General features: G+C 33.7%; 2 protein-coding genes across 3 annotated transcripts; one reads left to right on the top strand and one right to left on the bottom strand.

Moving 5' to 3' along the window:
• Positions 1 to 11474: 11474 nt before the first annotated feature.
• On the bottom strand, positions 11475 to 13007 carry LOC127553620 (olfactory receptor 2K2-like). Its single transcript, XM_051984517.1, has one exon. It carries the CDS (start codon positions 12432 to 12434, stop codon positions 11490 to 11492), a length of 945 nt encoding a protein of 314 aa, XP_051840477.1. The 5' UTR covers positions 12435 to 13007; the 3' UTR covers positions 11475 to 11489.
• A 19034-nt stretch (positions 13008 to 32041) lies between these two features.
• RECK (reversion inducing cysteine rich protein with kazal motifs) lies at positions 32042 to 106652 on the top strand. 2 transcript variants are annotated; one of them, XM_051996316.1, is made up of 21 exons: positions 32042 to 32458; positions 41126 to 41184; positions 47815 to 47889; positions 49106 to 49142; positions 50239 to 50324; positions 54151 to 54198; positions 69245 to 69278; positions 73441 to 73638; positions 75619 to 75886; positions 78153 to 78332; positions 79730 to 79942; positions 80343 to 80479; positions 83647 to 83787; positions 86817 to 87005; positions 87437 to 87559; positions 89641 to 89812; positions 94595 to 94787; positions 97550 to 97760; positions 98024 to 98097; positions 100577 to 100732; positions 104887 to 106652. In XM_051996316.1, the coding sequence occupies exons 1-21, from the start codon at positions 32353 to 32355 to the stop codon at positions 105097 to 105099; spliced, it is 2913 nt and encodes a 970-aa protein (XP_051852276.1). In that variant the 5' UTR covers positions 32042 to 32352; the 3' UTR covers positions 105100 to 106652. The 2 variants fall into 2 exon arrangements, with proteins under 2 accessions (XP_051852276.1, XP_051852266.1); XM_051996306.1 differs by lacking the exon at positions 94595 to 94787 and adding an exon at positions 93726 to 93918.
• The last annotated feature ends 21768 nt before the right edge of the window (positions 106653 to 128420 follow it).

Genomic DNA, 128420 nt, shown 5'->3' with positions numbered 1-128420 from the left:
CATTGCTATTCAGAATAAGACAGGTGTTTCTGTGGAAAGGATTAATTCCTATATAGTTCACATTTATAGAACAAATTACCCCTTTAGTATATGAGCTGTTTTCAAAACTAGAAAAAGGTAATGCTATAATTTTTTTCTTCTAAGACAAATTATGGTTGCAATTTCAAAATGAAGCAAAAATAAAGTAGAAAAAGAGAACTGTAGACCATCAGTTAGTCAATAAGCATTTATTAAGTGTGCCAGGCATTGTGCTAAAAATTTGGGATACAAAAAAGACAATAAACAGTTTTTTAAACTGGAGAACCTCACAATTTAGTAATTGCCATCAATAATGAAAATCAATGTGAAACTATTAAATTTAAATGTTAGTTTTTACCCTGACTTTTACCCCACATACTAAGCCAGAATAATATTTTCTATTTGTATGTGCAGTCTCATACTTAGTCCCAGGGATTTTTTTTTCATTCTTTGTACTTGTATCCTTAATGTCTACCACAGAGCCAGATATATAGTAGGTGCTTAATAAATATATGCTATGGACCCAGTACTACTGGACCCACACCTAGGCAGAAAGCAGATTCTAAGGCTTGCCTCCAGACATATACTTCTCCCTTTCCACCTCCTAGGACCCACCACTACCAGACTCTGGAAATTTATGAAGCTACCCTGACACAAGCCTGCAGGTACCTACTTTGGAACTCCCTGCGACTCAACACTACCTACCTTTGACTGTGAGGAGGCAGGTCCACATACAAAATGAGAAAGATGTTAAAGATTAAGGGAAGCCATAGAGGTAAACCCAGACAAAAAGAGAAACTTGACCATGAATATTAGTAGAGCCACAGAGGAAAAAAAAGCTACTTGGCTTTAAGGACTACACGAAGGGTTGGAAGATAAATGAAGAATAGAAATGAAGAAAGAAACAAAAATTCAATTCAGAATAAAAATAATTGTTATGAGGAAAATTAGAAAGAAAATAGTTTAGAGCAGAATGTAGAAAACTTTACACAAGTAATAGATGGATACATAGAATGTAACAGAACTTATTTGTTCATGAGAGAAGAAAAATGCTCAAAGCTAAAGGATTTTTTTTAATCGAAAAAACCCATTCACCTGGAAAACATGAAATGTTGCATTAAAATGAAATGCCCCTATACTTAGTGAAATGTTATTGAAACCATTAACAGAGACTCTAGACACCTCAACTCTCTTAAGCAGTACTAGAGAATCCTGAGAGAGGGGTAAACTGTAACATATCTAAACTATAAATTGTGGAGACCATGTTAATGTTACAAAAATATTTAATGAAACATCATACTATGAGAAATGGCTGAAGGGATTGTATCAAAATAATATGAGAAATCTTAGAGAAACTGATGAAGAATAAAGTGAACAGGACCAGAAGAAAATCTGTATAACAACATTGTAAAGACAAATATTTTGTTTTACTGTACATATTGATAAATTTATTGCCTCAATCACAAGAACAGAGTTCTTATTACTATTCTTATTCAAGAATCAGTGTCCAAAAAATTCAAATCTTTTGATTGAATTAAATCTCAAATTCAATAAAATGTTTTGTTGAAGAACTTCTGCCCAATACCTTGCCAAAGTTTTTCTTACAAATTAAATATTCACGTTTATTCTCTGGTACTTTGGGAAAAATGTGTTTTGATATGCTTCTATGCAAAAAAAATTTTTTTTAACTAAAAGAATTAGAAAAACTTGGTTTAGAAGGAATAGACAACCTCTTAGGAACTTTTACTTTAGATTTGAGATTTGTGAAATAGTGTTAAGCTTGTCTAGGAAGAATAGAAGACAAATAGTTTTGAAAGACCTAAGACCTCTGCTCAATGCAGTGACTAATCACAGCTCTAAAAAGCTGATGATGAAGAATGCTACTCAGCTATCCATCTACATCCCCACAAAAATAATATACCATCTGCTCTGGGTGAATAGGAGCTATTACACATTTTGTCATCTTTTTTTGTCATTTTCTTATCTGTTGTCCAGAGAGATAAGAGATTTAAGATGCAGAATGAGACATTACATTTTTACATGGCCAGTATAGGAATTTATTTTATTTTATTTTTTTTATTATAGCTTTTTATTGACAGAACATATGCATGGGTAATTTTTCAACATTGTCCCTTGCAATCACTTCTGTTCCAACTTTTCCCTTCCCTCCCTCCACCCCCTCCCCTAGATGGCAGGGAGTCTCATACAGGTTAAACATGTTAAAGTATATCTTAAATACAATATATATGTGTGCGGATCCATATAGTTCTCTTGTTACACAAGAAAAATAGGATTCAGAAAGGTAAAAATAACCTGGGAAGAAAAACAAAAATACAAGTAGTCTACATTCATTTCTCAATGGTCCTTCTCTAGGTGTAGCTGGTTTTGTCCATCATTGATCAATTGGAACTGAATTGGATCTTCTTATTGTTGAAGATATACACTGCCATCAGAATGTATCCTCATATAGTATTGTTGTTGAAGTGTATAATGATCTCCTGGTTCTGCTCATTTCACTTAGATCAGTTCATATAAGTCTCTCCAAGCCTCTCTGTATTCATTCTACTGGTCATTTCTTACAGAACAATAATATTCCATAACATTCATATACCACAATTTACCCAACCATTCTCCATGGGCATTCATTCAATTTCCAGTTTCTAGCCCCTACAAAAAGGGCTGCCACAAACATTTTGGCACATACAAGTCCCTTTTTCTCCTTTCTCTCTTTGGAATATAAGCCCAGTAATAATACTGTTGGATCAAAGAGTATGCACAGTTTGATAACTTTTTGGGCATAATTCCAAATTGCTCTCCTGAATGGTTGGATTTGTTCACAACTCTGCCAACAATGCATCAGTGTCTCAGTTTTCCCTCATCCCCTCCAACATTCACCATTATTTTTTCCTGTCATGTCAGCCAATTTGATAGGTGTGTAGTAGTATCTCAGAGTTGTCTTAATTTGCATTTCTCTAATCAATAGTGATTTGGAAGACCCTTTCATATAAGTAGAAAGAATTTCAATTTCATCATCTGAAAATTGTCTGTTCATAATGTCCTTTGACCATTTATCAATTGGAGAATGGCTTCATAGGAATTTATTTTAAATATACATACACACACATATTTCTAACAAAAGTTTTGTTTTTCCCTTTTTTTTTTCCCAAAGATGAGGGGAATTGGAGAGAGAAAATAAGTATTTCTTAATTAAAAGTAAAAATGAACATTTTATTATATTTATAATAATTATTATACTTTTTGGGAGGAGGATTGCTAAAAAAAAAAATCAGAACACAAAGGAGTTTATAAGACTGTTGATTTAAGAATGTTGCATTTCACTTTGGTTCTGCATTATCTAAATAATTGTTATTTTATGTCTTGTAAAAAAGGCCCAGCTTGGTCCTAGTGACTGGAATAAGAAATAAGGCAAGTCACTCATATCCTCACTCTAGCTTTTCTCTATTTTAATCTTGTCCCCAAATAGTTGTGATATACTTCACTTAAAGAAGGGAAAAGAGTTTTGAGGTTGGAGACACCCTCTTTTAGATATATATTGAGTCATTAGTATTTCCTATTCCTGTATTACAGTTGCCAGTAAGGGAATTCTTCATTATCCTAAAGTGAAAGCCTTTTAGGTACTAAGTCACAAATGTCCTGAAGAGTTCCCCAAAGTCGGGTCAACTGGAAATAGTAAGCACAATTCTGAACATATTTCATGGTCCTTATTACACTGGCAAATAGGATATACCAAAATAGTCCCAATCATCACACTAATCTGGATACCTCAACTCCTAGCCCTTTGCAATCCCTACTCTTTGACATCTACTTTCCATAGCTCTCTTCTTATGTGTTTTTCCTTGCAATAGCTTCCTGTTCTCTCTTTCATTCCAAATGTCACATTCAGAGTTGGGAATTCTTGAGAATTCTGTCCATTTAGTAGATCATTCCCCTCCTCAAAGTCTCTCTACAATCTAATAAGGAAAATGGACCCAAGTGACATTGATTTCAGCAAAATAGGACGTAAAGTCATCTGTGAAGTCTAAATATGTAGTTGTGTTCACTTCCTCAGATAACATACAAATATTTTGGAATAACTGCTAGCCGGAGTATGAATAAGAGTTGATCCTGAGATGAAAAAAATGTTTTTGACTTGAAGTAAAGGTGAAGAACTCAGTCAGAAAAGTTTCACAACTTCTCCAAAATAAAGTGGTATGGGGCGATTGCCTCTCTTCTAAAACTACAAAACCTAATTCAGATATTATCACTAACAGTCATCACATCACTGAGTATTTCTTTGGATCAGGAAATTGAGGAGTCTCTCATTATCCTTGTGGGATATAAAGTGGGTAAGTCCATTCAGATATGAAATTTTTGGAGCCCCCTTTCAAATCAAGACATGGTTCCCTCCCTTCATTATCTCAAATCCCTATTCTGACATTATTCATCCCACAGGAATACAAAGTTATTCCCTAATACTTACTCTTCATTGGGGAACTATGTTTCATAGGACATCATTAAAAGTTAGTTTCTTTTGCTCTCTGCCATGGAAGTACAAATAGGTTACAGTGGGACTCAATCCCATAAGTAAGTGAAGTTTTTAATTTTAAAGGATGATCTTATTAAAACTAAAGTTGCAACTTATTTCTTCTCATTAAGTTTGCATTTTCTCCGAAGTGACATGGTCTCTAAAGTAATAATTGTTGTTGTTTGTCCTTCTTTCCCAAAAAGGACCATGGCATCAGGAAGCTGCTGCTATGACATGCAAATGAATTGGATTGAAGTTAGAGAGGGCTGTGAAGAGTCATCTGTCTCACTTTGTCCCCTGGAGCCATCTGGTTCCTGTGGTAAGAAATAGATCAAGGCGACTGGAAATGGCTCTGGAGGCAGTGGAAGACCCTGGGCTTTTTCAGTTAATATCTTTAATAGGTCTCAGTTTGACTGAGGCAACTCCCATTCAGTGATTAAGGCTAAATAAGAATCGAGGCAAAGAATGACATATTTTCATTTAGTTTTTTAAAAAAAAGTAGAATTTACATTAGATTTTTTTCTTAAGAGCCTAAATGGAGATGAAAAGAATTAAGACAGATTATCCAGAAAAAGCTCTCTGGCCCAGGATCATATTGTGAAGGAGAAAAAATTCAGTCTCTGATGATTTCTGCTAATATCAAATAGTTCCAAGAAATGGGACATTAATAATAAAAGTTGCATATATGTTTGGTTGAATATGTGATCTAAGTGATATGGGCACTCCCTTCATATCTTAACCCTATTAATCCTATTTAATTCTCATAATCTCTGATTATTATCCTTCTTTCCTCTTAAATCCTCCGAAGAGAATCTTCATCATTTTTTGCTTTCTTTGAGGAAGGTGGTGTTATAGTCATCATTTTATGGGTAGGGAAATAGCATAAGAATCTGGGAACATTAAACTTGAAAAGTAGATAGTTCATGTGCTTAAATCTACTTATATATTTTTGCAATTTTGCATATTCTGAGAATTTGATGTTCCATCTTTGAGATTATTTGAAGTATTGATGAGAGAATATATAGTATTAATATTATCTCACATATATAGTGCTTTCCTCATAACAATTCTTTGAGGAGAGTATTATTATTATTATAGCCCCCATTTTAGAGTAGAGAACTAGCATAAGAATCTGAGAACATTAAACTTGAAAAGTAGATAGTTCTACAAACAAAAAGAAAAAATCTCAAAGATACTCAGTTTTGTTGTTTCTTTACTTCCTTAACCATAAAAGATTGTCAAAACATTCTCTTGACACTGATAGTAATTGTTTATTAGTATGTGTTTATTCATTCATTCTTTGTTCTTATGGGAATCAGACTCTTTAAATAACATTATATATACATATACACACATACATATGACATATATTCTTTTTTTGTTTAAATAATTTTTATTTTTTTAAATCCAGTTTTATTTTCAGGTGTATATTCTTTTCCTCCTACTTTCCTTTCTTTTTTTAATTGAGAAAGCAAGAAAAGCAAAATCAATTACAAATATGTGTAGTCAAGCAAAACAAATTCCTACTTTAGTCATGTCATATATATATGTGATATCATATTAAAATATATCTTATAAATATGTGAATACATCTATACCTCAATTTTTACAAACCCATCACTTCCCTATCCATTATGCGTTCTCTAAAGTTGTATTTGGTTTTCATGCTAACCAAACATGATTCCAAAATACTGATAACAAAGCATGCTGTCTACTTCATGGTGGACTCAAGTTGCAGAAGGAGACATACATTATCATAAACATACAATGTGGGACCTTTTTTTGCCTTGGATAAATTCAGCATACTTGTTAATAAGGACTTTGTGTTTGTTTTCAATAGAAATAGCTATGGGAAGGGATAGCTCATATCAAAAAGATCACAAAACCATTTGTCTTTAAAATATAAATATATGTTTATATATTTCCACAAATTCATTTACATTGTATTCATATTTACAGATTATATATTATTCACACACTAAATATACATAAACATGGTATTTTAAAACAACATAGATGTTTAAAAGAAAGGAAAACATCTTAGAGGTAAATTCTAAATTTTCAGACAAATTTTATTCTTAACATCAAATAACAATGATCTTTTTCACATACATACACATATATAGAATATAGCATATAATATATATTATATGCATATAATATACATATTTGATATAATAGAAATAAGCATTATAGATGAAACTGTGAATATCTTTTAGATATTGTTACCTATTCTCTAAAAATCTAAAATAAATAAAGCATATCACTTTAAAAGCTGTCCTGTTCATCTGTGACTATTCCAATTCTTCCTTCTGGTTTTTTGTTGTATTTTTTTTTTCGGTTCATTAAAAAAAATACTTCGATGACCTTTTTTTTTTTTCCCCTTTTTGGCTCCTTTGGAAGGTAAAAGATAAATGATGAAGGAAAAGAAGTTTAATTCTTCTTGAGCATATGGATTTGCTAAGCAACACCTGACAACTGCCACATAAATCAGGACCAGACCATCCTCAGTTTAGACCTGAATCCCAAATATAGGGGCAGACACACTTTCCGATGTTAAAAACAATTAATCAAATAAAGACACCTAGTTAAAAGGAAACAATTAGGATACCAAATTAAGTAATCTGATTTTTGATTGATGAAAAATTAAGGATTTTCTAAGTTTGGAGAGGGAGAAGAAGCAGGTACAAGTTCCAATACTCAGCAAGAGCTGTCCACTTTACCCAAGTGTCAATAAACAATCAAAGGAACATGGAAACAATAATTGAATGATAAGAATAGAGCCAGTTTTAGAATAAGACATATGGGTTGCTTAAGGGATATAATTGTGAAATAATTCCTTGGATCAATCTTTGGGTCTGAATTTTTGATCAACATAACCTAAGTTCTTAATTAAGGTCTCTAAGCTATAAGGAAAGGTGGTCCTGTTTCCCAGACTCAATTCCCTTCTCTCTCCCACTTTCTCAATTCCCAAGCTCCTTCTTTCTCCCATTCTTTCAATTGAAAATAAGAAAAACCATTAACTTTTAATATAGTCAAGCAAAATAAGTTTCTACATCATTCATGTCTGAAAATGTGTCTCATTTTATGCTGACTCCACACTTCTCTGTCAAAGTGTGTAACTTGTTTCATAACTAATTCTGTGGAATCATTGTTGATCACTGATATTTTCTTACACAATGTTTTTGGAAAATCGTTTTGCTGGTTCTACTCCTTTCACAACATATTAGTTCATAGACAATTCATCTCTAGTTTCTCTGAATGCCTCCCTTTCATTATTGCATTTATATCATTAGTTCAGACAATTTGTTTTTAGTGCTTTGTTACACAAAAATTGCTGCTATAAATATTTTTGTACACCTGATTTCTTTTCTCTTCTTTGGGGTAGAAGTAGTGGCATTTTGATCTCTTTGACTCAGTAGCAATTTAGTGACTTTGTGGATACTGATCTACCATTAGAATGTCTGTTTTCTTGAAGGAACTCCAACAATTGTCATTTTCCTTCTTTGCTCATCTTTGCCATTCTTATGGCAAGGTAGAATCTTATAGATATTTGAATATATATTTCTCTAATTTAGAGATGTTAAAAAATGATTATGGATAACATAGGTTTTTTCCTTTGAAAATTTCCTGCTCATTATGATTTGACCATTTGTGATTCAGATAATGGTTTTTGTTCATCTTTCCCTGAAGTTTAAACAGTTCTTTATATATTTTGGATAAGAAAACTTAATCAGAGAAATTAACTTTAAGTTGTTTTTTCAGTTCACCATTTCCCTTCTATTTTTGACTGTATGGGTTTCATGTATTTAAAAACATTTTTAGGTTTAATTTTCATGATTGTTTCTATTACCTTCATCCCTTCAATTTCAGTTCTTTTCCTTTATCTGATTTCCTAATATGTTTTTCAAGATGATCAAGGAAAAAAGAAAAGAACCTATGTGTTCTAAAATATTTATAGCAGCTTTTTTCTGGTAGCAAGGAACTGGAAATTGAAAGGATGCCCATCAATTGGGGAATAGCTGAATAAGATGTGTTATATGATTTGTGATGGAATATTATTATACCATAAGAAATGATGAGCTGGTTGATTTTAGTAAAACATGAAAGGATTGCATGAGATAATGACAAGTAAAATGAACAGAATCAAAAGAAGGTTGTATACAGTAACAGTAATATTTTTCAAAGAATAATTGTGAAAAACTAAGCTATTCTGAGTATTATAAGTATTTAAAACAACTATAAAGGCCATATGAAGGAAAATGATATCTATCTCTGAACATGAATTGATAAATAGAATTTTGCATAGGATGTTGTACACACACAGACACACACACCCATACACACACGTACACATCTGTGTCAAATGGTGGTCTTCTCTAATATGGGATAGGGATGGAATGCAACAGTTCAAAATTTTAAAATATAACCAAAAAATACATAAAGTTAAAATTTTTTATAGCCCAAACAATCACTTCCAGAGTGCTTTCCAGTTTTCCAAGTAGTTTTTGTCCAATAGCCTTTACTATAGTAGTTGGAATCTTTGCACTAAATATGTTTTTTTGTAGTTTTTTTTCCTTATTCAAGAACTTACATCAGATTTATTCCCTTTTCTATTACAAGTGCTTTTATTTGGTCCAGATTATTTAATCGGAGGAATACAGTTCATCTAGCCCAACTAAATAAATGAAGTAAATTGACTCAAATTACCCAAAATAGCAGAGCTATGATTCAGTTTTATTTCCTCAGAATTTAGAACATTAAGACCCTTAGTAAGTGCTGCTTGTTGTTGACTAGAGAGGTCCTAAAAAAAAAAAAAAGTGAATTGTGGGATCCAAGGACAAAACTTTCTAACTATTGGGACACAAGAAATGTAGAGTGGGAAGTGGAATCAGGGAAGATTCTGTAGAGAATGTAAGAATCCAACAGACAAAGTTGAGGAAGGAGGAAATTCTAGGCATAAAGAATGATATAATTGGGGCAGCTAGATGGCACAGCAGATCGAGCAGCAGCCCTCAAGTTATGAGGACCAGAGTTCAAATCTGGTCTCAAACACTTAATACTTCCTAGCTGTGTGACCCTGGGCAAGTCACTGAACTCCAATTGCTTCAGAAAAAAAAAAAAAGAATGACATAAGCAAAGACATGGCAAGTTATTTTTGCAAAGCAAAGTGCACAATTTGGCCAGAACAAAGAGTACATGAAGGAGAGTAATGACCAATCAAAAAGCATTTATTAAACATCTATTCATGTCAGATATTATGCTGATCACAAGAGAAGTAAACAAACAAAAGAAACATTCCCTGCCTCTGAGGAACTTATATTCTAATGGGAAACACATCTATTCAAAACAACCACAAACCAAATATAAGGAAATTTTGGTGTAGCAGGCACTAGCTGCTTAAGTGACTAATGTAAAAAGCCTTATATAGAAGGTAGCCTTTGGGGTGAGCCGATGGAAACCAGGGACTACTAGATGAAGAAATGAGGAAAGAGAGAATTTCAGAAATGCAAGACACTTCAAAAGCTGGTGCATAAGCACATGGAGATGAGATATGAAGTGTTCCTTATGAGAAATGGCTGGGCTATAGGGGGTGTAGAGGGGATGGGGGAAGAGTACTGTTTAAGGGTAATGAAAAAATAGGATGGGGCTGGGCTAGAAAGATCTTTAAATCACAAACAGAAGAATTTGTCCTCAAGGTAATAGGGAGCCACTAGAGTTTTTTGAGCCTAGATATGACATGATTGGATTTACACTTTAGAAAAATCACTTTGGCAACTGTTTGAAGAAATAGACTGGAGTGGAAAGAGATATATTTTAGGAAGATATTACAGTAGTCCAGAAAAAGTGATGACAATCTTCACTAAAATGGTAGCCACTGGAATAAAGAGATGTATCCAAATGTGAGAGGTGTTGTAGACATAGAAACAAGGGTAGGCATTGCATGAATGAAAATTTGGAGTAAGTGAATGTGGAATCAAGCATGACACCAAATTTACTAACTGAAAGGATAATGTCACCCTTGACAGAAACAGTGAAGTTCTGAAAAGGAATGGCTTTGTAAGAGGAAAAAATACTGCACTTTGTTTTGGACATATTGAGTATGAAAGACCTACAACATCCATTTTGAAATGTCTAATAGGCAGCTGGTAATGCAGGATTAAAGCTCAAGAGAGAGACTAGGGCTGGATATTTAAATGTTGGAGTTGGCTACAAATCATAAATGAATTCCTGGGAGTTTATGAAGTCACCAAAGAAAATGAGATAAGGGGCTTAGTGACAAACTGTAGGAAGCCTTAAATGTCAGGCAAAAAGATAATTATTTTACTTGAATTCATTGGAAAAGACATCCTAGATGTAATGACTTTTGAGGAGCAAGTATTTTCTAAATTGAGGGAATACAAGGATTGACAGATACAAAGACATAATAGCAAACATTAATGCTCACATCTATGAAACATAAAAGAAAAGTAAATAGAAAACATTAATACATATGCGGTGGAATTTACTGTTCTGTGTTTAAGCAAATATTCCATCTACTTATTAAATAATTCACATTTTTATAGCACTTGGGATCTTACAAAGTTCTTTGCTCACAAATAGGTAGGTAGCATGAATATCATTATACTTACTTTACAGATAAGAAAATTGAAACCCAAAGAGATTAAGGGACTTGCCCATGATTCACAGCTAACAAACACCTGAATCATACAGAGATCCTGATTCCAGATCCAGCATTTTATTCTATGACAGCACAGTGCCTCTAAGTACAATATATGTCTCTTATATTGTAATAACTGACTTCATTTGCTATCAGCTCATAGAATAAAGAGTCTAAGACAGAGCTTTAAGTGCTAAATGACTTTCCTTGCCATTCTTCAAAGTAGCTATATTATAATGATCTACTCCTGCAGTTACAAAGTGATCTTAACCCAATCAGAATCTTTTATGTTTGTGACAAAGGAGAATTTCTCTTAAATAGTTTTTTTGCAGCCTCTTTGACTTCCTTGTTCCTCAGACTGTAGATGATGGGATTTAGCATGGGCGTCAGCACCCCATAAAGTAAGGAAATGACTTTGTCTGTTTCTTGAGAACTTGCTGTTGAGGGCTTGAGGTACATGGACAGGGCAGCCCCATAGTACAAAATCACCACAGTCAAGTGGGCTCCACAAGTAGAAAAAGCTTTGTTTCTTCCCTCAGCTGAGTTAATTCTCCAGATGGTAGAAAGGATGAAAAAATAGGAAATACAAATTAAGAGCATGGGAATGGGAAGGAGAAGCACACTGACCACTAGCATAATCATGTCCATGAACAAGGAACTGCTACAGGCCAATTTCAGCATGGCAAGAATTTCACAAGTGAAATGATCAATCACATTCCCACAAAGAGGCACTCGTAGAGCAGAATTTGTTTCTAGGAGAGCTGTGAGGCAACCAGTTATCCATGATCCAGCTGCCATTTGCACACAGATCCTTTGATTCATGACAATAGAGTACCGCAAAGGGTTACAGATGGCCACATAACGGTCATATGCCATCACAGCCAAGAGGACACACTCTGTGGACCCCATGGCAAGAGAGAGATACATTTGCAGAACACACCCCGAGAAGATGATCGTTTTTTCTGTGGCCAACAAGTTAACTAGTAAAGTTGGAATAGAGGAAGATGTGTAGCAGATGTCCATGAAGGAAAGGTTCCCTAGGAAGAAATACATGGGGGTGTGAAGGTGAAAATCCAGGATGCTGATTACAATAAGAGTACTGTTACCAAGCAGTGTAATCAGGTACATTATCAGACTGAATGCAAAAAGAACCATCTCTAATTTTGGATACTTAGAAAATCCCTCCAACACAAAATAGGTCCAAATGGTGTGATTTTCTCCTTTTACCATGTTTTTCCTCTTTTATCTGTGGATATGGAAAGAGGTGAACATTTCATAATATTTAATTGAGTGACAGTAAATTTTATCCTTAGCAAGGATTATGTCTCTAGCTTACACAGAATTTGGCCCAAAAAAGATTATGTTAAATGACAAAGTTTTATTTGATTCACAGTCTGGCTCTCACCTATCTCTCTATCTTTTCTAGCTTGTATTCAAATTCCATACATTTTACTGTTCAACCAAATTGCCACCTTATTTTTCATTACACACAAAATTTCCTCTTCAGTCTCCCTTTTTTACAGTCTACCATGCCTGATGTACATCCCTTATGCTTTTTAGAATACCTAATTGTCTTCAATTTTCAGTTCACATGCTACATTTTATATGAGTTCTTTACTGATACCTCCTCCCACAATGATTAATGCCTCCTCTCTGAAACTGCCTTACATATATATAGCATATGGTTTGTATATGTTTATATGATTACAAGTTATCTTCCCCCAAAAGAATATAAGTTACTTGAGGACAGGGAAATTTCATTGGGTTTTGTTTGGTTTTTGTACACCCAGTCCTAGCACAATATTTGGCACATTGTTATTGTTCAGTCATCTTAGTTTTGCCTGACTCTATGACTTCATTTGCATTTTCTTGACATAGATACTGGAATGGTTTGCCATTTCATTTTTCAGCTTATTTTATGGATGAAGAAACTGAGGCAAACAGAGTTAAACAAATTGTCCAGGATCACACAAGTAGGAAACATCTGAGGCTAGATTTAACTCAAAAAGATGAGTCTTTTTTACTTCAGTCCCAGCACTCTATCTATCATGGCCATCTATCTGACCCCCTGGCTCAGAATACCAAGCTTAATAAATACTTTTTGATTGGTTATTGGCAGATGACCTCAGGTTCAGCTTACTCTAGAAAATTGTTTGTGTTGTTATACTAGAACTTAAAACACTTTTAAAATGTTTCTTTCATAGTAATATTTATAGCTAACATTTCTATTGTGTCTATTGTGTGGAAGGTGTTTTAGAAATGTTATCTCATTTGATCCTCATAATAACTCTGTGAGGAAGTGCTATTATTATTCCCATTGTATAGTTGAGAAAGTTGAGACAAAGATAATATCTTGCCCAAGTCACATACCTGGGGGAGAATTTGAATTCAGGCATTCCTCACTCCAGGTCTATCATTCTATCCACTGTCATTATCTAGTTGAGTCATAGCAACTCACTAAGAACATAAAATACTTATGGGAAAGAAATGTGAAAAAGAAATTCATGTTTATGATAGAAATATACAATTTTATATTCTTTTCCTTCAACCCCAGTATACAATATCCCATGAAATGTCATATCTCAAGAAAATGCACATTCCTCCCCTACTTCTTTATGAATGTGGGAGACAATCAATGTGAAGCATTGCCTATTCAGCCCAAATTAGTTGATATATTGATTGACTTTGATGAACCAATCTTTTTTTCTCTTTATTTAGCCTTTGTTGAATGTAGCTCATTCAAGGAATGGCTCTTTGGGTGGAATATGAAAGAGGAATATATTTTAAAATGAAGATGGCATAAAACCAGAAGATATGAATTAAAATATTACTTGAAAATTTTCTGTAAACTGTGACTATTATTAGTCAGATTTATTTTGAAAAATTAAGTACTAGAGTCTTTGTATTTAAAAAAAAAGAAATCAATCAGCAGAAGTAATCATGTTTTTTTATAGATCGTTACATTATCAATAAAATTTTATTTTGGTCCTTTAACTTGCTCCAGGAATTAGAATAGTGTAAGCCAAAACATTTGATTTCATAGGCTTCTTTGAGGGCAGCCAGTTCAACATTTCTCTTTCTTTCTACAGCATCCCAAGAGGTTGTCATCCTGCCTCTATTAAGTTTCAAGGAATTCATCTCTTAAGACATTCTTCTGATTTTTAGGAGATGCTTCTTTAGATTGAGAACAAAATTACCTTCCTGTAACTTCTACTAATTGACAATACCCTTCAGAATTACATGAAATTAATTCAATTCTTTTTCCACCTGGTAGTCCTTCAAATATTTGAAATAATTCATCATATTCCCCTAAGTTTTATTTCTTCCAAACTAAATAAGCTTTTAAATGCCTTTGTTTTCTAGCAAAGAAAGTTATCTAGCTTTCTTTCCCCATCCTCTGTCTCTTTCTCTACTATATTAAGATTTACACAAGTCCATCATTCTAAAAAACAAAAAACTCTAAAACTCTCTTACTACTCTTCCATTTCCTTCCTGCCTTTATGTCAAATGAATGGTTAACATTAATTGTTTCTATTTGCTCAGCTCCAACACCCTAGCCCAACTGTTCTACTTCTGTCAAAGGCATCCCTTTCTCCCAACTCATCACACTCAAACATTTAGAAGAAATACATTAATTATTAAAACAATTTTGAAAACATAAACTCTGATTCTCCACTTCACCTTTTTAATACCATAGATATCTTTGGCAATCTGGTGAAAATGTAAAGACTCCTTTAAAATAATTTTTTTTAGAAATTACAATTGCTTATACTTGTTACTTGAATAAACTTTAATTTAAACTTTTAAAAAGCCATAGTTGAAGGAAATGCTAAGTTTCAATTAGATAGTGAACATAAAGAGGTAAATTTTTTTTTACCACTTTATTTATAGTTACCCTGAAATCTATCCTTGCCCCTCTCACATGACTTTGATTCTTCTTGCTTGTTAGGAAAAAGGATAAAGACTGATCTGTAGCCTCACTAATATAGAAAACTAAGAAATAAGGACACTCTGTCTACTATGCAGGTCATCATCTTCTCTGTACGTTAAAGCTTTAATAAATGTTGAAATGCTGAGAGGATAAGTGAAGACACACATCCAGTCTGCATCACAGGCAGGTTTTGAATTTATTATAACTTTTTCTTTCCTTTCAGTTGTGCTTTTTTCAATTCAAAAAACTACCAGAATATCCTAAATTTCAGTGCTAAATTGTGCTTTTGATGTAACTAGATTGAGCCTGACTTTCTGGGATACGAGGTTGTGTGGAAATTGATAGCAATAAGTAAATCGGAAGTAAAGATGGCTTGTTAGAATTTCCCAATCACTGCCACTCTATTTAGTTTCACAGTTGACAAAATTTGATAACCCTAGGAAAGAATATGTATTAATATTAAAGGTTAAGAATAAGAAAAAATTTAACACAAAGTCCAAACTCACATATCTATTTCTTTCAAAATTGTTCCGAGATGGAGAGAAAACTCCAAAGAATTAACTATTGAAGCTATGAGCAAATTTAAATTCACTCTTGCTTTCTGGGGATTCCCTTTAGTCCCTGAACAATTTAAAGTTAGAAACTAAAATGTTCAAAGAGAAAAATTTCAGATGCTTTGGGGATAATGTCCCAAAGAGCTAATTATGAAGAATTTCTGTTAATTGACACTGAATTCAAACAGTATTTTGTTTTACTGTATTACTTTCAGAGAGTTCGTGCTGAATTTCTTACCCATTAATCAGTCAATCAACTAGCATTTATTAAGTACTTACTATTTGCTTGGCACAGTCCCAAAAATGAGACACAAAGAAAAAGCAAAAATAGTTTTGTCTTTAAGAAGTTTACAATTTGAGCAGAATCAACAAAATTATGTGATGATCAACTGTGATGGACCCAACAATTTAGTGTTTCAAGGCAGTACCAATAGAGTTGGGATGGAAAATACCATTCACTAGAAAGAGAACTATGGAGATTGAATACTGATCAAAATATAATATTTTCACTATCTTTGTTGTTTGTTTTTTTCTTTCTTATGGTTTTTCCCCCTTTAATGTGTTTTTTCCTACAACATGACAAATATGGAAATATGTTCTTAAAATTGTACATATTTAACATATATCAGATTGCTTGCTGTCTTGGGTTTGGGGGAAGTAAGGGAAGTTGGGAGAAAAATTTGGAATATAAAGTGTTACAAAAAAGAATGTTGAAAATTATCTTTACTTGTATATGAAAAAAATGAAATTCAAAAAAATTGAAAATTTTAAAAAATTGTAAATGAATGTTAAAATTATTTTATATGTAATTTGCAAAAGATAAAAGGTTTTAAAAAGCTTATATTCTAACATGGTGGCTTGTTGAAATATGTAAATTAGTAATATGTAAAAATGAAACATGGAAAAATATATCACCTATTCAAAGTGTCTTGGTGAGCATTTATCAACTAGCTCTTCAAAAAAAATGTACACATAACACCCTCTTAATTTTCAATATTATTTTCATTTTATCTTTTTAAAAGTCTGAAAATAAACAAAAGGAATAATCAAGTTCTGATTTCTAACATTTGCCAATTTTTGAGGGGTAGATACTGACAGTGAAAATTTCACAATAGTCTCTAAAACATGTTCAAATCTATTCTAGACTACCCCTGCAACCATCCCTTTGTTATTTTTAAGTTCTTTCTTAAATGTTTATCTGAATATACCCCTCTCAGATCTTTGGTCATGGAACAGAAAACATCATTTAACAAATCCAACATTGAATGAATAGCTTATGAACATCAATATAAGTATAACTTAGTCATAGGCAAATTATCCTAAATATATGGGCTCCTTGAAGTATACTGTACATACCATCCACATTAAAGTTGCATATAAGGAAATTTATTGCCTCCACCAATGAGCACAATCTAGAGAGATGCATAAACTTCCTTAATCATAATCCTTGGAATGTCTTATGTCAGCCTGCTTCCTGGCTAGATAGTCCTGGCATTTCTGTCATGTCCCATTCAGTGATACTCCTGCAACTGTCATATACACATTCCGTGTAGGTGGATCAATCTTAGCTATCAGTCCCAAATATGGCCCCCAAAATAGCCCAGGCTAAATGATACTGTCTCTATTCTCTCATAAGTCAGATTTTATAATTCCTTCTGTTATTTGCAATCTACACAGATGAACTCAAAAGTGCTTGGCAACAGCTTGGATATGAGAGATGACAGACAGTAAGGAATGTAAGATAACTCCTTGATTGTAAACCTGAGGGACTGGGAGGATGCTTTTGCCTTCTATAGTAATAGGGAAATTGGGAGGGGAAAAGTTTAAGAAGAAAGATAAATATTTCTGTTTAAAATATAGTGAGTTTTAGATGTCTACTAGATATCTGATTTAAGAGGTTTAAAATGCAACTAGAAATGTGAGACTGGTGGTCAGATGAGTTTGGGGAGAATAGGTAGATTTGACAATCATTAATATGGAGATAGCAATTAAATCCATGGGAGTTGATGAGGTCACTCAGTAAAATATTATACAGGGAGACAGAAGCCTGTGGCAATAACATAGAAACTGTTTTGAAGAGGGAACTCAAAATAGTTATCTTAGAAGCTCTATTTTCACAAGGACCACAGTAATTAAAGAAGAAATAGATTAAATGGAAAAGCCATGAATCCAAGAATAAAAGTCCAGAGCAGATAGAAAAGGAAGAGAATGAGGGAAATTCTTTTTAGAAAAGGTACAGAAAATGAAATTTATTTATATAAGACTTTTTCTTTGCAGTTTATTGGTATCTTCGCTAATATTTAATACTTTTAGGCTTATGTTAGATTTTATTTTTTCAGTTTTTTAAATTTAAAAATGAATATTTTGTTCATTAATCCTCTTATTTTTTGTATTGTTAGTTTATATTTTTGAGACATAATTTTCCTCTTGAGAACCTTAACTGAAGTTTTAATTACATCCTTAAAATTTTGGTATGCTATTTCATCATTATTTTCTTTCACATAATTATTTATTGTTTCTTTGATTTGTTCCCTATTTCATTATTATTTAGATTTCATTATTAAATCTCTATTTGGGTCTATATTTTTATTTATTTCTTCCTGAACTGATTACAATTTTTATTGTATTATAGTCTATAAATTACAGGCTTATTATTTTTCCTTTGCAATATGCCTGTGCACTGATACATGGTTAGTTTTTTTTAAAAAATTACTGAGAAGTATGTACATTCTTTAGCTGTCTCATTTAGAAGATGTCATTAGCTTTTATGTTATAATGCTGTTAGCTCTAATTTCTCCAGAAATTTGTTCAATTCTATATTTTCCTTTTTGTTTTATCATTATGTTAGATTTATTCCAAACTGGAAAATCTCCCACCACTATTGTATTAGTATCTTATAATTCAGTTAATTTATCTTTATGGACTTGGATCTTAAGACATTTGTAATGTGTAAGTTGAATACTGAAAAATATTGATATTTATGATTCCTTTCAGTATAATATAATTTCTTTGTTTATATGTTTTAAGTGTTTGCTTTTTGCTTTGTCTGATAGCATAATTACAATTCCTGGTTTCACATTCACCTAATGCATAGTAAATTTTGTTCCATTTCTTCATTTATTCTAAAATGTCTTTGATTTTTAAGTATGTTTCTTATAAACAACAGATTGTGGGATTCTATTTTTCTAACCAATCTATCACTTTTTTGTTTTATTGTATTGTTTGATACATTCATCTTTAAAGTTGTGAGTTTATTGTATTCTTTCATTCAGTTATAATATCCTTTTTCAAATTAGGATTTCCCCCTCTTTTTTAGTAAATACAATAATTTATCTCCTATTATTATATGAAACTGAAAAGCTTCAGCACAAATAAAAGTCAGAGGATAAGAAGGGAAATAGTGTAATGGAGGAAAAATTTTGTATCAAATTTCTCTGAAATACCAACAGTTTGGTGTCTAGGATGCCTAAAGGTAACTAAAAGAAATAAATAAAACCAAAAAATAATTCTTGAATAGATAAATGGTCAAAGGATATTAATAAATAATCTCAAAAAAATAGACTTTTAAAAATTATATTGAAGATACATTCTCCTGCCTTTGATAAAGGAATTCAAAATTATATTAACTAGTAATAAAAGAAGTTCAAAACAAAAGAGCCCCAAGGTTTTATCTCATACCCTGCAAATTGACCAAAATGACAAGAAATGTAAATAGTCAGTATTACAGGGGGCTGTGGGAGAAAGGTACATTAGTACATTGCTGATAGAATTGTGAATTGGTATGATCAATTTGGAAAGCATTTAGAATTATGCAAATAAAGTGATTAAAGTGATCCACATTCTTTGATCCAGAGATTCCATTACTAGAGGTATGCTTTTAGGATTGAGTTACTGTATCAGCTCCCTTTTCATTAAAAAACTGCTCTGCAATTTGGAACTATGCTCAAAAAGTTAACAAACTGTGCATACCCTTTGGTCCAGCAGTATTTCTTTTGGGCTTATATCCCAAAGAAATCTTAAAGAAGGGAAAGGGACCTGTATGTGCACGAATGTTTGTGGCAGGTCTCTTTGTAGTGGCCAGAAACTGGAAACTGAGTGGCTGCCCATCAATTGGAGTATGACTGAATAAATTGTGGTATATGAATATTATGGAATATTATTGTTTGGTAAGAAATGACCAGCTGGAGGATTTCAGAAAGGCCTGGAGAGACTTACACGAACTGATGCTGAGTGAAATGAGCAGGACCAGGAGATCATTATATACTTCAACAACAATACTATATGGTGATCAATTCTGATGGACCTGGCCATCTTCAGCAATGAGATGAACCAAATCAGTTCCAATGGAGCAGTAATGAACTGAACCAGCTACACCCAGCGAAAGAACTCTGGGAGATGACTAAGAACCATTACATTGAATTCCCAATCCCTATATTTTTGCCTGCCTGCATTTTTTATTTCCTTCGCAGGCTAATTGTACAATATTTCAGAGTCCAATTCTTTTTGTACAGCAAAATAATGGTTTGGACATGTATACTTATTTTCTATTTAACTTATACTTTAACATATTTAACATATATTGGTCATCTTGCCTTCTAGGGGAGGGGGTGGAGGGAAGGAGGGGAAAAATTGGAACAAAAGGTTTAGCAATTGTCAATGCTGTAAAATCACCCATGCATATAACTTGTAAATAAAAAGCTATTAAAATAAATAAATAAATAAATGAAAAAGACTGTTCTGCTCAGGACTTTCTGTGATTAAAGTTTGGTGCTAGAGGATCCTGGTCTCTAATGAGAAAGATAAAGCTCCATTTTTTTTTTCACACATTACACTACTAACTTTGGGCACCTCAGAGATGATTTATTTAATCCTCAGGATAGACTCATGTCTAATATCTCTCCAATGAGGAAAAAAAGAAATCTATTCAATTTATAGTATGAATCAAAGATGGATCAGCTAGTTAAATCTAACACACAAAAGATATGCTAAACACAAATTATTTAAAAGTATACTTCACAGAAAGACTTTAAATAGGATCTAGTAACTTATAACTTCAGTTCTACCACATATCCCTAGAAGATTATTTAAACCCTATCAAAACATACAGTATTTTAGTTAACATTTTATACTTCACCTTGGTTCTGCTTTGTAACCCTGCTGGTAGATTTCTTGAAAAGTCAAGCCTGGATTTGGGCTCATCCTTTTTTGGTGATCATCTGTGCCAAGAGTATTGAAATAATTGATAGCAACTCCTGTTTCTGTTAGTTTGCTCAAAACAAAAAGTCCAAAACCATAGAAGCTCTTAAACTCATGGGGTAGCCTCTAAACCTCAATCCCATTGATCTGGAAATCAATATTCATTCACCTAAAATAAATAAAAAAGCAAACAGAAATGAGTCAACTCAAAACTCAAGACCAAGTTTATCTAGATAGGATATAGAATATATTCATGGTCATATGGCATCTGGGACTGGGGATAGGGCAAGCTGTCCTTACCCAGCTCTCTTAGGAAGGAATTCAAAATAGTTCCAACACAATCCACAGCAGGAAAGGATAAAAGATAAAAGGGAAGGGGAGCACGGAGGGAAGAATAGAAAACATTTTTCTTTTAAAGATCCACCAAGACATTGTCTGTTCCAGATTATCAGTCAATAACGAATTCCCTTATTATCTCTAAAGTTCCAACCTTCTCTTGGTGTTGAGTCACATATATGGTAGGAAACATCAGTCCTTCATCCTCAAAAGGTACAAGTACCTATCCAATATATACCAGAATCAGCAGCCGAGCAGCATTGTGCACCTTACCTTATTTTTCTTGGATGGCTTTAGTTAAGCCATGAAATCTTTCCTATAGCATGCCAAATAAAAATACCCATTGATTTTTAGGATCAACTGGCTTATTGGATTTTTCTGGGAAATTTTTTTGATTCTAGTCATATACCTTGACTTTGTTTTGGTAATCCTCTCCCCTCTTGGTTTGCTTCCCCCATTTTTCCCCTCTATTTGTTTAGATACTAATATAGTTCATGTTGTATATAATGGATATCATATTGTTGGTATTCTCAATGGATGGTAGAGAGGCTAGAAGAAGGGAAAGAATCTGACTCAAAAATTTTAAATTAATGTGCATATATATATGTATACATATATATAAAATCGTGAATGTTGAAGGGGAATTCAAAATATCTGTTCATCAGGACTGCAAAAGTATCTTCAAAGAGGGATACAATGTGTGTTACTTGGTCACATATGTTTCCTATATGTATCTCTCTTCTTGTAACTGCTTTAAAGTATGTCTACTTCTTAATGAGCCTGAATATATTTGTGAGAGAGTTCAATGTTTTTTGAAGGAGATACTTTATTATTATTGCTACTTTTTTCTTGTTATACCATTTCATTGGATTCCTTTGTGTTGGGCAAATTGTAGCTTCTGACTTAGGCTGGTGAGCAATTAGTCTTAGGAGTTTGGACCCACACAGTATCTTCAAATTGAGCTAGTCATCCTCTGGAGTTCTTAACCCCTTGAGTATTAATTAAGGAGAGTTCCCCTAGGTGATGCCCTTATGAGGCTAAAGTTAAAATATAAATATTTAATATTGAGTTCTTCCACATTTAAGCCTCCTGGATCCTATTTGTAGCCTTGTGGCATTGATCTCAACTGTCTCCAGTTCTCTTTATTTCTGGGTTGGGGTTGGTTTATTCACCCCACCCATGGTGTCTCCAGATACAAAACTACAATTTACTCAAGGTTCTACAGTTTGGGGATATTCTCTTGCTACTAGCTATTTTAGCTCTTAGGCCTCCTTCAGTGTGTTTTCCATTTATAAAATGCAGTCACAATGACACTATTAAATCTTAAACATTTACTAGCCAAGAATGCAGAAGCAAGAACAATGAAAACATTTCCTGAAAAGAATACAAAAGCAGAAAAAATGGAAATATAACAATTCAATACATAAACCACTTTCCTATTAATGCATAAGTCTGATCTAGACAATGGAAATACATTTACAGAAACCCAGAAGTGGGGCACACAAGTAGAGCATTCCATGCACGGTAGGCAAAAATAGGACTCTGAACTCCAGAGTTCATGATAGAGTTCTCTGGTAGGACACACTCTGCACTAGTTCCTATCCTACGCTTTTTTACTCTCCTCTGGTTAAAAACCACTTCTTTGCTACTCTTAGGCTGCTACAGTATTAACTGAGTAATTAATTAATTAGTAAAGCTTTAATATTAAACTCTTTCTGTGAAATAGTGATCCTCAGGTTAGGGTATTTAGCTTTCTAGGTCTATTGCCTTGCTTGAGGGCTGAAATAGAGAGTTAAGCTCTTTCTATGACAAGCAATTAATTCCCTTATTAAAGCCATAAATTTTCAAAGTTTTTGGATCTGCTCTTTGGGAGCTCTGAGGAATGTTTTTTTTTTTTTAAATATTTTTCTCTCTGTGTCTCTCTGTGTGTCTCTCTCTCTGTGTCTCTTTGTGTGTTTGTGTGTGTGTGTGTATCTCTCTCTGTCTCCCTTTCCCTCCCTTTCTTCCTCTCTTTCTATTTCTCTCTGTGTCTATCTCTGTCTCTCTGTCTCTGTCTCTCTCTATCTCTGTCTGTCTGTCTATCTCTCTCATTCACTCTTTTGCTCTCTCTCTCTCCCCTTTTTCTATTCCCCCCATTAATGCTGTAGACTGGGCTAAAGGGCAATATAATGTAGCCTGCTCTCCTTTAGTGAGCTTCCAACAGCTACAGAACCTGCTGGGCTTCAGTCAGCTTTCTCAGCTGACTCAGACCAACACAGTTGTTTTTATCTTCTATTCTGTCTCTTTCAAGTAGCAGGGGGTAACGTCTGCCATCAACTCCTCTCATTGGGGGACTGCTGCGTCTTTTTATCCTTCAGATGTCTGGATTTCTGACTGCTCATATTTTCTATGGCTTCTAAAACCTCTTCATGATTAGTAATCTATCTCTGACATCTTAAAAAAATTCCAAATCTACAGTTCACTCATAAAACAGAAATGAATAATATACAATTTCTCATAGCTCCCAAATAGTTCTGTAATTTATAATTATTTAGCTATAGCCTTCAAAACCTTGAAAATTGTTTTATATAAGGGAACTAATGGACCACATGCCTTGCAATTATCTTCCTCTTTAGTTAATGTTCCTGACTTTTTTTTATAAGAGCTTTTTATTTTTCAAAATATATGCAAAAGTAGTTTTCAACATTCACTGTTGTAAAACTTTGTGTTCTACATTTTTCTCTCTCCCTTCCCTTAGACAGCAAGTAATTCAATATAGGTTGAACATGTGCAATTCTTCTAAACATATTTCCACATTTATCATATTTCACAAGAAAAATCAGATCAAAAATGAAAAAATGAGAGAAAAAACAAGCAAGCAAATAACAATAACCAAAAAGGTGAAAATACTATATTGTGATCCAAATTCAGTCACTATAGTCCTCTCTCTGAATGCAGATGGATCTCTCCATCACAAGTCTATTGGAACTGGCCCATATCACTTTATTACTGAAAAAGAGCCAAGTCCATCAGAGTTGATCATCACATAATCTTTTTGTTCTTGAGTACAATGTTCTTTTGGTTCTATACTTGGCACCAGTTCATGTAAGTCTTTCCAGGTCTTTCCGAAATCATTCTGCTGATGATTTCTTATAGAACAATAATATTCCATCACATTCATAAACCATAACTTATTCAGCTATTCCTCAATTTATGGGCATCCACTCAGATTCCAGTTTCTTAATGTTCCTGATTTTTGATCTCTTTCATATTGATCTTTGTATTTTTATCAGTGGGGCAGTTTCCTCTCAGGTCATCAGAACTATCTCAAAATTGTTTTCTCAACTAAATGTCCTTTTTCTTCCCATTTCAGAAATACTGCTCATGTACAAAAGGGATAATACCTTACAGGTATTTTGTCTGATTGGTGGGGGTCTTATTTTTACTAATCCTGGGAAATTTTCCTTGACAATTTCTTGTAATATAGCATTCAGATTCTTGCCCTCCTGCCATAGTCATCATTACTACCAATGAGGAAGGTAGAAGAAAGGAATTCTCTGATCAGCTTTATAAGCATTGGTGTGGTATTTTATATCTTCCTGTGAAAGGTTTGGACATGTCCCTGTTAGTTGAGAACACATTTGGAACTGAAATAACTTAGACCAAAGTTTACTAAGTCATCTAGGAGAGAAGAGTTGAAAAAAAAAAAAAAACAGGCCCACTCCTCCTAAGTGACTGTAAATTACATATTATATAGAATTCAAACAAAGGAACAAGAAAACAATAGCTGATTGACCAACAGAGAAATTGCCAGATAAGACATGTTAATGCCTGAGATATATAACAGGAGAAAACTTTTTTACATTACTTAGAATAATCTTTGGATCTTACCAAGTTTCTAGTCAGTATAACCTAGATCCTGAATCAAACATTAAACACATCTAGAGTCTAAGCAGCAGGTGTAGTTTTCCAGCACAGGGGTAGGTTCAAACAATGCCATAAACAAAACTCTCCCACAACTCTTAGAGATTCCCAAGGTGTCTGAGACAAACCAGGCACTGAATAAATGCTTGCTTTATTGGATATTGTTAATAAGGCCTGTCCTCAAGATGAATTTGTTAGTTCTCATTGTTATGGGATAAACTTTTTTAGAAGGAGCCATTTCTTTACATTGGCCAATAAAAGGGATCTTTCCTTACCCCTTTATTCATTTGCCTTTCTTTTGGAGAGAGATTGTGGATGAAGGAAGTCTTTGGGGTATGGTAAGGTAGGAAAAGGGGAGACTACATTTGAGTTTCCCCTTTCCTTCTTCCTTAATCATTAATGACTGCCTTAGAGCACATAATGATGAATTGCATGTGTTCAAAGCTATATGGCTGAGAGAGGACCTTGACCCCAGAGAACAACCAACCATCACCTTCTACTAGTTGGCACAATGATAGAGTTCTTATCTTAAAATCAGAAAGGCCTAAGTTCAAACTGGGTCTCCGATACTTATTGACTCTGAGACCCTGGGCAGGTCACTTAATGTTTACCTGTATCCGTTTCCCCAACTGTAAAATGGAAATAATAAGAACACCTATCTCCCTGAGTTATTATGAGGATCAAATACCAATGCCTGGCAAAGAGTAAACACTCAAAAGATGGTAATATATAGGACAGTGGTGAAATATTAAGAGTACCTAATGAGGCACATGGCGGAAACAGAAATATTCATCTGTATAACCTAAAAGTATATTCTGGATTCTATCAAGTCTGAATCCCAACCCTCAGGTTAGAAGTTTTTGAGCAGCTTAGTTGCTTTATGATTACCCTCTTAATTCTAGAGTTTGCCTTCTATTAAAAAAAATCATGATCCTTGGAATAGAATGCTGAATGGTCCCTGATATGGATCATTGTCAAAGGACTCAAACCATAATATGGAAGAGCAAAGGATATGGACTTGGCACTCTGTTAATAATAAGAGTATGGATTATTTAGATGGGGTGGGCCTAGTGGGAAGGTACTGTTTATTTAACAATCACAAGGATGTTTTCCTTCTGGGGAATCCTAGATTTGAGAGCAGCATGTAAGTCTTTATGAAGTAAAAAGTTTTGATTGGAATGTCAGATACTGTTTTTCTAAGTTTATTTCCTTTCTGAGGGAGTCATCAAACTATTTAATATGCCAAAAGTCTAAAAGGGCCTCATACTTCCTTGTGGAAAAAGATGAATTAGTGATATTTTAGTTTCACAATGTATAATTTAGAAAGGAGAAGTGATTAATTTCCTGTCATTATTTCTTAAATTTAGAAGCAAAAGCCTGTCTAAATAAATGATTTCCTGCTAGGAAGGAAAACGGTAAACCCATGCACAAAACTTACACATCCAAATGGAATATAGTAAAGTATATTCTACAATAGAGGTTTCAAACACATAGTTCCTGGGCTGCATGGGGCCCACAAAACTCCTGAGTGCAGACTGAGTTAGATTAAAATGTAATTGGGAAATATTTGAGAAAATAAACAAAAACACAATAAAACAAAGATGTTACATTTTGAAAATAAGACAATATGTGGTCTGCAGATATTGTCATGTATGATTTAGTTTCTATATGAGTTTGACACCACTGTTTTATAACAACATGAAGCACCAAGAAACCTGCAAATGAGGGATACTAAAAATCTTCAAAAATCTATGTCCCATCAACTTGTAGGAAACAACAGCACCAAAGATGGTTTCCCAGCTGGCACCAATGATAACTATTGGAGGATATAAGGGAAAACCAGGACACTAATGCATTGTTGATGAAATTGTGAAATAATCCAACCATTCTAGGGAGCAATTTGGAACTATGCCCAAATGGCTATTAAACTGTACATACCCTTTGATCCATCAGTCTCACACTGAATCTGTATTTCAAAGAGATCATAAAAAGGAAGCAAGGACCCACATGTGCAAAAATGTTTGTAGCAGCCCTTTCTGTAGTAGCAAGGAACTGAAAATTGAACGGAAGCCCATCAGTTGGGGAATGACTGACTAAGTTATGGTATATGAATGTAATGCAATATTATTGTTCTGTAAGAAATGCCAAACAAGGTGATTTCAAAAAAACCTGGAAAGACAAGAAATGAAGAAGTGAGCAAAACCAAGAGAACATTGTACACAGTAACAACAAAATTATGAGATGATCAATTATGATGGATTTAGCTCTTTTCAGGATTAAGGTGATTAAAGGCAATTCCAATAATCTAGAGATGGAAAGTGCCATTGACATTCAGAGAGAAATATGGCTACTGAATGTGGATCAAAGCATAGCATTTTCATCTTTTTGATATTTGTGTGTTTTTTCCTCTTGTTTTTTACCTTTTGAACTAATTTTTCTTGCACAGCATGATGAATATTGAAATATGTTTAGAAGAAGGGCACAAGTTTAACATATATTGTATTACTTGCTATATTGAGGGGAGAGGGAGAAAAATTTCAAACATAAAGTTTTGCAAAGGAAAATGTTGAAAACTATCTTTGCATATATTTGGAAAAGTGAAATACTTAAATGAGAAAAATGGGATTCTTTAAAAAAACACCCCAAAACCAAAAACCAAAACTATCTTGGAGCCCAGGAGCTCAACCCTTGCAAAAATAGCTATGAATTCTTTTTTTATTTTTAAAAATTTATTTATTTTTAATACATATTGCTTTAAGAATCATGTTGGAAAAAAATTCAGAGCAAAAGGGAAAAACCATGGGAAAGGAAAAAAAAAAACAGAAACAAGAAGGGAACATAGCATGTGTTGATTTACATTCAATCTCCATAGTTCTTTCTCAGGATGCAGATGACATTTTCCATCCAAAATCTATTGGGATTGTTTTAGATCACTGAACCATGGAGAAGTCTTTCACAACAGATCATTACATATTTTTGCTATTTTTGTGTATAATGTATTCCAGGTTCTGCTTGTTTCCCTCAGCATCAGTTTGTGTAAATCTTTTCAGGCTTTTCTAAAATCAGCTTGTTCATCATTTTTTATAGAGCAATCAATAATATTCCATTATCTTCGTATACCACAATTATTCATCCATTCCCTAATTTTCCAGTTCTTTGCTACTACAAAAAAGAGCTGCTATAAACATTTTTGTACATGTGAGTCCTTTTCCTTTCTTTATGATTTTTTTGGGCCATAGACTCAGTAGTGTCACTGCTAGGTCAAAATTTTATAGCCTTTTAGCAGAGGAGGCTTTGGCCTCAACTTCCTGTTTTTCTTCTTGGCAGAAAAAAGACTTTTTTGGAGAAGGTGGGAGAGAGGAGAAACTAGGGATTCTTGTTTATTTTGAATCTTTAGCGAGTGTAATAAAAGACTCACTAGATGAGAGGAGAGGCAGCACACTTCCTTTTTCTACTAACTAGCTCTTGTTCTGGGCTCATTTTGGGTATATTGAATTCAATCCTTAAGAGTCTCTCCCTCGAAAAGGGTCAGGTTCTTTCTCTCATTGTCTATGTCCTTGTAGTCTCTACTGGAGAGACCAGGAGGAAAATCCCTTAAGGTTTAAGTATAATTCTAGTCTAAGGTCTTCCAAAATACACAGTAAAGTATTCATTATATAATGTAGGTTAGGTATAGAATAGTTATATATTTCCCTACACAAAAGAAATACTTAAGAAAACAAAAGATTCATTATAGTATTTGGTCAAAGATTGGAAGCATAATATAGTAATTCTCAGGCTGTGGGTACTTTTTTTCTTTTAAACAGTATTTTTTTTCAATTACACATAAGGACAATTTCTAGCATTCATTTTTTAAAAATAAAATTTTAAGTGCCAAATTTTCTTTGGCCCTCCCTCTTAAAATGGCAAGCAATTTGGCATAGGTTATATATTTGCAATCATGTAAAACATATTTCTAGATTACTCGTGTTGTAAAAGAGGAAACAGGACAAAAGAGAAAAATGACAAAAAAAAAAGATAAAGTGAAAACAGTATGTTTCAATTTGCATTCAGACTTCTCTTTCTCTGGATATGGATATGGATAGCTTTTTCCATTATGAGTTTTTTGGAATTGTCTTGGATCATTGTATTGCTGAAAAGAGCCAAATTAGAGCCATAGTAGAGCATAGCACAATGTTGCTATTACTGTGGACAATGTTCTCATTCTGCTCACTTCACGTTCCATGAGTTCATATAAATTTTTCCAAATTTTTCTGAAAACCATTTGTCCATCATTTCTGGTAACACAATATATTGTATTCCATTACATTCATGTATTATAAGTTATTAAGCCATTCTCCAACTGATGGATATTCCCTCAATTTTCAATTCTTTGCCAGCACAAAAAGAATTGGTATAAATACTTCTGTATATGTAAGTTCTTCTCCCTTTTTATGATCCCTTTGGGATACTAATCTAATTTATTAGTGGTAGTGTAAGATCAAAAGGGACACACAGTTTGATGACAAAGAGCTGAAAAAAAATTTCAAGGTGCCAGAAGGTTGATACTTAAAACATTTAGACATGGAGCACTTCCTGGTGATATCGAATAGACATTTTACCTTTACCTCAGCTTTGTTTTATCAGAAGAACTCCCTTAAGATCTATGTGTTCTGCAGTGGCAACAAGATTATGTGATCATCAATTGTGATGGACGAGACTCTTTTTAACAATAAGGTGATTCAGGACAGTTCCAAAGGACTTATGATGGAAAGAGCCACCTGCATTCAGAAAGATCACTGTAGGGACTGAATCTGAACCACAGCATCACAACAATCACTTTTTCTATTGTAGTTTGCTCACCTTTTTTCTTTATTTCTCATTTTTTTCTTTTTGATTTGCTCTTTCTTGTGGAACATGATAAATGTGAAAATATATATATAGAAAATTGCACATAGTTAACATATATTGGATTTTTGCTGTCTAGGGGAAAGGTGGGAGAAGAGATGGAGAAAAACTTGGGACACAGTGTTTTGCAAAGATGAATGTAGAAAACCATCTTTGCATGTATTTTGAAAATAAAAAGCTATCATTTAATTTTTTTAAAAAGATCTGTGCCTTCTAGCCAATTAGGCCAGGTCAGGGCTTATATTTAATGGTTCTTTAAAGTTGTCTCATCTTAAATGGATATAGTTGCAGAAATTTCCTACAATGTCATAAGGATATCTTCAAAGGCTAGAAATTTCAGGAGCACTATTTAGACTCATGGACATATTATTTTTTATTTTATTTTTAAAATAATAGCTTTTAATTCATACAAATATAGTTTTCAGCATTCACCCTTGCAAAACCCTTCCAAGTTTTTCTTCCTCCTTTCTCCCTCCCTCTCCCCTAGCTAGCAAGCAATCCCTAAATATGTTAAACATGTGTGGTTCTTCTGTACATATTTCCACATTTATCATGCTGCACAAGAAAAATCAGATCAAAAAGGGAAAAATGAGAAAGAAAGAAAAAAATCAAGCAAACAATGACAAAGGTACAAATACTATGGTGTGATCCACATTTAGTTCCCATAGACCTCTCTCTGAATGCAGCTGGTTTTCTTCATCACAAGTACATTGGAATTGGCCTGAATCATCTCCTTGTTGAAAAGAGCCAAGTCCATCAGAATTGATCATCACATAATTTTGTTGTTACTATGTAAAATGTTCTCTTGGTTCTACTCACTTCACTTAGCATCAGTGCTAAATCTTTCCGGGCTTTTTGGAAATCATCCTGCTAATCATTTCTTACAGAACAATTTTATTCCATCTATCTATCTATCTATCTATCTCACAACTTATTCAGCCATTCCCCAACTGGTGGGCATCTACTGACCAGTTTCCAGTTTCTTGCCACTACAAAAAGGGCTGCCACAAACATTTTTGCACATGTGGGTCCTTTTCCATTTTTTATGATCTCTTTAGGATACAGACCCAATAGAGACACTGCTGGATCAAAGGGTATGCACAGTGTGGTAGCCCTTTAAGCATAGTTCCAAATTGCTCTCCAGAATGATTGGATCAGTTCACAACTCCACCAACTATGTATTGATTGGACTTCTAAGAGAAAAAAAACACAAACAGTAGAGGCAGACAGGGGCCTGAGGCCCAAGTTTGGACTTGTCTGGGCAGTATATTTCATTCTATAGCAACTTTTCTGACCTATCTTCTTTTGACCATTCCACATCTCTGTTGCTGCCAGGGAAACCAAGGAATTGCTGTATTCTTCCACTAAGTTCTCATCACTGAACCATAGTACTCATAGCCATCAAAATTAGCACAGCTCAGCTCCAAACATGTAATATAAGATGTCCTCAAAATCCAATTCACGGCCACTCCCATATCCTTTGTATTTGCAAAATAAGCCAGAATTGTTGCATCTTTTGAGCTTTTTGCATTTTTTTTTGTGAGATAAAGTCTCACTAGATGTAATAAATATATCTGTTACCGGAATTCTTGTACAGGAGATTTCGAAGAGAAAGCACAGATTTCAAGGAAAGGTCAGGAGCATAAGTCAGAAATCATCTACTTCATACTTTTCCTAGAGTCTATCCTGTTTACTTTTTTTTTTTTAAGGTGACTGTATTGAAACACTCAATAACTTGGAAGAGTTTAGTCATTCAACAATCAACAAGCATCTCTTAAGAGTTTATTATGTGCCGAGCACTAAATGCGCAAAGTGCCGGGGGTACAAAGACAGGCGAAATACGGTTCCAGTCTGCAAAGAGCACACATGCAAAAATAAATAATTAAATGAAAAATTAAAATTGTAAATGGAAGAAATTAGCTTGAAAACTTGGTTCTCCTCTCGAGCTTTTTTATACTTCCCTCCCTTGCCCTGGCCCCCGCAAGCTCTGAAATGAGATGGACCCCTGGATGGTGCAGAAATCCAGGGTGTGCGGAAACAGTCGTGAGAGAGAAGGGAAGCGCGCGTGCCGGGACTGGTACCAGCAACAAAGAACAGACAAGCCTCTCCCCGGCCTCCAACCCACCCTCGACTTTTGGGCGCATTCCAGCAGCCTGGACTGTTAGGAATCTCCGCGAGGCCGCAGGGCGGGGCTTGGGCGTCCCCCCAGCCAATCAGAGGGAGGGAAGGGGTGGAGCCTCTTCCTGAAGGTTGCGGCTGCAGCGGCCAGTCTGGGTCGAGGGGAGAAGCAGCTCCGTTGGATACCCGGCCCAGCCTGGCCCGGCCCAGCCTAGTCCGCATTATGGAGGAAGAGGCGGCGGTCCCGGCCCCGCGCTACTCTATAGTCTTCCTCCTGGCGGCGGCAGCTGTGGCGGAGGCCGCCGTGGGACTGGTCCCTGGCACTTCTGGTGAGTTGAAGGGGCTTTCGGGCTAGACCCCTTCCGTAAGACTTTACCAACATGGCGGAGGGGGCCCCGGCCAGGACCCTCTGGGCAATGGCGAATGGTCCCTTGGGTCCTCGGTCGCACATGGACCGATCCGACCCAGGCCCGCGCATGTCGAGCGTGAGGGAAGCAGTGAGAGAGTGAGGGTAGCAGTGAGAGAGTGAGGGTGGGGCCGTCCTGACCTCTTGGGATGCTGGACTAGGCCTCCCGTGGTAGGAGAAGCTTGGCTACGGTGGGCCGATGGTTTGCCCCCATTTCTTCTCTAGTAGTTCTTGGTACGCGAACCTCCATCTCCCACCTCCGAGCTTTTCTCCTGGCCGTCCCCCACCTCCTCAGGTCCTATCCCCGGTTCCAGGAATTCACTCCCTTCCCTCAACCACATCTTCATCTCTCCTGTCTTTCTCTCAGTCCGCGTTAAAACTTTATTTTTTTGCAAGCTTTCCCTCATTTTTGTCCATATAATCTTAGTGCTTTCTTTCTGAGGTGACCTCCAGTTTATCCTGTAATCAGAGTGTCCCAAAAGTATTCGTGCAGCCTTCAGCTTTCTTAAAACTTTTGAGAAATTCTATATATCCTATTTTTACACGGCTATTTTCATGTTGTATTCTTCATTAGAGCCCCTTGAGAGCAGGGACTTTTATTTTGCCTTTCTTTGCATCCCTAGTGTTTAATACAATACCTGGGTTATGGTACTTAATATTAATAGCTGGACTGACTTCAGGAGACTCTTAACCTTGGGTCAACGAATTGGGATGGAGGGAAAAGTAAAGTCTATTTTCCCTAAAATCCTGCTGAAATTAATTTACAGTGATTTAAAAACATGATTCTGAGAAGGGAGCAGTCCACAGGATTCTCTAGACTGCTAAGGGGATTCCCCAGACCAAAAAAGAAAAAGAAAGAACCTCCCCCCCCCCACCCGTTGAGCATCTGTTTATCCTCATTCTGGCCAAGGAGTAGAAGGATTTGCTATTTGTATTTCCAAAGGAATGACTTTTTTCCCCTTGTTCTGAAACAACCTTTGCCCATCCCAGAACAAAAAAGAAAGAAATTTTATTGCTTATTGCTCTGTTCTTAAAGACTGAACTGAGGGAGAATCTTAGCTTGTTGTTGTTGTTTGAGGGGGGTAAACTTTCTGACAACAATGAGTTTTGGTTTCACTTAGGGTGTTTGCTATAAATTTAGAGTTAGTTTGGAATAGAGCTTGGTACTACGAATTAAAATTCAGAGAAATTCTGTAATAGAGGTACAGAGAATAGCAATGTGGGAAAGGATTTAGTATTACATAATTTTGAGAGGAAAACCAAATGTCTAGAGAGGTGAATTGTGATAATGATCCTCTTGCAAGATCCTCTGGCATTAGAGGGAATTAAAGTAGTAGAAAATTGTAGTTCTTTTGTACAATGAAGTCTTTCATATTAGAAATCATAACTGGTAAAATCTAGGAAATTATTTAGATTACACAATTATAGTGTCTTTTAAGAAGTTGCCAGAAGCTTGGCAAAAGCTCTGTGTATTGTAGTTATAGCCAGGTTATATAACCTCCAAGGTGGATCATAGTTCTTGGGAGCATTGTCTAATAAAGATCATAGCTCTTGAGAGGATTGTCTAATAAAGCTCATAGCTCTTGAGAGTATTGTCTAATAAAGCGCATAGCTCTTGAGAGCATTGTCTAATAAAACTCATAGCTCTTGAGAGTATCGTCTAATAATTTTCAACTTGAAAATTTACTTCAGGCAAAACCCTGATTAATTATCAGAAGAAAGAAAATGTCTCATGATTTTTTTTCTATTTATCCCTTTTTAAAAGTTTTTATTGGTACAGTTTTGTTTTTGACACAGTAGACATTCCCCAACAGAAATCCCAGATAAATCCCCTCTTCCAAAGTACATTCCTTGAAAACAGTTTATAGAATATTAAAAGAAAGGAGGGCTATTTTTTGAACTTTGATAGTACGATTCTAACGTTGATCAATTTTGTTGTACATAAATCTTTATTTAATAAACTATTGTAGTTGTATTTTGTTATTTTTGGCTCTGCTTTCTTTATAGTTTGTAATGTCATATAAGTATTTCCAGTTGGTTTGAATTCTTCAAATTAGTATTTCTTACAATGTAGTTCTATTCCTTTATAGTCATGTATTACAGTTCAGCCATTCAGTAGTCCTTGAGCACATGTTTTGTTTCTGAATTTTTAATGTCACAAATAATGCTTTTTTGCATAGTTTTGTAAATATGTTCTCTGGCAGTAATCCCCTTCATATAATAACAGTCTATTGAACTCCTTGGGCCAAAGGGTATGAACAAATTAAAAGTTTTCCTAACATAACTCCAAATTGCTTTCTAAAATACTTATGTGATTTTAATCAGAACCCAGGTGCTCCAAATATACAGAAAATAGGTCTTTAAGAAAAGTGGATTGTTAAGTGTATTAACTGTGGTGTAGGATAGATAACAGTACCTCAGTAGGTGAGTAGAAGAGATTGGAAGACGTTTACTTGAAATAATTTTAACACAATAGGGAAATAAAATTACCCTTTAAAAAGTATTATAGATAAATTATCCTCTCTAGAAGATCCTAAATAAAACCAAGTGATGTCATTAATCAATTATTTATTGAATATTTACCATTCTATCTACCTAAAATTCTGGTAGGCTTTAAGAAGGGGAAGATAAAAAGCTGGAATTTGGAACAAAGAATACAAAATAAGTGTTAGATTTGATCGCTTCATTCAAAACACCTATATAACCAAAGGAAGTAAAACTAACATGAAAAACACATAGGATAGTTACAACAAAATGATGGGATCATATGGATTAATAGTTCAGAAACTATTGGAGAGATCAAATTTGAAGTAAGATTTGTATGAGAAAGCTTTCTGTGGGAAGCAGAGCTTGCTTGAAAGATGAACAAGATTTAAATAATAGGAGCATGAACAAAGTTCATTCCAAAGTGTTTTCATGATAATTTCATCTTCTCTAGGAGTCAAAGGATATGGATTCAAATCTTGCCCTTACTGATCTTGCATAGATCAACATCCCTGACCTTCAGTTTCCTTATTTATAAACTGAAGAGGTCAGAGTAGATGACCTTCTAGATTCCTTTAACCTCTAACTATATGCTCCTAAAGACCTATATGAAAGTTAATATACATCCTTCCCTTATCCTGAATCTTAAATCCACATCAATACTCACTGTTAATCATCTCCCTTGGCACCTCAGACATAACATGTCCAAAGCAGAATTCATTATCCCTTTAAACTTGACTCTTCCTCAGACTTAGTTATTTAGTTGAGAGGAATATTAACTTAATAGGTACTCAGTTTTGAAATTTTATCACCTTCAACTTTTCCCTCTCAATTTTGTATTCATCTCACCTCCATGTAATCAAGTCAGTAAATATTGTTGTTCTACTCCACAATGTCTCTTGTCTACTTTTTTTTTCTATTTACTCATTCAATATAGTTTAGGCCTTCATTAACTTTTACCTGAACTGATAGGACCTTTCATTTCAGTAGAATAAAAACTTCCCAAAGAATGAATGAATGAAACACTTATTAAGGACTCATGATCACTGTGTTACAAGGGTTCTCTCCATTTTTGGTGTCCTCCTGATCCACGTAACTCTCACCTGTTGCTCTAAGAAGCTTTAGCATGCACACTGGCCACACCTTGGGGTAAACCATTTCTGCAGATGGGCTAAAGCAAGTTGAGGGTAACCAAGAGATCTCAAACCCTGTGGTATGGGAATGTCTATCCCTAGTGGAATGGACAGATGAGAACAAGCCGTTCCAATAGCTATGAAGGCAAGTATTGTGGAGCACTTTGAGCTTAGACAAGACACCAACGTTATTCCCTGCATCTTGAGTCATCATCACTCATCTTGACTTTATCCTGCCATTGTGGTAGCTCTGGAAGAGATATCCAATTTACACATGAATCAAAAAACATCAACCTCCATCACCTTCATTTATATTACTTTTAGATGTAATTTCCTTATGTAAGATAGTTCTAAGGTACAATTAGCTATTTTTATTTGTAATGATCATCTATCTATGAAATGAGAAATTTGAACCAGATGGCCTTTAAGGTCCCTTCCAATTTTACAACTATGATTGTTAAGGTTTACTTCCTCCAGAAATAAGCCATCTTCATCATTGGACAAAGATCTTATATTGAATACCAAAGTTGTTTATAGATGGTTTAAAAACTAATTTACTATATTGTATATCCCCTTTTCTATAACTCCAACCTTGTTACAGTTAGAAGCAGAAGGAACAACAACATATGGAAGGATATTCTGTGTCATGTTTTTGTTTTGTTTGTTTCATGAATTGTTGTGGCTAAATAATTTATCTTGTGATGGTGAACTTAGTGGTAATGGATTTTTCCAAACTTACTTAGGCTTAGCCTTAGTTAATTGACATAGACTGTTGCTGGAACTAAATATTTGTTCCTTTCATTTTCCTTTTTTTTTTGGTTCACAATTTTTAAAACCATTTTTTCAATATATAATGGAGAATATATATATATTCTCTATTTTGTCCTGTGAGTCCTTTATTTCTCTATCAGAAGATGTGAGAAACATGTTCATCATAAGTCCTGTGGAATTGTGGTTGGTTACTATGTTGGTTAGATATCTTAATTCTTTCACTCTTATTGTAAAAATTGTTCTCCTGGCTCTGCTATCTTTATTGTGTATCTGTTCACATAAGTCTTCCTTGGTTTCTTCTATATTATCGTTCATCACTTATTATAGCACACTAGTATTCTATCACTTTTATATTGCCATAATTTACTCAGCTATTACCCAATTGGTAGATACCTCTCAGATTCCTATTCTTTATTGTCTCAAAGTGAGCAACAAATATTTTTGTACAATCTGAGAGTTTAGATTACTTAGGACTAAATCCCTCACTTACTCTACCCTCTCTTTTATTTTTTCTTCTTCTTTTTCTCTCCTGTTTCTCTGTTGAATGAAATAGAATATCTATTGTGTCTATGTGTATTCTTCCTACCATAGATGACTTCAGATAAAAGTGAGGTTTGCATCTCAGCCACTTCCCTATCCTTTCCTCCCTCTTTAAATAAACTTCTATTTGCATACTTTTGATTATATTAAATAATTTCCCTAATCTTCCTTTCCTTTCCTCCATCTCTCACACTCAGTATATTTTTCCTTTCCTTCCTTTTCTATTCTATTAAGATCATCAAGACATAATAGCCACAGGTCTTCTATTTAATAAGATCCTGATGATAGAGTTCACAAGGATTTTAGATGTTTTCTCTCCCTATATTATTACAATATAAATAGTTTCTCCTTATTTATTCATTTATGATTGCTTATTCATATTTACCTTTTTCTGTTTCTCTTGACTCCTGTGTTTGCACTTCAGAGTTTCTGTGCAGCTCTCATTTTTTCATCAGAAATGTTTAGAAGTCCTAAAGTTCATTAAAGTGCATTTCCCCTTCTATGATTACATTCAATTTTACTGACTGTTTCTTGGTTCTAAGCTATATCTTTTATGTTCTCGAAGATAGTATACCAAGCTTTCTATTTCTATTCTTAGAGTAGATACTAAATTTTATGGGATCCTGGTTAAGGCTCCTTGGTACATGAACTATTTCTGACTACATTATTTTTTCTTTGACTTGGAAGCTTTGGATTATTGGCTACATTGTTTCTGGGAGTTTTCATTTAGGAGTTTGTTTCAGGAACTGACCTTTGGGTTTTGCTTTGCTTTATCTCCTCTTTGCCTTTTGACTCTAAAATATCTGAGCAGTTTTCTTTTATGACTTCTTAAAACATTCTGCCTTGCTCTTTTGGACATGATTTTCAGGCAGTCCAATGATTCTCAAATGGTGTCTCCTCAATCTTTTTTTTTTCCAGGACAGAAATTAATTTTTTGTTTTGGTTTGGTTTTTGACTATGAGATAATTTATATTTTCTTCTTTTTTTCAGTCTTTTGACTTTATTTTTAAATATCTTTTCTTGTTTTATGAAGTCACTGGTTTCTATTTGGTCCAGTTGAGAATTTTCAGGGATTTATTCCTTGGACAAGGCTTTGTATCATGTGCCAAGCTGTTAATTCTCTTTCTAATTCTGTCTTCTCTTGGCTCTTATCTTTCTTTTGGGTTTGTCTTGAGTATCTTTATGACAGCTTTTTATGGTGGGATTTTTTTGTTTGCTTATTCTTCCAACCTACTTCCTGACTTTGCACTTTATATTAAGACTAAGCTTTACATGTTTTTGGAGAGAATGTCTGAGCTGCTTCTGCTATTTTTTTAGGATATTGAGTTTTGTATTCGAGGATCTCAGTGACAGTTCAGGTTGGAAACCTGCATGCTTTTTGTGGTCCGACCCAGGGCAAAATCTGGTTACTGCCCTCCTGGTTTGAGAAATAGACTTGAAGTTGTAACTCAATGGGAGCTTCAAAAGACTACTACTGAACTCAGCCATGATCAGCCAGCTGGAAAACCCTGATAGTTCATAGTAACAATTCAAGTACTCAACCTTAGCTTAGAATTCCTTCTCTTTTTATTCCTCCACAGATTTCACAGTGGTCTGGAAGATGGAATGGGAATCCTGTTCCACTTCTGGGGTCCAAGCAATGCAATTGCTTCTTCTGAATTTAGTCCTTGCTTAACCTAGAGCTCATGATTGATCCTCACCCCAGAATGCAATTCTTAGGTGCAAGTTCTCTCCTCAGTCTATTCCAGATCTGAGACTGAACTAGGTAGGGAGTAACAGAGCTGCCAGTTTATTGTTACACAAGGTCAGGCACCTTTATGCTGAATCTGAAACCTAGGATCTGAGGTGTGGCAGGTAGGCAGCAGAGTGGATAAGGCATTAGACTTGGAATCAGGAAGACCTGAATTCAAATGTGGCATACAGACATTTGATAGCCGACTTAGCCTGGCAAATTAAGAAACCATTTCCTGGCCCAATTTCCTCAACTCTAAAATGGGAATACTACTACTACTTACTTCCCAACGATGTTGTGAGGATCATATAAGTTAACAAATATAGTGCTTAAAGTACAGTGCTTGGCATATTGTAGATGCTAAATAAATGCTTATTAGCTTTCTTTTTGCCCTGGTGCAAAACTCATCTTATTCGGGAATATTCAGTGTGATTAGCTCCTGGTCAGATCCTATCCTCATTTTTTTCTGTATCTTCCTTTACTAGTCAGTAAAAATGATTCTGTGATTTTTTTTTCCCCTTGGATTTCTTAATCAGGCTTCAGTGTATTTTCTGGATCTGGAGAAGTAGTGGGCAAAGCTCAGTGTTTTCTTTTTTGCAACTCCATCATCTTGGCTATTGCTAGAACCAGTTGAGATCATTATATTTGAACTGGAATTTATGTAATGGGTTGATAGGTTTATTTTTCTTGAGGTACTAAAAGTGTTTTATAAATCAACTTTGTTCACACTTTGAAATTCTAGATTTCCTGTGCAATAGAAGATGATAAGTACCTTGAAGTGGTAGTCAAAAAAAAGTTAATGTTTCTAGAATGTGGGTAGAGTATAAAGTCACTGTCAGAGCAATTTGTAGAGTATTACAGGATATGGTATTTTAAGAACAACATGAACAGGCCCAAAATGATGAATAAAACCATGCTATTTTAATAAACATTTGAAGGAATTAAGGATGCTTTTCCTGGAGAAGAAAAGGCTTAGCTATTTTTAAATATTAGAAAGTCTGTTATGTGGAAAAGTCTTGTATAGGTAAGCAGATTTAGGACCAGTAGGATAGAAGTTTGAGGGAGATAAATTTTGGCTCAATATAAAGAAAAAATTTGTAACAACTAGAGCAGGACAAAGGTGTATGGATTTTTTTCAGAGACAAACTAGTTTCCTGTTGCTACTAAGAGCATTTGTCTGGATTACCATTTCTTGGGATGTTTCATGTTAGGCTAGTTGGCTTCTGAGACTTTTTTACCTCTGAAATCTTGTGATTTTTATAAATCATCTTAAAAAGATCTCAGTGTGTTAAGTTCTCAGGATGACTCAAAAATCCAGATGTTTACAGTCTCTCCTTTGGATGCAGTATTTAGTTGTTTCTTTTGTTATTTAGTCTAATATTTTAGGGAGGAAGTATACTTTATATTTTAATGAGGAAAGTGAGATAGAGATATTAAGTAACATGGATTTTGCAAAGGCATTTTATAAAATGTAAAAACATGTAAGTATAGTAAAATTTCACTTCAGAGTCCTGTTTTCCAAAAATTTCTTTGTTTGCTCTTTAAGTATACTTTTTCTGTCATTTAATTATCTCTTGTCATTTTATAATTTTACATTATTTTCATATCAAATTCATTTTGGGCTGTATTAATAAAGGGAGATGATAGGCCTGCAGTATTTTGACCTCATCACAGCTGCTGTGTTGTATTCATTTTTGCTACTGTTTTTTAAGAAATACATTGATGAGCTAGCCAGAGACTCTGATGGTAAGAGAGTTGATAACAATGTCAGTCTTTATGGATTTTTCTAAAACTGAGAAAAATGTCATTTTTAAAAAAGGTTATTTGTGGTGTTCTAATTCAAGATGGAGTGTTTATTGTAGCTATATGTGAGTGTATTTAGTTATGTAATACTTGGGAAGAGTAAGAATTCTGTTTTTTTTCTCCCTAGGTGCCTTATGTTGTTATCATGCAAAGGATAATCTAATGTGCCGTGATGTTTGTGAACAGGTAAGCTTGTGTAATACTTGTAGAGACAATTAGTTATATAAGACTTTGAATCCTGACCCAGTGATGACTTGCATGTCCATTCTTTTTTTTTTAATTAATAAAATTATTTTATTTATATTATTTTTAGTTGTAGTTTCATAAGTCTTATATGTACCTGGGTAGCTTATTTCAGAAACTGAATGCATTTTATTGAGACTCTTACTTTTTTTGTTTGTGAAGCTGATTAAGGAAAACTTAAGTATAAGACATTACATTCAGCCCTATTCAATTTCATATGCTAAATCTGGCCCAATTCTCTAGCCTGTCAAAATCTTTTTGGATCCTAATTTTGTCGTGTAACATGTTGACTCTCCCTCCCAGATTTATATCATATGCATAATTTATATCATATGATAATTCCTTTATCTAGATCACTGATATAAATGTTAAAACAGCATAAAAGGAGGTCACTACTGGAGACCTCCTTCTAAGCTGACATTGATCCACTGCACTGATCTTTGCTGAGTCTGGCCCTTCAACCAGACCCCTCTATCCACCTAAGTATGCTCTATTATTATATGGAGTGTGAACTTAATATAGTCTGTATTTCTCTATCTCAGTCACAAGAAGACTGTATGAAACCTTAATAATGTATTAAAAAAAATCTAGGGGAACTAAGATTATACCATCCTTGGATATTGCATGTCCATTCTTTAAGAATCAGCTTCACTAAATATAAAGAGATAGAAATTTTTTTAAGGGTGAGATGGGAACTTAGAAATATATGGCAAATACAGTCTCATAGGAATCACTAAGACATGGTGAGATAACACTCATAACTTGATTATGGCTTGAGTAGATATGACTTAATCAAAAAAATAGGCTCTCAGAAACTAAAATGTAATAAGGAAAGTCAACCTAGGAGGAATGGGAATTAAGAATGAAATTCTGAAGATGCAAGGAATCTCTTTCAGTGAGAAGGGAACAAGGAATTTATTTGAAAAGATTGGTGGGGATGCATGGAAAACTAGTCAACTTAGATTTTAGGAAATATCCTGAAAATAGAAGCAAAGACAGGGAATAGAAGATGAATATAAGAATGTGGCTTGATCCTGTATGGACTAAGGCCAGCAAAAGAAAGTGAGTAGTACTAGAGTTTTAATTATTAATATCCTGAAATTTTTCCAAGAATTAAGTCAAACTTGACTTGCCTGGAAAAATTTTAGGATATTAATAACTGAAACTCTAGTAATCAAAAATCTGCAAAGAAAAGTGATCACTAACCTAATCAGTAGGACTACATCAAGAATAGATCATGCCCAATTAACATCATTACCTTTTTTTCTTTACAATATTGCTAAGCTTTGTAGGTAAAGAGTAATTTGGAATAGCATTTATGTGGATTTCAGCAAAATTTTTGTTGAAGTGACTCATACTATTCACATCAATGAATTCTGAATAAGTTTGATAACTGCACTCAAAGAGCAGTTATTAATGTATCAGTTTTAATATAGCAAGAGTTTTCTAGTGAAGTACCTTAGATATCTCTGCTTGGTTGTCCTATACCATTTAACATTTTTGGAAATAACTTAGAATAAAACTATATCTTCATTACCTTTACAAATGACATAAATCTGGGAGGAGTAGCTAACACATTGAATAACAGAGTAAATATCCAAAAGGATCTTGATAGGACTAAATCATTGGTCTTCAACAAATAAGATGAAATTCAATAGAGATAAAAGTTAATTATATTTAGATATATAACAATCAGCTTCAGAAATATGAGGCATGGTTAGACAGCAGTTCTGAAAAAAGGTCTGGGAGTTTTGGGTTATCACAGAATGTTACTTAAAGACTTTCCAACAAGGTATACATGTATCAAAATTATTTTTAAAATTCCTAGAAATATTAAAACACTCAGTTTGTGCTTTTTAAAGTTATACATTTTAAAGTACACATACTATATACAACTAGCAGTGTGAAGGGGAAAAAGTACAAAATTGAAATGGTCCCTGCTTTCTAGGAATTTATATTCCTCTAGGAGAGAGAAGTCTGGGGAATACAGTAAACTACAGATTAGTGTATATAGGGACAGATAGAAGGGCTGGACCTGATTTAATAGGTATGTGGAACTCCTGAATGAAGAAATTCCTAATCCAGGAAATTGAAATGTATAGTTTTAATTGCCTAGGATACTTATAAGTAATGTGACTTGGCCAGAATGGGTCTTAAACTCTGATTTTTTTCTTGGTTCTCTGTTCGCTGGACTGCTTCCTTGAACAGTAATAGTGTCAAACTCAAATGGAAATAGACCCTTGTAGGCTGCCTATTGGTTTAGAAAACTATAAATTAACATTATCTATGTTGTAATGCATTTTTATATATTTTATTAAACATTTTCCAATTTCATTTTTTTGAAGGCAGTCAGTGTTGAGCTACTTGCCCAGCATCACACAACTAGTAATAAGTGTCTCATGCCAGATTTGAATTCAGATCCTTTTGACTCCAGGATTGGTATTTTATCCACTGAGCCACCTAGCTGCATGTCCAATTAAATTTTTTCCCTCAATAATAGCTTTTTATTTTTAAAATACATGCAAAGGTAGTTTTCAACATTTACCCTTGAAAAACCTTGTATTCCTAATTTTTCTATCTCCCTTCCCTCCACCCCCATCCCCTTGACAGAATTGCAATATGTGCAGTTCTTCTAAACATATTTTCACATTTATCATGCTGCACAAGAAAAATCAGATCAAAAGTGGGGAAAATGAGAGGAAAGAAAAAAGCAAGTGAACAACAACAAAAAAGGTGAAAATACTATGTTGTGATCCATATTCAGTCAGCTTGGATAGTTAGACTGAGCAGTATTTTATTTATAGCTTTGACTCAGCCTATTTTTCTAGCTCTACTACACATCATTTCCCTTTACAGTATAATCAGAATTAGATTTCTTATTGTTTTTCATAGATAACACAAAGATTTCTTATTATTTTTCATAGATAGCTCTCCATCTTTGGTCTCCATGTTTTTGCACTGACTGCCCCTTATATTTGTAGTACCCTCCCTCAGTTTTTTAAGATTAAATTATTTAGTTTCCAATCAGTTTTTGGTCTATTTTCCATGGCACTTTATTTTATGTAATTTTTATTGCAGTGTGACCCATAAAAGATGCCTTTCTACATTTGATTGTGAGGTTTTTATACCCTAATATATGACAGTTTTTTGTGTAGGTGCCATATACTACTGAGAAAAAGGTATATTCCTTTTCATCCCCACTCAGTTTTCTCTCTAGAGCTACAATATTTAACTTTTCTAAGATTGTATTCTCTTCCTTAACTTTTTTATTATTTATTTTGTGGTTAGATTTATCAAATTCTCAGAGGGGAAGGTTGAGATTCTCCACGAGTATAGTTTTGCTGTTGATTTCTTCCTTCAATTCACTTAACTTCTCTGAGAATTTGTATATTATACCACTTGGTAAATATATGTTTAGTATTGATAAATTCTTTATTATCTATAGTACCCTTTAATAGTTTCCTTATCTTTTTAAAATTAGATCTATTTTTGCTTTTGCTTTATTTGAGATCAAAATTGCTACCCTGCTTTTTTTGTTTTTTAACTTCACTTGAAGCACACTATATTCTGTTCCATCTCCAGAATTCAAAAAGGCAAAAATGAGGAAGGAGAGTATTCCAGGCATTGTGGCTAAAAAAAATATTGAAGCATATCTCTTTGCTTCAAATGTGTTTCTTGTAATTAGCATATTTTAGGATTCTGGCTTTTAATCCACTCCGCTATTTGTTTCAATTTTATGGGAAAGTTCATCCCATTCACATTAAGAGTAATTATTAACTCTGTTTTTCCCTCCATCCTATTTTTCCCATTTATATTTTTTCTCTCCTTTCACCCTTTTTCTCTTCACTAGTGTTTTGCTTCTGATGCCAAACTCCCTCAATCTTTCTTCCCTTCTATCAGTCCCCTCTTTCTTACTCTTTTACTCTTCTACTTCTTTCTTTCTTTCTATCAGCCTTCCCTCTTCCTTTTTCTTTACTTTTTCCTCTTCTACCTCCCTATCAAATAAGATAAATTTCTATACCCAACTGATTGTGTATGTTATTCTCTCCGTGAGCCAAATCTAGTGAGAGAATTCTGGAATTTAACAATATTCCTTGGAGTTTTCATTTGGGAGTCTCTTTTCAGAAAATGATTTGTATATTCTTTCAATGACTATTTTACCTATTGGTTTTAGGATACCATGGTAGTTTTCCTTGATAATTTCCTGAAAGATCTTGTTGAGGGTCTTTTTTTTATCATGGCTTTTACATAATCCAATAATTCTTAAATTATCTCTCCTGGATCTATTTTCCAGGTCATTTGTTTTTCCCAATGAAGTATTTTACATTTTCTTTTCTTTTTCTTTTCTTTTTTCATCTTTCTGGTTTTGTTTGATTCTTGATGTCTCATCAAGTCATTTGCTTCTACATGTCCAATTCTAATTTTTAATGAATTATTTCTTTAGTTAACTTTTTATCTCTTTTTCTATTTGGCCATTTCTACTTTTAAAGGAGTTGTTTTCCTCAATATATTTTTGTGATTCCTTTTCTAAGCTGTTGGCTCTTTTCCCCCAAACTGTTAATTATTTTTCATAATTCTCCTGTATAGCTCTTATTTCTTTTCTTCATTTTTCTTCCCTCTTGATTTTTTAAGCTTACTTTCTTTTTGAGTTCTTCCAAGAGAAAGAACCTTTTGAGCATGAAGCCAAATCATATATTCCTCTGAGGATTCACATGTAGACATTTTGCCCATATCTTCCTCTTCATTGTATTCTGATCTTCCCTGTCACAAAATAACTTTCTAATAATCAGGGCGCTCTTTGCTTATTTTTTTTTTTAATTTAGCTCTGCTCTTAGTCACAAGACACACTGTCTGAAGCTACTTTTGCAAGGAGGACAGAGACCTCTTACTAGCTTACCATGCTGGGGCCAGAGGTTGCTGGTAGCTTCCCTACCAAGCTGCATTGGCCTGGCTCCTTGTGAGGAGTTCACAATTTTCTTTCTACACTGGGGCTGGAGGTCTTACAGATAGTCTTTTGAGTCACTGGCTGGGTGAATTAGAACCAAAGGGCCTTTACTGCTGATCTTTGCCATAGCTAAGAGCCTCCTATTAGACTCCTTCTGCACCATGCCTGTTCTCCCCTTCCACTCAAGTGTAACATATCTTTCCTGAAGTCCTTCTGTGATGTCTTAAGCTAGAAAATTGCTTCACTCAGAATTTTTGTGGGTTCAGTCACTCCAGAATTCATTTAGAGCCTTGATTTCATGTTGTTTCTAAGGGAAAATGAAGAGAGCTCAGTCAATTTTCTGGCTCCTCTCTGTTATCTTGGCTCTCCTTTCCTTACCTCTTCCTAATAAAATCTTTGGCCAAGGTAAGTCAACAACATTTATTTAGCACCAACATTCTCTGGGAATGGATAGCATTTTTTCATCATAAGTCCTTCATACTTGTATTGCTAGGAATAGCTAAGTCATTCACAGCTGCTCATATTACAATATTTTTATTACTTTTTACATAGGACATTTCACTTTGCATCAGGTCATGTAAGTCTTCCCAGATTTTTCTCAGTGCATCCTACTCATCATTTCTTATATCACAATAACATTTTAATAGAATCACATAAAGCCACAATTTGTTCAGCCATTCCCTAATTGATGAGCATCCCCTCAATTTCCAGTTCTTTGCCACTAGAAAAGAGCTGCTATAAATATTTTTGTACATATTGATTCTTTTCTTTTTTTATTTTTTAAATCTCTTTTGGGATACAGACCTACTAGTGGTATTGGTGGGTCAAAGGGTATGTATGCATGGTTTTATAAAGCATTGGGCATAGTTCCAAATTGCTATGCAGAATAGTTGAATCAGTTAACAACTTCATCAATAGTGCATTGATTCAGTGCCAAAAGACAAGACATGCTCCACTGATAGGTTCTCAATAGCAAAAGAAAACAAATATTTTGGGGGGACCCTCTATAGCAAACTAACAGGAAAAAATGGATGAGAGTTGCATAAATTGAGTAGAATGGACATGTTACCTACATTATTTAAGGAAATCTCATATCTATGAGATCACAGAATAGATCCATTGTGATCGAAAATAAACTAATTTCTTTGAATCTGAAACGTGCTTTTTATACTGATAAGTGATTCTTTATAATTGTTTTTTTTTCTTTTTTTATTCTGATTCATGACATTTCCTTTGAAAAAAGGGTTAATTTCTATTTAGATTAGCCTGAGATAATTTTCTATTAATTTGGAGATTTTTTTTTCTTCTGTTTAAATTTTTTTTTTGTTTGAAAGCAATTTAATGGAACTGTATAGGAGACTGTTGCTTTGATTTTTCACACTTTTTTTCCTTATTGGCTACTTAAAAGCAATGTCTCAAAACTGTAGCATATACTGTTTCTTATTATTTCCTAATTTATGATTGCACAGTGTTTAAAAATTAATATAAGCAGCTGTATTTGGAAAGTGGATAAAGATCTTAAGCATTCATTGAAACTAGAAAAATGTGATAACTGATAACTCAAAAGTTTATGGAAGGTTTTTTGTTTTGTTTTATTTAGTTGCATTGATCCTTTTTTTCCTCAATAGATTTTATCATCAAAAAGTGAATCTCGTCTAAGACATCTTTTGCAGAGAGCACCAAGTTACTGCCCAGAATCAATGGTACGTCTTATTTTAATTTGAAGTATGGGGGGAATGGAAGAGAGGTAGGGTAGAGGGCAGGTATCTGTATGTCAGTCTTTTTTTTTTTTTAAAAACTTAAGCATCTAGTGAAATACTTTTCTCCTGACTTATCAATTTTATGTGCTTGGGGTTTACATTATGAACAAAATGTTAGATTTAACTTTGTGGAAATGAAAAGTTTCTACATATATTACTATGTTAAGAGATTATTTCATAGTCTCCCACTTTTTCATACTAAAAATTATAATTACAAATATGATGGAATTTTTAATAATGTGAAATATTAATTGAATTTGGTGATTTTCCATTTTATACCATTTTATCTTGAGGAATTTTATGAAAACTAGAATCATGAAGCGTTAACCACAGTGGTGGTTAAAGGTCAGACCTGGAGTAGCAGAGACCAGGATTCAGAACAATATTGCTTCAGACACATACTGACATTGTAACTACAGGCAAATTACATATTTTTTTAGTCTTCCAGGCAGCTCTTTAAGACTGTTACAGAACAGTTATTGATCTGTATCAGTGGAGGTGGTTCGTCCAACAATAAAATCACCCTGATTTTTCCACCATTTTCCCAGATGTAATAACTAGGTACTTAGCTTGTAACCACTTTCTCTCATTTTTCTACTTATCATGGGGAGATAGTTTGGTATTTGTCCCTTTTCATCCTCGACCTTGATACTTGAGATAGCTGTAGATATTTCATTATTTCTAACAGCTTGAGTCATTACAGGGACAGTACCAAGGAATCCCATTGCCTCTTTTGGAGATTCTTTCCAGACATGGAATCATATATGATCGAAAATGTTAAATTGGTAGCTAAATACTTGGTATTTTAGTTTTATTTTTTGTGATGTTGTGATTTTCAAAAACTTAAAGCCTTCATCAGTGCAACTTCATTTTGCTGTAGACAAAATAGGACATATTTTTTTTCCTAGTCTAATTCTGACAGTTGGTCTTACTGGCACTGGGTTTTAAGAAGTGTTCCTAATAATTTTTAGTTAGATTATTTATATTTAGTAATATGATCAGAATAACCATTATTTCAATCTGAAATGAATATGATTTTGTAACAATGAATTGTATTAATCTGGATATAATTAAATTGTCAGCATCTGTTGGATATTTTTTCAAAATTGTATGCTATTTAAAAAATCGCTAATCTTTTTTGCATAAAATATACTTTTAGGTTGATGTTTGGAATTGTATGAACTCTTCTTTACCAGGTAAAGATAAACTTTAGCATTTTTTTTTTACTTTGTACTTATATAATAATTATCTGGGCAAGTCATTTAACTTTTTGGCCTCAGTTTTCATGTCCTTAAAGTGAGAGGAGAATGTTGGACTTGATCAAGACTTTAAAGTCCTTTTCAACTTATATATGTAATCATATAATCTTTTATAGAAGTTGGATTGTTTTATTTGATTATTTGACTGCTTTTTTTCATTTGACCATTTATTGCACTTTTAAAAATAACAAAAAAACCTCATGATTATTACAGTGTTTTATTCTTTAAAAATAAAGCATAATTAATTATATTAGTAGTAATTGATACACAATTTCAGATAGACTTCTTTATGATTTACTCCTTTGAAATTTCCTGAATCTTTTTCATATATGTAGAATAATTTTAATTTAGTATAGTTATCTATTTGTGTTTTATACAGAAATGTAGTTATGGCATATCTTAAATATTTATGTGGAGGTGTAATTTTCAACAGCCGTACAGTAATTTCTCTTCATAATTACTATTTTTTTCTTTAATTCTATCCTAATAGCTTTTCATTGGTGTTTTCTAAAGTCTATTTTGAATCTTCCTTTCTATGCTCTGTGATCATTAAAGGAATCTTTTAAAAATTTTATCATAGATTATGAAAAGTACATAAAAGAATACAAAGTACTATTAAATTAGATGAAGAAAAGAACGCTATTGGTTTGGAGTACTGGTTCAAAGTAGGATATAGGAGTTTAAAAACTGAGTGAATTGAGTTTTAACTTCTCTTCTTATCCTTTTACTGAGTGATATATTCACCAAAGGTGAGAAATAATCAAGATCTCAGTAATGAAGAAGAATTGTAGGAAAATTAGAAAAAGAATTATCATTAGATAATTATTCTTAAAAATATTAGAAGCAGTTCCATCACCTTTAAAAATTGAGATGAAAAAGGGTGAAATTTTCAGTTTTTCCAAATTTATTTTTCAGTGGTTGATATTTAAGGAATATTATATACAATGTCAACTGTCACTTACATTTGAATTTGAAAGAATTGTAATTGGTTACTTAAATGACTGGAAAATATATGTGTATTTTTATCTTAAAGGTGTTTTTAAGAAGTCTGATGGCTGGGTTGGTTTAGGCTGTTGTGAGCTTGCTATTGTTTTGGAATGTCGACAGGCATGTAAACAGGTAAAATTTTTTAAAAACTTAAATTCCTATTTATAGGGAAAAGCATAGTAGAGAACATATTTTAGCTATTACTTGTAAAGGCCTTTTGTCCCCTGCTCATATCATAGTTCTTGGGATGTGATGTAGAAAGAACTACATGATTCTTACTGCTCACACTGAACATTTTGCTTTGTGTCTCACTGCATTTTCAGTTGTGTAATAGTAATTCTCCCTACTCATGTAGCATCAAGGATTCCTTAAGGTTCTTTCTAACTTATACTATTCAAAGCAGTCTTGTAGAATTGAATAGATAATTTTTATGTATATATGTACATATTCAACTTATTCAACAGTTTTTATTCTATTTAATTCAAGCTACATTATTTATATAAAATTGGTAAAAAAAATTTGTCATTGAAAAAATCCATTTCTATGATAGTGTTTTCTTTCTTTTCATCCTCCCTTTCTTGCTTTTGTTTTTCTCTTCTATTGTTTTAAATTTTTTATTTTGATACTTTTTTCTACTCCAGTCTAACAATTTCATATTTTTGTATTTGCTTTTAGTGTATTAGTTTGCCCAATTTAACTTAATTTAATTGTTTTTTCCTGACAATTCAGCTCATAGTTATTTTTTTTTTGATGTAAGCATTCTTCCTAATGCTACTTTGACTATACTCCAAAAATTTGGTATGTTGCATTTGCATTGTGATAACTTTAAATGTAATTTATTCTTTAATTCAACATTTGGCAAGTGATTTTTTGACTAGTAGATTTGCTTTCTTTTGCTACATTTTTTCTTGTTAATTACTATTTTTAATCTATTGTTCTCTGATGTTTAAAATGTATGCATTTCTGAATTTTTAATTGCTTTGAATCCTAGAATGTGATTAGGGTTTGCAAATGTTCCAAATTTATATTTGAAAAAAAAAAAAGATTTCCTCCCTTTTCCACTCAGTTCTCCTTATAAAAATCAAATGCAGTTTTTCCCCAATACTTCATTTGAAGTCTAATTTCTTTCCAGTTTACTTTTTAAAAATATATTATTGCATTAGTGGAGTGCTGAAATTTCCCCCTTAACACTGATAATTCTGTCTAATTATCTTTGCAACTAACTTGATCTTTCTTTTGAAATTTTAGTTGATATGTCAATTGTTACATAGATGTTTTTTATTGATTTCTCTGTCAGGATATTTTAAGCATTATGCAATTTACCTATTTATTTCTTGTAAAATTTTCTAATTTGAATTCACATTTATTTGATATTCCAATTCTAGATTTTCTAGAGTTAGCTGAAATTTGGAAAATGTTGTCAATTTCCCCCCATTTAAATATATCATTCTAAAGGAAGCATATTTCGTCTAAGCAACATATTATTGGATTATTTCTTGTAATCTATTCTAAAAAACTTTTCTGCTTATTTCATTTACAGTAAGGGTTCTAATTGATAAATTTGACTTAAATATTCCATCATGATCAAATTATTTGTTTGTTAGAGGGATTACAACTTTCCTTATTTCATTATTACTAATCCTTATCTTTAAGAATGGCAATTAATATCAATCATTACACATACATAACACTAAACTTATTTCTAATACTCTACACTTTTAATTCGATAATTATCAGAATAATATACAAAATAATTGGATAAATCCACAACTCTGCCCATAGTGAATTAATGTTCTGCTTTCCTGAATCCCTCTGAACATTGAATTTTTCCAAATTTTACCATTTTTGTCTATTTGTTAGGTATGAGGTGATATATCAGAGTTGCTTCAAGTTTTATTTATTTGATTATTAATGATTTGAGTTCTATTAAAATAAGTGATGATAGTTTACATTAATTTTCAGAACCCCTTATTCTCTGACTATATGTGTATTAGAATATGGCTATTCATCTTGTATATTTGTATCAATTTCCTAAAAATTTTAGATGCAAAACTTTTATCAATGATACTTTATATAAAGATTTTTTCTCTTTTCCTATATCTTTTATTGTTCTAAGTTTATGTATTTTATATTTGCCAAAACTTTTATTTTATGAAATCAAAAAAGTCTTTACAATATTCTCTTTGTAATATTTACAAATAGCTATTTATGAATTCATTTCTTATCCATAGCTGCTATGGAAAAGAAATAATCATCTATTCTCTTCTGACTTTTAAATGTTAATTATAATATTTTACTTGGGATATTAATTATCTTTATAGTAGAGCTTATGATTGCCTTCAGCTGATTTATCCATTTGGAATTTATTGTGGAATATGTTACAAGTCTAAACCTATTTTGCTTCTAATTACTATCAATTTTTCCAAATAGTTCTTATTCAGTGATGTATTCTGTCTTCAGTAAATTTTATTTTTGAATTGATTGAATATTAGATTAATAAACATGTTTCCTTCAAAGCCTTACTTAATCTGTTCCACTGATCAGCTTTCCTTCTTTTATATTATCTCTGGCATCTATCAACTCCTTTATGCTCAGGCAAAAACTTTAGGCTTTTTTGATTTGTCACCTGGATTGTGGTAGCAGCCTCATAATTTATTTTCCTGCTTTAAATTGCTCTCCATTCCAATCCATTCTTCACATAGCTACCAATGTGATTTTCCTAAAGTACAGATCTGTCATTTCCTTTCTCAGTAAATTCCAGGGACTCCCTAGTGCTCCTGGATGATATATAACCTCCTCTATTTAACATATAATGACTTTTACAGCCTACCTTCATTCTACTTTTCTAACCTTGTTGTGCATTTTTCACATACGATGTATTAGGACTGAGGAATTCAAATTCACACACACAAAAAAGGGAAGGAATCCTTGTCCTCAAGAAGGAGTTGGAGAAGATAAGAGGGAACGGAATCAGGGTGGTTGTCTTTGGGAAAGGAAATTAACCACCTCTTCATCAAAGTCTAACATAAAATTAGAGTGAATCTAATGGGGAATGATATCAAAGAAAGGGAAGAAAAGGAAGCTCACAGCAAATACTTTCTGTATTCTCACTAATATATGACAAAATCCTCAACTGAGGGTATGGGAATGAGGAAGAGGAATAAGGATTGAGGATAGAAGCAAAGGTTTAGAACGGCTTCTGTCAGGAATAAGATAGAGAATCAATTAAATCTTATGCTATGTTGGAGACCTGAGATTAGAAAACAGAAATTTCTAATGGATCCAGTTAGCTTGGTTATATGGCTTTATCCAGCTCATCATCAGCATTTGAGTAGGAGCAAGAAAGTAGATGGTGGGAGTAATAAAGATTTGGGATTTGTGGTGCATCATAATGTGCCATACTTGAATTTTAACAGGGTAGTCTGGCCTTGTGGACAATATGTAAAAATGAGGGCCGGATGGTAGTTCAGTTAGATGTTTTTTTACTGGGTTAAAAGACAATACGGTGTCTTTTGTGACATTTTATGGTCTCCGTCCTTGTGCCTTTTGGTTTTTAATTAATGAAGTTCTAATTGGTTTGAGGAAACCAGAGAACCTCAGGAGTTATTGAAAGCATAAAACTATGTGGATACCAAGTATTGGCATTTTGTCTTTTAACTCCATCAAAAATCATAATTCAGTAAAATAAATACTATAAACATACTGAATTAGTAATATATCTTGCACATATTATCATTGATTATGTAGATATTGTCATGACAAATAAAATACAAATTCACTTAAAAGCATTACTGAATTGAGTTTAAACTTTTGTCATATATTTTGTTAATGAATGTTAATAGTATAGCTGTTATGTCAGGATGTGTGAGCATTTTGACCTTAAGATATTTTATGTTTTGTTTTGTGCTATTTAGCATTTACTAAAAATTAATGAAAAATCTATTGACTTTTATTTTAGGCTTCTTCTAAAAATGATATTTCTAAAGTTTGCAGAAAAGAATATGAGGTATGTATTTTGCTGTACAGTTTATAAATAATATTCACATACTATTAAAATTAAGAGAATTCTTATCTTTTATTTCTGAATGAACTAGTTATACAAGTAACATATATTGACCTTTCTCTAATAACAATTTTACTTTAGTTTCTATAAAAAAGTTTCATTTGCCTTATTTGAGAATTTGCTTTTAAACTTGGCACTGATTTTATGAGATATATAAATGTGATGTACAGATAAGTTAAACTGAAGATTTTCTTCAATAGCTTATTATTCTTTGTTTAAACATGACCCAGTTCTAATTAGAATTTTTAAATGAGAATTTACCAAAGTTCTCTACACATTTCCCTTTTGCTATTCCCTTTCCTTATGTGATTGATTCCCTATCTAGAATCATTACTGTAGTGCTAATTAACGTGAATAACTTAATGTGGTACTTATCTTAAGAGAATTTGTATCTAGAGAACAGTGCTTAATCTTCCAATGAAGAAATTTCAGTTATGTGTTAACCTGTTCAAAAATGGCCTTTTTTGACCCCTTTAAATGAAACTGTCATTTAGGCTATTCATTGTCTCTGTAAGATTGAAATTGACAAGATATGTTGAGTTTTCCTGTTGGCTAACTACAACTTTCAAATTTAAAAGAAGAATGTTCCATTGTTATCCATTGAGAACAGTTTTGCCTTTCATGGAATAAGACTAATAATTTACACATAAAGACCAGGCCCCTTCATAATTTCTCTTGACTGTATAAAATTGGTCAACCTATTAGATTCTTTTTCTTGAGTAAAGAAAAAATTACCAAGTTAAAACTATTCTTTTTTTCCCTCAGTCTGTTTGTGGATTGTAATCAAGATTTCTTCCTTCCAACATTAACATTTAAAACATGTATTTAAACTGAAGAATTTTGTTCATTTCTTGTCCTTTTGTGCTTTTGACCAAGTTTTTTAATCTTTTATCTGTTCTTCTGAAGACAGTTTTCAAATGAACTATAATTTATTTCTGTTCTTATTGAAAGAGTTCTTTGATTAAAAGAAATGAAAGGTCCCCCTCTTTTTCTTATGCTCTTTACTTTTGAAATGACCACCATTTAATTTCTCTTGGCTAATTTAAATAATCCTATCTTCTCTCCCAAATTATGTATTACACTGTCCATCTTCTGTGACTTTTCCTCTATTATGTTAGTCTGTTTCCTTTCCATTTCTGGATTTCTACATTGCCCTAGGAAGTCTGCCAATATGTGTTGATGGAGGACAAGAGAGGAAAGGTAAGAGAGATTAAAGCAATCTGTGATAGAAGTCCTGAGGGTAGCTTTTTTCTTTACTGACTAGATACCTGACTAATTTGCTCAGTTTCTATTCCATCATTTTTGTCTGAAGTTAAATTCTGGGAGGATTCTTCTCTTTAATATGAAATTTTACCTTCAAGACTTTTCAAGCTCGCTTAGAGATTCCATTCTATATTTTGGAGATGCTAAGGAAGAGATCGATTGAATACTGAAATAAAGTTCTGTAAATAGAAGTAAAGTGAAAAAACAGCAAATAAAACTCAAATCAAACATAGAATAATTTAGAGATAATATGGCATATACCAAACAGCCAGAGTAACTATGTTTATTGAGACCAGATACAATGTGAACATAAAAAATTTGGAGAATGTTTTCTTAGGATCTTTTTCCTTCTAGATGAAAGAGCCATACAAAGAAAGTTTCATCCAGACATGTAAACTATGTCCTACCATGGAATTCAGGATATTATAATTTTTCAGAGAATTTGTTTTCTCATTTGGTATAAGGGTTAGGAAGTTCCAAATAAACTAATATCAGAGAAATCTAGATAGAAGGAATTAGGTTGCATTATTTGTTGTTAATAAACTTAGTCTGTGGATGATCTGAAATATTTCTTTAAAAGTACCTCATGAAAGGTTATAAAGGGTTTATGTAGATTTTTTTTGCCTTGAAAATACAAAAAAGTATAGTACAAATTAAAGTAAAGCAACCGAAAGATCTATAGCAAAGCATACACAGTTATTTACTTAACTAAGTATGGGTTAATTATTTACATTTTTATTATCTTGGTCTATCTTTTTTCAGCTTTGTCTACCTTGAAATTATCAATTTTGATTATCTTCAGTGGATAAAAATTAGTAAAATAAAATTACTGAAGTCTATCTCCTTGTTGGTAATTTGAGAAAGAATTTTAGAGGAGTGAAAATTTATTAAAATAAGATTTTTGCATTTTACATATTCATCCTTTCCTTACTGCTTTTCAAGCATTTGATATAAAAGCAAAATTATGTTATATAACTTTCCTGTGATTGAAGAAACTTACTCATATTTCTTAAGATCCTTTGTTTAAAATGTATAATACAGAATTTTTAGTGTTTTTTAATTTTATTTTTAAGGTATGTCCTTTTTCTCATTCAAAATACTGTGCAGAATATATGACCCATACTAGAAACATCTAGAAGACAATATGAGCACATATAATAAAATAATATACTAAGTATAGTAATGTATTAAGTGTATATTTAGTGGCCAGAAAGCATTTTATACTTAAAATATATGGGCAGGAATAAATCATTGTTGACTTGGATTATCATGGAAAATTTAATGAAAAAAGTGGGAATTGAGATGGTCTTAAGAATGAAAATATAAATGGTTACTTCTGTAGGAAGTGGTAATCATTTTGTATTCATTCTTAAACTGAAGAATTACATAAAAACCATTGTTTTAGAAAGATTAGTCTGGCAAAGGCATTCTGCAAAATATGTTTGGACTATGATAAAGCAGCTTGGAATCTTTGGAGATTTGATGACAATGGAAGTGGAAGTGAAGAAATGAGTTTGAGATTTTAAGGAAAGAATAGGACACACTGAATATAGGAATTTGTGACAACCGCGCTAGTACCCAGGATACCTCAGAATCAGCTGGAGTCAGGATAAGCAAAAGTCCTTAGTCTTTATTCTTGGTCTTTAGGGGTAGAAGTGAACAGGATGGAAGTAGAATTTTTGCCACCGCCTTCTTCCTCTTCTACTGCAAAAAATGACTCTGGCTAGTCTTACTCCACCCCCTAGTCCTTCCTACCATCCTCTGTATTCATCAGACATTGAGCCAGCACAGGATAGTGGGAAGGACCATTTTCCAAGCATATGCCCATAGAGTATTGTCCAATCAGTAATTAGCCTCAAGTGCTCAGGTGTCCAAACCTCAGTGCATTGACTCAAGAGTTTCAGTCCTCTACAGGAATTGTAGGAATGGAAGGAATAAAAATTGATTCTTAGCTTGAGCATGATTGATTGATAGACATTTACAGTTCTATACCACCAGGCTTACAGATGATCCATTTAGATTTGAACATTATATATGAGGTTATTTATTGGTAACATGGGGCTTTGAAATTCAGGGTTGAGTGACTTTAGAGTTGTCAATTTAGAGTCATAATTGAGAAAATTTTACTAGGGAAGAAAATGTCGAAATAAAAGAAGCAAAAACAGAGATTGGGGGAACTTGGATGTGGGAAGAGGAATTAGCTAAGAATATGAATATTGGTCCAAAACCTAAATATTAGAAAGAACTTTATAATAAAATGTAGTCATCCCAAAATGAAATGGATTGCCCAGTAAGATAATAACATTCCCATTAAGGGAATTGGTCAAGTCAAAAATAAAACACCATATCAGAGATGTTGTAGGATGAATTTATGTATTGAGTAGCAGGTTTAACAATTCATTTGGAGTTAGCAAACATTTATTAAGCACTTACTATGTTTAGATTGGGTAATGCAGCAATTCTCATTAGCATTTCAAATGTATATCCTCAGATGCCATCATACTTTCTTGCCATTTGAAATATTGATGATATACATGCAGGCAGAAATGGAAGCTTTATATAAAAGTTGTGTTGAAATTTATTTTTGCATTTTCTATGGAAAAAGAATTTATAAAATAAATAGAGGAATATAAATGGCATACAGCACATGTTCAACTTATTTAAGAAAAACTATTTTAATGACAAACATATTATTTTTAGGTAATGGATGTAATATCAACAATACCTCTTATTGGAAATTTAGAAAGATTATACCTTGCAAGAATTGGTAAGAATATATTCACATGAATAAGCAAAAAGATTTTAAACTGAAAAGAAAAAGGAGTGGAAAACTACATATTGATAGTCATCAAGCTAAATGCTGTAAAAATATATATAGTACGTGTACATACACACACACACACACACACACACACACACAAAAGCAATGATATAGTCATGGTGAAAAAATTTGGGAGCCAGAATTGAGAAATATTTTGGAGAATATTAGAATGAAGAACCTTAGAAATAGAAATAGAAGCAATAACTGGATAAAAGAAATAGATGAAGTTTTTGGGAAATAGTTCTCAAGTCTGGCACAATGTAGTAGTTATAGAAGACTTCAGGTATCTGTTCAACTTCAGGAGTTTGCTGCCCAAATCATATCTAAAAGTATCTCTATTGCTTTGTTAATAATTTTATCCTTCAAAAAATAAAAGGAGAACCTCTGGTTTTGAATTGATTCTCAATAACAACAAGTAACTAGTTAATACTGGCAGGAAATTGATGGAAACCTTTAGGGAAACTAACTATTTAATCTTCAAATTTGGAGTCTAACATCTTTCAATTTTAGGACAGGAGATTTTGAAGGATTCATACAGAGGAGGGATGTTAGATTTTTGTGACCTAAAAATCTAAAGGGAAAGTAACCCCAAACAAAATGAGAAGCACTCAAGAAGGAAAATCCTAAAAATATAATGAGAAAAGCAGCTGAGGAAAAATGAAAATTTTCTCAAGATACTAGTATGGATACACTGAGAATTTATTTACTTAGTTTTTTTTTTTAAAGAAAGTGAGAAGTAGATAACAGAGGATAAATAGAAAATAATAATGGTACAGCCCTGTAAAACGTGTGATGGAGAAATACAGAATAAAGTTGGGCCAAAAGGAAGGCTAAAAAAAGATTTACTTTGTTGTTTAAGGTATACTGGAACCAATAGTAGAATTTAGCATTGCATAATAGGCGAAGAGCTAACATTGGAGTCAAGAAAAATTGGGGTCAGCTCTGCCTCTGGTCTGAGGCTATAAATTGTAAAATTGTGTCGCTCATGGGGGAACATGTAATTAGATAGCTCTCTGTCTTTTTGCACTTTAGGTTAGCTTGTCCTATTAGAAGATGATAATTCTTCTAATATTCAGAAATATTTTGTAACTATCCTACTGTAATAAAAAGATATGACAACTCTTAAGAAGTAGATGGAAGAGTAGAGGACATAGCTATTGTTTTTGTCTTTTTTTTTTAATTGAGTTTAGTTTGCCCACAAACTGCGATGCTGACATTGAGCTATGAGCTTAATCATTTCAACATAAAATCCTTCCAGCAGGCCTTTTGTAAGGTATCTACAAAAACGGAAAGATAGGTATTGGCGCATATGATTTCTGGAAAACAAAAAAACCTATGCAGAAAAACAAAGCTCAAGGCATGAGACTGACTTTCAACAAAGGTAGTGAATAGTTAACAACATATCCTATGATACAGGCTTTACTGATTCTAACCCATAGTTCCATCTAATTGGAATTTTTGAGATTTTACTATATTTGCTTATATATAATTATTTTAGTAAGCATTAGATCTTAATACTTTCTTCTGAGATGCCATTTGTTTTTCATTATATTTCATCAAAATGTGGTCTGTTCTGTGCTGCTACATTCTGGCTACTGAATAGGGGGCATTCCAGTTGGCATTTTCAAATGGTTCTTTGTGATGGGGAATTCCTGTCTTCAGTCTTATATTAGGTTTCTTTGCTCCTTTATAGAGTTATTTTGTTTGTGTTTTGGGAGTTATTGATAAAATTACATTTTATTTTTTGTTTGCCAATCACTGATGAATAACAAAGAGAGAATTAAGTTAGAATTTAAGATTGAAGCAAAATCGTAACATTTTATGAGGATATGGAATGAGTGCCTACAATAATTATAAGGAATAAAAAGGAAAACATATCTTCTTAGTAACTTAGATAATGGTTTTAATTTGATAGCTAAAAATCATTTTTCTCCTTAATAGAATAGGTATAATTAAGCTTATTTGATTAGTGGAAAGCTTCATGAAATAAAACTAAAGAAATCCCTTTTAAACTAGATAGTTTTAAAATGATGAAATTGATTTTCAAGTGTGATTTATAGTTAACATCTTTTATTATCAGATCTTCTTCATTTATAGTATCATATTTCTGTTAGCATTACAGATGCTTATTCTAAAATATAATAGTATTGATTTGTCGAGTGATTTTTTTTCCCTTTTAATCCTTCTTTTGTTCCCAAGTCTTTCTACAGTCTATTCTTTACATTCTCTTTAGAAATCTCTTTTTTCTTCCTTTCTGTTTCTAGCCTTTTCTGTACTTGATGCTCTTTCAATAAGGTAGGTAAAAGAATACCTCTAAAAAGACAATATTAGATATTTTGGAAAATAATCTTTTATCATAAACATAGAGGGTTTCAAATAAAAAAATTCATTAAGCTTTTACTAATATAGTAGTATAAATATATGCAATAGATAATAATATAAAATGTCTGAGAGTTGTTAGAAACATGTTAGTGGCTACAGTGTGGACAATAGTGATTTATTCAATATGCTCAGAATTAGGAGAAATAATTTACCCTTGACAGGATATAGTCATTCTGCTTTTTTTAAAATGTAGAATATTTAGTATTTATATATGCTTTTCATTATTATATAATTAAACCTTTTTTTTACCCCTTCTAAAAAGCCTGAGTAATTGTAAAGGAAATAAAATCTGATTACTATACATGTTTTGCTTGATTAAGGAAATATTTCAAAATGATTCGTGAACAAGCAATTATTCCTTTGTTATGTAATGTTTAAAATTGTTTGTTTTTTTGTGCTTGTTTGGAATATTTTCATTGCCTGGAATTGTAATTCCTGCATCAAGAAGACAAATAATTTTTTAAGTTACTTCTACGTGTATAAGATTACTCTTACATCTTCTTTGGTATTATCATACTGAGACATGTATAATCATTTTTGTGACACATTTTCCAGGTAATAGCCTTAGGTGGTTAGTACAAAATTTATATGTTAATCTTCTTAGTAGAAAATCTAAAGGAAACTAATCTAAACATGGAAAATGGAAAATGTCCAATTTGATTATTAGGCCGTTACCTGCAGCTGATGAGCTCCAAAAAGAGCGAAACCAATTAGGTCCTGCAGTACTGGCTTTAGCATAGATAAGGAATCTTAAGATCACATTCTACTAGGTTTTGGGGGTGTAACTTTTATATTATACTTTTCTTTTTTGTGTATGTTTTAGGCAATTAAATTAAACTAGGATTTTTGTTTTAAGAATTATGTGTTAAATAGAAAATCTATGTGCAATGTCCAGTTAGCCAGTCTACTTAAAAATCAGTGGAAATAATAGTAATACCAGAGCCTTTCTCCCATAAAGACTTTGTAAAAGAGTTATGAATTTGCTTAGGAATGCCAGTTCAAAAACATTTCCTACAGTTAAATAATTAGTTACTTCCCAAGGTCATAGCAAACAAATCATTCTGAGACTTGTTCTTACGTCACATTTTGTTTCCATTTTCAAACTATTAACCCTCAAACTTAGGATATATGTAATTGACTTTGTAGAATCAGTTGTAGTTTTGAATATATTCCTGCCATTGAGTCTGATTCTTTTGCTTTTTTTTAGTTCCATATAATGTCCTTTTTACTAGCTAATAATCATAGCAGAGAAAATTCTTAAATTCTCATTTTTGTAATTAGTTTTATTCTCAAAGCCAATTATTTAAACTCATTGTATTGTTTGGAGATGTTACCACAGAAGAAAAAAAATTAATGAAACTTAGTTTTTGGTATAAAAGGCACAATGTCAAATATGCAAGAAATTTAACTGTATCTGTGAGATGCAAGCAGTTTTTCTTTGATTAAAGACCTAGTCAAGGCAGAATATCTTAAATAACCTTCAGAATAAAAGTATAAAATATTCATGAACTTACTCATTATTCTTCTCTTCTGTGGGCTTTAGCTGACATTTATTCTTTAATTATCACATTATTAAAGCTACCAAATTTTATGATGCAACTTTTAAAAAATTTTACACTTTTTTTTTTGTTTATGCCATTTCCATTATTAGAATCAATCAATGATCAGAAAGGAAGAGGATCTATAATGACTGAAATTTCAAGAGAAGAAAGTCACTAGACAGAGGAAGGACTGGGACAAGTAAAAAAAGTAAGAAGAGTTAGAAAAGGAGAACAGTTAAGTTGATAGGTGAAAAAACAAAACAAAAAAAGCTACAGCACCTAGATCCTGAGGTAAGGAAGTTATGCCAATATAGTCTTAGAACAAGTTGTTACTACTGAATGAATATTTTTTATTTATTTAGTATTTTTTCCCCAGTTACATTCAAAACAATTTTTAAACATGTATTTTTAAGATTTTTGAGTTGTAGGTTCTCTCCCTTATCCCCATTCACAATTAAGAAACCACTTGTGAAGTTATGCAAAACATTTCCATGAAAGTCAAGTTGTGAAAAAAAACAGATCTTCTATCCTAATAAAAATAAAAACTCTCAAGAAGTATTAAATTAAAAAATAAAGAGAAAGATAGAGAAATAGAGAATGTTTCAATCTGTATTCAGATTCTATCAGTTCCTTCTCTGGGTATGGATAAGATTTTTCATCATAAGTCCTTCAGAGTAGTTGTGGATGACTGTATTACTGGGAATAACAAAAGTCATTTACAGCTGATCATCCCAAAACATTGCTGTTGCTTTGTATACAGTCTATTTCACTTCATTCATGGAGCACTTTCCAGCGTGTTTTTTTTTCCTGAGAACATCCTGCTCATCATTTCCCAGAGAGTAATAATATTCCATCAGAAAAACTTGCTTCAAATTATTTTTACAATTACTATTGCTAATTGTATTCCCCGTATTTATTTTCTTTCTCCTTTCACCCTTACCTTCCTCAAAAGCATTTTGCTACTGATCGTTTCCTCTTCCACTATGCCCTTTCTTTTATCACCCTCTCCCCCTTTCCATATCCCATTCCCCTCTTATTTTCCTGCAGGCTAAGATAGATTTCTATTACCTCTATTGAGTATGTATATTATTTCCTATTTAAACCAGTTGTGATAAGAGTAAAATTCATTCATTCCTCTCCCTTTTCCCTTCCACTATTAAAACTTTTTCTTAACTCTTTTTTTAATGGCAGATAATTTGTACTTGAATGAATACTGTTTAAAGAAATTAATATTATGACCAGAACAAAACTTAAGAACATTACCTCTGTCCCCATTGCCATTGACTAAGAATTTCTTTCTTTCTGTTCACTTCTATTTGGTGGGTCCAAACATTACATTGGATTACAGATTTACAGATTGCAGTATTCTATGCCATTTATATGAATCTTTGTTAGGAAAATGACTGAAAACAAATGGTTCTCTGAGCATAAGAACAAATACTTTATTGAATAGTCTGCCTGTTTGGAACAGAATTGAAATCTTATTCTTGAAGATATCAGGCCAAAGATATCTGCCAAAATCAAAACATTCAGTCAAATGCTGAATTTTCCTAAGGTGGGTATTGGAAATAAAACAGAAAATGTTCTCCCTTAAATAAAACTGTTATGTATTCATACCTAGGATGCTAAGTAGTATTCTGGCCTAGAAAAAGGCAACTAAAATAATCAAAAATATCTTAGAGAGACTAGATTATCATAAAAGGTCAGATTATAGACAATCTTGACTTTGTGCCATGAGTATCTGGAGATCAGTAGTAAATAGAATAGATAAAAATCTAGATCTTACTTTCAGTGTAAATTTACAGAGACAGTATGGCATAGTAGATAACCAGTAAGTCCTAGGTAAAAGTCACTTAACCCTGGGCAAAATGCTCTCAGTGACTGTTTTGTTTTGTTATTTTGAGAAGCAATAGAGGTTAAATGACTTGCCCAGAATTATATACTTCTAGTTAAGTGATAATGTCTGAGACCAGATTTGAACTCAGCTCCTCTTGACTCCAAGGCTGGTGTTCTATCCACTGTGCCATCTAGCTACCCTTCTTTAAGACCATAAATTATGACAAGGCTTTGCAAGGGCAAATGTTGAAAACCATCTTTGCATGTATTTTAAAGTTTTTTTATGTTAAAGCTTTTTTTTATTTTCAAAACATATGCATAGATAATTTTCAACATTCACCCCCGCAAAACCTTGTGTTCCAAATTTTTTCCCTCCCTTTCCTTTTTCCCCATCCCCTCCCTTAGATGGCAAGAAATCCAATATATGTTAAACATGTGCAATTCTTCTATACATATTTCCACAATTAGCATTTGCATGTATTTTGAAAATAAAAAAGACTAAGTTATGAAGGAGTTGTAGATCTATAATGGTATAAGGGTTTCCTCATGGGGAGTTACCTGCACTAATAAAAAAAAATCTATGTAAAAAATAATAATTTAAACATATATATTAAAAAAATACTGTGGTACAGAGCTTTTGTTTTACCTAGGCTAGACTGGTTCCTTTGAGTACATAGGAAGATATCCTTAGGATTTGGTCGATTTGGGAAAGTAGGGTTTGAACCATTGACATGGTTTTCTTGTTACTTGAGGCATAAAAAAATCCTAGGCTAGAAAGATTTGGTGTCCTTGAGGTCTTATAAAATTTGTTTTTCTGTATCTTTCTTACCCTAGTTTTGCCACTATGGATAGTGGAGAAATAGAAGGGGAAAAGCAGCCATTTTAAGCAATAATTATGTTCTTTTACATCTTTTATTTTTAAGTACATTGTAAAATGAGATGAGGAAGAAAATGACAAACTACTCCAGTATCTTTGCCAGCAAAACTCCAAATATGATCACAAAGAGGAGGACATGAAAAACAACTGAATGCATTGACATATTTTGACCAACATATATGAATAACAACTAAATCCCTATTTGAATGATATCAAACTTTAGCTTTGGGCCTTCCCTGGAACAGCATTGAACAGGCTTGTTCCACCATAGAGTGAAATTTGAGCTGGAGATTGGTACAGTTGTAACTATTTGGACACATGCACCAAGCCACATAAATGCCATGAGGAAGGCAGTGGGCAGTGACAATACTCTTTCCTTTAATAAACATTGGATGTGATTCTTGAAATGAGATAAGATAATTTTCAGCCTATGGGAGTATTAAACTGTATTGGGAATAGTAAGATCAGAGCAATGAGAGTTGTCCTGCTCTATCCAAATTTAGTCTAATAAATCCTATATTTAGAACTTATGTTCCAGATACTGTGTTAAGCATGAGGGATACAAAGAAAAGCAAAATCACACCTTGACCTCAGGCAGTTCATGTTGTAATGGAAGAGACAACATATAAATAAGTATATAAGATACTTATGGATTAGATGAAAGATGTTTACAGGAAAAGGCTCTAGCATCTAGGTTAGGGAAAGATTGTGGGAGACAGGAAAAAGATTTGAGCTGAATCTTGAAGGGAGATAGGGCCTACATTGAGAGTTGAGGAGAAAGAACATCCCAGACATGGAAAGACAGTTAGTGCAAAGGCAAGGAGACAGAAATAGAGTATTGTATAAATGGAACATTAAAGTACAGTGCATAAAATATGGGAATTTGACCAGGCTTTGAAGAACTTGAAATACCAAACACTACAGTTAATGCTTAATCTTAAAGGTAATAGGAAGCAACTGGAGTTTATAGAGCAGGGGCAGAGCCATTCTATTTGGTCATTCCAGGCTATTCAGACTCTTTGTATCCAGACCTGAGATGGATTCTCCTGGAGCACAGATCAAGGTTCTCCCAAGACTGATTATTCTAATTGTAAGACAGACATATGTCTAAGCCAGTTACATAGAGGAAGGGGTTGCCAAATGCGTAAAAGAGTTTTGGGGTATTGGAAGCTTTGCTGTTGTTACACCAGAGGATCCTCAGGAGATCTACAGGGATATTCGAGTTTCTATTGGGGATTTTGGGAAAGGATGCATGGAGGGGATGAAGTATTCTTTTTCAGGTTAAAATTCTTCCCCATTCTCTCTGGGTCACAGTTGTGATGGCTAATCAGGGTGAGTATATATTATGAGAATGGATATAAGAGTTTTGAGGAGCCAGACCTTATATAGATCCAAATGGAACCTTGGAGTTGCCTGATTCATTTATGTAATTAACATTAAATAATGAGGAGTTTGGGGGGATGAGGGTGAAATGCTGAAAGCTATCTCTTTACTAGCAATAGAAATGAAGGAAATTCAAATACTTCATTATCTCAACTCTTCCCATGGGTAAGGCTACTTTCAGAGAACCCATCCTATTTTAGAGTTGGAAGGATCTATGGTAAAATCAGGGGCATCAAATCAACAAAGAAAAAATGGATACATGTTTTCAAATGATTAAATTGGTAAAATTTCAAGCAGTGAAAAATAAAGAGTGGGAACTACGTATAGTATTAGGATTTTTCTGTCTGGAAAGATAGGATTATGATTAAAGTCTGTAAAATGAAGGATCTGGAGAGAAACAGCAGTCAGAGATTATCAAGTTCTGTGTAATAAAAGTAGGCACACTTTTATTCTTTGAAAAGATAAATTTGTAATAAATTAAAGAAATACAATAAAAGATGCAGTGGGAGCAAAGTTGTTGTATTCTTTGGTCTAAGAGGTGCCATGGCTTGAAAATATAAATAGATTCAAAATAAATTTAAATGAATTTATGCATAACAGCTTCATGACAGAAATCATTAACGGGACATTTTAGATTTAGAAGTAGAAAAGAGGGGCAGGAAATATCCCAGGTCTTTTGAGTAGGCATCAAGTTAAAAAGTGATGTCCTTTAAAAATTTTCTGTTGGCATTTTTTTTAAGAAAAAGTAATATGAATTTTGAATCTGGCCTGACGTAGTCTAAGAGGCTTATAATATTAGTGGAAATTATGCTATACTTTTAAGAGAATACCTAAGTTCAGACATTTATTGGCTGCTTGACCATTGCCTTTTTTTCCAGGATCAGTTCTCTTTTAGAGAAGTTGTCGCACCTTTCTAGGGAATATGATAGTGTCACAATAGTACAAGCCTTGGCTCTGTAGTCAGAGGACATTACCTAAATTTGAATTCCAGTTTCTCTACTTAATTAGCAGACCAAGGGAGCTGGATTTAGTCACTTTCAGGGTTCTTTTAGCACCAAATAGTGTGAACCTTTCATCTTCAGCTCCCTTATTCTTAAAATGAGCATAATAATTCCTATAATAACTACTTCAGATTTGTTGTAAATACCAACTGATGTGATGTGTGGAAAGCATTTTGTAAACCTTAAACACTGTATAAATTTGTCAGTTATTATTTCTTATCCTCTTAAGGATAAATATCAAGAATCCAAATTAACCAAATACAGGACTATTAAGGGACTTGAATGGTAAATAAATGGTAATGATGTAAATGGTAAAAAAAAAAAAAAAAAAAAAAAAAAAAAAAAAAGACATCAGAGGGAAACAGGGAAACAAAGAAATAGCAGGTTTGTACATAAAAAATGAGAAATAATAAAGGCTAGTAGCTTGAAAAAATATAGAAAAGTGTCAGCAAAATTTTATTCCACTATTTACAGAGGTCAAAGAAAATGTCACCTCACACCTTTATAGGGAAAAAATTATCTGGTAACAAATATCTCTGAAGAAGTCAAAGCCTTTAGTAATAGAATCTCTCATGAAAAAGTTAACAGCTGATAACACAATTGGTGCCAGCTGATAAGAAAATGAAAAGCCCAGTCAGACTAGGACAGACTAGGACAAAAATGAACACCATTAAATATGTTTTCATTCTACCATGTATTGCTTGGAAAAGAAAGCTCTGACAAACCCTTTTCTCTAAGTAAATTTGTTGGGTTTTTGCAAGGTTATGTTTAAAGTCTTGCTAAGTCTTGTCTTTCAAATAAACCTGTCACACATCATATTTTTGATTACACTATAGTTAAAAGTCAAGGTCCTCTTTCATTTTCTTCCTTCAACCACAAGAACTTTTCTTTTTTCCATCTACTTTCTGCATTTAAAATGCATATTATCTTTGCTCTTTTACATCAGGGTCCATTTCCTTTTGAAGTTCAGCTAATAAATCATTGCTATTAATCTGTTTTTATGGATTTTGTTCATGTATCTCTGTTGCTATTTTTTTCCTACTCACATTTTGCTGACAGTTCATTTACATCCTTTAACTTTAGTATGATAATTCTATCTCCAAAAAAATGAGAGGAAAGCAGGGTTTGGGTGACCACTTTGCCAGTAATGATCTATATAACTTTGGGCAATTAAGATTCATTACCTGCTATGTGCTTTCATCCTAAACAGATCACTTCAGCAATCTAAACCTGTTTCTTCATCTGAAAAATGCTAGTCTATACTTGATGATTTCTCAGGTTTCTTTCAGCTCTGTCTATGAAATACATGTTTCTACAAGTGTCTAGAATATTTGCATTCAGTTATCTTCTTTATAATGTTTTATATAGATTTCTATAATTTATAAGATTATGTACTTGGGTACAAATTGTCCCTTTATTTAACTTGTATGTAGTTTTCATCATGTAAAAAAGAAAAAAATCACTTTAGTTTCCTCATGTGCAAAATGAAAATTTAATTAAGATCATCTCTATGTTCTTTTCTTTTACTATAACTTTTTCTAATCCCATTTTGATACCTATCTCTATACATGGATTTGAAAAGACTATAGTTTAAAACAAGTTGCTGAAAATAACTACATATAGTGAGAATCTGACAGAACATAGTTAGCCTATAAGGTCAGTAATAGTTCTGTCTCATACCAGTGTTTTAAATTTTTATTATTTATCATCATTTGTTAAATGTTTTTAATATAAAGTTTCAGATCTAAGACATAGCTAAATATTTTATTATTTTCATATCTTTTGTGGAGTAGAATAAATTATCATATATTAACTACAAAGTTGTGAGACCTATTTCAGAAATTATATACTATTGTTAATTACTTGGATTTCTTTTTATTTACAGAATGCCCTTTTCAGTTGCATTAGCCAAAATGAAAGTAAGTATTTTATTTAAAATTATACAGCAAAATCTCTTGAAATGAAAGCAATTTGGAGGACATAATTTAAGTGCTATTTGTATTGTCAGAGTCTTAGCATTAAAACTGAAAACCAAAATGAATGTTCAGTAACAGAATTCATCTCATGATCAAAATTAAAATAGCTTAGACCATCTACTCTTGGGAACTCAGAGTTATGACATTTTTAATATTTATTTTGTCTCAAAGTAGATCTGTAAAATAGGGAACTTACAAGTGTTAGGAAAAGACAATTTAGAGGCAATGAATGAATAATTCTGAATATCTTCAAAAGCTGAACTACTCTATCTTTTGAAGAATGCTTCCTATAATCCTTAGTGTTCTCAGATGAGAAAACCAGATGGTCTTACCACAGTACTCTAAAGGTGAACTTTCTAAAAAGATATTTTTCTATTATTCCTTTTATTTATTCTCTAACTTATTTCTTCTTCCTTTCTAGTGACCTAATAGCAGTATCCCTGCCACTAACATATCATTATCAATTTCAGGCTGAAGGAATAGAGGCTGTGGACCAGTGATTCTCAAAGTATGGTCCAGTCCCTTCAGGAAGGTCCCTGAGATCTTTTCAAGGGCTTTTCAAAATCAAAACTATTTTCATAATAATACTAAAAATTCTAATACAATAAATATTGATAGATATTACTTATGTATACAAAGGCTCTTTTGGGAGGAATCCACAATAATTTTTAAGCGTATAAAGTATTCTTGAAACCAAAAAGTTTGAGTATAACTACTAGATAACCTCTCTAATGTTCTTTTCAAAGCTCACATAATCCTTGCTTTTTCTGGAAAAGAACGAATACAGAATATTATGATGCTGCAATTTAATATTCTACAAAGAAAAGAAACATAAGTTTAAAAAATGGGTACTTCACTTACCCACAGGTTACTGAGATTACAACCTTAGGTAACTACCATATGGCTAACAATCAATGAGCAAAAAGCCCAAAATAGATGTCTCATAAGATATAATCAGGCACTAATTCAGAGACTTTTTATTTTAGACGGGTCTAACAAGCCTACTTACCTAGTTCCTAGTTCATGCAGATTAGAAATCATTTAGAAACAGAGAAGGATTTTGTTATAACAACAGTGAAAGTGTATAGCTGACAGTTGCTACCAAGAGTGGAAAAAAAGAAAAAAAAAGCAATAAAAAGCAGACTTGTGTGTCAGTTAGTATCGAATTACATAGCACTGAACATCAAAAGGCAGAGATATGTATGATGTATTTTTGAAAAAACTTCACAGAAGTTTTATTGTTTTTTGAAAAACTGCTTTGGTGTTTAAAACAAGCTTTAGTTATCTAGAGAATTTCATTCATTGCTTAAGTAAGAATCCCAGATAAATGAGATATTGTTGCATAAGTTTTTCACTTATAAAGTACCATTAGCTGTACTTTCTCTCAGGAGAAAGAAAGAATAAGGGAGTAAAAGATAATGTGAGTTCACTTTTAGACATGTTGACTTTGAGATGTCTCTGGGACTTGCATTTTGAATGTCCATTAGGGAATTGATGATGTAGAATTAAAACTCAGAGGAGAGACCCACTGGATAATAGGTAGATCTAAGAGCCATCAATATACAGATGATTGTTAGATCAAAGGTCATCAGGAATGTAGAGAGAGAAGAGATGGGGACCTAAGAAAGCCTTGGGGAATACCCACAGTTGGGTCTGATCTGTCTGATGATCTAGCAAAAGAAACTGAGGAGTAATCCTTCTGGTAGGAGAAGAATCAAGACTAGTGCTCTAAGAGTCTATAGGAAAGAGTATTAAAGAGAAAGTAGTCAGTAATTTCAAATGCATCAGATTAATCAAAAAGGATGAAGATTGAGAAAAGATGATGCAAATTGACAATTATGAGATCACTGGTAATTTTTGAGAAAGTATTTCTGTTGAGTAGTGAGATTGGGAATCATTTTTGGAAAGGATTTTGAAATGGATACAATTTTGGTTTTGGTTTTGGTTTTTTCCATCTTAGGAGTTTGGCTAAGGAAGAAAGCAAAATATAAGAAGATAGCTTGAAGAGATGGTAGGACCAGTTAAACTTATTTAAGAATAGGGTGACCCTGGGTAAGTCACTTAACCTCAATTGCCTTGGCAAAAAAAAAAAAAAAAAAAAAGAAGGTAGCTAAATGGCGTAGTAGATATAGCACCAGCCCTGAAGTCAGGAGGACCTGAGATCAAATCCGTCAGACACTTAACACCTCCTAGCTCTGTGACCCTGGGCAAGTCACTTAATCCCAGTTGCCTCAAGAAAAAAAAAAGAATAGGGGAAACTTGTGCATTTTTTTGAAGGCAGGTGGGAAGGAATCAATCTATGGAGAAAGATGAAGAAGGGCAATGATTGGGGTATAATCTGCTGAAGAAGCTAAAAGAGAGACGGAATCAACTTTATATCTAGAGGGAATGAACTAGGCAAGAGGTGCCATCTTCTTGTTAGAGACTGGGGAAAGTGGAATAGTGTGGGAAATGATGGCAAGAGTGGGAGTTGAGATAAAGAGATGGGGAGAAGAGGTAGTTTCTGTTGATTGGTTTCAATTTTCTAAATTGAGAAGAAAGAGATGTGAGAGATGAGTAGAGAATAAGAAGTTTAGAAATGCTTTTATGGAGAAGTGAGGTAGGTAATCATTTAGGAGATAATAAGCAGAACATCTTTGGAGGACTTAAGAAATGTGACTAATGCAGTGACCAGTCATGACTAAAGAATACTGATGCTCAGTAGTCCCTCTTAGCAGAGAGGTAATGGACTGGGGATGCAGAATGGGATATTTTCAGAAAGTAAACATGTTGATCTATTGTGCTTGATTATACTGATTTGTTATAAGGAAGAGACTTTTCTTTGTTTAAGGCATCACTTGGAAGATTGGTAGGAAATTATAATTCAAAAAAAAAGTCAAAACATGTAAAAGGATGTTTTGAGAGGGATATACAAAGAATGACATTTGTTACTGTAGTGTTGAATTTAATGCATATGTTTTTAAAAGACCAAACACCAAGAAATTTTTTAAAAGACCAAACTCGGAAAGAAATTCATAGATTCATATATAGTCTTTTTTCTGTTGTTCATTTTATATTGAAGCATTCATGTTTGTGGTTTTTAAAGTACATTATAAAAACACTTATTAAAAAAATTGAGGTGATACCTTAGTGGCTGGGTCAAAATAGTAGATACTGTTTCTTGGCATTACAAGAACCATGCCACTCTTCATTCAGCCTATACTTAAAACTTTCTAATATTTAAAAAAAATTTATGAAGGTTACATACTATAAGTCAGAAACATACCCTATTTGCTACCTTACATTGTTTCTTGGCTATTGTGTTGAGCTTCATCACTCTCCCATAATGTAGTTCTAGCAAGTAGCTTATTTTTGGAATATGATAAACATTGTTAGGTCTATTGTAAGGTTTGCCCCAATACCTTAATATATCTTTAGCAACCACAGCATATTCTTGCTAATTATCTGAACTTTTTACACCTCTTCCTCTTTTTTTATCCTTGCTTCACTAACTTCCAACCAAAAAAAAATCCCTCTTAGCTTCATCATCTGTCCAGATATCATTCCTGTATCTTTGCTCTGTGACTCCCCTTTTGTGAATCTCATGCCTATCTCTTCAACTCTCTTTTGTCTTTTGGTTCTTCCCAATTCCCAGGCCTATTATTTCCCTGATTTAAAAGAGAGATGTTTTTCTATTGACTGTGTTTTTTTAATCTCTTCTTTTCATTTAGATCTCAAATCCTGTCAACACTTAGAGCAAGACTGAAGCTTCTTCTCTTTCTAGAGAGTTCTAATGACAAACTTCAGTTTGGAACCAAGCAAAAATACATATTAGTTCCATTAGGAACATTTTTTTCCTTGTTAGGCTTCAATAATTACCATTATCTAATTTTCTAACTTTATTATTCTTGAACATATCTTGCACCCACCAGTTATGCCTATCTAACAGTTTTGTTTTCAGGTTATTTCATCTAAGATTTTTCTATAGCTAGCATTACATTTTGTTTTAAACATTGAAAGGCAGCAGTCTCGTTGTCCTGTATTCTCATTGTTATAATGTCTTTATTGCTAACTAATGCATACCCATTTAAATTCCTTCCTTTCTCCCCCTTCTTCCCACTTCCAGTGGGCTCAGTTTGTTGTAGTTATGCTGGTCATCACACAAACTGCCGGGAATACTGTCAAGCCATTTTTCGAACAGACTCTTCTCCTGGTCCATCTCAAATCAAAGCAGTTGAAAGTTATTGTGCTTCTATTAGCCCACAGTTAATACACTGTGTGAACAACTATACCCAGTCTTATCCAATGAGGAATCCGACAGATAGTAAGTAAAAAAGTGCTATTTTCTAATGTTATAATTTATGAAATCTGTGCAGACAAGTGAGATAAATTCTAAAAGAATTCTGAAGTCTATACTAGTTAAGTACATCAGCACAAATGAATAGCCTTAGTGGACTGAATTCCTACCCTGGAGTTTTGGAAAATTAGCAAAATCCCTCCTGCCTCATCTCACCCTCAAAAAAGTAGGTTATGAATGTATATTATTATGGAAAAGCATTTATTGCATATCTACTTAATACACTATACTATAAGAAATATTTTTGATAGTAATAGGAAGAAAGATATTCTATTCCTTCAAGATCTTTTTGACTCAGAGAGAAGAGGGAATTAGAACATAATCACAGATAAAAATAGCTTTTTTTCTTTTTGTTGCTAATAATGTTGCAGCCACTTATATCTATCACAGTACTTTATAGTTTACAATCCCTTTCCTTCATCCCTGTAATATGAATAATAGCAAGCATTATTTTTCCCATTTACATTTGAGAAAACTGAGGTTCAATGTAAGGGGCTTGCTCTTGGTCATATTGCAGAAGGATAATAGGAATATTCTGGAAAATAGTCCTTCATCCTCAGCTCTACTACTTTCTATATTACTCTATCAGAATTCCTTCACTTCTCTCAATCTTATTTTCTTTATACTATAATATAGTTGGATGACATGATGCCTAAGATCTCTCCAGTTTTATAAAGGATGGCAGCAAATAGCAACACAATATCGTGTTTTTCTTCTTTCCTTGCCCACTCTAATAATATTTATTCAGAGTGAAATCATCACAGTTAGAAACAAAAGAAATAGAGGACATATCAGATCCCTAAATTGCTAAATTAGGTCCTGCAGTCGTGAAAATAAACATTAGCACACATGCCCAGGTTCTGAATTAAATGGTCATATGAAAAATCAGGCAGTAGATATGATGAGTAATGAAATATCTTCAGACTTTCTGTAACTTTTTTCAGTTTTCTTGGGAATCTGTAAAGGAGTCCTCAGTATTTTTATTTTATACATATTCTCCTAGCTTAAGGATATAGAAAATAGAAGTATATGAGAATGGATGAGGTATAGGATTGGTCTTGATAAACGTGACTAGGGTCAAAGCAGTTTTAAAGTAAAGTGTTGGTAGAAATAAGAATTTTTATAAATTATTTGTGAATCTGGTATTTCTGAGGAAAGAGATTAGATGTGAAACTCATCCAGTTGCTAATTTTTAAACTATTCTGTGTACTCTAATTCTGTCTAATGTATATCTCTTAGAATGTCTCACACTTTCCCCATGCCTCTCCTATCCAGAAATTTTCAGTAATTTACCCTTTCCTTAAAAACAAATTCTAGGGGATAGCTAGTGCCACAGTGGGTAGAGCACCAATCCTGAAGTCAGGAATACTGGAGTTCAAATCTGGTCTTAGACACTTAACACTTCCTAGTTGTGTGACCCTGGGCAAGTCACTTAACTCCAAGTGCCTCAGCAAAAAAAAGACAGAAAGAGAGAAAGACAGAAAGAAAGAAAGAAGGAAGGAAGCTTAGTTTGACATGAAAAGCTTTCCACAATGTGGGCTGATCTCCTTTTCCAGGACTATCTCCCACTACTCTCCCTTATCTCACCCTTTAGCCAGACTAGATGCTTTCCATTTTAGAGCCAAGTCCTGAACTTTTGTATGACCTCCTGGAATGCCCTTTTCCTTATCTCCAATACTTCAAATCCCTAACTATATCCTTTAAAGAACAGGTCATTTGACAACTCTTCTAGAAAGCCATCCCTCATATCTGGTAATGATCTCTAGTCTAAACACAACACTTTGAACTTCTTTTGTGTATTTGCAGCATAACATAAGCTACCTGTGGTTTATTTATTGTCTGTATTAGATTGTAATTTTCTTTAGACAGGAGTTGTTTCTTCCCCAATATCTAGTATAATTAGTGTTGTAAAACATTCAATTGAGTCTTTATATTCCATCAACTTAGGTTTATATTGCTGTGATAGAGCTGAAGACTATGCCTGCCAAAATGCTTGCAAGAGAATTCTGATGTCAATGAAGACAGAACTTGAAATAGTCGATGGACTCATAGAAGGTTGTAAAACAATGCCTCTGCCACAGGATCCACTCTGGCAGTGTTTTCTCGAAAGCTCAAGGTCTGTTCATCCTGGTGTTACTGTATATCCACCTCCTTCAACAGGCCTCGATGGCGCCAAATTACATTGCTGTTCTAAAGCAAATACTTCCACATGTAGGTCAGTATCTCTTTTTCTTTATTAAAGCTATTGGAAAGCAACACATCTATTGACTTTAAACATCTAAAACTTCTAATAAATATCTAAGATCCTACAGTTTTAACATTATAAAGACTTTGGAATGACTGGGGAAAAATCAGAATATTTAGTGGTCTTGTACTTGGATGTTTCTATCAACAAATTTTAAACATATGACCTTGAATATATTACTGTTATATTTGTGAATAACTACAACCAAGATTTCATATACAATTTCCCTTCACAGCAAAAAAAAATTAATGATAATTTAGACCTGGGGAATAGGCCAGATAACAGCCTAAGGTTCTGTAAGTATCAGTTATTCATCCACTATGCCATTAGGATATTCGGCTTTTGCATTCTCTCTCAGCTCCTAATTTCATTATTGTAAGAGACTTTATCTATTGAGTGACAAAATCTCAGAGACTAAAAACAGCACTTGTTTTGCCTTACATTCCATAGCTAGATTCTGAAATTAGAAAACATTTTAAAGTACCTTAGCCTTTCTCCATCAGAATAACAACATTATATAGTTATTAAAAATTGAAATTGATCTCTGATATTTTCATGATTCTGTAAGCCTCTGGTCCAAATCCTCATATAAACTTAAAATGCAATATGTATAATGTCTTCCTCACATCTTAATATCACAAGAAGATCAATGGAGCATTCAGGCTGTCTATTTTTTAGGCCTGTCTACATAAAATTTCTTTAGATTACCTTTTTTGATGATGTCATACTTTACTCCTATTCATATTTTAATTCCCTTACTTGTGATACAATGTTTCTGCTTATACCTATCATGTAGGTATACATCTCTATTGCCTTTGTATGATAGTCATTTTCAATTCATCAGACACTGGTGTTTCCATATATCATGGCTATATAACATTTTAAAATAATGGGCCTCAGTTTTGGTAAAAAGTTTGGAGTCATTAAAGGAGCTTTATAATACTCTTGAAGGCAGTCCAGCCTGTTCTCCTTCCATTTAATTTTGGACCCAAGTTATCCATTATATGAAGCAATTTAATGGCAATTCCAGATACTTTCTAATGTTATTTGTTAATCCCTGAGCATATGTCAAAAATGTAAAGTTAAGTCTTGTACAAAATATTGTCACATCTAGGCCATCTTAGGATCTACAGTAGTTATATATCTTTAAGAGCAAAGTCATTATTCAGTGAGATGCAAATAGATTTTATATTTTGACTCTTTTGGAGGATCTCAAATTTAAATAACATTTCATCTTATTAAGAGACAAATTATTACACAAAGAATTTAGCATACAGTTATCTTTAAATTTATAAGCAGTTTTTGGGTACAAAAGATGATAAAAGCTGATGTGTTCAGTAATCCTTCAGATTGCTTCTTTTCTCATTGTGAAACATCATAATATGTCTTCTGAAGCTAGAGATTTGAGAAAAATGCTGCCTCTTTTCTCTTGGATTTTTTGGCTTTAATTGGGATAGGAACTAAACTTGTGGTGTCATTGATATGGGTAAGTCTTAGTGTGGGCCCAAGAGACAGAGCTGAAACTGAGATTTTCCTAGCTCTCTTATTGAATTAGTGATGCTCCCAAGTGAAACAATTAATCTGGTACCTGAAACCAAAAGCTGGTTTCACAGTTTCCCAAGGAGCTTCACGTCACTTAGGATGCTATTATGTCATGCATGATCTGCACATGAGAGCAAAGGCCTTGAGGCTTTCTAGGAAGCCCATTTTCTGATCACTAGATTTATTAGGCATATTCATGGCAGGACAACCATTCTGGAAAGAAGCCTCAGAGAGTTGCTATAGCTTCTCTCATCTATAATTAAAACTATTATTCTGATAGTATTTTCTTCTTTATTTTATAAAGGCTTTATCCTGGGCTTTTGGTTTTAGATAAGTCAGGTATTTACTCATGCCTGGACCTGTGATTTCATGGGTGTAAGAAGCTCCAGGGAACATCATATTATGCTAATTCAAATTGGTACCTTTTCTGCCACGTAGGTTCATAGAGCTACTTGGGGCACTGAGAGATTAAGCAATTCAGCCAGGTCACACCTGCAATATTGGAATTTAACTCTTGATATCAAGACCAGTGGTTCTCTACCTATATTATACCACAAACCCTCATGTCTATTTCTGTGTTCTCTGATATGTGATGGGTTTTTTGAAATGAAATAATCTTAATGAAACTGTTATAACATTGTGTTTTAAATGTTTGTCTAACTCTTCTAATTAGCTAAATATAAATTTGTTTCAGGGAACTATGCACTAAGCTTTATAGCATGAGCTGGGGCAATACACAGAGCTGGCAAGAGTTTGATCGATTTTGTGAATATAATCCTGTAGAAGTTTCCATGCTGACCTGTTTAGCAGATGTTCGAGAACCTTGTCAGTTGGGCTGTAGAAATCTTTCTTACTGTACAAATTTTAACAACAGGTAGGAAAGATGAAATATGTAATTTTAAAAGGAATTCTCATGTTTTAATTGAAAATATGTTTTTGTTGCAAATGTGTTTTGCTGGTAGAATAAGTAAAAGAACAAAACAAAATCCCAAACTCACTTCTTATTTGGTTATAAGAAAATACTCCTTTTGATTTCCTCTACAATTATAGTAAATGGTACAAAATGGTAAATCAACTTTTAATCAGGAAATATAATAGTCAAATTTCTAAAACATAGAAAATGTTTTATCAGGATATTAATGTTCTTTGAAATATACTGAAGTACACTGAAAATTAAAATGTAATGATATAGCCTTTTGTTCCCAAGCTATAAACCATAGAATTATTGCAAAAGTTCTCTGAATTCATATGTAAATCTATAAATAAGCAATCACACCTTTTTAAACAGAATAAATATTACTTCACATATTGCTATTTTCATCTGTGTATAATTGTGAATAATAATTTTGCAAATTGATTTAAAAATAACACTAAGTTTTATAGGTACTTTTTTGTCATGTATTTTCTTAGTCAATGAATGGTATATATATATATATATTTAGAGCTTATTCACTTCAGGATGACTCATTTTGTGTTCTTAAAATTACTTTGAGCAAGTATATTGTTATATTTTTCAGCTAGTATTAAAATATTAGAAAATAAAAGTCTAGCTTCAAAAAAGAAAAAAGTTTGAACTGTATCAATAAGTTTTTTAAAAACACAGTTAAGTGAACAACGTAGTGATTCAAGGCAATTCCAATGGACTTGGGATGGAAGATGCCATCTGCATCCAAAGATAGAACTATGGGGGCTGAATGTGGATTGAGGCATAGTATTTTCACCTTTTTTTATATCATTGGTGTTTTTTGCTTGATTTTTTTCTTTCTTGTGATTTTTTTCCCTTTTGTTCTGATTATTCTTGCATAGCATGACAAATATAGAAATATATTCAAAAGAATTGCACATATTTAATCTATGTCAAATTGCTATCTTGGGGAGGGGAGAAGAAGGAAGGGTAGGAAAAAAATTTGGAATACAGATCTTTACAGGTGTGAATGTTGGAAACTATGTTTATATTTGGAAAAATAAAATACTATTAAAATAGTGTTAAGTATATCAATTAGTTATTGAAATGTAAGATCCTAGAAATTATTACAGGAACTTTTTGAAAAATTAGGTCATGGCATGTGAACTAAGGAAACACTATGTTATATTCAGTTAAAATCTCATATAATTTTATTTGATTTTTCCTTTGGGAGTTTCATATGATTTTCCATTGACTTTAAATTCATTTTTCAGTGTTACATTGTATACATGCACTGATATTGCTTTACTTTTTAATGGCCTTTATCTGGAAGGCCATTGTCACTACATATGACTTTTTTTTCTCAGGCCAACAGAGCTTTTCAGGAGCTGTAATGCTCAGTCTGACCAAGGGGCCATGAATGACATGAAGTTATGGGAAAAAGGAAGCATAAAAATGCCATTTATAAACATACCTGTTCTGGACATTAAAAAATGTCAACCTGAAATGTGGAAAGCAATTGCTTGCTCCCTGCAGATTAAACCTTGTCATAGTAAATCTAGGGGAAGCATTATTTGCAAGTAAGTCTTTCTAAATAATCTTAACATTACAATTTGGAATCACAGTGTTAATTATTTAAATGATAATTACTTTAATGAAAACTTACCTTCTACTAAAGCACTTTGAGGATCCATGATTTTATTACTATGGAAATTCCTTCACTAATGTAGATCCCTGCTCTTTTGAGCCTTAATGAATGATTTTTATGAATTGTTATATTTGTAAAATACAACACCTTGTTAGGGGCACCCTTTTCATAATTAATTTCTCCAAATTCTGAGTGATAGTTATGTAGTTTAATAATGATATGTATTGTATAGTTTAGGTAGGCAGTCCCTTTAAGGATAGAGCTGTGCTCTTAAAGAAATCTTGAGATTCATGTAAATGCTATGTTTTTGTGCATAATATTTTTCTTTTCAGATCTGATTGTATAGAGATTCTTAAGAAATGTGGAGATCAAAATAAGTTTCCTGAAGACCACACAGCTGAAAGTATTTGTGAGCTTTTGTCTCCTACAGATGACTTGGAGAACTGTATACCATTAGATACATATCTTAGTAAGTAACATGTCTGTATGAGAGTTCAAATATGCTTTATTTATTTTCTTCTCGTGGTATTTATTTTTAACACTTGTCCTTTATGTAAAATAAAATAAGTTCATGAAAAAAACCTCTAATTATAAATTCTAATTTGATGTTTTTAATCTAGGAAAGTATTTTAGACATGTCATTACTATCAATGTAAAATTAAAAAGAAATGACCACTTACTCATATTTCTCTTTTAGTATTAGATTCTTGATTTGAATCTTGATGTATTAGGATCAAGATAAGTATCCCTTGCCTAGTAGAATTTATATCTTCTCTAGGCAAGGCATGTTGGCTATTAAATAGATTTCTATCAGTGACTCCTGTTGTCTCAATAGCTTTCATTATTAAATTAGAAATTTGTTTTATTAGAAAAATATTTTGGATCCCTGGTGTAATTCAATCATATTTTAAAAAAATAAAAACTTTTAAAATAAAAAAGTAAAAAAAAAATTAACAAAATACTAGGAATGCAGATGTACCAAATTTCAAGTAACTTCAATATTTGAAAATCCAGATTTTCAGAAAATCAGTCTTCCTTCAGATCTTTCCTCTTCATGCATTTGACATTACAGACTGACTAGACTAGTTGATTGTTGGCCTATCTTGGCTACCCCATTCCCAGTTTTCTCATTCACGCATATCATCTTTCCATGGTCTAGGTAGGCTCATTGCCTGCCAAAATCCCTCTTCTTTCACAGTATATAGAGATTTTGGGTATCAGCTTGTCTATGACATTTTCCCTGATTCTTTCAGTTGTCAATATTTTGTTCATCATATTTTCTTATGGCGTTTTGACTATATTACTTCTTTGTCCTGGATTCATTTTACCTCATATTATACTTGTATATATGTTATACTTAAGGAACTATGTTATTTTATAATCTGTAGTCTTCAATACCTATCATAGTGTCTTAGATGTGATATAATGTGCTTGACAAATTGAAATTAGGTTTTTATTTCCTTTGCACAAGAATTATTTACTTTATAGTAAATAGTTCACAATAGGCTGAAAGTCCTGAAAGTTTCAAGCCAATCCCTGATCCAGCAGGAGTAGTAGTTCCTGTTCCTGCAATTTGATCTAAACTAAGTCATCTAAACCATGTAGAAATTACATGACTATTTTGTGTAATAAATCTGTTTTGGGGAAAAAAATACAAATCTAATTTTAGCATACCAAATCATGTTCAGGACTTAGAGAGGAAACCTTTGCCTTGCTCTCCTCCCTGCCTGTATATCCATCCAATGTGTCTGGTTTTCATTCCCCTGTGCTCTTTTTTCTGTCCTCAGCCTCCACATAATTTTGAACCATGTGGCTCCCTCAGCAGGCAGCCCCTTTCTCCCTCACTCCCCCTATCTGCAGGCAAGTTTGCATTATAAAAATCACTTTATATAGAGGTCTGTTAGAGCAAGACCTGGTTGTATAAAATAATCTGTTGAAAATCTGTAGTACTGTCTTTTTACTATGTATCACAAGTACCAGAACATTGTTAAGAAAGTCAAAACTAATTTTCTTCCAAAAAGCTAACCATTTTCAGTGTTGATAAATGTTTCTTAACTGGAAACAACTTCTTCTGAAGCTCCCACAATTTGAAACATCCTGACAACTAAAATCTTAAATTTTCACATATGGTATTCACTAACCCCCTGCTGATTACCAAGTCAGCCCTTTGAGCTATGATGTATTGTCCTCTATATCTATAATAGAATATTATTTTTTTAATTTAATAGAGCTCACAGCAACAGTAACTGCCATGAAAAGACTTTGATTTGTCAAAATGAACATATACTGAATATGGGGGGAGGGGTGGTATTCTTTTCACTGTGATCCTAAATTCTTTGAGGAATAGCGTTCTGACTAGTGAATTTATTACACATGAATTTTGGAATTCTATTGAGTAGATTGCAGTCAAGAAACCTATACTTGTATATAATGTAATCTGTCTGAATAATTACTAGACTGAATTTAAGATAGGCAGAAACAATCTCAATAAATATATATGTATGTATTTTACATATATAGAGGTTTTGATTTGATTGAGTCAATCATTCCACTCCACTTAGAGTAATTAAGAAAACATTCTGCCTCTGGTATCTTTAACCATCGAGTGTATCTTTATTGAATCTTTCAGCCAAAGATGTTAAAGTAATGGTACTCTGTGAACTCAAATGTATGTGCATTTAAAATGGTATAAAATTTTAATTTAAGTAGTTTTATATATGGTAGATGTTTAATAAATATCTGTTGAATTGATTATGAAACTGGGCTATGAGTTAACATGATTAAGCGTGATTAGTATAACAGACAAATAGAATTAGTGAAAAGAATAAATAAAAGCATTTGGCTTTATTGTGAGCACATGAAATGAAGGCCATCTGCTTTGGCTCCCTTTTCTGAGAGCATGTCTCTAGGATATTTGGAGAAGGTGACACAAAGTTTGCATCTTTGATAACCTATTTCAAAATGCATTATGTCCTATAAAAATGACTATGAAAGAAAAATCAAGTATAAAATCAGGTAGGCAATGTCCAGATACATGTAAATTATTATTAATCCTATCCATTTAGAGGCTAACTACTGTGAAAGGAAAAAAAATTCAAGAAATTATAAGTTGTCTGAATTTTGCATGAATATTCTGTATATCCTATATTTTAACAGTTTAGTTCCCACTTTATTGAGTACAATTCAGCAAACATTTATCAAGTATCTATAGTTAAAATATGATACAAAATCAATGATAAGCAACCCAAAGAAGTACAAAAACAAGCTCTTTTTGATGTCTAAGAGGAATAAGGGGTACCACCAGGAGGGGATCAGCTTCAGAGGAAGGTAACATTTGAGTTGAGCTTTAAATTATAGGTACTAGGAGGAAGCAAGACACATTATTTACTATATAAACAATGTGTATTATCTAACTTGCCTCAATGAATGTGGCCCTTTGTAGAATTACTTCCATCTTAGAATTAGCCAAATTTTAAACCAAATTCAGTAATGAATCAAAACTTGAGATTGATTGACCAAAAGTCAAGCCAAGCTCTATTTTCATTACTTTATTTTTTAATTTAAAATAATATTTAAAATCCATAGGTTTCCATTATTCTTCTAAGTCATTTAAACTATCTGCTATTGACTTTTCAGGGCCAAGTTCTTTAGATAGCATTGTAGAAGATGTTACTCATCCCTGTAACCCAAATCCTTGTTCTGCTAATGAATTATGTGAGGTGAATAGAAAAGGATGTCAATCTGGTGATCCATGTCTTCCTTATTTTTGTGTTCAAGGTAAGTAGTATATGTGTTTGTTCTTCAGATTTTATATTTCAAACTAAATCACAGATGACAAGATTTCCTCCCAAAAGAACTTGACATTAATTTTCTATACTTTCCTTTAAACTTACTTTCCCTCTTCTTATACTCTCAATATTTTTCTTTTTCTTCCTCTGAAGTTCTTTTTTAAAAATCTAAATGACAAAATGATTAATATGAAAATGTTTTACATGATTGCATGTGTATAACATATCTCTGATCACTTACTATCTCAAGGAAGGGGAAGGAGGGAGGGATAGACTTTGGAACTGAAAACTTAAAAAAAAGTTAAAAAAAATTATTTTAACATGTAATTGGGGAAGTGAATTATGTATATATATATATATATTTTTAAATGCAAATGATAGATCATCAATATAATCTATTGTCTCCATAAAATCAAATAAATATTGAGTGAAATAATAATGTAAAACATGAAAAGTTTGCTCAGTAGAATTATTTCCAGCCAGTATTTCTTTGGATGCTCTAAGATTATTTAATTATTGCACCATTTTTCTTATTTTGTCCATTTCCTTTCATTAATAAAAATTCTTCCCATTTAAATATTTTTTCTTTGCTGTGTTATTGTAAGCATCTGCAAAATAAATGAAAGATGCTCTCTAGAAGACTCATTAAACCAGTAATGAAGTCCATTTTTTTTTAAATTTGGATCCCCAAGGATACAGTGTATGTTAGTTTAAAGAGCACACGGACTAGAATTAGAGAGCCTGGATTCAAATTCCAGCTTTGTTTTTCCATAGATAATCTTGAACAAATCCCAGTTTCCTCATATATAGAGTGATGAAGTTAAGACTATGTTTATCTCCTCTGAGTCTTCTAGCTTGACATTGTATGGAAGAACTGGTATAGTAGAAAGGTCAAAGGATCAAAAGACTGGATTCATATATCCCCTCTGTCACTTATTATGCAATTTACCTCCATGACCTAGAGAAGTCATTTAATCTTGCTAAGTGTTTCCTTATCTGAAAATTAGTGTTGGACTAAATGGTCTCTCACATCAGTTCTAACTCTAAAACTATAATTTTGTGATTAATTTGTATGCTACTTAAACCATGGAATCACGATAGAATCAAACTTTTTCATTTTGTATTTTGAGGCCAGATTTTTTTTTAATTCCACTCAAATGTTTACACATTAAAGAATTCCAAATTCTATTCCTAAATATTTTACATACTTATATTTCATTTGCTTGAAATTTATACAAACAGTTCTGACTTTATGTAAATTCTTATTGCAAATTTGACTTTACATACATAAGTCTAAAAAATAATCCTCATTCCCAAAAGTTCTATTTTAACTTTACTGCCAGTACTGTGCTCTCTCTCTTTCAGCTCCTGCTCCTGGTTTGTTGCTCTGCAAATACCCCTTACAAAAACAAAACAAAACAAAACAAAACCATTAAATACCCTCTGAGTTAAAGTAAAATAGATGTCCAGAAAAATTGCTACTTCCATTGAATTAAGAGTTTGGCTTATGTCCTCCAATGCTGACAAAAGAGACCTTTGCCCCACTCTGCTCTCCTCCCCAAAGTGTCTGGCCCTGGCTGTCTGTGTTCTGTCCGTCTAAATTTTGAGAACTATATCTTTCCTTAGTCTCCTAACATTTTGCCAATTCTCTCCTGTCTAGTGAATTTCCATGAAAGTGGCCACTTGCCTGTGGAGGGAAGGGATCAGTACACAGTTAAAGGACATGTGGAGGACAGGGACAGAGAAGCAAGAGGAGGAGGAGGAACACATAGGGGCTAGAAACAGCTATGTGGAGACCTGGCCAGAACCAAGAGGAATAAGAAGAGGGGTAGATTTGTGGGGACTGACAGGCAAATTCACATTACATAAAAATCACTTTTACATAGACATCTGTAAAAACAGTTCACTTAATATAAAGTGAGAATTATCTGTAGCACTTTTAAATCTTTGAATCTTCCCTGTAGAAAATGTGCATTTGTACAGGGATAGCACTAAGGTATCTTTGAATAATTCTCAGCAATAAGGGGGCCTCAGGCCAGTGATCCTACTTCTATGCTTATACCCAAAGAAATTCAAAGACAGAAACAAGTCTCCATTATATACCCAAAGCTCTAACAAATACCAATATTGTCATGAATATAGAATCATTCTTTGTAGTAACTTATAACTATTAACAAAATATAAGACTAACAATTGAAGAATGGTTCAAAAAACTATATTATATAAATGTAATGTAATACTTGTTGTATAGTATGAAATAACAAATGTGGAGAATTTATAGATATATAAAAAGACTTGCATAAATTGATACAGATCAAAATAAACTCAGCTTCCATATACAAAAAGAAGGAATTGGACCATAACTGGCCTCTAAGGTTCCTTTGGTTATAAATCTGTGACTCTGTGGGCCTAAGCAGAACCCAAAGAACCATACACATAATGATACTGTTGAGATTATATATATATATATATATATGTATGTGTGTATGTGTGTATATATATATATATATGTATATATATGTATGTGTGTATGTGTGTGTGTATATATATATATATATATATATATATATATATATATATATATGGAAAGATCACCCAAAAGTTCTGAGTAATTTAAAAGTCACTGAAGATAGTGAAACACCACAACTTACTCATGTCAGAGAGGCATGATGTTATAACAAAATGCTGAATAAATGATCAGTTAATCATTTTATCTGATATTTTTGTTTAATGGATATTCTTTGTCACAAAGGAGAGTTTAGCCATAGGAGAAGGAGGAGTACTGTATAGAACAGATTTTTTCCTCTAGAGATAACTAATTTGAATACAAAATGCATCTGTAAAATGTATTAAAAATTAATTTGAGGGGGATAGAAGACACTTTAGCTAAAAACACTAAGGCAGAAACTGTATTCCTTTTAATCTACATATAACATAAAAATGTTTTTGATAAATATTTTACAAATTACAGAACAACAACTCTTCTTTATTTTGCTCAGTTAATTTTTCTTTGCATAGGTTGCAAATTAGGAGAAGCCTCAGATTTCATTGTCCGGCAAGGAACACTTATCCAGGTACCATCATCTTCAGGAGAAGTTGGTTGTTATAAAATCTGTACTTGTGGACAAAGTGGACTATTAGAAAATTGTATGGAAATGCATTGTGTAGACCTGCAGAAGTCTTGTATTGTTGGAGGGAAACGAAAAAGTGAGTATTGTATGTATTTTATAATTACAAAGACTTATTATAGGTTAAATATAAGTCAAAAGGAAAGCTTTTTTTTTAATAGTTATGGCACTGAGTGAATTCTGTACCCAGCAGTGCCACAGAAGAGATTGTAGCCATTCTGCAAACCAACTATTTCTTATTCTACCATCTTCCCATATAAAATGTAATGATGTCATATGTTGCAGAAGGTATAAGGAAAAATTAGTTTTAAACATTAAGTTTCTGAATGCTGATGCACTATGGGAATGCAGAATAGAACAGATTTAACTTAGTATGAGCAATAAAAAATAACATTTCAAGTACTTATATTTTAATTCTGCTTTATAAAACACACTACTGGTTATTTCTTAAACATATGACATGTTCCTGGATATATAATATTCACAAATATTTTCATTTTTTCCTCTCAGGCCATGGAACGTCTTTTAACATAGACTGCAATGTCTGTTCCTGTTTTGCTGGCAATTTGATATGCTCTACTCGCCTATGTCTAAATGAACATAGCTCAGAAGATGATCGCCATACATTTACAGGTAATCATTTCAAATCACAGGAAACAAGCTGGTCCTTTAGATATCATGGAGATGGGGTTTTGTCCTCTTTTGTGGGATTTATTTCTGAAATTTTGGTACCAAGGTAACTGGGATGTCAGTCATTTTCAGATATTAGATAGTAACCCATGTAACTAATGAATTTGAGGGCAAACAAATATGGGGAAAGAAATAGAACCTAAGCTATTTAGCTGGGCCTTAGTTTCTTCATTTATAAGGTGAGATAGTTGAATCAGGGAAATCTCTCAAGCTCCTTGCTCTAAATTTCCATAAGAAGACATGGTGGAGGTATATAAATGATTGGATTATTATTAGTTATGTCACACCAGTGAGTTTAGTTGATATGCAGTCACTATGTACTAATGTGCAATCACTAAAAGAACTACTCGTTAATCAGGCTTCTTTGGTAGCATTTATCAGAGATCTGTTTTTGATTTTTTTTCAACCTCTGGAAATCATCCTATTTTACTAAGTTTACTAAATCAGGAAAATTTTTATCCCTTCTCAAGAACTTAAGCATATCATGTGTTTGACCTCTAATGCCTAGACTTTGCAAAAATAATCAAGATAAGCCTATTCCTGTTAACACAGCTATCAGACTTAGAGATGGAAGACTGACCTAGAAGGTCACCTCATTCAGACTCACTTTACAAATGAGAAGACAGACTCAGAGATGCAGGTAATCCGTAGACACAGGATTTGAACTGAGGTTCTCTGACCTAAGCTAGCATCCTTCCACCACCAGATGTCTCTCTATACACCTGTCTCCAGAGAACTCGCTCACTTCCCCTTCTTTCTTTCCTGTACCTTAGCAAGCATAACATTAAGGTTGCTTCTTCTCTAGTTGAGATTAAAAGTACTCCTTTCTCCCACTTCTCTATTTCCAAGTTGAAAGAAGGCAAAGGAGCTGCCCTGGTGGCTGTACCTGAGAAGCTCCTTTCTCCTCCTGCCTAGGGAGGAAGAGGGGAATGAGGAGGAGAGGGTGCCAGGGCTGAGAAGACGATGCTTCAGTTGTTTTTCAGTCATGTCCAGCTCTTCATGACCCCATTTGAAGTTTTCTTGGCAAAGATACTGGAGAGGTTTGCCATTTCCCTCTCCAGCCCATTTTACAGGCGAGAAAACTGATACAAATAGTTAAGTGGCTTGCCCAGGTTCACTGTGCCACTTAGCTACCCCAAAAGACAAATAGAGAACCTAATTTGCAGTTTTTCTTTCTTCCCTGGAGGTGGCAGCAGAGAGAGGGCAGAATTCTAGAATGCTGAAATACTCTTTCCCCTTGCCTAACTTCAAAATGTTAGTTTATTTGCTATGTTTGATTCTGATTTTATCATTTCTCATTCCTTGACTTTGCTCAGTTCACTGGCCACTTAAGCTGTGGCAAGCCAAGCTCCAGGAACTTTACTTAGCTTTATGTCATCATGTATGATGTCAAATTTCTCATCTATAAAAAGAAAGGTGAACTAAATAATCTCTAAAGGCCTAAATTCTAAAAATTCTTTTCATTTTATGAGCTATAATTTAGGAATATTGGGTTTTAGAAAGAACTATATCATTTTGCCCATGGAAAACAAAAACTATAGCTCCTTTCTTGGGAATATTATTATTGATAACATTATTAAAAGCAACAGTAATGTATTAAACTCTGCTTATATTTCCTTAAAGTTTCAAGTCTAAGATTTTTAGCACCTTGCACTCCAGGGGAAGAACCAGGAAACTTCCTATTGCCCAAAGGATTGTCTGCATAGTAGGGAAGCAAGAATACTAAGCCTCCAACCCAGGAAAAGGGAGCTAGAGAGAGATGATAAAGGGAAGAAGCAGATTGTGGGAAAACTAGAAGAAGAAATGCTAGTCAGCTCTCCATTTCCTACATCCTAGCCAGTAACAAGTGTTATCTGCTCATTTAATTTAGCTCTTTATCAGCTCTATCCTTAGTTATCATTTTAGTTGTTTTAGAGGCAAAGATGGAATTTTGAAAAGAGAACAGTTTTCAGGATTTTCTAATCACAGCATTTGTGGGAAAAAAATGCATGTAAATGTGATGAATGTAATCTTATTGTTTTTAGGTCTACCATGTAACTGTGCAGATCAATTTGTCCCAGTGTGTGGACAGAATGGACGCACTTATCCAAGTGCATGCATAGCACGATGTGTTGGTCTTCAGGACCATCAATTTGAATTTGGATCATGTGTCTCTAAGGATCCATGTAATCCTAATCCTTGTCAAAAATCTCAAAGGTACTTTATAAACTTCATACTTTGTTTTTCAAATGATTGCTTTTAACAAATAACATAATACAGTAAAATTTTATTGCTCCAAGACTTCACTTTTAGGGAAGAGAAAAGAAATCTGTGAAAAAGCATACTAACGCTTGTTCTTTGATCCTTTGAAATCTAGCTGGATTTATAGTGAAATTTAAGCAAAATTTGATGGTGATTTTCTCTGTTCAGTAGACAAAAGATATGTGTTCAATTTGACTATTTTATAACTTTTAATTTTCTTTGAGACAACTGGGATTTGAATTCTTCTTGGTTCACCAACACTCCTAAAAGTCTTGATTAGATCATATTATAGTAATGTCATTGGTTTCTTACCAAGATTTAGAATTTAAGCAATTATGTATGAGTCCTGAAAATTTTTTCCATGGTAGTGTCAGGCTTTTCCCACATGTTAAAAGAAAAACAAAATTGCCACTTATTTGTAAAATATATGCCTTAGAATCTGAACCAGAAAACATCATAAGGAAAAATATAGAATTGTTTGACAGTCTTTTCCCATCCCATACACTGTCCCCAACTTTCTTTCTGGAGTTTCCCCTAATTCTGATCTAGACTTTTAAATTTTGATTTTTATATGAAATTCCTGGTAGTCATCCCTCCATTGTTAATTAATGTAAGCAGTTATAAGTGTTAACTTTTATTTGTACTGGCTTTGAAATTGTTCTTTGGATTCTCTGGAGTTAAACTATTAGTAACACCACTATAATTTACAAATCTAAATCATATCATTAAAATGTATAATTCTGAAGACATTTTATAGTTTTTGGTAAATTTTTTCAAATCAACATAGGTTAATTTGTCCTTAAAATCTAAAATGGAGGTGGTGGTTCTTTTTTTTTTTTGACTTTAAATTTTCCTATATTGTATAAGCCTTATTGTCAGGACACTGGCTATCATGTGATGAATTATTTTGGCCATAATGAATAATGAATTCATTTATTCCAATATTTTAAGAAATTCCAGTTGCCAGGACCTAGGAATAGAAAGCTAAAATGAAATTAGTCTCTGCCCATAAGGACCTTTCATTCTACTAGCAGAAAACTGTGTATACACAGATGAATAAATAAAAATACATAAATAGCATTTTAAGAGGTAAGTATAGGTTGAAACATCTTGTGTAGAGTGAAAAACTTGGCACTTGATCCAAGCTTGAAGAGAACTAGGAGTTCCAAAAAAAAGGAAGTGAGAAGAGAATAAGTTCCAGGTATAAGGGAACAGTCTATGGAAAGGTACAATCAATCAGTAAACTTTTATTAAGCATCTACTACATGCATCTACTACTATGCTAAGGTTGAAGCTACAAAAAGAGGCAAAAACAATCCCTTCCTTCAAGGAGGTCAAAATTCAATAGAGGAGAAAATCTGCAAACAAATATGTACAAATAGAATAAATAGGAAATAATTAAAAGAGTGACGTCATTAGAATTAAGAGGTGTTGGGGAAAGACTTCCTGTAGGAGGTAAGAGTTTAGTTGGGACTTTAAAAAAATTGAAAGTACTCAGTAGTTGAAACAGAGAAGGGAGAACATTCCAGGCCTGGGGAACATCCAGAGTTAATGCCTGGAGCCAAGAGATGGAACAGCCAGGAAGCTAGTGTCACTGGATCAGAGAGCTTGTAAAGGGTAAGAAAACTGGAAAGGTAGGAAGGGGCTAGGTTATGAAGCACTTTGAATGAAGTATTAATGAATGTATTTGATGATGGAAGTGATCAAGAGCCACGGGACTTGAGTGAGGAGGGATTATGTTATGGTAGGACTTGTGCTTTAGGAAAATCACTTTGGTGATTGAGTAGGGGATGTATTCAAATGGGGAGAGACTATGGGTTCAGGCATACTCTATACAGGTTATTGCTGTAGCCCAGGCATGAAATAGTCTTGTCTGCTTCAGGGGAGAAAAGGGGGCACAGAAGCAGGAAATAAAATATTATAGAGAAAATGAGACAGTTTAGCTAGAATGTGGAATTTTTGAGGGCAGTATTATCAAATCTGTCTGGAAAGATGACTGGTATAATTATAGTATAATTTTAAATGACAGTTTTTATTTTATGCTTGTGGTAATAGAGGAACACTGAAACTTCTTGAGCAAGGAGTAACATGGGGTAGACAACCATTGGAGGAGATGGATTGGAAAGAAGAGATACTGGTGACAGGGAGAAAGTTAAGAGACTATTGCATTGGGCAAGATGATGGAGGCTGATATAGTGGGGTGACTATGTGAGTAAAGGTTAGTAGGTAGAGTGGGAGGAGAGAGATAGGCAAATCAAGTCATAGAGACAATTCCACAAGATTCAGAAATCATTTGAGTATGCAGGGTTAGAGAGGGGAAAATCCAGATTAACTCCAATGTCATAATTAAACAACTGGAAGTATGATGGTACCTTCACAAGGAATAGGGAAGTTAATGAAGAAATTATTTTTGGAGGAAATATACTGAGTTATATTTTAGTGATACCATGTTTTAGATGCCTAAGGAATATAAGAAGAGATGCATACCTGGTAATCAGTCATATGTCACTAGTTGTGTTTATAAGAAAAATGAAAGTAGGACATGTAAATTTGGGGCTGGGTATCATTGATATGGAGAGGATAATTAAACACAGTGGAACTGATGGGATCATCAAAGGAGAGAGTATAGAGAAAAAAAAGTAGAGGACTAAGGATTAAACCCTTGGAATTATATCCACAAATAAGAGTGGACATGTGGTTGATGATCTAGTAAAAAAAAAAAAAAAAAAAAAAGAGGAGCCATACCTCTACTGGGCTTTTATCCCAAAGAGATTGTAAAAAAAGGGAATAGGACTCACATATACAAATATGTTTGTAGCAAGTCTTTTTGTAGTGTCAAGAAACAGGAAACTGAGTGGATGCCCAAAAGTTGAAGAATGACAGGTAAGTTATGGTATATGAATGTTATGGAATTTTATTATTCTGTAAGAAATGACCAGCAGGATGATTTCAGAAAGGCCTGGAGAGACTTACATGAACTGATGCTGAGTGAAATGAGCAGAACCAAGAGAATATCACACACAGCCACAATAATATTATGTGATAATGAATTGTGATGAACATGGCTCTTTTTAACGATGAGGTGATTCAGGCTAATTCCAGTGGACTCATGATGGAGAGCGTCATCTGCACCCAGAGAGAGAACTGTGAGGACTGAGTGTGGATCACAACATAGTATTTGCACTTTTTTATTGTTGTTTACTTTTTTTCTTTCTCATTTTTTTTCCTTTTTGACCTGATTTTTTTTGTGCAGCATGATAAATGTAGAAATGTATATAGAAGAATTGCACATGGTTAACATATTAGATTACTTGCTGTCTAGGGGAAGGGATGGCAGGGAAACAGGGAGAAAACTTGGAACACAGGGTTTTGCAAGGATGAATGTTGAAAACTGTCTTTATATGTTTTTGAAAATAAAAAGTTATTATTTAAAAAAAGACTGAGAAGTGGCCAGACAGGTCAGAGAAATACCAGGAAGTAGTAGCCAAGAAGGAGTGAATGACCAATAGTGTCATGTTAGAGAGGGGTCAAGAAGAAGGACTGAAAAAAGGTCATTGCTTATAGGAATTAAGAGATTTTTGGTGACTTTGGAGAGCTCAGCTCAGATGAGCTCAGGTCATCAGAAACCATCTGAAAATGATGGGTTGAACATCATCATCTAAGGTATAGAGGGTTAGAGCTGATCCAATATCAAGTACAGTATGAAGGACTTTGATCTGTGTTGAAGGAAAATTTAATCATAGTGTAGTATCAAAGTATAAAATTTCAGATTCTTGGCTAAAACTAAACTTTGATGAGGTGTCAATAATTATTGATTATCCCAAAACATGGACATTCTCTGTTAATGAAGATACTTTTTTTTTTTAAGATGCATCCCAAAACCTCAAGTTTGCCTGACTACTTTTGATAAATTTGGGTGCAACCAGTATGAATGTGTGCCTCGACAACTCCACTGTGATCAGATTCGGGATCCTGTTTGTGACACAGACAATGTAGAACACAACAACCTCTGTACTTTATACCAAAGAGGAAAAAATGTATCTTACAAAGGCCCATGTCAGGTACAATTGTGATTTTTCTTTCTCATTTTTTTTCCTTTTTGACCTGATTTTTTTTGTGCAGCATGATAAATGTAGAAATGTATATAGAAGAATTGCACATGGTTAACATATTAGATTACTTGCTGTCTAGGGGAAGGGATGGCAGGGAAACAGGGAGAAAACTTGGAACACAGGGTTTTGCAAGGATGAATGTTGAAAACTGTCTTTATATGTTTTTGAAAATAAAAAGTTATTATTTAAAAAAAGACTGAGAAGTGGCCAGACAGGTCAGAGAAATACCAGGAAGTAGTAGCCAAGAAGGAGTGAATGACCAATAGTGTCATGTTAGAGAGGGGTCAAGAAGAAGGACTGAAAAAAGGTCATTGCTTATAGGAATTAAGAGATTTTTGGTGACTTTGGAGAGCTCAGCTCAGATGAGCTCAGGTCATCAGAAACCATCTGAAAATGATGGGTTGAACATCATCATCTAAGGTATAGAGGGTTAGAGCTGATCCAATATCAAGTACAGTATGAAGGACTTTGATCTGTGTTGAAGGAAAATTTAATCATAGTGTAGTATCAAAGTATAAAATTTCAGATTCTTGGCTAAAACTAAACTTTGATGAGGTGTCAATAATTATTGATTATCCCAAAACATGGACATTCTCTGTTAATGAAGATACTTTTTTTTTTTAAGATGCATCCCAAAACCTCAAGTTTGCCTGACTACTTTTGATAAATTTGGGTGCAACCAGTATGAATGTGTGCCTCGACAACTCCACTGTGATCAGATTCGGGATCCTGTTTGTGACACAGACAATGTAGAACACAACAACCTCTGTACTTTATACCAAAGAGGAAAAAATGTATCTTACAAAGGCCCATGTCAGGTACAATTGTGATTTTTCTTTTTAAATTTTTTTCTTTTTTAATTACTTTTCTAATAAATATACAAATGATTTCTAAGAATGAAATAAATGTATGCTTTTTGGAAATACAAGTAGGAGTACATATACTTGGGAACATCTATCAAATTTTTGAATTGTTGAGTTAATTAACTCCATTGTGCTCATTAGGGAGTAGTCAGTTAGGTGGGAACTACAACTTAGGCTCTGGTCAATGTAGTACATCAGTGATGAAAACACCAGGGGCACTTCCAAAAATAGTGCTTTCTTCATTAAGAGTCATTCATATCTGAAGGGATAAAAGATTCTTTTCTTTAGACTCTGATTTTGACATTTAAGTGCATCGATTTGAAATCAGTATCTATTCCTTTATTCCCTTCTGAAGTCATCACTTGACATTCAGCCAGATATTTGGAAAGCAAGTAATACTTTTTTACAGTGTAAGGAATCCTAGGACAGAAATTATGAAATAAGCAAGCAAATTACAGGTAAATATATTAGTTGTAGAATCTTAACTTTGGCCATTTAAAAATATTTCTCTTCTCAGTTCCACTTTCTTTGAAACTCTGAAATTAATTTTTCAGGTTTCAATCACTGAGAAAGATAAGATCCTTCCTTTCTAGCATTAATTACATTTCACAAAATCAGATTCAAAAGGTTGACCTCCCCCTCCAAACCAGTTAATACTCACCAGTGTTAGTTCTTTCTTAGATTATAGGTGGCACAGAGTCTTTTCCAGAACCCCAGACTGAATCTTTATACAGCTTAGTCTTCCAATTCTGAGTGATTGAATTTGTGTTTTCTTCTTGTTTTGCAGTCTTTTCTCCTTTCTTTTCCTCATGGTTCTTCTTAATTATGATTTTCACTTTATGAGGATTAAATGATATATTAGATTGTGACCCCCCTCCCCAGAACCTGAGTCTACCTTGCCACCAGAGTTCTCTTCTGTGCTGGATCCTTTGTCCCATATGTTTGCAATTATAGAGCAATTACATTTAAGTAAGATCGAACCCATACATATTTGAGGAAGTTTATCACACTTAGATTCATTTTATAAATGTACACCTCAAACTTATAATACCTATAAAATAACTGAACTGAATATTGCTTTGTTTTTTGACAAAATAATTCTATTTATTGTGCAAAAAGAAAAATAACTATATTATGCTACCATCTAAGATTCAGGCACACAGTTTTATTATATTAAATAGCTAGAGCTCTTTTCTTAATCTTTATAGTTTTAATACACAAAATTTTGACTCTTCTAAATAAATCACAATGACCTGGAAAGATTTGTGAAAGCAGTCCAATTCAGCTGCTTAAGCAAGCTTCCTTTCTGCTGTTGTTCTAATTACTGCATGTGATTGTTGGTCCTGTTTTAATATTAAAGTATCTTGAAGTGGTTTTGAAGATTAAAACTAAAATGAAAGTACCAAACCATTGAAATGTTTCTTCTGCTCCATATGTAAAAAAGATATATTTTTCCAATCGTTTTATTCTCAGCAGATTATATTATCCTATCGATTGTATGATATTTATTTGTGACACTTTGAAATTAAAATCTTAATAGTAAAAGTATGGGATCATAGAATTTAGAGTTGGAAGGGTAGAGATTATCTCTTGAATTCAATTTCAACATTTTACATTGCCAGAGATCACCAGATTTTGAATCCACATAATGGAATCACCAAATTTCACACTAGATTTTCTAGTCCAGCCCACACCCATGCAAGAATATTCTTTATAACATCCCCCAACTGATAATTAGCGACTAGTCATTTTACTCAAAAGCAACATTTTTTTTCAAAAGTATGTTTCAAGTATATAAGAATTAGATATATTTCTATTTTGAGACCTTTATGAAAAAGATATCTATCAATCCACTTGGAAATGTTTAGATGAAGCCATTCTTGAGGTAAAAAAAAATTAGATGATGGCAGTTTAATTTTATTGTCAATAATTGTATTAAAATTCACCAGGCTGGAATTTATTTTGTGTTTACAATTGTAAAATGCTAAACATTTTATTTTATTTGTTGGTTGTGTCTATCCTATGAGGCAGGATAAGGATAAGGAAACTGAATACTAAAAAGAGTGACTTACCAAACATTATACAACTAGTTAAATGGCACTTGTAGAACTAGGACCCAGGTTTTCTGACTCTATATATGTTACAGAGGCACTGGAATTCTTTTACCTCCCTTTATGTATTTAAGTCATTACATAATCATAAAATATAATTTTATATCAGTTTCATTCTTAGCTCTAGAATAGAGCTACCTTAAAACTGGATTCCATGGTTCATAATGACAGAATAGGCTTTTTAATTATTAGTTATTAAAAATATGCATATAGACATATCTAACAACAATACATTGGAACATTTTTGATTTGCTCATATTATTGTGTAACTGATAAAATCAGCAGAAATACCCAAATGCAATAAATAGAACTTTGTACATAATTTTATTAGTTACAATTATAATTTACATCAGTTATAGATAAATTTATCAGTTCACAGTAGATGAACCTATATTAACAGAGCCAGAAGATAGTAAGAAAGTAATCTTCCCTGAATGGCCCAAGTGGCTATTGTCTGGCTCACTGATAAAATGTAGACTCTCTCTGGAATTTGGCTCTGTGCTTTTTATTTTCCCATTAGAAATAGAAAATTCCCTTAGGATACTATTGGTGCAGAAAAGTTTCCATATAATTAACGTTAAGTGTAAATTTTTTTTTTTCTTTAAGCCTTTCTGCAAATCAGCAAAACCTGTTTGTGGACACAATGGTGAAACCTACAGTAATGTATGTGCTGCCTACTCTGATCGGGTAGCAGTGGACTACTCTGGACCTTGTCAGGCTGTAGGAGCTCTCTCAGAATACAGCTCTTTCACAGAATGTGCTGCAGTCCAATGTCCTCCTCTCCCAGCAACTGGATGTAAACCAGTCATCTCACCTGGTAGGTTTGTAAAGATTCATGTATGTTGGTTATTGTCAGCTTAAAGTCCAGATTTTATTTCTTGCACTATTGCAACAAGTCCTATGAACCAGATCTTTAAAATTGTATTTCTTTTCTTTTATTCTTAATGCAACAGCTCATATCATAGGTAAAGCTTATATTTCCAGCCCCACAAAGGTATCTCTGTACAGCCTCACATAGAGGCTGATTATTTACCCAAATGTTTTCAGTTTCCTTTATTTTCATTGGTTTCTATTGTACAGGTGCGTGTTGCCCATTGTGTGCAGGGATGTTAAGAGTTTTATTTGACAAGGAAAAGTTGGATACAATTGCTAAGGTAAAAACATAATAAAGAAAATATAAATTTTTAGAATTTATAATCGTTTTAAAACAAATTTGTAAACTCCTTTAATAATTAGGATTTTAGATTTTATAATTTAGAAAAGTAAACCTTTCCAGCAACATTTAAGCCAAGGACATTAGATACCATCCAGGCCAGCTGCCTCACCTTACAAAAATGCAGTTCTGTTATTAATAATTTGCTCTTTCCTAAACCATATTTGTTGTGAATGAAAAGACAAAATAGTAATGAGTAATTTTATTATCTCTGTCAGCGTTAAGCTTTAACAGCTCAGGGTATACAGTAGCTAAGACATTGTTAAGATGTGTCTCTGCTTATAACAATGATTCCAGACTAATTTATTTGACTTGTGATTAGACTCACTAGGAGGAGCTGTTAATCTATCAAAAAAGTTAATATTGAGAGTATTAACACAAAGCAAAGTTTGTCACTTTGACATAAGAGAGTAGCATCTCCTGAAGACTGCAACATTTAATGACTACACCACCATTCTAAGAACCGGAGTCTTAATTATTGGCTAATACTTGACAGTGCACATATAAGTCATACAATATGGAGAGATGAGAGATAGCTGTGGAAGTAGGTGGACAGAGAACCCTCCTTGGAGTCAGAAAGAGTTGGTCCAAATCTAGTCTCTGGCACATTGTGACTTTGGACAGGGTAGTACTATTTCAGTGTCTCAAGCAATCCACTTCAGCTAGAAGGTGCAAACTAATTGTTCCTCCTCCACTAGACTATAAGCTTCTTGAGAGCAGGAATTGTCTTTTGTCTTTCTTTGTATCCTCAGTGCTTAACATAGTGCGTGTTGCTTAATATAGTTGCTTAATAAATGTTTCTTGATTGACTGATCTAAATAAGCAGAAAAACTTTCTACAATGAGATTTCTCAACAATGATGAAATTACAGAATGGAGAGAGAATGAAAATTAATAAAGATTTATTAAGTGTGCTAAGTAATAGGGATACAAAAACAATAAAGGACAACTTCTCTTTTCAAGGAGCTTAAAATCTAATTGGAGAGAAACATACAAATAGCTATGTACAGACAAGCAAAATACAGTATTACTTGGAAATAATTAATAGTGGGAAAGCACTGTAATTAAGAGGGAGAAAGAAAGGCTTCCTTAAAAAGTGAAACTTGAAGGAAACCAGCAAAGGAAGCCAGAAGCAGAGATGAGGAGGGAAAGCATTTCATGCTCATGCCCCATGAGGGAAAGTCAGGAAAAAAAGTGTCCCAAGTAGAGATATGGACTATCTTCCTCAAAGAATAGAAAAGAGGCCTATGTCACTGGATGGAGGAGTGCATGGTGGGATATAAGGTGAAAGAAGACTGAAAAAGGAGGGCCAGATTATAAAGGACTTTTAATTCCAAAAAAGAAGATTTTTTTAAAAATCTAATCCAGGGAGGTGTTGGCATTTACTGGAGTTTATTGAGTTAGAGGTAGTGGGGAAAGGGCAGGGTGATTTGTACTTGAGGAAGATCATTTTCACAGGTAAAGACATTCTTTCAAATTTAAAGATCACTCTACCTAAGATGATTGCTATGTGGGAAAACTAATATGCACAAAAAAAGAATGCTGCAAGCCAGAATCCTGATAGTTAGTTGGATGTTCATGACTAAAATACTTAACTTCTCAGTTTCCTCATCTGCAAAATGAGACCAGTAAGAAATAGTTTTGTTACCTATTTCAGGGATATTATAAAGAGGCACTGTACAAATACAGATTATTTTACAAGTATGACCAGAAAGGTTGATGTGTATCTTTTCCATGCAAACTTCATACATAAATACTTTCCCTATGATATATGGTCATAGCCACTATTTACATAGGCATTAATTATACCTCATATGTTTCACAGTTAGCCTAATGCCTTCGCTCAAAAAAATCCATGTCCTTTGGTTAGATGCTGGAATATAGTGGAGTAAATCATTCTAGTTAAGCTCCTTCAAGTCCAAAGAGTCTAGATATATTTTTTCTCCTCACAACCCAAAGCACCCCAAAAAAAATACCTGTGGAATCAATCCATTTCTTCATTGTAAACCATTCCCCACATAAGTCTTCTACCGCATATACAATTTTTCCCCAGTTATATATCATCCCACTTTTTACCAGTATGACTCCAGAATAAGAACCCAAATGCGGGTGTACTTATGCTCATACCCATGGGTTTTGAATAAAATACAGTTTTTATATGAGGCTATTATATCTTCATGTATCCCTAGATCAGAAAAATTTCTTTCAAAGAAATTATCTTTGATAGAAGATTTCTCCTTCCTAATTCAAAGGATTGTCCATATAGAGAAGGGCATCCTAATACAAGTAGCTGGGCGATAACATTTGGAGTTTAGTTACCATCAGGATCTCATTGTAACATAGTTTGAACTTGTAAACTAATGAAATGTAATTTTGTGCATGAACCAGTATTGCAGGTAATTAAAATATGTCTATTTCTAGGTAACAACCAAAAAACCCATAACTGTTCTGGAAATACTTGAGAAAATTCGCTTGCACATTTCAGTTCCACAGTGTGATGTATTTGGCTACTTAAGCATTGAATCAGAAATAGTGATCCTGATCATTCCTGTTGATCATTATCCAAAAGCACTACAGGTAAGATATAGCATTGAGTTGTAATGAAATACACATTGCTAAACTTTTGTTTACATTTTTAATTTGACATTATAATTTACATTTTAATTGGTAATTAAGTCTCAAATAAATTAACTGATGATAAAGTGGCAAAAAAGGTGTCATTGTAATTTTCAGACAATCTATAAAATTTCACTATTGATTAGTTTTTGGAGAACTCTGTTCAATGACCAATGAATATGAAAGGAATTCAATCATATCTATACTGACATTTCCCTTATAAATTGAATCAGAATACAGATTGCATCCCAGTAGAAGGGTGATTTAAAACTCATCCAGCTATGTCTGTATACCATGAATATTTCCATGAAGAACAATTTAAATAGTTGATAGAGTACTGAAAAACCACTGCACATTGTCATGAGAGCTACCAATGTGAGACTCATTTTAGGATCAGCAGTCTAGTCATATTATTTTCTAATTAAAGTCAAAACCAGTACCAAATGAAAAGGAAATATAAATGAATTAAGAAGGCACTATACATCTGTAAACCAGTCCATTTGAGCAATTGATTCTGAAAATGAGACATGGATAAAAATAAAGATTGGTTCTTCTAACTATTTCTTAGAAAAATTTTAAACAGTAAAAAAAAAACACTTGACCTAATTGGAAAGTAAGAAGAGCTCAGAAATCATAGCCAGCCCTAACTTGTCAAACACACACAAACTTCATTGGTACACAAGCTATGTACAAATTCATATGCAAAGCATTGTAAAGGAGAAAAGTAATAGACAAATCAGGTGATACTACTCCACAAAACAGTGAAAAGCAGTGATATGAAACTGAAAACACTGACAAATAGATGTGAAATAAAGCAGGTTTTTCAGTCTTTCCATAGCAAGCTGTTTTTATCAGTGATATAAGAATGTCAACTATTATTACTAGTACTTTTATCTCATGTGCTTCTCATCTCATTTGATTCTCTTAACAATTCTGTGACTAATGACTATTCCTAGCACATTCAGATGCTTAATACTATCCTATCAAATATTGATTATAAAGTAGAAAAAATACTGAAAACAAATTTGAGAATTCTTCAACTCAACTAAATTAAATACATAAGGAAATATGTGCTTGAGGCACATCTGTGCTTTAAAGACATTCAGATCAATTTTCAAGGTTTCTTAATGAGAGGGAAGTTACAAAGGAGTGGAAAAGATGATTTTTTAAAAAGTTATTATGATTAGAAAAATCTAAGAAGATAACAGGTTTGCTTTCTCATTTCTATGAAATTTTGAAAATTGTCTGCACATATATCAAGGATATACTTGTTTAATACATAAAAAGGAAATAGATTTATGCAGATGATTGTTTGAAAAGTGAACTAAAAGTATTTATTAAATGTTGAGTCACAAACACTAAAGCAACTCAGTACCTGTCCTCAGGAAAACTTCTTAAACAGATACACAGAATAAGGAGTGGTAGTTAAAAAGGAGTGTTTTGATTTGAAAAGTCATTGGAATAGTGAGAGGAGCCATAGGACAGATGACTAAAAACACACCCTTTCCAGCTACATTGTTGTAATTACGATTCCATAATTAGAAGGAAGAAGCAGTCAGGCAGCAACAAGGTCTAGTGGTCTCAAGAATGCCATGGCAGGCACAGCAGATGACAAGAAAAAGGCTAAAGGAGAATAATTCTCTAAAGTATTCAAGATCAGCATAATCTGAAAACTTTGGGGAATTGGCTATACAAATTGTATATTAATATACTCTATGATGTGTATATTGATAAATGTGGGATTCAGAAAAAAAAACATGGGAAAGCTTTATAATGAAGAATAAAATTAAAAAAAAAAACAAACAATGCACACAAATACTGTCATTATGTATGTGAAAAAAGGCAACTCAACTCTAATTAGTTGTCATGAGTAATCTCTGCCTGGATAACAAATAATACCTCTTTTTCTCAGATAAGTGAGTGATCCATGGTTTTAGTTTCTTTAATACATATATCTTATATAAGTTTTGCAGATACACACATTGAGCTGGGCCCAAAGAGGAAGAAGTTATGTTATATCAGAGGTGACCCATTCAAATAAGTCCTGCAAAACTCCTGATGTGAGAGCAAATTAGGTTAAAATGTAATTGGGATATGCTTAACAAAATAAAAATACAACATTGTTGTTCAGTTCTTTCCAACTCTTTGTGACCCCGTGGACCATAGCACACCAGGCCCTTTTATCCTCCACTATCTCTTGAAATCTTTTGAAGCTCATGTTCTTTGTTTGCATGACACTATCTCACCTTTTGCTGTCCTCTTCTGGGTACTACTAGATTTATTATCAATATGGACATGGAAACTGTGACACTTTCTACGTTCTAGCAGAAATTCCTTTAATTAAGGATGTTGTTGGTGCTTCTGTTCAATAATGCCTCACATGCTAATTGGAATATAACTTTGAAAGATCAATATGATATGATCCTGTATAGTTCTTGACATACTTCTGATTGATAAATTGATTCTCTATCTCCAGGCTATGCAGTTGATATTTATTCAGAGTATGGGATCACAATGCTAGTTAATTCTGTTGCCATGGCAGCTACCAACAAAGCTATTAGAGAACATAGACTTCTTCATTATGGGTCCCCCTATACTATTACATTTGATTCAGGTACCTATTTTTTTATGAAGATCTATTAGGCTTACTATCACATTCCCTGGGTTTTGCATTTTTTGTGTCATCCTTAGCTAACTGGCATCATTGAATGCAAGATTAAACTTTTTAAATGGCACCATCATCATACTCCTAATTATTAGGGTCAAGTATGGCACTTCCAGAGACTATGTCTTGGATAAATTGCCATTCCAAGAAGGGCAAGGGTTTACAACTCCAGCAGTTTCTTGGATCAAGAATCCTCAATAAGGAAACTTTTGAAGATAGTCCTTTCCAGTTAATCTTCTCCAGTCCTCTTTCCATTATTTATGTAGAATTACTAGGGACTTGAGATTTCTACTTTATCTGAAGAGTTTTTATATAACTTCTAGAAGAAATAGTTCAGGTTCCTCTTACCTGGCAGTTTTCTTTTCTCTAGGACAAATCAATAATGCTTTTCTAAAAGGATTTAGAACCAAGGGTTCGAATTGTTGGAAGGTACTTTTCTTTTTACAGAATAGGAATAGTGAAATTGCTTATAATCCTGTAGAACAGGAATTCACTTGGAAAAAAGGAATCTTTTAACTGATTAATCTTGAGTTCTTAGGAATCTTTTATCTTCCCCCCACAGAAGGAGGTAATCTCTGAGTACAGACCTCTAAAGGGGCCAAAATTGGTAACATCCTCTTGATAGGGTTTCCATGGAGGGAAGGTTTTGACCAATGAGCCAAAGGACACTTGCATGAATAGGAATTTTAATGCCCTCCTGTTGTAGGATAATCTGTGTGCCAGACACCAATTAACCTCTTAATTTCCTAATGCAGATGACCCAGATCTATAAAGGGGAGTTCTTGCCAACATCCTAAATGTCTTAGTCTCTACTGTGGACCTGAAAGTCCTGGTGTTGCATTTGGCCATCATGGTTATTTTAACATAACTCTTACTCTGAATTGTACCCTGACATCCCAACTATATAAATTATACTTTTAAGAAGATTGTATTATGTTTTTATTATTTGTATTAAGCTCTTCAATGTTGATTTTGCTAAAATCATTTAAAGATTATTTTAGTGGTAAAAGATTTCTTAGAAAATTTTCAAGACCTAGCCACCAAGGAAGTGGGATATAATAAGAGTGATATCCATTTTATGATGGGCTGGGTTACCTTCCCTTTTAGAGAAGATTATTTATGCAGTTATCATTGGTTTGGCTTCCTTGTTAACCTGAGACCTAAAAGACCCCAGCCTATGGGATGTTGGAATAAGAGTTTTTATTAAGAGTTCTCCTTACTTTTCAGTAACATCTTTCTGACTTAGAATGTGTCATACAGTAATTTTGTTATATTTTATAATCCATCAGCTTCTCATTGTATATTGACCTTGAACTTGAATCATTGGAGTGAAGTGAATTTAGCCTTATCCAGAATGTGCATGTTTCCAAACATAGCAGGATCAATTTAAAATTTCTCTGATCCAGTGTGATTGTACTTTTTGATGATTTTTTTCCTTCCTTTCTCCCAGATCGAAGCTTGCAATAAAGAAGCAGAAAAGATTGAGTCATTGATCAATTCTGATAGCCCAACTCTGGCATCACATGTTCCACTTTCAGCACTTATCATCTCCCGGGTGCAAGTTTCAAGTAGCCTTCCATCCACTAGCACAAAAACTCTGCCTCTCTATTGTCCTTTTTTCTTCAGCCTTGTATTTGCCTTATTAGTTTTGCACGGCACATAGCTGCTTACACAACATGCAAAACAAATTCTCTATATTTTGTTTCTTTTTTGTAAAAGACTTTCAGGACTGATGGTCTTTATTATGGCAATCACCAAGTAAAAGCACATGTCACTTCAATAATTCACCACACAGTATTTTTAAGTTATATTTTTCATTAGCAAATCTTCTACATTTTTTATATTTATGAGATAGAAAATGGGATTTCCAAATAACAACTTTAAAAGTAGATCTTTGACATTGCATTGCTACATAAACTTGATCTGAAATTTGTTTAGAAATGTGCTCTACCATTGGGAAAATCAGTCTGTCTGGTGAATGAGATGCTGTTACCCATCTTAAAGATGTTTTTCGTAGTTTGTTTTTTTTTGTTTGATTTGGGGGGAGTGTTTTTTTTTTTTTTGTTTGTTTGTTTGTTTTGCGCTTTGCTTTATAAAAGGATTCACTTCTAGGGAGGATTCCTTGCTGGGTTCCTTTAATAGGAACATTCCCCCAGTGTTTTTCAGTATTTGTTTACATATCAGTTACTTGAATCAGAAGCTTAGATACAAAGAAATATAGTACTAATAAAGTCACTGCCAACTAACTCAGTATCAGAAAAAGAGAATATATTTCTGAAATGATCAGGTTAAATCAGTGGAAATGTGTGACTAAAAAATTCAATTGATACTTACAGAGGTATACAAAAACATATCTGTTTAATAAGTTATCCTTCTTTAGTTAAGTGCTTCATTATATCCTATAGCTAGGTATGTCACTGACATGTTTTTGACTTTTGTGAAAGGGAAAAATCCTCTGAAATACATAAAAAGTAATAATTTTTAAGCAATAAAGCATCCTATCTTACGCAATTTCTTATGATTCAAACCTAATTTGGATGGGAACAGTCAACTGAACCAACAAGGTTTTTAAACGTCAGTCTTATAACAAATTGCTGCTACTTAAATAATTGCCAAAAAGTGAAGTAATTGTTTGTGTAAATAATATGTGATCATTATATTCCTTATATTTTATTATGAAAAAAATAATAGCCATGTTTTTAAAATGACAATCATAAGTGTTTATCCGGTACTTTTTTCCATGAAGATGCATTCTGTCTTTATAGTATATCCACTGTAGATATTATGTATTATGCCTTATTCCTTGTTGCAAAATTTTTTTACATTTGTTTATATATATATATATATATATATATACACACACACACATATCTATGTATAGATGCTATTCTAAATATTAAGATGTTTTGCATGTTGTTTATTGAATTTTATACTTTATATATGTTTAAATATTTGAAATAAACAATACAATTTAATACTTATTTTATGCACCTGAATTTAGAATCCACATGAAGTATTTTTTTCAGTATTAGCCAACTTTTGAAGAATATATGGACATAATTATTTTTTGCCAAAATGATGTTTAAAGTAGGCACTTTGAAAGTATCCATATGCTAATGTAGCATGCTTATAACACTTGCTTTTTGTCTGTATAAAAGTCTTCAATGCAATGTACCGGGCACCTCTTCTATTTTAATAAAAACAATTTTTATTTTCTCATGTGTCTTCTGTAAATTATTGAAATCTAAAGAATTAAAATAATGGAAACAGTCTGAAGTGAGCAAAAAGTATTTTTCCCTGGAGGAAAAGGTCCTCATGCCCTTGTAATCATAGTTTTTGGAAACTGCCCTGTTTCTGATTAGATGAATTTGGATTAAGTAGCTGATTTAGGAAATAATATTTCAACATTTCCTCCAGGGAAGCTATGCCCAAGCCTTTCAAGGAGGAGAACTGAGAGAAGAATGTGGGAGGAAACCATTTGGCCTCTAACCTCAGTTTCTGGTTATAAAATTCCTTGACACATAAATGCTCAATAAATTCTTGTTGATTGAAACTAATTAACTCTGACCCTATTCAATACCTCTAGTCTTTTTTAATTTGTTAAAGAATGTGTCTGAGCATGGGAGAAAGCACCTCAGGGAAGTAGACTAGCTTAAACTTTGGTTCACTACTCTGTTCTTTTTACCAACTCAGAGGCTAGGAAAGTTCTTCCCTATATTTCGTTGTACTGACTGTTCTTGCTGCATGCAGCCTAACCTTTAACCATCTTGCCAAAACTTTAGTTTATCTTTCTTTGGGTTTCCAGAGAAGTTAAAGAGCCTCTGGAAGTTGTTGGACTTCTATGCCTGATTTCTTCCTGTGCCTGATTCTTCATGTTCATGTAAAAATGGGATATTTAACCTGAAAATTAGTTAAGCTCCAGGTTATAGCTTGATTATCAATTTCCTGTCTGATGAAATTTAGGGTATGTCCCCAGACTGAGGAGGGACGTTCAAATGGGAAGAGATATATGCATTAAGTATTCTATAGTAACATAGAAAAGGAGTGATAGTGAAGATGAGCCTAAGAAGGAAGAAGCAAGTAAGCTAGATTTGATTTGAAGGTTCAGGGCTTTGGGGAGGAAGGCCTAGAGCATCAAAGAATGAAGGGTATAGTATTCTTGTTCTACCAGGCCCAGATTTAAATCTCCTAATGCCCACCTTGAGGACCCAAAGGCACTAAGTAACCTTCGAATAAATAAATTGTCATTGGGTATTTTTGAAACAAAATAAAGGATATTGTTTCCTTTATACTGAAATTTTCTCATATAAATATTATTTTATATTTGAGCAAAATTGTCATTAGCGTCATCTTTAGTTTACTGGTTTCTCTACTACTCCTTTTGTCTTTAGTTTTACAATTCTCAAAACTCTATTTTTACTCTCTAGTACTATCTAGAATCATTACTATTAATAAGCCTTTGTTTGCTCTCCTTCCCGATGTCCTCTCCAATTGAACAAAAAGCCAGGGGGGAAGGGGAACCCCTTTTACAAATATGTATAATAGTACAAAGCAAATTCCCACATTGGTCCTATTCAAAGGTGTTCTACATCTTGTGTCTCCTTGGAAGGCATGCTTCTATTCTGGTCCTCTGGAATTGTGGGTCATCATTGTCATCTCAACCTTCTAGAGCAGGCTCTAAAAGTCAAATCTACCCTCCGACATAGATGAACAGGTAGAAGGAAATCACACTCAGTCATTCTCGTTACTCTCACCAGCTCTCTGGCCTATTTTTATCATGTAAATTAAAGGGGTTAGACTCTAGCTACGGCCAAGGATCTGAGCCCAATTTCTGCAGAGCACAATAACCTTTGATAATTATGGATCATAAGTCTGTCAATCATTATTTGGCAATGCTCTGGCGCCCCTTTGTGGCGGTATAACGGAAGGAAATTAAAAGGAATCTGAGCAGAAGCTTGGGGCCTTAAGGGATAGAAATTGGCAAATGTTTACACTTAATACACAGGTTTCCTTTGGCTGGAGATTGAGAAAACCAAAAGGGACAAGCCACCGGGGCCTTCTTCCTTAATCAAAGCATGTAGAAAGAAATCGCTTTAGGAAACATCGCCATGAATCCCGAAGAAGACCCCAGCAATGAGAAAGGGAGTAAGAACTTGGAGAGATCCACAAGGCCCTCCACGGACAAGCCAGCGAAGGTTTGGGACCAAAGGCAGGAGAGCAACGGGGAAGTGTTCGAGCCTCCAAAGCGGTGCGTGGGTATGGGCCGGGAGATAAAAGCCGCTGATTCGGAAACACTGGATTTGTCTGAAGAAGATTTCAGGATCCAGAGCAGCGAGACCCTCTTCCAGGTGCTCCAGGACTATGACAAGGACCGGAATGTGAGGTTGAGACAAGGAAGATGGGATGAGATCTTCCCATCCCCAAATGCCCCAAAGCGGGAAAAGATCCAGGAGCCAGTCGATTTCCAGGGCAAGGTGAGGCTGAGTGATTCGGACCTCGAGCTCCTGGAAGAAGCGGCCCTCCCGAAGCCGACGCCCCACAGGAAGAGCAGCATATATAAGCTCAAGGCCGAGACCTTGTTCAAACTGGCGGAGAGTTTCAAGAACGTGAAACTGGACGTCGAGGAGGGCAAGTCCAAACGATCCTTCAAGAGAGGGCGCCGCAAGCGCACCTGCGTCAAGAAGCGCTTGTCCTCCCACGACCGCGAAGGAAGGCCCTCCCAGAGCCTCGACGCCAAGGACAAGGGCATGTGGCCCTCTCACTACGAGGACAACGGCAACGACGACAGCGACGAAGGCCCGTCGGCCGGGAGTAGCTGGAGAGGGGCGTCCAGTAAGGGCGAGAGCCTCAAGCCTTTGCCCGTCAGCCCCAAGAAAGGCTCCCGGCGCGTCTCCGGGCCCAGTTCCCACGGCGCCTCCGGGTCTGGCTCCCAGGGAAGCTCCCGGCCCAGCTCCAGTTCCCGGCCCAGCTCCCGGCCCAGCTCCCGGCCCAGCTCCCGGCCCAGCTCCGGCTCCCAGGGCACCTCCGGGCCCGGCCCCCACGGCGCCTCCGGGTCTGGCTCCCAGGGAAGCTCCCGACCCAGCTCCAGCTCTCAGGGAAGATCCCAGCCCGGTTCCTACAGCGGCTCCGGCTCCGGCGCCTACGGCGGCTCCAGCTCCGGCGCCTACGGCGGCTCCGGCTCCGGCTCCCAGGGAAAATCCCGGCCCAGTTCTCACGGTGGATGTCGGCCCGACTCCCATCCCCCAAGCTTTGACTTGGACAGCTCAGAGTGGCCGTCCTCCTTCAGCTACTTCTCCCCACCCTCGAGTTCTTGGATGAGCCCTCGTGTCTGCCACGATATGCAGGAAGTGCTGGCGGCTCAGGAGAAAAGAGGCCAGAAGAAAGAGGCGTACTGCGACACTGGTGAGTGCCAGCCTGGCCATTGGCCCACTCACCCTGGCGAGCCCGCAGCGTGGGCCTTCTTTCCTTGCCTCCCTCCTTCCTTTCCTTTCTGCTTCTTTCCTTCTTCCTTCCTTCCCTTCCTCCTAACTTCCCTCCCACTCTCTTTTCCACCTTCCCCCTTTTATCCTTCCTTCCTTCCTTCTCTTCTTTCTGCCTTTCCTCCTTCCCCCTTTCTTCCTTTTTTCCCTCTATTTTCCTCCCCTTTTCCTTCCTTCCAGTCATCCTTTCTTTCCTCCTTCCTACCTTTCCTCTTTCCATCCCTTCCTTAGAATTTCCTTCTCTCATTCCTTTCTTCTCTATTTCCTCTTTCTTCCCTCCCTCCCTACTTTCCTGTTCCTTTCCTCCCTCTTTCCCTCTCTCCTTCCTTTCCTCTTTCCTTTCTTCTTCCTTCATTCTCTTCTTTCTTTCTTTCCTCCTTCCATCCATCCAGTAAAGATTTAATATTGTTAAATCATATGATAATAATAATAGCCTTTTTATAACATTTAAACTTTGCAAAATATTTTGCATATATTACTTCTTTTTATCTTCACCGTAATCCCTTGAGATAGATGTGGATAAAACTTGCAAGAAGAGTTTTCACACAGGGACATCATTTTAAGGAACTTTCAGTCTAGTATTCTTGATATAGAAACAAGATATTTGCATTCTAGCAAATAGGCACTTAATTTTATGGATTGATATATAAAACAAATTAGTAGATCTATATTGATGTATAATACAAATTAGTAGAAAAGTAGTTTGAAAAATTTTTTGTTTTAACCAGTCTGTTTTCTCATTCTCCCACCCCAACAAATATTGAAAACATGCAAACAAAACCCATTATACACATATATAGTCAAAGTAAATTCCCAAGTGATCATACTCCACACCTCCCATATTGTCTACCCCAAAAATTAAAAAGTGCATTCAATCTACATCCAAGCTCCACCAGTACTTTATCTGGATATGTATAGTACTTTTCATCAGAAGTCCTTTTTTGGATCATTGTATTGCTGAAGTTATTCACAATGTTTTCTTCTTTATGTTCATTTCATTTTCTTTCAGTTCATGTAAGTCCAGATTTCTCTGACAGCATCCTACTCATTATTTCTCATAGCTATCACAATCATTTACAACTTCTTCAGTCATTCTCCACTTGATAGATATCCCCTCAGTTTCCAATTCTTTGCCACCACTAAAAGAGCTGCTGTAAACATTTTTGTATATATAGGTTCTTTTCCCTTTTTTTTTTTTTTATCTTTTGGGGATAAAGATCTAGTAGTGATATTGCTTGGTCAAGTGTTATCCATGGTTTTATTACCCTTTGGGCATATTTACAAATTGTTCTGAATGGTTGAATCGATATACTACTTTGCCAATGGTGCATTGCTGTTTTAATTTTCTCTCATTCCCTTCAACATTTGTCATTTTGCTTTTCTGTCATATTTGCCTATCTGATAGGTATGTGGTGGTAACTCAGAGTTGTTTTAATTTGCATTTCTTAGAGTATTTTTTCATATGACTCTAGATAGCATTGATTGCTTTGTACAAAAACTGCTCGTTCATAAATTTGGATCATTTATTAATTGAAGAATGGCTTTTATTTCTATAAATTTTGGCTCAGTTCTCTATATATTTGGGAAATGAGGACTTTATTAGAGAAACTAGCTGTAAATTTTTTCCTAAAGTAATGCTTACAATGTATTTCTTTCCATCTTATGTTTTCCATTTATCCTACTCTTTCCTTTCACCCTGTCCATTCTCAAAACTGTTTTGCTTCTGATTTTTATCTCCCTACAGTCTGCCTTTCCTTTTTGTCAGCCTCACCCCACATCTCAAATCTTCTCATCTTGCTATTCTCTGTGGTAAATTGACTTCTATACCCAATTAAGTGTATATATCATTCCCTCTTTGGGCTCATTATGATGAGACTAAGTTTCACATGCTCCCTTCCTCTGTCTTCCCCTCCACTGTAAAATACCTTTTGAACCTCTGTTATGACAGCCAATTTACTCTATTTTACCTTTCCCTTCTCCCAATTTATTCTTCTCTCTCACCCCTTAATTTAATTTAATCATTAAATAACTATCCTATCATATTCAATTCAAAACTATTTTCTGTATCCTTCTGACTACCATAATAATGAGAAAGGTTTTAGAAGTTACAAATATCATTTTCCCATGTAGAAAAGGAAACAATTTTCTCTTATTGAACCTGTAATGATATCTCTTTCCTAATTACCTTTTTATGCTTCTTTTGAGTCTTGTATTTGGAATTGATATTTTCTATTCAGCTCTAGTAAAGTCCTCTATTTCATTAAATATCTCTTTCCCCCCTGAAGATTATACTTAATTTTGCTGAGTAAGTGATTCTTAGTTGTAATCCTGACTCTTTTGCCCTTCAAAATATCAGAAACCTTGAGCCTTTGATGTAGACACTGCTAAATTTTGTGTTATCCTGACTGTGGCTCCATGATACTTAGATTGTTTCTTTCTGGCTGCTTGCAATATTTTCTCCTTGACCTAGGAGCACTAAAATTAGCTATGATATTCCTGCAAGTTTTCCTTTTTGCAATCTTTTTCAGGAGATAGATTTTTTCAATGTCTGTTTTACCCTGCAGTTATAGAATATCATGGCTTTTCCTTGAAAATTTCTTGAAAAATGAAATCTGGGTCTTTTTTTTTCCATCCTAGCTTTCAGGTAGTCCAATTTTTTTTAATTATCTCTTCTGATTCTATTTTCCAAGTCAGTTCTTTTTCCAATGAAATAGTTTACATTTCATTTACTTAATTTTATTTGATTGATTCTTAATATCTCATCATTAGCTTTTACTTGCTCAATTCTGATTTTTTTAAAAAAAATTTATTAAAGCTTCTTATTTTTGAAACATATGTATGAATAGTTTTCAACATTCACCCTTGCAAAAACCTTGTGTTCCAAATTTTTTCCCTCCCTTCTCCCTGTCCCCTCCTCTAAACAGCAAGTAATCCAATGTGTTAAACATGTGCATCAATTTTAATTTTTAAGGAATTATTTTCTTCAGTAAGCTTTTGTACCTCTTTTTCCAGTTGGCCAATTCTACTTTTTAGAGGGTTCTTTTCTTCATTGAATTTTTATATATATTTTGCCAGTTAGCCAATTTTGCTTTTCAAGGTTTTCTCCTCTTCAGTGGATTTTTGTGCCTATGACCTATTCTGTTTTATAAGAAGTTGTTTTCTTTAATTTTTTTTGTGCTGCCTTTACCAAGTTATTGACTCTTTGTTCATTTTTTTCCTTGCATCATTCTCATTTCTCTTCCCAATTTTTCCTCTACCTCTCTCGCTTGATTTTTTAAATCCTTTAAAAGTTCTTGAGCTTTTTTTTTGTTTGTTCTTCCATGGTTTGAGGCCCATTCATATTTTTTCTTTGAGGCTTTGGCTGTAGGAATTTTGACTTCCAAATGTATTTTTTGATCTTCCTGTCATCGTAGTAGAATCCTTTTTTGTTATTTGTTCATTTTTTCAGCCTATTTCCTTAATTTTAACACTATGCTAAAGTAGAAGTCCACTTGAAGAGTAGAGGGCCCAAGCTTCAAGATTTTTGTGCAGTTCTTTTCAGAAATAATTCTAGGGATCCATAAGTTTTCATTTCTTCCAAGGTGGTATGATCTAGAGAGAGATATGTTTACTGCTCTTCTGTACTGTATTGTACCCTGTATTATATATTCTGTTCTGTGAGCAACCACAAGCATGCTCTTCCACTTTGGAACTATGACCAGCTCTAGAGTACTGTTATTCTTCTGACCCTGGGACCAAGACAGAGCACTATGACCAAATCTTAGTATGTGCAATGCAACAAAATCCTGTGTCCTGTACCAGTGAAAGGGCTGTAATTTCTTTCTGACATTTGTATGATTCCCTTACTATCTGTAACTATATGTGGCCTTAGAGGTCCAGAAACTGCCATTGATTCAGTCACTTTCAAAGCCTGGTTGGGAATGGTCTGTATACAGCCAGTGTTGGACTAAGCTCCTCTCTCACTCTGGTGCAACAGACTTTTCCTGCCTACCTTCTAAGTTGTCTTGGGCTAGAAAATTATTTCACTCTATCCTTTTGTGGGTTCTACTATTCAAGAATTTGTTTAAAGCCATCATTTAAAGGTATTTGGAAGGGTTTGGGGGAGAGCTCAGGTGAGTCCCTGACGTTTCTCTACCATTTTGACTCAGGCTCCTGGATTTTGTTTTGTTTAGAACAAATCCTTCCTTTAATCTACCTTCCTAATGAATGGATGCCCATCAATTGGAGAATGGCTGGGTAAATTGTGGTATATGAATGTTATGGAATATTATTGTTCTGTAAGAAATGACCAGCAGGATGAATACAGAGAGGACTGGCGAGACTTACATGAACTGATGCTAAGTGAAATGAGCAGAACCAGGGGATCATTATACACTTCGACAACGATATTGTATGAGGACATATTTTGATGGAAGTGGATTTCTTTGACAAAGAGACCTAACTGAGTTTCAATTGATAAATGACGGACAGAAGCAGCTACACCCAAAGAAGCTACACTGGGAAACGAATGTGAACTATCTGCATTTTTGTTTTTCTTCCCGGGTTATTTTTACCTTCTGAATCCAATTCTCCCTGTGCAACAAGAGAACTGTTCGGTTCTGCAAACATATATTGTATCTAGGATATACTGCAACATATCTAACATATATAAAACTGCTTGCCATCTAGGGGAGGGGGTGGCGGGAGGGAGGGGAAAAATCGGAACAGAAACGAGTGCAAGGGATAATCTTGTAAAAAATTACCCTGGCATGGATTCTATCAATATAAAGTAATTATTAAATAAAATTTTTTTTAAAAAGAGAGAAAAAAAAATCTACCTTCCTTCTAATTTGCTATACTTTCCTCTTCTCTTTATTTCCTATTTTCCTGTTAATTAAATATTTTTTCAGCTCCATGTATATATGTGTATATTTCCTTCTTATCAGTTAAGAAGAGAGTGAATTTCAAATATCAGCCTTTTGCCCCACTTTCTTTTCCTTGTTTATACAAATATCATCTTGTACACTGATTAAGATGTTTTGAAATAGAACCTCTAGTCTCTATTTTTTGGTCATGGTGTTCAGGTAGTTCAAGAATTCTTAAATTTCTTCTTGCCCCATTTTCTATGTTAGATGTTTTTACTAGGAAAAAGCTTTACCTTCTCTTCTTTTTGTAAATTTTTGTTTCCCCCAGTCACATGTAAAAACTGTTTTGCGTTGTTTTTTGTTTTTTGGTTATACACATACATTTCTTTTTTCTTTACATATGTCTTTATAAATAGTGTGGGGAGAGAAAAATAAGAACAAAAGGGAAAAACCATAAAAAAAAAAAAGAAAAAGAAGTGAACATAGCATGTTATATTCAGTCTCCATAATTCTCTAACTGGATGTGAATGGTATTTTCCATCCAAAGTTTATTGGGATTATCTTGGATCACTGAACTGCTGAGAAGAACCAAGTCTGTCATAGTTGATCATCACATAATCATGCTGTTGTGTAAATGTTATCCTGGTTCTGCTTGTTTCACTCACCCTTCGTTCATGTAAATTTTTCCAGGCTTTTCTAAAATCAGCCTGTTCATTATTCTAATTCTTTTAATTTCTTTTTCTTATTGCTAAAGCCAACATTTCTAGTACAATAGTGAATAATAGTGGCATCCTTGTTTCACCCCTGATCTTATTAGGAATGTGTCTAACTTTTCCCCATTATAAATAATGCTTGTTGATGGTTTTAGATAGATACTACTTATTATTTTAAGGAAAGCACCCTTTATTGCTATGTTCTCTAGTGTTTTTAATAGGAATGGGTGCTGTATTTTGGCAAAAGCCTTTTCTGCAACTATTGAGATTTTCATATTATTTCTGTTAGTTTTGTTATTAATGTGATCAATTATGCCAATAGTTTTACTTATATTGAACCAGTCCTACTTTCTTGGTATAAATCCCACATAGTCATAGTGTCTTATCTTGCTGATAAGTTGTAATCTCTTTACTGATATTTTATTTAAAAGTTTTGCATCAATATTCATTAGAAAGATTGGTCTGTGATTTTCTTTCTGTGTTGGCTCTTCCTGGTTTAGGTAATCAGCACCATATTTGAGTTATGTAAGGAATTTGGCAGAACTTCTCCTTTGTCTGTTTTTTTTTTTTAATAGCTTATATAGTATTGGAATTAATTGTTCTTTAAATGTAAAAATTCACTTGTAAATCCATCTAGTCCTGGAGATTTTTTCTTAGGGAGATCCCTGGTGACTAGTTCCTTTTTTTTTTTCCTAAAATGGGGTCATTTAAATAATTTATTTCTTCTTTTGTAAATCTGGCCAATTTTATAAATATTCATCCATTTCAATTAATTGTCAGATTTGTTGGCATACACTTGGGCAAAATAGCTCCTAATTAGTGCTTTAACTTTTTTCTTCACATATATAACTTCATCCCTTTCATTTTTTTGATGCTGGTAATTTGGTTTTTTTCTTAACTTTTAAAAATCAAATTAACCAAAGCTTTGTCTATTTTGCTATTTTTAAAAATAAAACCAACTCTTATTTTTATTAGTTCAATAGTTTTCTTACTTTAATTTTATTAGTCTCTCCTTTGATTTTCAAAATTCTTAATTTGGTATTTAATTGAGGGTTTTTTAATTTGTTTTTTTTTTTTTTTTAGCGAAACTTTCATACCCAATTCATCAATCTCTTCTTTTTCTATTTTATTCATGTAAATTATGATTTGTTGTTTGACCCACTCATTCTTTACAATCATACTATTTAATCTAATTGGTTTTTAGTCTCTCTTTCCCTGGCCCTTTATTGAATGTAATTTTTATTGCATCATGATCTGAACAGGAAGCATTTACTACTTTTAGTTTTTTGCAGATTTGTGTTTTTTGTGATTTGATTGTGAGATTTTTATGTCCTAATATTAATAAGTTTTTGTGTAGGTGCCATGTACTGCTGAAAAAAAAAGGTATATTCCTTTTTATCATTCAATATTCTTCAGATGTCTATCTGAAGATATTATTAACCTCCATATCTCTTGTTTATTTTATGTTTTGATTTATTTATTAGATATTATTTTTTAGATATTATATTCTGAGAGGGGGAGGTTGAGGTTCCCTACTAGTATAGTTTTGCTATTTTTTTCTGTAACTGGCTTGACTTCTCTAAGCATTTGGTGCACTTACGTTTATTATCCATAACACTTCATTGTCTGTGGTACCTTTTAACAAAATGTAGTTTCCTTTCTTATCTCTTTTTAATTAGATCTATTTTTGCTTTTGCTTTATCTAGATTAGAATTGCTGCCCCTGCTTTTTTTTGCATCAGCTGAAGCCTAACAAATTCTACTCCAGCCTTTTACTTGTATCCTGTCTGTTTTTCTCTGTATCAACTGTGTTTCTTGTAAATGATGTTTTGTAGGATTCTGGTTTTTAATCCACTCTTCTTTCTCCTTCCATTTTATGGGAGAGTTCATCCCATTTACATTCATAGTTATGATTACCAGTTGTACATTTCCTTCCATCCTATTTTCTCCCCTGTATACACTTTTGTTCTACCTTGTCCTTTTCTACCCTTTCTACTCCTTAGTGTAGTGATTTGTTTCTAACCTACCTCCCCTTTAATCTGCTCTCCCTTCTATCTTGCCCCAACTTTTTCTTTCTCCTTCCCCTCCCTACTTTCTCATAGGGTAAAAGAAATTTCTATATCCAACTGAGAGATTTGAGCCAAATCTAATGACATTAAGCTTCATACAATGCTCATTCCCCTTCCTTCTTTCCCTTTATTGTAATAGGTCTTTTGTGCCTCTTCATGTGATCTGATTTATTCCATTTGGCTCCCCTTTTCCTTTCATCCAAGTACAATACTTTTTCCATCCATTATTGTCTTTTTCTTTGATATAATCACATAAGAATCAGTTTATTTCCACACCCTCTATGTTTACCTCATCTACCTGCCCCAATAAAAGATACAGTTTTTAAGAATAACAGTTATCCAAAAAAAAAAAATTACAATCATCATTTTCCCATTTATTGATGTAAACAGTTTAACCTTTAAAATGTTTTATTTTTCTTTCCTGTTTACCATTCTATGCTTTTCTTGAATCCTGTATTTGAAAATCAAATTTTCTGATTAATTCTAGTCTGCTGGACTCTGATACTGTAAGCCTTTTAGAAAACTATATTGCTTCAAAATGGTAAAAATTTAAGTTCTCCATGAGTCTGGGTTTCCCCTCTCTGCAGGTTGGGCTAGAGCAGGAAATTAGACCCTTCTTTGAATCTCAGATCTGAGCCACACAGCATTGCTGTTGGTTTCTGAACTTTTTCCTTTCTGGATACATGGCCAGGGATCCCTCTAAGCTGTATGCAGGTCCTCTCTACTTCACCCTGAATTTTTGACCCAGAATGAATAGTAAGTGACAGAACGGCTTGTTAGCACCTATACCCAGTAGCAGTGCTCCTGTGAGAATATGGGACTACTTTAGTGAGAGTCCGGGATCTCCTTTTGTACTGATGTATTTGCTCTCTCTGAGCACTGGAGTACTTTACCAGGAAGGTGCACCTGTCCCTACCCTGTCCTCAATATCTGTGGACTTTTCTGTTTTCCTATGCTGACTTGGGCCTGACAGAAGACCCTCTGTGACTTTTTCTGGATTTATCTATTACTATTTGAGTGCATTTTATAGATCTGTTTGGAGATATTGTAGATAGGAACTTAGCTGTGTTTCTCCCTTCTACTCCGTCATCTTGACTTGGGTCATGATTTTGTTTTTGTTAAGAAGCAAAGAAAGGAAGTTGGATTGAAATGTTGATTAAATTAACTTTGAGCTATAGTACTATCTCAGTTCTTTTTGTCACCCTTTTACTTTTTTCCCAATAGAATATTAGAAGCCCAAATGTCTTTTATTAGCCATATATCTGTTTCTAAGAATTTTGTAGGCAGTTAAGTACTATCATGGATAGAGTTATAGGTCTGGAGTGAGAATAATCCAAATTCAAATGCAATGTCAGACACTAGCAGACACTTAGTAACCCTGGGCAAGTCACTTAATAACCTTGTTTGCCTCAGTTTTCTAATCTCTACTTGGGATAGAAAATGTTATTTGCATCCAGGAAGAGAACTAGGGAAACTGAATATGAAGTAAAGCATAGTATTTTCATCTTCTTTTTGTTTGTTTTTTCTCTTTCAGTTTTTTCCTATTTGGCCTAATTTTTCTTGCACAACATGACAATTATGGAAATATGTCTAAAAGTATTATACATGTGTAATCTACATCAGATTTCTTGCTGTCTTGGGAGGGAGAAAGTAAAAGAGGAGGGAGATAAAATTTGGAACACAAAATCTTACAAAAGTGAAATTGAAACCTATCTTTACATGTACTTGGAAAAATAAAATTCTATTGTTAGAGATAACATTCTGAACCCCCAAAAGGGCACAAGTGAGTGAACAGACTCAGGATAAGTGAAGCAGTTTAAATTTTTTAATACACTCCTGCAGAAGTGTGTGTAAAAATTCCATATAAGTTTACACACAACTTTTCACAGGTATAAGAGCCAACAGTTACACCTTGTAATCTTATCTAACCCTGTGTCCTTCTGCTTCTCAGTATTTCCATTGGAAAAAATTCTTCAGAAATCTCATGTCATTTCATTCCCATTACATATACTCCTTAATATGTTCTCCCCTTCTGATCACACATCCTGTGTTCAAATATGGTGACTAATGTGTCCTATCATTGACTCCAGTAAGTTTTAGCCAGCTTTAGACCTGAATCTCTTTATTAGGATCTCTGCCTCATAAGGTGGCTGGTCAGAGATATCTTAAGAGTATATTTTCACCCTTGCCTTCATACTGTTTTGACAATATCTGTGGAAACCTAACTTCCCATACTCCTCACACTATAGAAAAAAATATTTTCTCATCAGTAAAATGAACTGGAAGAGGAAATGGCAAAATACTAAAGTATCTTTGCTAAGAAAACCTCCAAATGGGGTTATAAAGAGTTGGACACAGTTGAACAAAAACAAGGATTCTGAATTAACAGCTTTTATCTTTATTCATAATTCAGTATTTCCCTCCTACCTGTCTGATCATTCTTTCTAGTCTTCTTTACTGGGGAATTATCCTTTCCCTCTGTTGCACTGATTTATTCCTTTTCCTAAATTCCTAGTTATTTGGGGGGTCCATAGAGAAGAAATGAAAAGAAGAATTAGCCAAGGTTATCCTAATCATATTTCCATCATTTAGTATCAGATGTCTTCCAAGTGAATGATTTTGTAATAAGCCAGCTGTCTTATCCAGGTCCCATGCTTAAACCTTTTTGACAAAGAGGTTTATTAAAGGATAATATTTGTAGACAATGTAGACTGAAGGAATACTCCTTCTGTGTCTTGGGTTGATTCACCACCAACTATCTGGTTATCACAGGCTGTTATCAGATCACTGAAGAGAGGGTAAAGAAAGGGAAGGTACCAGAGTCCCTGTTAGTTCTGATAGTGTTAGCTTGCTTACTTGAATGTCAATCAACCCTGTCCTATCACTAAAGAGAATGAAGTGGGAGTGGGAGAAAGGGAGATAGCTGCTGTTTGTACATGGTTGCCCAATTGCTCAGGATTAACACACACTCTCATTTACACAGGCTTATAATCTTGGAGTCACACTTCTACCTCTCTCTCTGATCTTTCCCATATTTTAATAAGTTGATCCAAGTCTTAATCTCATACTTTCTTTTTATATATACAAAAACAAATCCCATTGCTGGTAGAAAAACTGAGTTTTTTCTATTCCGAAGAATTCTAGAATACAGATTGGCTGACTAGGGTAGCAAGCACAGGATCATAAAGTTCTTCTTATCTCTAGTTAGGATAAAGAATTGTTATATGCAGGAATAGAGGGCTACAACAGAATTACTTTTTGCTGACTGAGATGAGCATTATCACAGTTTTGGAAACAAGGAGAGATCTTCCCAACAGTTTTGGTGTATAACACAATACAGTTGTGATAAAATGAATTAGTAAATAGAAACAAATAATCACAATATCCTGAGGCATTTTAAATTAAATTGACTAGTGCTGGGGGAAATGACCTTGAGGTATGTTCTTTTACTGAAAGGACAGATGAACTTTTTTTTTTTTTGGATAGTAGAACTTTTGCTTTAAAGAATGAGATTTTTAAAAAATATTTTTCCCAATTACATATAAAAACAAGTGTTTAACATTTTTTTTTAATTTTTGAGTTCTAAAATTCCTCTTCTCCCTCATCTCCCCTCTCATTGAGAAGGTAAGCAATTTGATATGTTATACATGTGCAGTCGTGCAAGATGTATTTCATGAAAGAAAACAGTCCAAAAAAAGAAAACAAGAAAAATAAAGTTTAAAAAGAGTATGCTTTGTAGGCATAAAGAACGAGATTATAAATAAATGAGAGGAACATAGGATTGTTTACCTCTCAGACTATTAGAGGAGAAAGAAATTTGTGACCAAAGATAAACTAGAGACCATTACTGATCACAAAATAGAAAATTTTGATTATGTCAAATTAAAAAGCCTTTGTACAAACAAAACTAATGCAAACAAGATTAGAAAGGAAGCAACAAACTGGGAAAACATCTTCACAGTTAAAGGTTCTGATAAAGGCCTCATTTCCAAAATATATAGAGAATTGACTCAAATTTATAAGAAATCAAGTCATTCTCCAATTGATAAATGGTCAAAGGATATGAAAAGACAATTTTCAGATGATGAAATTGAAACTATTATCACTCATATGAAAGAGTGTTCCAAATCACTATTGATCAGAGAAATGCAAATTAAGACAACTCTGAGATACTACTACACACTTGTCAGATTGGCTAGAATGACAGGAAAAGATAATGATGAATGTTGGAGGGGATGTGGGAAAACTGGGACACATGCATTGTTGGTGGAGTTGTGAACGAAACCAACCATTCTGGAGAGCAATCTGGAATTATGCCCAAAAAGTTATCAAACTGTGCATACCTTTTGATCCAGCAGTGTTACTACTGGGCTTATATCCCAAAGAAATACTAAAGAAGGGAAAGGGACCTGTATGTGCCAAAATGTTTGTGGCAGCCCTGTTTGTAGTGGCTAAAAGCTGGAAAATGAATGGATGCCCATCAGCTGGAGAATGGTTGGATAAATTGTGGTATATGAATGTTATGGAATAATATTGTTCTATAAGAAATGACCAGCAGGATGAATACAGAGAGGCTTGGAGAGACTTACATGAACTGATGCTGAGTGAAATGAGCAGAACCAGGAGATCATTAGATACCTCAACAATGATACTGTATGAAGATGTATTCTGATGGAAGTGGATCTCTTCGATAAAGAGATCTAATTCAGTTTCAATTGATCAATGATGGACAGAAGCAGCTACACCCAAAGAAAAAACACTGGGAAATGAATGTAAACTGTTTGCATTTTTGTTTTTCTTCCCGGGTTACTTCTATCTTCTGAATCCAATTCTCCCTGTGCAACAAGACAGATGTTCGGTTCTGCACACATATATTGTATCTAGGATATACTGCAACATATTTAACATATATAGGACTGCTTGCCATCTAGGGGAAGGGGTGGAGGGAGGGAGGGGAAAATAGGAACAGAAGTGAGTACAAGGGATAATGTTGTAAAAAAAAATTACCCTGGCATGAGTTCTGTCAATAAAAAGTTATTATAAAATTTAAAAAAAAGTATGCTTTGATCTGCATTCAAATTCCATTAATTCTTTTTCTGAAGGTGGATAGCATTTTTATCATGAATCTTTTGAAATTGTCTTGGATCATTGTATTGCTGAAAATAACTAAGTCATTCACAATTGATCATCTACAATATTGCTGTTAGTGTGTACAGTGGTCTTCTGTGGTTCTTTTGAAATTCAGGTAAGATTTTACAGGTATTTCTAAAAGCATCCTGGCTAGTCATTTGTTATAGCACAGTAAAATACCATCACGTATCACAATTTGTTCAGTCTTTTCTCAGTTCATGAGCATCTTCAGAATTTCCAATTCTATTCCACCATAAAAAGAGCTGCTAGAAATATTTTTGTACCTATAGGTCTTTTTCCCTTTAAAACCTCTTTGGGTCATAGACTTCATAGTGGTATTGCTGGGTTAAAGGGTTGTTGTTTTGTCCTTCTTTTTCACATGAGAAAGTCCTTTTTCTTTGATATCTTTGGGAAATTGACATAGTGACATTACTGAGTCAGAAGATATACATAATTTCATAGTCATTTGGGAATAATTCTAAATTGTTCTCCAAAATTGTTAATCACTTTGCAATTCCACCAACAGTACTTGTGTCCCAATTTTTCCAGATCCCTTGCCACATTTGTTATTTTCCTTGTCTGTCATATTAGCCAATCTCATAGGTATGAAGTGGTATGTCAGAGTTGTTTTAATTTGCATTTCTCTAAAGAATGATTATTTAGAGCATTTTAATATGATTTTTAAAAGTTTTGATTTCTTCATCTAAAAACTTCCTGTTCATATCCTTTGACCATTTATCAGTTGGAGAATGACTTGCAATCTTATAATTTGGCTCAGTTCTTTATATGTTTGAGAAATGAAGTCTTTATCATAAAAATTTTCTGTAAATTTTTTTCACAGTTATAATTACTGTGCATTTCTTTCCATCCTATTTTCCCCTATTTACCTTTCTCTTTTTTCTTTTACTCTCTCCCCTTTCAAAAGTGTTTTGTTTCTGACTACTACCTCTGCAAATCAATCCTTCCTTCTTTCATCCCCCTTTTCTTCTTTTATTCACTTCTGCTTCTGTTCCCTGTAGGGTAAGATAGATGGCAATATCCAACTGAGTGTGGATATTATTCTCTTTGAACTAGTTCCTCTGAGAAAAAGGTTCAAGCATTGTCTGACACTACTTCTATCACATTTATCTTCCCATCTACTGTAAAAGCTCTTTTATGCTTCTTTTATGGTAGATCATTTAACCCATCCTGCTTCTCTCTTCTCTTTTCTACCAGTGCATCCTTCTTTCTCATCCCTTAATTTTATTTTTTAAATATCATTCTATCCTAATCATCACACCTATGCCCTCTGTCTACATAGATTCCTCCTAACTGGCATAATAATGAGAAAGTTCTCAGGAGTTACAAGTATCATCTTACCATGAAGGAGTATAAACTGATGAGATCCAATACCTCATGGTGCTGATGATGGTGAGGTTGGAATAACAATTCTAATTTGAATATGAATCACAAGATGCAAGGCACATGGGAAGAATTCACAATGGTGTTTTCTTTGCCAAAAGTTATCTTTATTTATGAAGAGGTTACAGACAAAATGAAGAGATAAAATAGATACCAGGAGTAGAAAAATATGAAATAGTATTGGGAGAGCATATAGTTAGCAACGAAAGGGATTTTAACAATCAACAAGGGAAAGGACAAATTCCCTAGTGGAATTCACAGTTAACCAGGAGAAAGGTAGTGTGCCATGAAGTGGAAGTGCACTATTGACTGGCAGGCTAAATCGAGGAGTTAATAGCCTAAAAGAGCTAGTTAGCTTTAAAAAGGGGAAAGACAATCATAACAAGGAGGGGGTGAGAGGAAAACTGCCATGAAGCAGAATGCTATGGCAGGCTAACCCCAAAAGGGATTTGACAAAGATGGTACCGGCCATGGGTAGATTTATAGGGGAAATTTAACCTCAGGGTTTGAGACTGTAAGACTGAGCTGATCCACCTTCCCTGCTTGCCTCTGGAACTATTATAACCATATCAGTTCTTCAGGCTTTCTCTACTACCCCACCTGGTTACCTCTAAAGCTTTACTCAGAGCTGTTGTCTTTTTTAGCATCCTCTCCAATATTGATTTCATTAGTTCTTATAGGCTAATTATGCTTTCTAGGTATCTAATTCCAAATCTGTTCATTTAGCTCTGGGCCTTCTCTTTATAATATAATCATAATATGGGACTTCTTTCCAGTCCCATATTATAATTGCCTGCTGCATATTTCCAGTCAACTTCCTATAGGCATCTCAAATTAGCATGTCCTAGACATTTCTCCCCAAGTGCATCTCTTCCACATTTCCCTATAATGGTTATATCTGGCATTTATATTGCACTTTAAGATTTGCAGAGCCATGTAGTTGTTATCTCATTTGATCCTCAACAACAATCCTGTGAGGTAGATGCTGTTATGAGACTGAGAGAAGTTAAATGATTTGCTCAGTCACACAGCAAATAATACATCCTGTCATTTATCCAGATTCACATATTTGGAGTCATCCTTGACTCCAATCTTTCTCTCATCTTACCTTGTGTAATCAGTTGTCTAGCCTTATTAGTTTAATTCTAGAAATCTCTGGAATGTCACCTATTTATTCATAAGGCTATCGTGCTTGCCAGCATTCTGTTTCAGGGCTTTATCATTTCTTTTCATAACTATTGCATTAACTTTCTAATTGATCTTTTCCATTATTTTTCCCTTTCTGATCTGCCCTTCATACTGCTACCAAAGTAATGTTTCTAAAATACAGGCTCTCCTGGTCAGAAATTATCAGTGGCTTACTATTATTTCTCATAATTAAATATAGATCCTTCAGCCTGCCATTGAATGTCCTTTTTAGTCAGGCCCTTAGTCTACCTTTCAAAGCTTATTGCACATTTCTCTTAATATATTTTATATTCTAGACTAAAATATCCTATGTTCTGATTTAGCACCTACTCTCTCCCACCTCTATACCTTTGTACAAACTGCTCCATGTGCATTCTCTCTTTGCCTCTTCCTCTTAGAACCCCTAGCTTTGTTCAAGACTCAGCTCATGAGCTATTTCTTATTTGAAGATTTTCCTAATTCCTTTGGTTATTAAAGCTTTCTCCTGTCTTCTTAAATTGTAGTACATATACTATTGTGTTTTATATGTTATATTTCCCAAGGAGGGATATAAGCTCCTTGAGAATAGAGAGTGTTTTTCATTTTTTATCTTTCACTCAATCATTAAGTACTTATTAAGAGCTTATGTGCTAGTCACAAAGCTAGGGATGCAAAAGCAAGAAATGAAGACAGTTCTTCCCCTCAAGCAGCTTTCATTTTAATGTAATTCTAAACATACACACACACACACACACACACACACACACACACACACACACACACACACAATACAAACAGAATAGGTGGAAGGTATAAAGGAGAAAGAACTAGATAAGGTGTCATAAGGTGTCATCGTTGCTAGTTCCTAGTTTTTTAGTATGATTTTTATTCAATTTTTCATCTCCTGGGTGAATTCATGCTATTTTTTATTCATTTTATTAAAATGTTGCTATAGCTCTTTTTAGGGAGAGAAAGGTGTTGGAGGGGGAACTTCCTATTGACATGTTTGAATATTACATTGATCAAAGTTAATTTTTCAAAGTCATTTTTCTTTGCAGTATTGTTATTATATAAATTGTTCCTCTATTTCTACTCACTTTAATCTTCATCATTTTATACTGCCCAGTATAATATACTGCCATTACTCTGAAATCATCTCTTCTTAAAAGAAGTATCATGGCATTATTCTCTCCTTTTTCAGAATCTACAATAAGTTTTGATACAGGTTATTGCCTTTTTGTGTTTATCCATTTCTCCAATTTGAAATTATGAGTCAAAGATTTGTTGCAGGGCCAGATTCTGCCTGCTACTGTCCTTTTGGGTGAGGTATTTGCCCATACTTGATATTAGCCTTTGTCCCTTGAGTTCCTACACTGACCTCTCCCTCCTGGCACTAGGGCCATTGGAATTTCAGAACATTGGATCTTTAGGACCCACTACCTAAGATAGAGTGGTTGTGTTCTTGGAGTTCTTGAGCACTTGCGATTCCATGTTGCTTTCAAGGTCTCCCTCAGGTTTAACTTCACACTTCCTGGCTGCATGTTCCTCAGCAAGTCACTTAATCCCAATTGCCTTCCCCCACACACACCAAAAAATGGGGATATTCGCAAAAACCCCAGAAGGAAGTAGCAATCACAAAGATGGTCAGGCCCAACTACCCACATGTTCTGCTTTGATTCTAAATATCAGGAGAAGATCATATGGATTATAGTTTACAGAATTTTACCAATGATAGCATTATATTCTTGTGAAAGATACTGTGATGTGTACATATGATAGTTTTATTAGATATATTTGTAACTTGGTCCTGTGCTCTTCAACATTTTTATCCATGACTTTGACCAGAGCTTTTTAAACTTTTTCCATTTGTGACCTTCATTTTGCCCAAGAAACTTTTGTGTGATCCTGGGTATACAGGTATATAAATCAAACATTTATTAATAACATATCATAATTTTGGATCCCCACATTCAGTTATGTGACTCCCTATGGGATCACAACCAAGCTTTAACTTAAGACAAAGATATGTATAGATGACTTGTTTATAAAGTACATGATAGAAAATCCCCAAGAACTAGAAGTGATTACATCAACCATTTGTTACAGACATTTTAGGAAAAAAATAGCTACTAAAGAAAAAAGAACCCAATCATAAAAATTTACTACCAGAATAGGGAAGACTGGGATTTATCTAAAGGAAGATAATGAAGTTTATGAAAAGGCTCTTCTACCTAACAGAGTAAAATTAAATGCTACCTGCCCAAAAAGAATTCCTAGGGAGAACTTAAAAATAAATTTAAAAATCAAATGGGATTTTTTTTTTTAATTCCAAGAAAAACAAGAAGACTATGAAAAGGAAGTCAACCAGTTAGAAAAGGAGATCTCATGGGATTTGTGTGACTCTTAATTGTAACTCCAGAATTTTTGAATTGGTAGAGGTGGTGTTTGCTTGTAAAATTTTCTCTTTTATTTGTAGGTTTCAAAAGTAAGCAATGATGTTTCTGTATGTTTTCCTTGTAAGATTTCTTTCTTTTGGTGGATTTTTTCCTATTTGTGCTTTTCCCCTCAACACTTTCAATTTTCTTTAATTATTTTATTGTATCAAGGTTCTTTTTTTGGTCATAGCTTTCAGGTAATCCAATTATTGTTTTCTCTTTCTGAGCTATTCTATAGATCTGTTGTTTTTCTTAGGTGTCTTACATTCTCTTAAATTTTTCATTCTTTATATTGTTTGCTTTCTTTTCTTTTCTTTCTTTTTTTTTTTTTTTTTTTTTTTTTTTTTTGCTGAGGCAATTGAAGTTAAATGACTTGCTCAGGGTCACACAGCTAGGAAGTATTAAGTGTCTGAGATCAGATTTGAACCAGGTCCTCCTGAAGTCAGGGCTGGTGCTCTATCCACTGTGCCACCTAGCTGCCCCAATTCTTTATATTATTTCATTATTTCTTGATCTCACAACTGCTGGCTTCTTCTTGCTCAATTCTAATCTTCAAAGAATCATTTTCTTACTTAAGATTCTGCATCTCCTTTTCTAGATGGTTGATTTTCTTTTCATAATATTCATGAATTATTCTTTTTTATTTTTCCTCAGTCTTTTTTATTTTTAAATCTTTTTTTTTTAGTTCTTCTAGAAGTTCTTTGTGAGCAGATAACCATTTAATGTTATTCTATCTTAGATTCTTTC

Source organism: Antechinus flavipes, chromosome 1 (assembly GCF_016432865.1).
Source record: "Antechinus flavipes isolate AdamAnt ecotype Samford, QLD, Australia chromosome 1, AdamAnt_v2, whole genome shotgun sequence".
NCBI classification, from domain to species: Eukaryota; Metazoa; Chordata; class Mammalia; order Dasyuromorphia; family Dasyuridae; genus Antechinus; species Antechinus flavipes.
Note: the sequence above shows the minus strand (reverse complement) of the source record. Positions and strands in the feature narration are given on the sequence as shown.

Coding starts and splice junctions, on each gene's coding strand:
- LOC127553620 (XM_051984517.1), bottom strand. CDS start 12,434: ATGGTAAAAGGAGAAAATCACACCATTTGGACCTATTTTGTGTTGGAG.
- RECK (XM_051996316.1), top strand. CDS start 32,353: ATGGAGGAAGAGGCGGCGGTCCCGGCCCCGCGCTACTCTATAGTCTTC. Junction 83,788..86,816: donor TCCTTATTTTTGTGTTCAAG/GTAAGTAGTATA, acceptor TTCTTTGCATAG/GTTGCAAATTAGGAGAAGCC. Junction 98,098..100,576: donor AGTTGGATACAATTGCTAAG/GTAAAAACATAA, acceptor GTCTATTTCTAG/GTAACAACCAAAAAACCCAT.